This window comes from Corvus kubaryi, unplaced genomic scaffold (assembly GCF_017639235.1).
Source record: "Corvus kubaryi isolate FWS band 111438036 unplaced genomic scaffold, C.kubaryi_AGA036_p1.0 37382, whole genome shotgun sequence".
In the NCBI taxonomy this organism is placed as follows: domain Eukaryota; kingdom Metazoa; phylum Chordata; class Aves; order Passeriformes; family Corvidae; genus Corvus; species Corvus kubaryi.
The window spans coordinates 8,260,403-8,368,869 of record NW_024581124.1 but is presented as its reverse complement, the minus strand read 5'-3'; the positions used below and the strand labels follow the sequence as shown (position 1 = coordinate 8,368,869).

At 47.0% G+C, this 108,467-nt stretch overlaps 2 protein-coding genes and 1 long non-coding RNA gene across 7 annotated transcripts in view; 1 reads left to right on the top strand and 2 right to left on the bottom strand.

Moving 5' to 3' along the window:
* Positions 1 to 7,495: 7,495 nt before the first annotated feature.
* MMP17 (matrix metallopeptidase 17) lies at positions 7,496 to 67,844 on the bottom strand. Of its 2 annotated transcripts, XM_042034928.1 has the most exons (10): positions 67,312 to 67,844; positions 28,965 to 29,097; positions 27,157 to 27,283; positions 20,850 to 21,133; positions 17,821 to 17,997; positions 17,589 to 17,688; positions 15,900 to 15,982; positions 12,205 to 12,357; positions 9,673 to 9,930; positions 7,496 to 8,475 (listed from the first exon to the last, which is right to left on the bottom strand). In XM_042034928.1, exons 1-10 carry the CDS (start codon positions 67,438 to 67,440, stop codon positions 8,150 to 8,152), a joined length of 1,770 nt encoding a protein of 589 aa, XP_041890862.1. In that variant the 5' UTR covers positions 67,441 to 67,844; the 3' UTR covers positions 7,496 to 8,149. The 2 variants fall into 2 exon arrangements, with proteins under 2 accessions (XP_041890862.1, XP_041890863.1); XM_042034929.1 differs by lacking the exon at positions 28,965 to 29,097 and having other exon boundaries at positions 67,312 to 67,843.
* Positions 8,470 to 9,464, top strand: LOC121667825. The gene is made up of 2 exons (XR_006017162.1): positions 8,470 to 8,865; positions 9,245 to 9,464. It is a non-coding gene; the product is annotated as an uncharacterized LOC121667825 (long non-coding RNA).
* A 39,794-nt stretch (positions 67,845 to 107,638) lies between the features above and the next one.
* Positions 107,639 to 108,467, bottom strand: part of LOC121667714 (splicing factor SWAP) — a 38,630-nt gene continuing 37,801 nt past the window's right edge. For all 4 annotated transcript variants that reach the window (XM_042034670.1, XM_042034667.1, XM_042034668.1 and 1 more), the window contains one exon: positions 107,639 to 108,054. In XM_042034670.1, the coding sequence (XP_041890604.1) occupies positions 107,989 to 108,054 (66 nt within the window). In that variant the 3' untranslated portion in view covers positions 107,639 to 107,988. The remainder of the gene's footprint in view (positions 108,055 to 108,467) is intronic.

Below are 108,467 nucleotides of genomic sequence, written 5' to 3'. Positions count from 1 at the left end.
AGAAAGGTAGAAAGCAACAAAGGTAGAAAAATAGAAAGGTAGAGAGTCAGAACCAAACAAAGGTAGAAAGTTAAAAAGGTAGAAATGAACAAAGGGAGGAAGTTGGAGAGGCAGAAAGTGCAGAGGCTGGCAGCAGCCATTCCAGCCTTACCGAGAGCCCTGAGTGGGAGAGCAACTTGTTCCATTGATCTTCACTTTGCTAAGCGCCTTCTGCTCTCTCGGGAAAGATGCAGAGCAGGCAAATGGCTACAGGTAGAAGCACCAGGTGTGACTGTTCTTCCTTCACCTCCCAGAAAGCTGGGGGGTTTCACGTCTGAGTCAGTGGCCTAGAAGGGGCAGAAAGTCTGCCCTGACCAGTCGGTGGGCATGGAGCTGTTTTGTCTTTCCCTGTACCCATTCCCAAAACTCTCTTAAAACTTTCCCAAAATAGAAACACAGGAATACTGGGGCTTGTGTAATAGAGATCCTGCCTGAAGAAACAGTGGTCTCTGTTTTTTTCCAAGCTGCTACAGAAACAAACAAAGGTAGAAAGGTAAAAATGAACAAAGGAAGGAAGGTGAAAAAGGTAGTTCAAAATCTGTTTATGGCCCCATGAAAAAGAAAGTTGCTTTGAGCTGAAAACCTAAGGAAGTTTTGGCCCCTCCCTGCAGGCACAAATTCCCTCTCTCTGCTTCTTCTTTTTCTGGGGCTGCATTTTGGAGCAGCCCAAGCTCAGGGATCAATCAGGGAATAAAGAGGATTTTTTCCTTTCACCTCTGTTTCCCCAATCTCCTGTGGCCAGGGACATTTAACAGCCCCCATTTAAAGAGCTCTGACCTGCAGACAGCAGGAAAAAGCTGCTTTTTCCTCTGCTGATCCTCAGATGTGTTTTCAGTCCCTGCTAGGCGACTCCCTCATTCCAGCCCTGTAACAAAAGGCCCATTTTAAACCCAATATTCCTATTTCAGGCAGAGCTGGGGGGATTTTTGCTGAGTTTGAAGTTCCTGGAAGCCTTTGGCACTTTGCTTTCAGTGATCCTGGATCTAGCCCAGCAAGAGCTGCCCCAGATCTGGGGCAAGGTGGAAAGAAGGGAGCAGATTAAGATCCTAATCTTGATTCCATCACGGATTTTTTCATCACCAGTCCTGGTGAATCACTTTCACTTTTATTATTCCTCCTGTCCCATTCTCCATCTGGGAGATAAGATCTTCTTCCCTGGGCTTTTTTTTTAATTTCAGGTAGATTGCACTGACACCTTCTGAGGGAGGATGGATTGACAGCTGAATGGATTTTAGTAGAGGAAACAGCTTTAAAAAGCCAGAAAAAATCTGTTTATGGCCCCATGAAAAAGAAAGTTGCTTTGAGCTGAAAACCTAAGGAGGCTTTAGGCTCTGTACAGTCCTGAATTAATGAGAGTTTCTGTTCTATTCCTAATTTTTAAAGCTTTTGCTTTTAAAGACAAAGTCCATACTAATGTTTTGTTCCAGCCATTACCTGGCCTCGAAATCTGGGACCTCAACCGTGCTGTTCCCTAATCCCAGGGATTACCCAGCCCTTCTTTCCCTTGCATCCTAAATACCACACAAAAGAAGGGCCGAAGGGCTCATTTCAATTTTCTCTGCAGTGTTTTATCTCAAAACTTCCTCGAGTGTTTCTCCATTTGTCTTTGAATCCGGGGGCGAGGGGAGCAGCTCCTTTGGAGCTGTGATTTTCCCAGATTTCCCAGGCTTTACGGGAAGGGGAGGAACCCAAGGTCGTTTCCCTCAATCAGGAATTTTGCCATGGGAATTCAGCTGTTCTCCAGGCAGTTCTTCTGTTAAACCATTAAACAGCTTGGAAAAGTTGATTAATCCACGTAGGGGCTGTGGAGAGAAGGATACAAAGGAACTTTTCCATGATTTTGGGGCTTGAAGAGGGAGTGAATTTCCCTCGAAGCTGGGAAGGGCCTGAGGATGATAAAGCAAAGGAGCAGCTTCATCTCTCCCTGGCAGAGAGCTCTGGGCTCCATTATGGATACAACTCAATCCCAGCAGGATTTCAAAGGGTTTCTTTAGGATGTCAGGTCCCCCTTTATCAGATCCCTGCTGGGATTCAGGGCCTGCCTGGTCACGGGGTGCTTTGATAAGGGCTGGATTTAAATCCCAGATCTGAGAGCAGACATGAAAGTTCCCCGGGTTTCTAAGGGTTGAAAAGCTCGAGCTGGCTTCGCTGCAGAGCTGAAAAGTCAGGACAAGAGAGAGCAGGGAGTGGCCAGCAGGCTCAGGCTCCTGATCACGCCCCTGGGACCCATGGGATCCATAGGATCCGTGGCCTCTGGCACGCTGCTCCAGCACCCTGCAGGGTGACTGACAGCCGGGCAGGGGAAGGAGCCACCAGCAGCTCTGCGATGTGCACCATCATTCACCTTGCACGTGGCCTAAACAGCCACCAAGCACCGATGGACTGACTGAGCCTAAAATTACAGCCAGGAACAAGGACACAAAAGACGCCCGACTCGAGGCTTCTGAGATGTGATTCCAAGACACGGCCGAGCCCACCAGTAAAAAACAAATGATATCAGCGTCATGCTGAGAAGTGCGAAAGTTCGAGAATCTAGAGATGATGAACAATGCTTGCAATAAGGTCCTTGAGGGGAAAAGGCAGAGATAGCTGATCCAAGGGACCCCAAAGACATGCTAGACAACACAACACGCTAGACAACACGACACAGGCTGGAACTGCTCTGCACTGCACACCCTACGGTTGCAATCAAAAGTAGGGCCGCTGCCTTTAGCTATCCTACGAGGCCCTTAGAGGACATCCCTTAGCCCTACACTAATTATTAAATCTCTTCCAGGAATTTCCACCCGGCTACCCTGCTATCATCCCATCTCTGAGTCAAAGCCCCTGACTTATCTTTAAGACGAGTGGCAACGTGAATCGGCTTTGGACGCAAAATGAGTCCTCCTTGGCCATCTCAGAAGGCCTCAAGATAGCCGGGTTAGCCTCTTAGGCAGCTAAGATAAAGAAAACCAAAGTCAATGCACAAGTTTAGTGGCATATGGGCCAAATCCCAGCAATTTAGCTACTCAGCCTCTCCTAAAAACGCCCGAGTCCTCGAATCTGCGGCTTTGTCCAGAGTCAAAAGCGGTGGCCATTGTTTCAATAGACATCTGGGTTAGCGAGGGACAAAGTTATGTGGCGTTTCTGTGAGCAGGGTGGATGCATTTGGATGCTTTAAGACACATAAATGCATCTGTCATGCTCGAGGAAAAGCCCTAGGGGACTCTAAATGGACACCTTTTCCCACTGTATGGCTTTCAATGACGAAAATGCAGGAGTTACCCTTAATTCAAACCCATGAAATAGCACAGTTGATGTTTTCCCTTTCCCTTTAAATTAGAAAATAGTGGAAAGTGGGGATTCTCTGATACCCTTAACAGCATAAAAAAGGCAGGGTTTCCTTCAAAGGATACCATTAAAATTGCAGGGGAAGGGGATTTCCCCTCAATTTGATTGCAGACATTATGGAAAAGGAAGTTTTTTCCCCTCAATTTAAACCCCTTCTTTCCTAATAACCGCTCTCTTTTCTGGGGGTACTGTGGAGAGACTAGGGGCTCTGGGGAGGGACTGACAAGATAAAAGGGGAAAGTTGAAATTTTCCCCCTGGCACCCCACAAGCTGCCCCGCCTGCTCAGGTGCTTGGGTGCATCCAACTGCTCCCTAGCCCCTGCTGGATGCTCCAATTGTTGTTCCTGCAGGGACACTCGAGACACCTCCATTAGCCCCTCTGGACTAGCAGCTCCCTGTGCAGGTGTGCAGGGGTAACCCTCTGAAAGCAGCTGGTCGCACCTGGAGCTGCCGCACCTTGGAGCGGGGGGTGAGGTGGAGAAAGGTCCTGCCGGTCGTTCCTTCCCCGACATGGTCCATTGTCTGCCCCTGAAACACCGGGGTGCCGGGCTTTCCTTTCCGTGGAAAAGGACCGGTCTCCTCGTCTGGGTGCCCGTGGCCAAAATTGGGATTCTGCCTCGAAAAGAAAGAAATAGGCCACCAGGAGCCAGCAAATTTGTTCTGGTTTGGCCAAATTTAGAAATAAATCCTCTGAGAGAAGGCACAATCATCCCTCCCCCACCAGGTTTGGGAAAAAATAAATTTACCTCGCAGGAAAGTGAAGGAGATAAAAACTATTTATTTACCAAACACACGGGAAAAGGAAAATAATGCTAAATAATAAAATCTTTCGCTGTGGAGGAAAAACCTGGGAAAGTGTTAGAGTCCTCCCTTTGGTCTCCTCGGAGCTGGGGCTTGGCTCAGGGCCAGGCCCTCTGTGCTCGGTGGAAAGTCCTCCCGATGTGCTCTGAGGTTGAAAGCAGTCCAGTAGAAAAGGGAGAAAATCCGGAATTCCAGGGAAGGAAAAACAAAGTTCAACTCTGTCTCTCTCCAGAGAACAAGAAACTGAAACAAGTGGTCAAAAGCTGCCTGGAAAGCAGCAAGCCGGGTGCTTCCTCGCTCCCCTGCCGCAGCTGTGGAAATAAAAAACCTGCGAGTGTTTTTGCTTGCAGGTATTTTCCTTCTGCTTTTCTTCACAGGGGCTTTTCTGCCAAGGTCATTCCTGTATGATTTTCTCTTGAAAAATGTTTTTTGGTACAGACTCACTGGTATTTAACCTCGTAAAAATCATATGGCAAGACTTAACATTAACCCAGAAGTTCCGATGCACCACCGCACAGCTGGGATCGCGGCTACTGTATGACCTCACAGACAAATCAGCGGCACCTGTTCAGCCAACAGCAGCAGCACCGCCCAGCGTCGAGGGCTACTCGGCAGGAGCCGCGCAGCGCGGCCGGGACAGAGCCGGCCCCGCCGCTGTCTGACGCCCCCCGTCTGCCCGCCCCCGTCGCCGCTGACCCCACCACCCGTGCCCCCACACCGGGAAACGCCCCGGGAAATCGCGCTGAGAGCGCGGGATCGGTATCGGCGTCGGGTTCAAGCAGCCGAACAGACGCCTTTCTGAGGCGCGTGGTCTTTCCGGAGTACCGGAAGTGACTTCTGCCAGCACACGAAATAGCGAGTAAGGGCGGAAAAGAAAAACAACAACAACAAAAAACCCAACAAAAACCACGTATACGACACTGAAGATGGCAGGGTGACCGGGATTGGCTTCTGCCAGCACCTGGGGGGGGCGGGGCGGTGAGCGAAAGTCAAGTGATGCTACCCCACAGGTGGCGGCGTCATGCGCCTATGCTTTTCCATAGGGGCCGAAACGGGGCCGCGGGGCGACCTCGCTCTTCAGGGAGGCGTCTTTGCGGCTGCCTGAACTTGCCCCCGACTCCGACGCTGACCCCGCGTTTTCAGCGCGATTTTCTGCGGCGTTTCCCGGTGTGGGGACACGGGTAGTGGGGTCAGCGGCGCCGGGGGCGGGCGGGAGGCGGGGCTGGTTCTGTCCCCGCCGCGCCTGCTGAGTACCCCCCGTGGGAAATCCGAGGCACGTCAGGGGGGCGCGGGTTTATGGCAGGGGTCAGCTTTAGAGCACTCAGGGTTCAGGTTGCCAGTGCTGCCCCACCCCACCCCCCCCCCACCCCCCCGAAATCCTCGTTCCTCCTATTGCATAAGACAAGTATTCCAACTTTGACCCTCACAAACTCCTCTGGGATCTTAAGCAGTTGGGAAGTATCAAAACCGAGCAATATGCAGTAGCAGCATGATACTCAGGTCATTTCTTCTGGAAGGTGGAGGTGGCTTTTCCATCTGAGGATGTTGCTGGGGAGGAGAGTTGCCAACGGGCTCCCTGTGGGGCTGGAGGATCCAGGCATGGGACGATGCCCGGGAGCCCGGCAGAGGCTCTCTTTATGTTACATGTATGTTTTCCAGCAGTAGGAAGTGGGCACTTTAAACCCCAGGGGAGCTTGAGCCTCCTGTTGCTGCATTCAGAGCTGATGGCAACTTCACGGAGGCTTTGCCAGTGGCTGGGGAATGACTGAGCAAGGTACATGCCAGGAGGAGACAGCAACCATCCTTCCTGAGGACTGTCCAGCAGCAGCAGTGCCGCATTCCTGCTCCATTTCTGATCATCAAAATGAATAATTCAAAAGAGAGAAGGGTGCACTGAAAGCCTTTCCACAGGCTTTATTTATAAATCATAAGCCCCCCCGCTAAATAAACTTTTGAACACCTTTTGGTGACCTCATCAGCATAGCTGCAGAGCCACGGGTCCTTGTCACCACGACAGGCTCCTTGGTTGGGATAGAGATGCCATGGAAACATCCCCACCTCCTCTGATTCTTCACGTGCAGCTTCTGGATAGTTATTTTGTGGAAGAACAAAAAAAAAAGAAAAACCAAAACAAACAAACCGGTAAAAAAGGAGAGGGTGTCTTCCCCTGCATGCTGTGCTCCTACCTGGCTGCAGCTCCGAGAGGAATCTGTAATGTGCTGATTAGACTAACAGACTAAAAGCCGTGTCTTCGTGACTGAAGAGGAAAAAAAGCAATGGGAATCAATCAAAGGAACATCACATCTCCCACAGCCTCAGCAGCCTCTGCTTGGCCCGGCTGGCAGAGGTAGGACGGGGAGCTGCTCTGAACACCAGAGGCAGCTTTACTCAGCAGAGGGAGCTGCTGTGCCTGAGATTTTTTTGCTTGTGTGTTTTTAAAGGCTATTGAATGGTTTAGTGGGATGTTTAATTGACTCGTGACCGATAAAATCACATTGTAGCACATCGTCCCGAAAACAGCTGCACCCTGTGAATGCTTGGGACTATCTAAAAACACAAATAGCAGAGGGAAACTCAGGGCGACCCCTTTTTTCTGTCGGGATGCAACTGTGCGCTTTTTCTGCCTTTCCTGCTGTGCCACAGAGAGCTTTGTGTTACACCTGGCACCAGGGCCATGGGAGCAGCCTTGGGTACTGCAGTGACACCGTCTGCTGCCAGGTCTGCCTGAGAAGCTGGCCCTGGCAGGGCAGCAAAAGGAGCTTTTTGAGCTTCTGCAGGAGCTTTGCAGAAGCAGGGCAGAGAAGAAGAGTGTGTCCCAGTGGCTGCTGCCCATGCAGCAACACCTCTTGACAACAGCAGACTCGAGGACCCTGGCTTCTTTGACATCTCATCCAAGTTCTCACTCACCATTTTCAAGGACTTGCAGATGCCCAAATCATATCACAGAAAATTGATAGTGAGGAAAAAAACCAAACAGGAATATCCTAAGGCAACACTTGACCTTGCTTCTGCCACTCCAAACTCCTGGCAGAGGCATCAGAAGGAGTTTGAGCTGACCATGTATCATCCTTCCTGCTCCAGCCCATCCTCTGCAGCACAGCCAGGTGTAGCAGAGTCACAAACAAATGTAATACATCTTGATCCCTCCCAAAACATAAGCTGACCTGACACGGGAATTCTAAGAGCAGGAGTTTGTGGGCACAGATTAGTCTGGGGCAGTGGTTATAACTGCATCCCATTTGGCTGCACTGCTCCTCATGAGAGCCTCAGCAGCCAGTACCTTGCTGTGGGTGGCAGGTTTGATCTGGCATAGGACTGAGAGATCTCCATGTAGGCGACCAAGGTTTATTAGAGAAATTGCTAAATTCCAATGACTCGTATACAAAGACAAGCTGCAGTGCCTTCTGAAAGGCAAAGGTGTTTCTGACCCATAGAAACTGGTACAGGTTACCCAGACACCAGTGACCACAGCAGGCTTGACAGTAAAATAATGATCACCTCGCAGTTAATCTTAGCAGAGTCACGGTTTCTTCTACTTAGTACATCCAATGGGATGTGTACATTGTGTCAGCACAAAACTACCACCTCCTGCCTGCTGCCTTTCTGTCGCTATCTCAGCAGCATCTCTTCTGTCCCCACTTCATCCCAGGAGCTCTCCCATCCCTTATTTGCTGTGTTTAAACATCCGGAGCAACATATCTCTATGGAGAGTTTCTAAATTCAACATGAGGCTGCTCTTACCTTTAACTGGATGGGGGAATGAGAAGGTGCAGAACTCAAATCTGTTATTAGACCTTTAAACTAAAATTTAAAAGAAAGAAAACCCCAAAACAAAACCACTGTTCATTTCTCATGGAGAATTCAAACCCTTCACTGGCATGTTCCTAGGAATGGTTTTTTTTTTCTGCTTGGAACAGTTAGCCATCGTGGAATTGTATCCCGGAGCACCGTGGTGTCGTCCTGCCGGTGAGGTGAGCTGTCATAGCGCTGCACAGAGCAGTGTTGCTGTCCACACAGCCAGCACGAGGCTGACTGTCAGTCTGGGTGTGGGGTGAGGGCACAGGGACGGGGTGCCCGAGGTGCAGGAGCAGACCTCGTAACCATTCTTCGAGCGGCTCTCGTCGTGCTGCCCCGGCCTGGAGCGCGCCCCAGTCCTGCTGCTCCCGGCTGCCTCGGGGGCGTCAGCCTGCATGTCAGTGCACACCAGCCAGTCCCTGGCGATGGACTGTGGGTACCCGGGGTGCACCTCCAGCTCGCTGTCCAGCACCTTCCAGTACTCCTTGCCCTTGAAGAAGTAACTTGCACCTGCAAAGAGACCAAAACCCAAAGACAAGGTGAGCGGCCGTGGGTACTGTCCCAGAGGAAGGGCATAGGAGCACTTGGGAGCAGCAGAAGGGCATTCCCACCCCAGCTGAGCCCTGGGGAGTGGAGGCACATGAGATATCACTGCTTGCTGTCAATATCCTCTCTCACTGCAGGGAGGAATGCTCCAGAGGGTAATGGTGTGGCTGGCCAGGATCTCTCACACCAGCCAGGAGCCACCAGCAGTTGGAGGTGGACGGTGAGGTGCGGCCTGTTACGTGCAGAGTCCTAGAGCAGATGCACCTCCTGGTACTGTGGGTGTGTAGGGTCAAGGCCCTGTGAACCCGCAGCTGGACAAGCCATACACAACTCTCCTTCTTGTAATAGGGCATGGTAAGGCTGGAGACCCCACTATGCATTAATGATCTGGGGTGTGTGTTGCTGACCCTGGGCTCAGAAAAATAACCTGAGCCTGACAGGGCCCTGGTAACCTTCCACTCTCAAGTGCATCTTTCCCACTCTGAACTGGGAGGTTGTGAATTCTCTAAGCAGGCCCCACGCTAAGTACTCTTACCTATGGGCACGTCACTCTCAGTAGCTTTGGAAATTCAGCTTGAAAAGTCTCTGGAAGTGGCCTTCCCCTCTGCCTGGCTTAATTATTGCTATTACACCGTTAGGTCGCCAGTAAATAAACCCCGGAAGTGCCACTTTGTTGTGAGTGAATAGCTGGTTGTAAACATCTCCTGTGGCAAAATTTTTGTGGTCTTTTCAGGGGGAAGAAACCACTGAGAAATCTCATCCTCAGAAAATAAGTCGTAACTCTGGGAAAACATCTTTAAAAGTATTTTCTGTCTGCATCCTCGTATATCTAGCTAAAAATCCAATGACAGCAAAACCAGCGAGGACCAAATCAGCCCATACTAAGAAAAAATCACTGCAGAACATCATCAACTGTGTTCTTTCAATAAAGTGCAATAATTATCCCCCCACCCGATATTTTTGTTGCCTGTTTAAAATTACAGTCTTCTAGTAAGCAGTGTGGGGAGCTCTGGCTGGAATCACACCTCCCTCTTCAGCTTCCAGACACCAGGAATGGCCATCCCATTAGGGGCTCAGCATTTGTGTTGGTAGGCAGGGCTACAGCTCGATAGAGCACCAATTTTCTTTGCTGTACCTTTTTAAACTGCCATATGGACTTACCATCTGACCACCTCATGGCATCATCTAAAGGGCTGGGTATTCCCTTCCACAGGATGGCCGCCGAAGGATAGCCGGGGTCCATCCTCCGCTCATGGTCATCGTAGCGCCAGTAGAGATTGTCCTTAAAGAAATAAGTCTTGTCATTGTGAGCCCAAGAGAAAGCGGCGTCGATTCCTCCCAGGGGCAGGCCAAAGTCCGAAATGGGCCGCGGGTACCCTTCCTCCACGTTGTTGTCTTTGAAGACCCAGTATCTGTCTCCTGTGGAAAGGAAACAAGCACAGAATAAAATTGCATTTGTTTCACAGCCTAAATCAGTATTTCCCCGCAGATGAGCTGAGATAATGTTTTGTTACCTACTGTGGTGACAAAGCCTTGGGGCTGAACTCTGGGCATTTAAGGATGGGAAGAGGAAGGGGTCAGCCTGTGGGGGAACCTCTGGCTTTGAATAGTTACTTTCTTGTGTCAGGCTGTCCATGGACATTTGCCGCTGAAAGCATGACTGTCCCAGGACACGAACACGCTGACACCGTCAGTACAGTTGTCACTTTTATGTATTTGATGGAGGCATTTGGTTTTCTGCCCCTTGGATTTCTGCCTGATATCCAAAGAAACAAAGTTACAGGCAGCTTTTGTGGGCAAATCGGGTGCTTTCTGCCTGGTATTCGGCTCCTGAGAAGCCAAGCGTAGTCCACTTTGAAAAAGAAATCGCCACTTTCTAGAGCCAGAGGGGCTGAGAGACCGTGGGATATAAGGGATAGGAGAATGCACAGGGACTGGAAAAATCCCGTATGAGAAGTTCACTGCTCTTCAAGAGTCTTACACAGCCACCCCCCTGGCCCAGTCTTGGGGGGGGATGTCAATGTGGGGGTTTTTGCCCAATAAAAATGAAGCATGACGAGACTGGGCCCTGGTCTGTGTGAGAACAAGCAATTGAACCCAGATGTCTCAATTTTTTCATAAATCTCGAACCACTGGGACAGTTTTCTTCTTTTACAACTTCTGTTTGGTAACCTGGAGTGTCCTTTTAGGTATTGCGTAGCCTATTTTAGGGATCAGACTTTTTCCTCTCGGTTTTCTAGAATATCTGAAGAGGCCCCTAAATGCACGCCCGTGTATCAGCAGCAGGACCTTAGAGGGCAAGGTAATTTGCATTCTTCGGTTTCTGTCCAGGGATCAATGAAGCAGCGCTGAAGGGAGAGAATGAGACGTATTTTATGGCTGGAATAAAAACTCTGAGTTTATGTTGGGAGCTAGGCAGGGCTAACACGCACAGGGAATGCATGACCACAGAGCGTTCTGTCTGGCAGGGACAAGATGCCAGCTGTGGCACATCTGGAATTCCAGCCTCCTGAGCAGCTGGGAGGAGCCCCTGGACCTGAGCTCCCGGTTGGTTTTCTGTTCATCCCCAGCAGGGAGAGAAGGGAGGGAGGGAGGGAAGGAAGGAAGCGAGCAAGGGCCGCTGTGATCTACAGGCCTGTCTGGGAGGGTCTGGTGTCAGGCATAAAGGGTGGCACGCTCCAGCTGGCCCCATTCCCTCTGGGAAAGCAGAATAGGGCAGGCTGCCTGAGGCAGCTGCACACACACGGCAGAGCCTTCCGTACGCTGTTCCGTGAGGAGATGCAGGGCTTGGTGTGGCTCTGCAGGGCTCAGTGTGCCAGCGGTCCAGGAGGGCTTTCAGCTGTACTTGGAAAGGCTTCCGCAAGCGTAGAGGCTTACATGAGACGTGAGCCGTCTCTCTGGCCTGGCTGGGGGAACTGAAACCAAATTGTTGCTTCCAGAAGTGCTTGGTTAAGCCCTTCTGAAACCAATAATTGCACCACATTTCAAGCAGAATGGTTGGGAGATAAAAAGCAATTTCCAAACTGGAGGAATGGAGGGCTGGGATGTGTTTAGCACTTCAAGTGCATAACCTTGGTGAAACAAGAGTCGGTGCCTGCCAGGATCTTGAGTGACATTGAGTGCACGGGTAGCATCTAACCAGCATGGGTGGATGGTCTGTGGGGGACTCGGATATTTGTACAGAAACCAAGAGCTAAACTGTTCCTCCAGCTCTTCTGGAAAAAAAACCCCAAACTTGCAGGTTTTTTTAAATAAAAAGAGAGAACTATACCACTTATTTTAAGAAAAAATATAGTAACAGAAATATAATTATTAAAACCCAAGTCCTTCAGTTTCATTTTTATCCTGTTTTTTATCCTCTGTCTTCTTCTTTTCTCAGCAACAAATAGTAGAAAGAGAAAAGGTCAAAGGAGGAACAAAACACCTGTGAAGGGGGGGTTCCTGCTTGTGTTTCATTCTTGAAAAGCTCAGATTTTAGTTACATTTGGCTGAACTTTATCTTGAATGACATTTCCCACATTTTCTGGGGAACATGACCGCTACCCTTTGCTTGCCCTCCCTGCCAACTCATTTCTCCTGGCCCTGCTCGTGGACAACAGGTCTCAGACCTGCCCTTGAGATGCTTAACATCTGGCACTGGTGTCTCCTGCCTGGCACCACATTCTACACCTCCAGCACCATGTTTGCTCTCACCTTTGAAGAAGACAATCTTGTGGTCACTGGTTCTCTCGTAGACTGCATCCAGGCTGTCCAGGTTGAGCGGCAAGCCCCGCCAGAAACGGTGGATCTGAGCCGGCTGGAGGGAGACCAAGTGCTTATTGCGAGTCAGTCTCCAGAAGTACTTGCCTGGAGGGACAGACTGGACATTACTGAACCACACTCAACCCACCTTCGCTGGGGGGTGAGCGCCAGGTGGACGGCAGCATCAGGAAGCAAAGCATGTGAGGTGGGAGCCATGATTTAGAACCATCCTGCTTTCCAGCAGCAGCTGTGACTGCTTTTTTATTTCCAGCAGTTTTTAGAAGAAATCCCTCCCTTTTTTTTTTTATTAAAATAATCCTCTGGATGTTGCGCTGGAGTTGTTATACTCCTGGCCACAGTGTGAGGCTGCATCGCTGAGGCAGGGCAGGAGAGAGGAGCCTTTCGTCTCCTCCCTCCCTCTCTGCGCAGGACCTCCTGCGAACTGGTGGGACCAGGCACCAACAGCCTTAAGCAAGAGCATCCAAAAAAACATCCCTGTTCCTCCTCTCCTGGAGCAGCCACGGCTTCCTGCACACAGGATGTCCAGCTGCTTTCATGTTTGGAAATGTCTAGGATGTTACAATGAAACACAGAAATACCAGAGGAGTTTTTTTGTAATGAAGAAAGGGAGTAAGAAAATAGAGGAGGAGAAAACCATCTGAAAAAATCTGGAAGGGTTGAGGAGGGGAAGGAGGCCGAATTAAGGACTTTGGTACCATCTAGAGGTGCAGGATACTAAAACCAGGGACCGCAGTCTTGCGGAGTGTCCAGGATGCACGTACTGGTGGTGCCAGCAAATGCACTTTAACACCTGCAGCAGCACTGGCTCAGCTAGGAAAGAGTATTTTGGGGATTTCTGAAATATTTTGGATAATAGGAAAGGAAACAGATTTATCCTTTTTGGGAAGGATGCCAAACTTTTTCCTGCTAAAAGACACTTTTATGGGATTTCCTGAGGAGTCTTAATGGTTTTCAGGGGCAACTCCAAACCCAACTCTGCACCAGCTCTGGGATTCTCAGCCTTTTTGCAGTACATTTTGTGCTGTGTTTTCTCCAGAGAGCTCCACGCAGTGACGTGAGCCAGAGCAAGATGTTTAAGAGGCAACTCTCAACTTTGTCTTACATTTGTTATTGCCGGTTAGAAATTATTGCACATTATTTGCATCTGGTCTTGCATGGATTTCTGAGGGGAGATAAGCAACAGAAACCAAAGGTGCATCTTCAGATTTTATTCCCCACATGCTCAGCTCTTTCTTGAGAGCTGGCAGATTGTGACACCAGCTTTTAAAATTTTATGGACATTGGATCTTAGCCTAATAGTGCAGGAGGCAAAACTCTAACACTTTAACATCTGCAGAGAGGGAGTTTTATTCTAATTATAAGGATTTATATCATAGTCTTGTTCTTCTGCTCCAGTTTGCGTATTTGCTCTGTCTTACTGAAACATAAATGAATAATACATTCCAATATGGAAGGAATTGCCATAATTACAGATTCTTTTAAAGAACGTAAAAAAACCCAAGGATTCAAATTTGGTGGCCGTTTTACATCAATGGAAACATATGTAATTAAATAAAGATGATCTCTGCATCTGTAATTAACGAGGCACTAGACGAGGTCAGATTTTCACTTTTTTAGCAAGAAATACAGCTCAACTTAATTCCTTCTTTAGCACATCAGTATCTGAACTTTGAAGTGCCCTGGGCTCAGCGGAGACGCAAAGGGAAGCCTCAGTACTTTTGACATTTCATCCCTTTGCAAGCAATGGGCTCAGCTGGTGAGCAGCTGCAGCAGGGAAGCCTTAAATCTACCCCCAAACTCAGGAATAGCCTGAGCTGTTGGTTACTTTGGTTGGGTTTTTATAAGCTACCAGGAAAAAGAAAGAATATAAAGCACTTAAGTAACAAGGAATTCTGAACGTAATGGCCCCAGTCTGCCTGGGCTCACGATTTGCCATGGCCCAGCCTGCTCACCAAAGTGCTGCTGTTGCATGGATGATCATCAGCCAAAGCCAGATCCACAGGGGAATTTCTGCAATTAGCACGCAGAAATAATTTAAAAAACAAAATCCCAACTCCATGTTTGTTTAAAAAGCTCAATTTAAACCCTCCTCTGAGCTGGCAAACTGAACACGATGAAAGACAAGTGTGAGGTCCTGCTGCACTAAGATGTGGTTGATGGGCTGAGGCAATTGCTCTCTTTAATTCCAGGTAATTTTGATCCCAGCTGTGTCTGACACTGTCCAGACTTTGGCTGCCTCTGGCAAGACCGCTGCACCCACCATGGAGACACGCACACGCAGGCCAAAGGCGTTTAAAACTTCAGGAGTCCGTAGTGAGGCACCTACATCAAAACGAGCAGTGATTTCAAAGTGCAGAAAACCCAACACTGCCTTCAAAACAACAAACCTGTGAGCTCCGGGGAGCTCCAGTCCCAGTGCCTTTGCAGTGGAAGAGGCTTCTTTCCATCTAGGGAACCAGCTGGAGCAGCTCAGAACAAAATGCCTATCGAGGGACAGAGCTCGGCACCAGAGATCATTTAAATCCTGCCCCAGAGGTGACATCCCATTCCTTGGTGTGTAGGATGGTTCGGGGGCAGCAATGGGGGCTGCAAGGAAGGTGCTGAGGTCTGGAGGCAGACATGCAGCTGGCATCCACTGACCCTGTGCTCTGTACATTTGCTTTTTGGACTGCAATAAATATATCCAAAAATAGACACTGAGATGGATTTCTCTTTACTTCATCACTTTTTCCCCTCCGAGGGACAGACAGCCATTTATTCTGACACCAGTTTGTGTCTCTGAGTTTCCCTTCTTCACTGTGGCTTTTTGGAGATGGCATCTGAACAAATAATGTTGTGGAACTGCCTCGATATTATGCTTCCCTCAGGGCACGGGCAACACCAAATTCTCTGGAGCCCTTTTGCTGTTCTTGCCTGTGACGCAAGGCTCACACTGTGATACCCAGATGCCTGGACACTGCCGCTCATCCCCGGGGCAAACGCTTCTGCTTCCCTGGTGGATGGCTTTGGGGTGGCCAAATGGTGACCAGGGATGCAAAGAAACACCCACGGGCATTTTTACATCTTGGATAGATGAGAAAGCAAGCCCAGAGAGTCCACCCTACACAGGCTCTGCGCAGCTGAGAAGGCACCCGATGGGATCCTCGTCAACAGCTGGGCACCCCGGGAACGCGCTGCCAGCAAGGGTTTGCTGGCATGAAACCAGATGGTCCTCAGTTGTGTACATACTGTCTTTGAGAGACGCATGGTGAGCAACATTAGGGAGGGTGAAGTGGGGGAGGAAAGGAAGGCTGGAAGTATACAGGAAAAAAGCGGTGGAGTGCTGTTGCTGCTCTGCTCATCCTTGGTTCAACCTCAATTTTGACTCTGATAGCACAAACATCAGATTTTAGTTCTTCACCTGGGCAGTCCAGTGTGACAGATCAGAGTAAAAACTCCTGTGCTGGATCGTCACCGGTGCAGCCACACACTCAAGTATGTGAGATGCCTCCTTGGGTCTGTGGGAGCAGCCCACAAGCCCCAGCCAGCTCATCCTCACCACCCACCCCAGCCCGTCCCACGCTGCGCTGCCTCCGGTGCCAGCACAGCAAAGCCACCGCAGGGTGACACAGACCCCTGGTGCTCACCTTTGAAGAAGAAAGCCTCTCCCCGGATCTGGGCCACTGCATCGAAGTGCGTGTTGCACCTGTTGGGCACATCCCGCCTGAGCCTGTGGAGAGATGCCCAGGTGAGCAGGGCCCAGGCAGGCAGTGAGGGGCTATGTCTCCCCGATGCCTCCTATCCCACGGACTGAATCACCTCTGCTCCTGGAGACTACGGGCTGTGCCCATCTGTCACTCCTCATGCTCAAGCCCAGCCACGTGCATGGGGATTTCCAAGGTGAGCTCAGGCAACCCTCAGCCTGAAGACAGCTTGAGCTGACAACCCTGGGCCACCAGACGCCATTGCTGAGAGTCAAGTGAGGACACACTCTACATCCACCAGCTCGTGTAGCTGGTGAGGGCTGAGCTGGCTTCCCACTCCCAGTTGCACAGCGTGGCTTGGCCAGCTGCCCCAGGGCAGCAGGATGTGGAAAACAGCCAAGCAGCCTCTTGCTCCAGCAGCTTGGGATGCTGCTGCTCCAGGGCTGAGCTCCAAAATGCCAGTGAGAGGTGACAGAGCTGCAAAGCAGAAAGCAGCTGAGCCTAAACAGAGGGACTCGAAGGAGCTATGTGATAACCTGGTGAAAGATACCTAGTGAAAGCCACCTGGCAAGTGGCAGCTGAGATACTAAGCTGCTTTAACAAGGTGGGTGGGGAAGGCACAGAGTATGAAGGACTGAGAGAGCCACAAAGCCCACATAAGAAATGATGACTGATGGAGGAACAAGGAGAGGATGATGGGAACATGCACCGAAAAGCAGCTGTGGGTGATAGGGAAGCATAAATCTATCCTGCTGATAGAAAAATTGTGCTGGGCTGCCAGCACCAGTTTCACAGCCCTCTTTGGCCACAAAATGACAGATGTGGAGGCAAACCCCATCCACCCTCCCAGCAGACAAGGCAAGAACAAGGGGTTGGCATGAGCAAGTTTCCTGCTGCTCCTGCTGCTGGTGTGAGACGGTGGCCTCCCACAACAGCAGGGAGAAAGGCTCTCATATTTCTAGGTCCAAACGTGGCCATAAGGACCCTGGTGGACAAGAGCCATTAGAAGCTACGCACAGAGAAACATAACTAATGGCATTCAGCATGTTCAAACAAAAGGAGCACGAGGTGAAGGTGACCTGCTCCATCTCTGCCGCTCTCACTTGGGGCACTCTTGGTGTCTGGCAAAAATGTGTGTGACCATAACCTCCTGCCTTTTTGTTCAGTGTCTCTTCTTCTCTTAACTGTCCTGCTGTCCTGGTCAACATTTATTAATGGGCAATATCCAGTACTTTCCTTAATGAGACCATGCTGGTTGCTTGATGACACTCGGGGTAAGCAGCCCTTTGCCAATGCTAACCTGCGTTGGAGTTGTGCTATCAGTCCACTTGTTCCAATATTCACTCCCTCGGGTACATTAGGGAGTTGCTCAGTGTGGAATGATTTCGGTAACTTATGCTTGTGCAATTCAGGATATTGCTGAGGAAGTTTGATTAAAATTGAGGCAAGGATGAATTTATCTAAGGGTGATGGTGACAAATTTCCACTAATACGAGTAAAACGTGTGAGTCAGCCAAATATCCAGAGGTCCAGAGAGAAATACCAAAGCCAGAGTGAACAGGCAAGAGATACTGATGAAGCAGAGCTTCACTACTGCACATCCTTTGCGGGAGAGGAAGGAATTTGACTTACTGGACAGTGGAGCGGTTCTCTGGCAGCTCTGGCAGGATTGGATGGTCATCTGTTTCACTTACTTCAGGCTTGGCTGTGGGGGACACAGATTCCCTGACTCCTGTGTAGAAAAGAAGCAGTAATGGGGTACACCATCCTCCCCACCAACTCCACTCACCCCAGAAAACAGCTATTCCAGTGTGTCCTGCCATGACAGGAACAGGCTATAGCAACGTGAGGGACACAGACTTACCATAGAGTTGCCAGATCCGGACTTTGTCCTCGTAAGGCAGGTCGTACTTCAGAGGATCCCCCACTGGACCTTGGTAGTAGGGTCTCATGATAGACTCTATGGCAGAGATGTGGGTCAAGCCAATGGCATGGCCAAACTCATGGACAGCTACAGCAAATAGGTCCATCCCATGAGTGTCTGGAGATAAGGACAAAATTGAAATAAAAGTCACTAAGTGCTGATAGTAATTGGGGGATTTGGGTGGGCTGCAAGGGTTGTAAGTGGAAGTGTAGGTTGATGTTGGATAAACTGGAAAGAAGAGCTTAGGAATAGGTAAAGTTTGAAAAAGGCATTTTTTTCCAGTCGGAGACTGAAGTGTAGCATATGAAAATGGAATGCAAGCCAGACATCAGCCCACACCAGCCTGGGTATCACCCTTTTTATTTCCAGATCACTGTTGGCACCTGAGAAAAAGCTGGACAAAAGGCTGAAACAGCAACCACATCACAACCATCTGCTGACAGGCACTGCAGAAGCTGGGCCAGAGCAGTCACTCTCTGCATCTCATGTCTGCTGCAGCTGCTGACACAGCCTTTACGTTGCCCAGAATACCGGATTTCTGCAGCCACCAGCCAGAAGCTCATCACATCCTGCGACAGTAAGCCGGGGAGTGCCGGCAGTGCCCGCCTGCCCACGGCGCTCTGCGGGGCTTTCCCTTCCTGGCCTCGCACGCTGCTGCTCTGGCCAAATCCATCCCTTGGCCTTCCTGTATGCACACAAATGCAGGAATGCTCATCTGGTCATCAGCCACCGACCTGCTCTTCTCACTGCTGCCGTGACGTGGGTAGGTGACCATGTCCAGCTTGTTTTTAGAGGATTTATCATCTTCTCCTGTTACACACCTTGTGCTGGCAGGGCTGCAGCTCTTGTGGCTGCTCCCTTGGGCAAACAGTTTGATCATCACACGCCACAATGGGCATTAGGGAGACATTGTTGAACATCAATACCTCCTTTGATGACTTTTTTCCTTCAGTCTGGGCTATCTCTGCTATATTCTCTTTCCCCAAATTTCCTTATTTGCAATCCAGCTCCCAGTGCCTCACACCACACCCACATATAGACCCATCTTATCCTCTCCAGAGCCTGAGACACTCATGAAAGGGGTTAATGCTCATTTCCAAACATACATCACTGCTACCAAAACCAAGGAGGAGCTGCTCCCAGGAGCTGTATGGGACTGAGCCTGCTTGGTGCATTCCCACCACCCAGCTCCCGACAGGCTGGGCCACACATCCGTATAATTTCTGCCCCTCTCTGCTCAGCAATGTCCTGCAGAGCAGTACCAGAGGGTGGCAATGATTATAAGTGTGGTTCTTACAAAGATCATGATGTCAATATTGTAATAAAGAAGCAGCGAGGTTGGAAAGGTCCCTGTGGAGCTCAGGGGATTGTCACATTCCCTGAGAATGGCTTGAGACTAAGAAGATGGCTACTTTTTTGCACAAAATTAGCCATGGCTGATCCTGCCCAGTCCTTAGTGCTCCTCACCAGGCTTGAGGTGTTAGAGCAGGGAGATATCTTTTGCTGAGTTTTGCCTTTTCCTTCATAACTGTTATTTGCAGTGTCTGTAACCAGCTGAGATTTTTATAACCTATGCTGTTTTCCCTGGCACTAAGAGAGAACAAGACATATGCTCTCTGACATTTTAATGCCGGACTGACAACCTTGGGGATATTTTTATATCACCTACCAAGTAGTTGTTTTTGAATCAGTAGGGAGAACAAAATAAATAAAAGATGAAGCTCGGATAGCTCAAAGATCTTCAAAATAGAGGGCAGCTTTTCGCTGTCAGGCTCATCCCTCATCCCTTGGTGGTGCTTGGAGGGACACTCCCTCCAGGAATGCTGGCTCTGAGCTCGCTCCTTCACATGAGTTTGTTTCACAATGAGCATTCCTAACCACCAGCTGCAAAACTGACTCCATCACTAACACATCCGCTGTGGCAAGCTGCTGACTGCAGCACTTGCCTCTGCCCTGTACATCTGCAGATCAAAACTGCTGCTTTTTTTTCCCTTCCTGATAAGAGCCATCAGTTGGGGCTGCACAGCAGCATGAAGCAAGGAGCAGGTGTAATCCTGAAGGATCAGCCTGTCCAGACCTTTAACTTTTACCTCAAGACCTCCTCCAGCACCCCTGGTGAACACTCCTGCCCACAAACACCCAGGGGGATGGACAGAGGTCAACCAGTGGGCAGGAAGAAGGTATTAGCTTGTTTCAGAGAAGACAATTAGGTTTAACCAAAGTTGTTAGGCTGTGGCAGCAGGATCCCACTAGGAGACTGGCAGAGGAGGTGGCATGACAAGTAAATTAGCAGCTGGTGGCTGCAGAGAGGACATTCTGTCAAAACATGCCTGACACGAAGGCTGGGGACCTGATCCCCACAGATGATTTTGCAGCTGACGAACACTTGCTTCTGATACTCCCTCTGCTTATTAAAACTCTGCTTTAGATGAGGTGAAAATAAAAAAGAATAGAACTGCAACTTGTAACCATCCTGATGTCAGGTAACAATCAGGAGATGGCAGGAAAAAACTGGGCCTTCTTCCCAGCAGAACACAGAGCCCCTTACCCTAATAGTATACTTTAAAAATAGGAAACTTGGGCATGTGGCAGTGAAGCCACCCAAAACATGCCAAAGGCACAGAATGCAGTCCCCATCCAAGAGCTCCACCAGCCACATACCCAACCTGCAACCTTCCATATCCCAGAAGAGATGGGGACTGGGGTTGGGCAACAGGGAGCTCTGCAATTGCTGGCAGGATAAGGAGAAACATGGAGATGCCATTGAGACTTCCAGGAGCATAAGTGTGTCCTCAGCACTGCCTGAGCTGATTTTGCTAGCAAGGCTGAGAGAGGAATCAGAAGAAGAAGATGGGATCCTGAAGCCTGGGGTGAAGGTGTGGCAGAGACTAAACCACTCCAGCCACCAGAGAAGAAGAGGGAAATTGTGAGCCCTTGTGTTTGGCTGCAGGTCTCCCACCCTGACTTACCTGATGATCGGAAGGTCCAATATTCGTCATCGTCAAAATGAGTGTCCCCTGCTGTGTGATGGTCTCCAGGGAAGAAAGCATGTGCCACCGTCCCACCAGGCCCGTCGAAGGGATAGCCATCATGGTGATCTGCCTTGGAGAAGTCTATCTGGATGTCAGCATTGTTTCCTGCCACTTCATGGAAATTCAGCGGGGTGATGTCACTCCAGACCTTCAGGGCATAATACATCAGGGCTCGGACAGTGTCGTGGCCCAGGTGGGACTCTTTTGGGAAGGTGCGAACTCTGAAATAAAGAGGGCAAACAAGAGGATGGGTCAGTAGCATGAGAGATCTCCAAGAATCACCCAAACTGGCTCTGCAGGTGCCTGTGCATCAGCACCTCAGTGAGGCCTTCAGAATTTTTTTCATTTTTGGGCTGAGCTGGAATGGAAGAAAAGTCAATGTTTCCTGTATAACCCAACTTTGAAAAAGAATTCCTAATATAATTGATTTGATACAGGAAATGAAAAGACAAAGAAGCAGCAAGGCACCTTGGCTTCTAAAGGAGTATATTTAGATAATCTTTCATTGACAATTTTGACAAAAATATACACACTTTCCAAGTAAACATACCGTTGACTGAGTAATTATTGACAAAAGCCAATTCCAATGGATAACTTCTGACCAGCTCTACCCCAGTATTACCCCAGTAATAACAGATACGTTATTTTTTGTGCACCAGCATACCAGCCAAAGTGTTCATGAAATATTCGTGGTTTGACAGATTTTTAAAGGCTAAAGCAACAATTATGATCACCTCACTTGCCCTCCCACGTAATACAGCTGTGACAGCATCACTTGGTACCGCACCGCTCCCCGTCACCAACGGGCAGCAATGACTTAACTACACTTCAATAGGTAATTACAGGTGTCAGAAGGGGATGTCACAGTACTCAAGCTCTTCCTGAGTAGCGATTTGAGTGCTAAGAGATGCCATGGATCAGAAAAGGGGAGTAGGAATGACTTCGTTGCTGAGGTTGGGAGCTTTTGCTTTCACAAATATTCACGTAAATCCCATGCCCTCAAGAGACAGGCAGCCCAAAGAAGGCACCACCTTCAGGCCAGGGCGAAACTAGTCAGGATTAAATCTAGGATAGTGCAAAAATGGACTTGTGAGAATAAGCAGAAATCTCAGTAACAGTTCCTCTGAAGTGCTTGGGAAGCTCCAGAGATGGTGGGAATGAGTGGGTGAATCAGGCAAAACACATCACAGCCAAATGAGCAAAAATCATTCATAGCTTCGCCTTTGCTATCTTTAAACTCTTTGGTTTGGAAAGAAAAACCTTATTGACTAATCTAAATGACTGAACATACTTATAACCAGATGATTGTGGAGCTTCAAAGAAAACACATTTGTAAAGGAGACAGCACAGAGGTACAAAAAGTATGAGCACAGGATTAGAAAAGACAATTTTTAGGCAATTTTTAATTTATAGAAGAGACTGTGTCTGGATGTAATCCTCCACAGTACAGAGAAAAAGGCCACCTGGATTCCAGATATTCATTAACTATCTGTCTTCATTTTTCATAGCATTCCTCGGGATTTAGGTAAACCCTTTGCTGCTTTAATTTCTACTGAGTAAGTCATTATATGTGTAAATCACACCATGTTTAGTCCAGGAATTATGACCTTTCTCCAAAATCATGGTGCCTAAGGCACAGAGTCACATTTGGGGACACTATCTGCTCTTTCCTCCTCAAGGCCTGCTCACCACGTGAGCTGTTTTCCTTTCCTTTTTTTTCCAGCTGTAGAATGAGGATAATAAATCACATCTCCCTTGTACAAGGATGGTGTATAGAAAGCCCTGTCTAAAAAACCAAATATTATTAATATTCCTCCCAACATCTGACTCCAGAAACATTACATTAAGGCAGAAACAGTATCAATACCTATTTTACTTCTTATAAAAAGTCCTGCGTCTCTGAGCTGACCCACATTTTATTAATATGCTGCAGGTGTAGGTGAGAAGTCCCTTATCTTTTATTCATTATCACTGTCATTTTTCAAGAGAATCCCATCAGGGTTTTTCAATGCAGCGTCTGATTTCATTGCTGGAGCTCTGCTAATTGTTTTCAATGAGATTAGGAAAAGACTGTTATGCTGATAGGATGTTTGTTGGCCTTGCATCACCCAATTCCACTGAAAAGGAGGCACATTTCTAACAGCATGCAGATAAATAAGCTTCCTCCTACCTTTATTTATTTAGTAGTAGTAGTAGTAGTAATAGTAGTAGTAGTAATAGTAATAGTAGTAGTAGTAAATGGTGCTTAGCTTCCCAGTGGATGTAAATCCCTTCTGAGACTCCTCTTACAGAGCTTGGATCTTGGGCAAAAGCCTGGTGTGAGTAATTGGAGAGAATGCTCCAGACAGCCTCTGCCAAGCCGGAGGGAGGGTGATGAGGACTGAGCTGCTCAGTTCCCCCAACCACCCCACCGACAATGCCCTAAGCTGTAGGGTCAGTCACATCCCTCTGCAAATCACACTCTGGGACATCCTGAGGAGTCTATCCCCGTGGTGGATGGGGCTGCAGGAGGGAGCATCAGCCATGACACTGGAACTGGCAGTTGCCGAGCTGGATGTGGTGCTGATGGGCACAATCGGATGCCAAGGAGAAAATCTCCCCTCTGCGTTTAGAGCTCAGCCAGGCAGAAGCACTGCCGTGCAGATAAATGAATGCTGACTCTCACACAGTGCTGCCAGTCCTTCACGTGTCCTCTGAGTCACCTCCTTTGCCTGACTCACCCTAACCAGACTTTGTGTCTGGGGTGGTTCATAAGGAGAGACTGGAGAGGACTGATGTGCCTCTGTTTGCCGTTGAGGGGCACCCACACCTATTTTGATTTCTGGGTTGCTTATTGGTTTTTGTCCTCCCAAAGACAAAAGTGGGAGAGTATCAGTGATGGATGAGAAATCAATAGGTCATTAATGAAAGCACTCTTTCACTTTCCCAGCCCTGAAACCACAGACAAATAAAATAAATGCAGAGAACTACCAAACACAGCAGGCTAAGGACTGCTTGATAAACCCACACTGATTTTTCTCACAAGAGGAGGGAAGAGGGGATAGTTAAAAGGGTGGATGCTTTCTGCCTTGGCAAAGTTGCTTTTCCAGCTGCCCAGAGCCATCCATGGCACAGCAGCCCTGATCCAGTGCTACCCTGGCAGTGCTGCAACATCCCATTCCCAATGTCACAGGAGGAATGCAGTGGGTGCTTGAACCTTCCATCAGCCCTCTCCCAGCACTTAGACTGTCATCCAAAAATGTTCAGTTTTTTCATTCTCCTGTCCTTTATCATGCACAGAATGCCAGTCACCCACAAGCCATTGTGCCTCCACACACCTGCCTGCTCTCTGCTTCAGCTGATCGGGGATTTTCCTATGAGGGTCCCAGTTGCCTGTGACAGGGGCATTACAACAACCCTAAGGCAGCTTGACAACTTGGCCTACTGTCACCCCCAGACATGGGGCACAAGGCAGTCTGGGCTTGGGATGGGAGGTCCCTATGGCAGGATGCCACTGATTGAAGGACAAAGCAGGAAGATCAGGACCGCTGTGGGGATGGGAGTGCGGGACTGAGGGTTGCACACCCTTCCCCTTGACTGCCACCCCTCCGTGCCTGAACACATCCACATCCTGGGCTCAGGCAGTGGCACACCTCCCCTCAGGAGGCGGCTCAGGACACTCACAGCAAGGGTGGGCACTGACTAGACAGGTGTCACTGCTCCTCTGCCAGTGGGGTCAGTCTGCACCCGCTCCGGCACCCCATGACCTGAGCATCGCAGTGTCCGAGACTGCAGCTCTGATGAGGTGGCACAAGGGAGTAGTCCTTAACTAAAGACAGATGAAAGCCAGCTCAGTTCAGCACTGAAAGAAAAAAACTGGGAAACTTAAAAAGCTGAGCTTCCAGGCTGCCCCTGCCTCAGGGAGCTCAAAGTGTGCAGAGATGGGTCATGGCCCTGCTTCTGCACTTCCCAGGACTGTGGGGAGACAGCGAGCACTGGGAAGAAATGGAGATGCCATCTATGAACTCCCCCTCTGTGGGGCGTAACCAGAAGCAAGAAAGCAAAATCAGCAAGTGACAAACCAGGCTGCAAACATGAGGAGGAAGTGGCTGCGGGCAGCTCCGGCGCTGATGCCGGCAGAGGGCATCCACAGCACGCCACTCTCTCAGCAGCTGCCTTGGCACCTGGGGAGAGCATAGGGAAAATAAAGTAATAACAAAAACAATCCTGTGAAAATAAAATTTCTATGCTGTAATATCCTGGAAACTCTACATGGAGATGAGGCACAGAAGACCATCTATTTCTGATGCTGTAATGGGATGCTACAAGGCTGTACTGTGAGCCGTGCAGGATGCAGCCTGTGCTGTTTTGCTCCCTGAGCCCTCCAGTCCCACCAGTTGGTTGTACTCAAAGGTAAAAAGAAGAAACCTGAATGACCTGTATATCTATAAAATTTTGTTTGCCCAAAATTGCCTTTTCAATCAGTGCACATGCCTATTTCGAGGCCCTCCTTTCCTACAGCTTTGCTTACCTGTTTATCTCAGCCTTGCAATTGTTCACGTTTTTCTTCAACTTTTAAATCCATGTCAGAGTAGCATTTAGTTTTGTTTTCCTCTTTTAAAATCTTCAATCAATGTGTAAAAGGTAAGCGAGTAAAACTTTATGTCTCTGTTGGCTGATTTTCATGGTATTTTCCAAAAAGCCAGTTTAATCTCAAGTGCTAGATGTAAATACTACATTGGAGTATCTGTAATGCTATAGCCTTCTGCTGGCTGCAACCTGCAGCTGTAAAATACAGTCGTTTCTTGGACAAAAGCCAAGCTCTTGGAAAGGATCAAAGAATAAAAAGCAGAAATTACTTTGTCAGGAGATGGATTTTTTTTTATGCCTTACATATAATATTGTCTCACACCTAAACCGCTTTTTATGGCATCCTTGCTGCAGCATCACAGTTTCCAAGGGGGTGGGAGGCGGGGCATATCGCAGGACTGCACCCATCAGAACAGTTGGACCCCATTTCACCTCCACGTTTCTCTCCAGCCTGGAATTGAGGATACTGTGTCAGCACATCCGAAGTCCTGGTGGCACCTGCAGTGCCAGTCCCCTGACCGTGCTGCCCAGCCACCACACCTGCCCTGCCATGGGATGTCACTCAGGTTTGTCAGGAGCTGCTGGGGTCAGGCTCTGCGCAAGCCATGCCCCTGCACTGGCTCTGGCAGATTCCAGAACACCAGGGTAGGTGTTTTTGTTGCTCCCAAAGGATTGTCTCCTTTCTGAAATGTGAAGTTTATTCCCCTTTCCCCATCGAGTCAGGGCTGGGCAACAGGGAGACAGGCTGAGTTTTTATAATATGGGTCACTTTATGACATGAAGCCATCTATGAACCAAAATTGTTTCTTACTGGAGCTGAATTATGTTTATCTTTTCTCAAAATAAAGTCTCAAAGGAACCTGCGGGAACACAGACCAAATCTCTGCTAAGACCAGTTTCAACACGTGTCGACAGCAACAGCCAAGCTGAGATTTGTTACTGCAGCGGGCAGAGGACTCTCTAGGGGCTATGCCAGGATCAAAGAGAAACTTACTATTAATTAGGAGAACTTTCCGTAAGATCCACGTGTGTTTTCAGGACAGTAGAAGCACCTCATGCTGCACACTGCTCTTAGAGGAACAATCACGACAGCACATGGTATTTGAGGGAGCACAAATCTTGGTGGGACATGGATCAGTTTGCTTGCCAACCCTGACCTGCAGCATGTTTCTGAAAGCTGGACCTGAACTTCTGTGTGTCACAGGTGCAGAGGGACCCACATGTGTCACTGCCTGACACTGAGGGAAAAATACTCCCCTGTGGCAGAGATAAGGAGAAAAAAAGTGACTTTATTTCCCAGAAAATGCTCCTACCCTTGGACTCAGGTGGGGCAAGAGAAGAAGCTCCAGGCTTGGCAGCTGCTTGAGACAGCACAGAGTCCTAATGAACTCAAGAAAAAGGATGGTCTAAGAACCATTGCAACCCATAAAAAAGCTCCCACCTAATTCACTAGCCAAATCTGCACTGTTCCCAGGCATTGCCAAGTGGGTCCAAGAAGTCACTGCTGAGACTGTCAAGAGAAGAGTTAAAATAAATAGTCTGTGGGGTCCTGGGAGCACAGAGGGACACGTTTTAACCATCACCCTGAAACTCATCTCAAAGCCGTATTTAACAAAGGTGTCCGTGGAATTGGTCTTTTGCTGCAAGATTTCAGCAGGGATAGATGAATTCCTACCTCCAGGACAAATTCCTTTTGCTCCACTTGGTGACAGCCTGGGCAAATCGCTTCCTCCTGGTCTCTGCAATGCTGAGGTCGGGCAGAGAGCAGCGAGGGGTCTTCATCAGCTCCAGGGTGGCTTCATCTAGGGTTAGAGAAAAAACAAGAAATCATGGGAATGGTGGGTTAAGAAATCCCAGGGGGACAAAGAGATGGGAAATGAAGTGCTAAGAATGTACTAGAAGGGCAAAAATCCATACTCAGGAGCCCATTGGGGCATGGCACCAGTCCCAGCATGTCGTGGTGACACCCACAGAACACTGAGCCCCCTACGTTTCACTGCTGCTCCAAGCACTGGGCAGCAATTCCTACTGGAAGCCCACCTGTGGCCAGCTCTGATTATATTTTAAAACATATTTTTTTAAATATTCAGTTTGGTTCTCTATTGATGAATTTCCCAGTATTCCTCTGGCAAGGAGAAGCATTCACATGTAAAAAAACTCCATCTCTGTTCAGCTAGATCATTTGAAGAATGTCTATATGCCTTCTTATTAATTTTTAAAAACTAATGAAAGCTTCAAGTGTCTATTCTCACCAGCTGAAATGCAGAAAGGTTGTTTCATTCACTCATTTCCCTGCTGACTTTACCTCTTGAACTCTGTTTTCATGAACAAACCCACATCTATGACCTGTCCAGGGCAGCCATCCCTCCCCCCAGCCCATTTCAAACACCCCCTCCGAAAATGCAATTTGAAAGGCCACCCCTGTTCCTGGGTCTCCTGCAGCTCGTGATGCAGTGGAAGAGAAATAATTGCATGTGCTCAATTGAGACCAGAGAAAGGAAGTCCCAGTGTTAGGATGCAGCCACAGCTCTGGGGGACCAGCGGAGGGACGCTGGGGTGTTGGGATGGATGGAGACCACCTGCTAATTAGCTGATTCTCCTTAATTGTGCCCCGAGCAGCGGAAGCTCAATGGCCCCGTGGCGGGAGGGTCATGGAGGGGAGGAGAGCAGAGAGGTGCCCTCCTGCAGGCCAGGATAATGGTGGCTTTCTCCTTCCCTCAATGAAGGCATTTAGAGGAATGGCCCCGGCCATGCTGGTGAACTCGTGCTGCTTCAGCCTGCCCTTGGACTGCTCCCTCCCAGGCAGATGTGCCCACCACACAGATGCCACTCCCTGCCCCTGCCGCCCAACGGAGCTGCTGGAGCAGATGATGGGCTCCCGGCTGGCTGGGCATGACTGGGGAGTACCTGGAGCTGCTGTGGCTCAGTGAGATCCCAGGAGAGCCCCAAAAAATGCACTGTGGGCAGGAGCAAACAGGGTTGGGGTGATACAACACCATCCTTCGCCCTTCCCTGCCTGTGCCCCAGCAGCAAAAAACCCAAAAATCTACGTATACAAATCGAGAGGCTTAATCAGGATTTTTGTTCAATTCAATTTGATGGTGCACGTAAGGCTTTGAACAGGACAACTTTCTCCCCCTTTTTTTCTCCTTGTCTTTTTTACGCTTTTTGTTGGTTTACTTATTTTTGGAACACACCAAGAGCTATTTTAAGCACACTGAGAACCCCAAGGGTTTGTGGGTCTGTTGAAATAATTGCTTGCCTCAGGTTCTTGAAACCACAAGGCAACAGAGCACCTGAGCCATGTAATTACTCTTACAGCTGCAAACTGGGCTGTATGCTCCACCCATGTGAGCTTCTCCTGGAGCTTTTGCTGATGCTGCTCCAGAACACAATTACAAGTCCCTTTTCCCCCGCGGACCTGCAAGAAGCCATCCCTGCCTCGCTCTGCACCAAGGAGAGGAGGGGTCATCAGCCACTGACCTAGGACTCCTGTGGCCTCAAGCCCTCCGAACCTCTGCATGGCAGTGATGGCCTTGGTGAGCTCCTCCTGCGTCTGCAGCTGCCCTGTGACAGGGTCCGGAGGAGGCAGATACCCAAATTTTGTCAGCCAGTCCTGTGAAACAAGGCGAGGCGGAAATGAGAAGAGAAAAGGAAGGAAATACAGACACAGGGAAAGACGCTCTGAAGGTCCTCTTCCTTCAGTGCACCCTGATGGTTTGAGGGCGTTAGCTTAATTAGCTGCTTCTCCTTAATTGTGCCCCGAGCAGCGGAAGCTCGATGGCCCTGTGGCAAGATGGTCATGGAGGGGAGGAGAGCAGAGAGGTGCCCTCCTTCAGGCAGGAGTCTTTTCCCACTTAAATGATTCTGTTGGAGTGGCTTGTTTTACCTTGACCTTCACAACACCAAGATTTTGTTTGGAAATACACTCAACCATGAAGTCTCCAAGCCCCCTTTGAATCACACAGTCATCCAAGACTTGATGCAGATGACCTCAGCATTGACACAAAAATGAGCCCCCCTCTCCAGCATTTCCACGCTCCCTGGTTTAATCATCTTCCTGCCAGTTGCCCTAAAGTATTTAGAGCCAGGTGTGGGTCTCTCTACCACCAGAAAGCAGCAGGGAGCTGTGGAACCCCTGGACATCCCTCTTTCCCAAAGCCTAGGCAGGCACAGCCATGTGCAAGTGATCCCCTTGCCACAGGTGTCTCATTAAACCCAAACCCACTGTTTGATAGGAATTTGCCTCTCAAAGGACAATGTATTTTTATGAAGACTTTTCTCTTTCTCTCTTCAGGCTAAAATGGATAGGAAAAAAAAGCCATCAATATCCTTCTTAAAACTGCTTTTTAAATGTCTCGTGAATTATCTTTCTAAATCCTTTCTTACCTTCCCTCTCTCTCCCTCCCTTCCCTTAGCAGAAGGATGAGCAAGGAATAATAATACTGCACGCAGGGAGTGCCATAAATGACTACTCTCTATTTTCTTTATCTGTATCAAACATTGATCTGTTGAGCCTCTTGAAGACTGATATTGATCCAGACTTCCACTGCAGTCAATACGCCACAAATTTATGGTAGCCAGATTAGTGCCAGAAGTCAGTAGCTGCTTATCGCTACATTCTGAATGTCTCATAGCTTGGTGTCACCTGCAGCTGCCACCCTGAATGCCACAGTACCTCCAGCCTCCTCTCTGCAAAGTGCAATTAAACAGGTTCACACTTACAGAGCTTTATGACAGATCTCTCCAGGCTTGGTGTGACTCTCCATTGGGGAGCATGGCCTGCTGTGCTGTATTTCTCAACAGCAATTCACTTCCCTGCCCACCCTCCTTCACAGTTGCCTTATTTCAGTGGAATGGTGTTCTCAGGAAACAGCTTATCTGGCCATTTCTTGTCGCTTAATGCAGCTCCATTAGCCACCTCCTTGCTGGGAATGTGTGAGGATCATCACAACCCTTCCTTGTCATCGAGCTGCTGGCCAGGCCCAGCGCTGTTCCCTCTTTTCCCTGCTACTTTTTGTCCCTTTGCATAGCCAAGTCATTTGTGACAGAAATTAGAGATACGATTTGTCTTTGATTCTTTGTGAGAAATTGGCTGTGACACGGAGGTCAGCAGCTGGTCCATCAATTGCTGAGGACAGTGGAGTTTAATCTGGTTTCTTCCATGGAGACAGCGTCATTTAGCCTTTAATGACAGTGGAGACACTGCCACACCGGAGACAGACACAACTCGCCTGTCCTTGGGAGCTCCTGGGGGTGGAGGCAGCAGCAAAAGGCTGGGGAAAGCAACAGCACAGGGATATCCAACAAAGGTTGTGCAGGTCCTCTTTCCTTCCTAACCCCAAGGGACAGAGAAAGCACAAACACAAATGGACACCCCGAAGCAAGTCAGGGGCTCTCTACATGAAAGATGGAATAAGTGGACAGAGATTGCAAATCCTTCGCTTGATCTACCTTGCAAGCACCAATTTCCCTGCAAGTGGTTTTTCATCTAGACCATCAAGATTATCCTGCTTTACTCAGATCCTCCTCAGTTTTATAGACCTCTGTGAGACTGCTCTCATTCAGCTCTTTTCCAGTGCAGGGGTTCTGGCTGGTTTCCTCTCTCCTTGTAAGCAAAGCTGATTCGTAACACTGAACTTTAGCATTCCACCTTTGCTTTGGCAGAAAATTTCATGAGGGAAACCGAAGCTGGCATGGAGATGAGAACGAACAGCAGAAATTGTCTGGCTAATTATCTGTCTGCCCCATGAAAGCTTCTCAAGTATTTTCTTGTCCTTAATAATGACAGAGGCTAAACTTACATACTTCCATAAATAAGAATATGAAAACATTTTCCATTGAGATAACTTCAACACATCCTCTTCTTATTTCCACTGTGATAAACATAGCTCTTTCTTTTGCCGACTCTCATTAGCTTAAAATGTTTAAATGAAATAGGGATTTCATCTGCATGCTGAAATGGGGATTTCATCTGAAAGTTCTATGAACATATTTCTTGCCTGAGCTGGCACGATAAAAACTTTTCCTTGAAAGTGTACTGTGCTAAATGAATTCACCTAATCCCATGAGAAAATTCAGCCTTACCAACTATTTCAAAAGTTTAAAAATTGCTTTATCAAAAAAAAAATCAGATGAAGCCAATGTCTGACTATATTCCAGCGCCGAGAGGGGCTGGGAATAAGTGGGGCTGCACTACATGACTCATGCCATGCCCCAGGGTAGGTACCTAGGTCTGGGGCTCACATGATCCCAGCTCCATTTTTGTGGGAATCACCACCATCAAAGATGGGTCTGGGAGCGAAGTCCAGAATGAATCTTCTGATCCGGCTCCACCACCGAGCAATACAGAATGAAAGGCTCCGCATTGGCTCAGGTCCAGGAAAAAAAAGAAATAAAAAAGCAAGAAGAAAGAACTGCATGCCTGGCAGAAAGGTCCAAAACCACCCATCCATCTGCCCCTCCTCTCTGCCAGATAAACACAGCTGCCAGCAAGGGCTCCCGTGCTGCTCGGCGCAGAGCAGCAGCACACACATTGCCTACAAACCACAGATGGGATATTTATGGATAAAACACTGTCCCTTCTGGGGGCTGGAGGGCCTCCTTGCCCTATTCTGGATGGTGGGACTTGCACCATGTCCTCAGCAGTGGGCAAAAGCCATGGCAACATTCAACTCTCAGGACAGTGGTTCTAGAAAAAGTTAAAAAAAAAAAAAAGGAATTTTTTCATTTTCCCCTGCCTCTACAATCTTCAAATGATTTCATTTTACCATCCTACCATGGGCGGTACCCAACAAAAGATTTACAAAGTCTTAAACCAACTCCAAAGCACAATCTGCCTTTGCAAAGGTACCCTATGTTAGCAGTGCCACAGCGTCGTTCCTTCACGGAGCAGCTCCACACGTGTTTGGAGACAAATTACTCACTTGGCTGGCTAAAAATAAACTGTATTTTTTTTTCTTATCTAGGTTCCCATCTGTAATGGGGAAAAGCCCGCTTCTTGCCTTAAAAAAAAATGTTTAACAGAATCCAAAACTTCACATTTTTTTCACTTTTATTTTTCCATTTGGAGAAGCACAAAGTTAAGAAAAATGGTAATGCGGTCCTCCCCTCTGCAAACAAGCTCTGCTTCAATTTTGGACTTTGTTTTGCTCCTAAAGCCACTTGAATGGAATACCAGGGAGCTGCCAGGGACTGGAGCTTTCCAGGGTCAAGCAATCACCCAGAGCAAAGTGTTGGGTCCAGCAGTAGTGAGGCCTCTGGTATTATTTATATATTATTTATGCAGAGACAATCTTCAGATTAAAAACGGCAATTTAATTTCTTTCATCTCTCCACTTCCTTTGTATCAATATCCTTTTGTCCTAGAACCTACTTACCTGCTTTATTTTAAAATAGATGGTAGATACTGCCCCTCTTTTATGGAAGATTTATGAGCTCTGTAGGGCTGCTTTTACAAATATTAATATTATATAAGATGATGGGCTTATTCAACCACCACAGGCAAAGGAAAGACTCAGTCAGCAAGTTTTCTTCCTGATGACTTCTTTTTAAGGGTGGTAGGCTGGCGTTTACAAGAAGACAAACTACTTCAGGATAACAATGAGAGGATAAACAGGATAAACAGCAAAACAGAAATCAGGATAAGCAGAAAAATTCTACTCAAGTGGGGTCCACACTTCTGCCTACTCTTGTAGTATTAAAATTACTATCTTTCTAAAGCTTAGTCTTGAACAATCAGGACGTTTTTCTTTTTCTCTTGGGGAAAAACAGCCTTAATCCTGTAGAGGTCATAACATTCCCTTTGCTCAGGGATGGAGATTGTTATCCTCAATGTACCCAGCCTGTTGCCAAGCCAAGAGAAGAGCAGAGCTTTACCACAGTCACTGGCTCCTTGGCAGACTCGTGGATCTGACCCTGAGCTTTGCACCACTATGCCAGACTGTCTCCATCCCCATCACATCAAAGCTGAACGAAGAAACTGGAGTTAAATTAAAGACACTGCTGGCATGGGTACAGGCAGCACCCCCAGTGCTCTGCCTGAGGGTGTTGGTGGTGACACCCCTGGGTTCCTCTCCCTGCTCCATGTCATGGCCACCAACATTGCTCCAGACACCTCTTTGCAGCCAGTGACTAACATACCTCTAGAGACGATTTGGATGTGCAACACGCACTGAGAGGATCCTACTATGTCACAGTTTCCAAATCTTTGGGGCAGTCCAAGGCTTGAGCAGAAGCAAGTTGTTTTCCATTGAAAAGATTCCTCTTATTAATATTCTTTGAAAAGCTTTATCAGACTGCACCTTTTCTCATTAATCAAGTGACGTATTGGTTTTATTCATTTTAAAAGGGCGGTGTCATGGCTGCGAGGTTAAGCCCTTACCTTGACCTGAACCTGGCCCTTGGCTTTCTGGCAGGGGCACCCCGGTCCCTCTCCACCGTGGCCCATGCCCCGGACTGCAGCAGGAGCACAAACCACCCCACCACTCTCCTCCATGGCTCATCTCCTGTCTTCCATGCTGGGTAACCACAGAGAAACAGGCTTTGTTTTGGTGGGGTTGCCCAGGGGCGAGAGGATCTTGAAAGCTCCCTTTCCTGCCAAAAGTCCCATTATACCGTGGGTGCAGCCATGCTTCACACATGCTGGGGAAGAAAATCCAAACACACTATTCAACAAAATTAATGACCCAGATTACTAAAATAAAGCTAAAACTCAAACATCCGGAACTAATTTCCAAATTACACTTTGCTTTATCTCTGCAGTTACCATTAAATAGGGTGGAAGCTTTTAAAATAATAATAATTTTAAAAAATCACCAACACCACAAGCTAGATTAAAGGAAATTGCTTTGAGCTGTTTGAGGTTTTCTTCCAAGTTATCGAAGGTTTATGGTATTACAATTTTTACAGTCATTTTCCTGAGATCAAAAGACCCCAGGAACAACACCCGTTAATTAGAGCAACACATATGGTGCTGCAATACTCGGAGGAGCATGTTCCTGCAATGGAACGGCCTCCGGGCCCCACAGAACCAGCACTTCCCTTCCAAAGGTTGCCACGCACCTCTCTAATGAGCTATCGCATGCACGCAATCAGCTGATTAATTCATTAGGAGAAAAAATTGCAGTTTGGATTACAACCAGAATTTTGGCTGATGCCACTGCTGAACTGCAGGACCAGTTTCATTAGCTGCCGTCAGAGGAGTTGCTTGAATCCAAACAGCTCTTTAATTTGAGCAAACGCTGTGCACAGAATCCAGGGCGGAAGTTAATGCAGCTGCTAATGACTTCTTCTCCCTACTCCTTGCTTTAAATGTTCCATTAGTGGAACAGCCAGCAACTGGATGCTAACTTGGCTGCCTGTGGGTCCTGTCAGATGTGGTCGGGTCTAGCAAAAAACCTCAAATGTTCATTTGAACAGCTCTGCTCACGTCACCACTCTCCTGGTTGTTGGGGGGGGAGGACGTCCTTCGCCAGGCAAGCTGGGCACAGAGGAGGGCTGTGGTGATTTGGAGACAAGCTTCATCCAACTCTGCAAGAGATGTTATACAAGGTGTAAGCATCTCTTTGGTTGGATGGATACCCTTCCCAGAGCCTTCCCAGAAACACAGACTTAATCAATAGATGTTGTAGAAGCAGAAGGAAATTCTCTGCAGACCACAGAATCAACCCCTTTGAACTGAAGATCAAAGAACCAATTCCCACCCATAGAAGGCAGCAGAGCAGCGCAGCGCAGCACAGCGTTTACTACAGATGGCTTAGATTTCTTTCCAGAGTACCAAAGAGTGACAAAACATATAAACAAGGTACAGTTTATTCTGCATTTTCAACATAAATGTGTGTTTTTCTTGGTGGAGATTTAATACACCAGGGTTTTAGGGAGTCCTTCAATCACTGGATGTTTTCCAGAACATCCTAAAAATTTGCACTCGAAGTCAATGAACAATGCAAAAAAAAAAAAAAAAAAAATCCGTGTGTAATTGAAATTCCACATGAACATCTAATAGCAGTTTCAAGAGTAATATTTTTTTGTTTTTAAATCAATCCTAGTTTTGCACTATGCTGCCTGTCATGGTGAAGCATCCTTGGCCAGCATTGAGTTATCTAAGAAGGAAAATAAGAAATGCCGGGTGTATAATGGTCTGTTGAACTGTGATGGGAAGTCAGGTAAATGACCAAATTAGCATCCTTTTATCTTGCTACAGAAATAGCTCTAAACCACGTGACTCATGTCTGGGTTTATGAAAATAGCCCTGCTACATTGTGCAGGTGCAGTTGGAGGCTGCCTGTGGCAGGCACAGGAGGCTCTCACCTAGCAGAGGCACGTCTTGGTGACAGATGCCTGCAGACAGATCCTGTGCTGAACAGCAACCTTGGGACCTTGGCTCTCCCTGCGTACCCTAAGCACCACTCACTACAAAGGAAAATGCCAGAACTTGCATGGAAAATAAAACCACAATGATTTCTAGTCCTCTGGTGGGCCCAGAGGCCAGTAACATCACTGGAGGGGAGCTAAACTACCCCAGTGCTCAATTCCATTGAGAAGCACAATAAGTAACTACCATTGCAACATACAGCTCATAAATACTGGCATCAGTTTGGATGTGCTTTCAAACCCACTTTAGAGCGTCTGTGCTGCTGGTACCCAGGCTGTGCCTGGCTTTGCATCCTTCAGTGTGGTAGCTGTTGGGTTAATTCACAGGCTTGCTCCAGCTTCATTTACACAGGATGAACCATGGGTATGGTCTTGATTGACGAATCCAGGTAGGATGGACAGTGGCTAAGCACAGTAGAGGAAAACTCATCTCCAGCATAAGAGATGGAGCAACAGGAATCCACAAGACCTGTTAGTCACCACTCTTGAAGCAGCTGCAGATGATGATCTGTGATGTTCGCAGCTCACACAAAACCCCAGGACCCCAGGCAGTTCTGGATGCTGGCTCCTCCTGTGCTGGAGACCAGCAAGCCAGCATGTGCCCAGACCCGGGAAATCCTTTCCCCTGGCATCCCTCTTTCTCTACCAGCATTGCCCACTGTTGTGCTCTGAGCAGGTATGACAGGATCAAATCTAACCTCATATCTGCTGTGACAGGGCTAAATTAAATGTTACCAGATACAGTTCTGACAGCATTTGTAAGCTCACAACTCCTCTCCCTACGTGCCCAGCTGCAATCCACATGTAACCAAGGGAGAGGTTTCCCTGCTTGACACAGCACAAGAAATCACAGTGAGTGCCTCATCCATGAAATCACATCCTCTCTGTATGAAGTGAAAGCCAAGACTTTGTAAATTCAGGGTTTTCTAGGCACAGGACAGGACTACCCCCGGTTTCCTGGAGAATTTTGTACAAGGGTCATCAGAGTCCAAATCTGCCTGGAGGCTGCTGTGAGCAGAGCCAGCTGGGCAGCGCTCCTCAGAAAACATCTGCTGGAGATGGACTGAGGGAACAGAACGTGCCTTGACCTTCTTCTCCCCACGCTCCTCCACCCTGTCCCATCCATACAGCAGGGAGGGCAGGAGCTGTGGCCCATGTCCAAGGGAATTCCAGCATCAGGAGGCTCCCTGAGCCCTCTCAGTCACTGGAGTAAGGACACCTGCCCTGCGTGCAGTGGGGAGGCTCTGTCAGCACACAGATGTTTGGGTTTTTACTTAAAATCTCCAAACCTCCCGAGTATCTGACATAGGGCTATTGACATCACCCAAACAGACTGTGTAGAGAATTTCCAACCACTCCTATCTTCCTGCTGGATTGAGACCAAGATGAGCAAGAGAATGATGAATTCTTTTAAAAGAAGTACAAATTGTGCTTTACCAAACTGAGAATACATGTGGAGGTTCTCCTAAGAGGTGGCATGAGAGGTTCTGATTTTGCTTAATGAGTTTAATGAGCCCGCCCATCTCATCAGACCTGAACAACACACGGCTCACAGTACGTAGGGAAAGTGAATGTCACACGGAGGGCACAACGCAGTTAAATCTATACTCTCTCCCAGTCTCACAGAGATGAGCTCCTACTCCTTCAGTTTCAGTCATTAAACAAAGCACATCTGGCAGCAAACTGAACAGACTACTATAAATCAAAACAAATCCTTGCTAACTCCATTTACCAGATCCTTTGTTAGGACAGTGTCTTCTCCAGGATGGACTTCAGACCTGTCTCCTTGCAGTATGACCAGGAACACCAGACCTTGGCCTGTTCACATCCTTGTTCAGAGCTCTCAGCCTCCATCCCAGCCTTTAGAGTTTAACCTCCAGCATGGCTTAACTGATTCCCCATTTACAGGGGCTTGGTAGCCTAGGCCAAGATAACCTCAGGGCACAGGCTGCCTGTTTAAATAAGTTTGCAGCATGGCTCTATATCCCTTTCAAGAGACTGTAGAAATTCTCCAGTCCTCAAATTCAAATGCTGTTATCACCATGCTCGGTCCTAGGACTGGTCCAAGGACTAGTAACAGCAGCTGCAGTCCCTGTATCTACCTCACAGGCTTTTAGGTCAGGATTTAGCTGCATCTTCCCATTTAGTTTTTAGCAATTAAAATATTGCGATGTTGAGAAATCCATAAATCAGAAGCTGTGCTGGCATGTGAAATAGAGCATCCATTTGGGAGAGAATTAAGCTCTACTTATGTCTCCTGTCCCCAGATCTATGTGACTACAGGAACAACACATTTACTTTCTGGCTGGCTTTGTTGCTTTCCCCAGTCTCTTTAAAGCAGTGGTATTACAATGAGCTTTTCTTGTTGACAGGTTCTTTCTATTAGCTGTACAAATGCCTCAAACAATTATTGATGCTGTGGGCAACTGGTGAACAGAACAAAAAGGAGCCTTCTGGCTTCACAAGCAAGGCTATTAAACCAGAGGAAGCAATAATATCACAATTCTCAGGTGACCAGCCCTCAGGTGAAAATACCAGGAACTCTGCAGAAGTACTTCAGGAGCACCCCACAGGCTGCATGAGCTGGAAGAAATTACCCACAGATAAAGAGCCCTGCATCACCAGGGTGCATTGGACTGTTTGCAAAACATGACCAAAAAAAAAAATCTTTAATTATTAAAACAAACTAACTGAAATGAATAATTTAACCTGTTATGACCAGTCCAGAGCATTTTCCTGTGTCTACCAGATGACTCTGCTTCCAGTGAGAACCCGTGTTAATCATAAGCCGGGACCAAAGCAGCTTTGCAGAAAACAACCAGAAGAGAGCAGAGACCGAACAAACCCTCCGATTACACTTCTCCCCAGAGAGATTCAAATTGTACAGTGCCTGACTTTGGCAAATGAGATGAACCATTCAACATAGAACTTGCTTCTACCAGCACTTCCCTTGCCCCAAATGTTAATTTAAGGAATAACAAATCTGCCCATCAGTAAACAGTGTTATTTTTTTAGATATTACAAGTCACGCCGAATTATGAAGCACCAGTCGTGTACGTACCAGACCACCATAGCTGGGCAAACAGCAACAGCCACTCCCACACGAGAGTGAGAGCCCCTCTCCTCACCAAGGACCTGGGAATCCCTCTAGCCGTATAAGTCTCAGTGAATGCTGGGACCCTCGGCCACTCAGTGGCCTCACACCTGTGGCTCAGCCCCTCCCAGCTGCCTCCAGGCTGTATCCTGGGCCAGTTTTGCACAGCTCCATCCCTTTTGGCTGCTATTCCCACACTACCTGTCCCTGGGATGTGGGCACTCTGTGGATGGAAGGATGAGAGGACCGTTAAGTCCTACCCACATAGTTCAGAAGGAAACTAGATCTAAACCCCACATCCCACCTGCAGTAATGAGAACTTCTATCTGCCCAGGACTCATCATGGGGTGGCTCTGGGAACATCCCCAGAAGGTCCCGCCAGCTTTGGAGTATTTCATAAGGGTTTGGGCAGTTGGATCCCAACAAAAACACGCCTGCAAGTGTCCCTGGCTGAAATATTACCATCAATTTGCACATTTGGAAAGTATTTTGTTTTGCCCGAGACCGCACTGTGCTTAGGGCAGCTTGGGACCAGAGTGAGATGGAAGCCATTGACCCTGCAGGCTGCAGTGAGGACACTTGGTCAAGCACAGGCATTTTGGGTGCTCAGGATCATCTTCAGGCTCTTGGGTTGAAGCCAGAGGTCTTCAGGGCAGCGCTCATCCTGTGCAGTGTCCCCCAAAACTGAGGCTTGGCAAGGGGGAACAGGCTTAGCTGAGCATCACCTGTGAACAACCACATCTCTTATTAGGAATTCTCATTCTTGGCTCCAATCACAAGCAGCGGGAAGCCCCAGAGGTGCCTGTCGTGACTGGTGGCACCAGTCACAGCAGCCACTCGGTCACGGGCAACACTTTATGCACAGGCCACAAATAATAAATAATATTTCCATGGCTTTGAGTGTTCCCTTGAAGAACACTGGTACAGAGTGTTGTTGTCGTGACTCATGTCTATTTGAAAGGAGAGGGGACTGGGTAGCCATGTGCTGAAGGACAGACTGTTGTGATGTACCCCTACACAGCTTCCCTGCACTGGGGACCTTTGGGAGACTGGTCCCCAGTGGGTAGTGGCATCCCTGGGGCAGCCACCTGGCACTCCAACCCTGCAGTTTCTGCCAGGTGACTCAGTGCCACATGCCCATGGCCACAGGGTCACCCTGCTGCTAGTCTTCTCATCACCAGCCTGCAACCTCTAAACTCTGTGCTATTTTTTACATGGGCTTGGACAAGTGGGGGGCAATGGCATCCCAAAGCTGTTGGGCAGGGATGAGCCTGGGTCACCCCAGCCACACGCAGCGTCTCGGATCCAACCCTTGTCTTAATTACAGCAGCGTCTCTTCACTCACTGCAGTCCTGATCACACAAATGTGGGAGGTGGAAATTAAGGCCAGTGCCTGTGATTTTACACATCAAAAGCCAGGCTGGTGATAAAGGCACTGGCTGTCCCCACCACCCTTTAGCCTGCATCTCTGCACAACCCCTCCCAGCATGCTGGCAACAGGCATGGTTATGCACAAGGATCCTATGTCCCCCACTGGATGGAAAATGATGAAAAAAATAAAAGAATAGAACTTCCATATTGAAAAAGCTCTAACGGGAAAAAATCCCCAGTCTTCTGTGGCCTCTCTGTGGTGTTGATACAACCTGCCACAGCTGGAGGCATCCCTCACCTTTCTACATGTAAACAGCCAGATTTTATATACATATTAGAGTTATTTGCACTGCAGACAGGTATGGAGATTTAGGGGTTTCAGCTTCCCAGCAATGCATCCTGTTCTGGCAGCCAGGTAAAAGGATCCTATCTGACTGCCCCAGCACTGCCGGTCTCCCAAAGAGACCATCATAACCCCCATAGCACGAACAGTAGAGGAAGAATGTTTTTATCTTGCTGAATCTTTGCTAAAAGTACATTTTCCCTCTCTAAGGGCTGTGTGTGTTGGTGGTGATGGCAGGATGAGGCAGATGGCTCCAGTTATGGCCAGCCACTACTCTGTGCTTGCGAGATTTATGAAAGAATTCAAACTCTGGTCCCTTCCCGATATCCATTCCAGCAGGAACAATTCTAGACTATCTTTTCATACCAATCAAACTCATTAAATGGAGAGATCTCGCATTCCTACATAAGCAGAATACGAAATGCAGAGAATGATCTCCTGGAAGAGAGCATCCTGCACAGCAGAGCAGAAATCCATCTGGTAAATTGGATACACTTAATCACGCCAGGTTTGCTTTGCCCTTTTTCTTTTTTTTTTTTTTTTAAGGACCATATATTTTTCCTTCTTCAGTTTCATGACACAAGGTCTGTCAGCACATGTGATTGAAAATGTCAAAGTGGCCATCTGTTTCACGTCACAAGCAGGCTCCCTCTCCTTGCAACACCAGGACAGCTCTTCATCAGGAGCAGAGACATGCCCTGGCATGCTGAGTGGGACACTGCTCTCTTTGTCCATACCTATCAAGTACCATTTGTTAGCTATATGGGAGCCAAGTGTCCAGACCTGCTGTCTCCTGCCCTAAATACCACAAGAACAATCTCATCTCCTACTCAACCTTGTTCAGAAATGCAATCAGCATCACCCTGCCACCGCAGAATCTATAGGTGCTTCCAGCTGGACTACAAAAACTGCCCACAATTTGCTGACATTCCTGTTTCCAACGTTGGGAAAGACGCAGGGGTGAGGACCCAGGTGTGGCGATGGCTGCAGCACGCAGGGGCTCAAGGACTTGGAGCAGTGGATCTACAACAGAAAGGCCAGCAAAATCTGCTGGAAAGGTTGAAGACAACAGAATGTGCATGTCCTTGGAGGGACCAAGGCAAAGCACTAGGTTCTGCTGACTGTATGGTGCAGGGTTTTGCCTTGACCACCAACAGCCTTGTTCAGAAATGCAGGTAATTTGTTTATCCCCCCTGGAGAGCAGGGTGAATCCTAGCCTTCCTCCTGCTTTACTTGCAAAAGGAAGGATGCTGCTGTGCTCAAATGGCAGCTGGCACACGAGAGCCATAAAAATATCAGTAAGTGTTACTCTCCTCTTTACCACAGGAATGAGACGATTTGACATTTCCAGACACCTGCCACTTTCTACAGCTCCAGTCTTGCCTTTTAGAAGACATTTTGCGGTACATCCAGCAAGTGTACCACAGAGAGCTTTCAAACAGTGTTAAGCAGGTCAGATAATGAGACCTGTCTAGCTGTGGTAATCAGTTAGCTTTGTTTTGTTCAGAGTTTATTATTTTGGGATTTTTTTCCTACATGCCACAGCCACTGGTATAGACATTATCCGTTATTTTCTTCCATAGCAAGGGCACAGGCATCTGGGTGTGAGAGATCTATTGATGCTGTGGTGCAATTAACCCACTTTGGCAGACAGCTGTCCTCAAGCAGGGCCAAAACAGCAGCCACCAAGGTAGGACACGACTCCATCCTCAAAGGAATAAAACTTTCAAAGCTTAATTAGGACAAGTTCAGTGATCAAGCCATTTAACCAAGTTACCCTTGTCTGTGGTAAAATAGCCAATGAAATCAAAACATACACTAAGTTAATGCAAATGTAGGCTTTCACATTGATTGCCCATCACATATTTGTCATTGCTAATCTAGCACCACCAAAATGAACATTCTTCTAGCAACAGGATAAATAATAAAAGCCTCGATGAGCAGTAGTATCACTGGCTCTGACACTGCTGTCCCACAGGGTCCCCCTAGGGACAGATCCTGTCCTTCCTCCAGGGAGATCTCACCATGTCAGGACTAGAAATGGCAAAAAAGAAACAAGGAGGAGAAGGGGTGGGCTGGAGTCACACTGTGGGGAGCATATTTCCCATCTTTCCCGACCACCAAACCTCAACACCTCTCAGCAATTGTTCACAGCAGCACTTCATGTTACGCCTTATTATCTGTTCTTTTTCCTGGTTGAAGCCATAGGTTAAAACGAAACCAATGTTTAAGGGTTTTTTTAAATCTAGCTTTTAATTTTATTTTTCCTTATTTTTTATCTCTTGGGCAGCATCTGGAACTGACAGGCCATTGTTGGGGAGGTGGCAAAGCAGTAATGCTGTCAGCTGGCTCATTGGCTCATGAGACCATAACGGTCAACAAATCCCTTTTGCTTTCTTTTCTGTACTTAATGCCACCATTTATAGGGCCCTTGGAAAAATCACTGGGTTTGTCTGTGACTGTTCTGTGAATTTTCCACAGGAAACCACGTTTCTGTGAGTAGGGATGCAGGCGAGTGTCTGTGTTTAATGAGGTTGTGTCAGCTGGCTGTATGAGAAGAGTGAGGGGTTTGCAAGAGCCTTTTTCCTTTCTCTCCTTCATTTCCTTAAGTGAAAGCCTTTGGCCATCTTTTCCTTCTCCTTTCTGCTTTGCAAACAAGCCCTCAGCATGGATTGGTGACCATGGCCTAGTACAGTGGGTAGCTTGAGGCAGAGAAACTGAGGTACACTGGGCTCCCCAAGGATCCCCAAATAAAAGCCTTTGTGCTCCTAATAAATAAAAAACCAAATAAAACTCAGGAGTGGGAAAGTCAATTGGATCTTGCTATTGAGGGCTGTGTTGCCCAATTCCCTTGTAGACATGGGTGGGGACAAAGACCAGACTAGTTCAACTAGTTCAAGAAGGGGAACAAAACCAGCAGAAACCTTCCCTGCCCAGCTCCTGGAGGTTCCTCAGCACGGCATGATGCCTGACCCATGGTATGGCTGCCTGTTCACTCCCAGCCACTTATTCTGTCTTATTTCCTCACTGCTCCAGACTCTGTCAGGAGTGGAAAACCTGGCTGCCGGGCTGGGATCAGGTCTGGGAGAGCTGTGCTCTCCTCCAGCAGACACCATGCCCTGAGTGAGCTACAGGCTCAAGCTGGAAATCCCTCAGAGCCATTCCCATCTGAAGGACTAGTGCTGCACCAAGGACAAGGAAACACAAGGGAATGTCCATGGACAGTATCCTTTATCTTCCATCATCTGTGTTACAATTAATGCAGAGCCATAGCAAGGTGGGGACAAGGCAAGGTGAGTATTAATTGCTGAGGCAAGGAAATTCAGGTGGCACGTGGCTCCCCTTTCCCTGCGCATCCAATTAAAAAAATGAATCAGGCATCTGCTGTGTCTTTGGCTTCTCCTTCTTCCCCTGGACTAGCTCTGCCACGGGCAGCATGAGGCTTCTCTGCTAACCAGGTACAGCAGGAGCAGAATGAGTATGGGAGAAGAAACAACTGACCTGCTGCAACAGTAAAGTCACCCCATGGCAGCCAGATATCCGAGCCCCATCCTGTGCTACTGCACTTGGCCTGACAACCCAGAGAGAGGTGGCCTCCCTCAGCCTGTGCTGATCTCAGTCATACCAGAACTTCATTTTGACCTGTCTTTTTCCTTTCTTTAATACAAAGCCCTCACTTGACTTCGACCAATCTATCCATCAGCCTGAGCTTTCAAAGCAATAAAAGGAGACGTCCAATGCCCATCTAGCAGAGAAGCAAAGAAATCTCACAGGCAGGGCTCGCCCCATGCCAGGACAGCATTGTGATGTGTATATTCTGTGAATTAATGCCTTTTAGCTCAGCTAGTAAAACTTGAATCTTTTCCAGCCCATAGGCTCAAGGCTTTACTAAGGAGCAAGTATAGACTATTAAAAATAAGCAAGATAATTTTACGACCATCAGGAATATTTCAAGCTATACAAAGCCACATAATGGCACAGAGCGGGATGAAAGACATCAAATCAGTCCATGTGTATCAGGCTTTAATTACTGACTGACAACAGCCAAGGAGGAATTCAGAAGCAGCATTTCATACACGATTACGGGCACGGCTGTTCGGAGCTGAGAGCACATCCGCCCTCCACAGGAGGGGCTCAGAGTAGGAGCAGCAGGACCTGTGCTCCCACCAACACTCCAGGAGCTAGTGTCCTTCCCTGGCAATCCTCCTCTCAACCACCACACCAGATGCACAAATCCAGCTGTATACTGGATGGAAGGACATGCTTCTCTCTCTCCAAACTGCCCAAATAAAGAGGAAAAGCCACCAGCATGGAGCTTATGCCAGAGCTCCGGAGGGAAACAGGGAGAAAACATGATGTGAAAATATGTAGGACACAGTTTCTCTACAACCAACTCAGGAAAAAAAGATAATAGAGTGGAGAGCCTAAAGAATAAAATGTGAGCCCAAATCTATCAGACAAACTGGAGGAGGAGCACTGCACTGGGAGGGGATGGAGCCAGAAGGATGGAGCAGAGTGCTCCTCCCTACCTGTCCCTGCAGAGAGGGAGCTGAAGATCAAGTCCTTGTCATGGCAAGAAGGAAAAAGGCTAGAAGATTGTATTTTTCTCTCAATTCCATGGCTGTAAAGTGTCTTCCTCTGGAAGGCCAGCACTGAACACAATCCAGCACTTCCACTGCCACAGTTTTCACTTCATGGGCTGGGAGGTTTTGGGAAGAACAGGGCAGGAAAAGAAAGGGTGAAATCTCAGCTCCTCTGAGACCAGTGCAAAATTCCCACAGCTCAAAAGGAGTCAGGATTTCTCCCCCACATGTGACCACTCAGGTCTGAAGAGTCACTTTCCTCCTCCATAATTCCAGTCAGACCCAGCTTCAAGCATGGCCACAGCTCGCAAACTTGTCAGCAAAAGGCATCCTTTGATGGATTGCTGGATGGAGAGGAAGGAACAGAAGAAAATCTATTCAGATTAATCTGACAAGATTTAATCTGACTAAAAGCCACAACCGCAAAGGCAGCAGCAGGCAGATGCCCATAGTAACCCCAGCGGGGCCCATCTTAATGGACTTTTTGTTTGCTCTATGTGTAAGTGAGCATATTGTATGCTGTCATCTTGTACTACAAGAAGCAATAAAGCAGCTTCCCAGCTCTCAGGGCATGAGCAACACATGACAGCTTGGGGGCCCATGCAGTGGGGTGCTGGGGTGGGCAGGCACCACCAGGTCGCCCCCAAAGCCTGGCATGTGGAAAAGCAGCCTGCAAGGCTGTTAGAAAGTGCAAGGAGAAGGCAAAAAGGCTCACCCTCATATAAAGACATCACAGACTGCTTGGTAAGAGAAGGCAAGTGTCAGCCAAGAACAAAGAGACCCCATGAAGATCTGGCTGAATAGAAAACTGCAGCAGTGACCTGCATTCCAGGGATTACTAAAGCCAAGGTAGGTCCAAGAAGGACCTAGTGCTGGGATAAGCCTCTCCCCCATGGATGCTGCTAAGGCTGTGGAAGCCCACCACCTCCTGCAGTCCTCCAACACCCCAGGCCTTGAGCAGGCAGGGGCAGGCACATTGCAAGAGCCTGGGAGCTTCCCATGGTGTGCTGTGCCCACCAGGGTCATCACTGGTGCAGCTATTCCCCCACCAGCAACAGCCCATGTGCAGCATTCGCATACCACTTGGCTTGCCAAGTGCTCCAGGGCAATGCTGCCTACAAAGCCATCAATTCCCCCTGGGGATCAGATACTCTCTCACAGGCATGTGGCTCCTTGCTCCCTTCCTTGCTTTTGCACCCACCGAACCCATCCTCTTGCCTGTGCCCAGCACATCAGAGATGATCTCTGCCAACTTGAGCAGCCCGAGGAAAGCATTTCCAGCAATAAATCTGCCACTATAACAAACTGAAACTATTAGGGGAAAGCAAGCAAGGTCTTTGCACAAGAAAACTTCAGTCAAACAACTTTAGGCAGAGTAAATTCAAGATGTAGTTGATCTGAACAGCAAGAAAAATAATTTAAGTGTGTGGCTTCAGCCTCCTTTTGCTGCTGGAGGCCCCACAGGCTCCCCGCACACAGCCCCAGTGAGCAGGGCTGAACACCCTCCTGGCCAATGCAGGCAGGATCTTGGCACATATCAGCCATCCCAGAGACCCAAGGACAGCAGAGGTAAAGCCAAAATTCCTTACTACTTGGGTAGATGAAGCTGTGGGGAATGAGGCAAAGGGTAAGCAGGGAGCATCCAGGGAGAGGAGCCTTCCCCAGAGCCCCAGTGAGTAAGTGCGTTTTAATGTTATGTAAGGGTGGACTTTACAGCAAGTCTCCCTTGGAAACACATCTTGTAAGGAAAGGTTAAAGCTTAAACTATTCTCTGTGAACGCGGAGGTTCACAAGTCTTTTATATAGCTTAAAGTACTGGAAGCCGGAAGTGCAGCCCCCCATGTGGGGCCTGGCACTGGCAGGACTTTGGGCTTTGAGGGAAAACAGAAATTTTGCAGGAAATAATATTTCTTTGTATTTGCACACCTACCATAGTGCGAGCTCCAGCTGAGCCCAGCTAGAGAAGTGGTGAAATCACATTTTTTTAATTAAAGAGCTGGCTGAGTATGCTGTTATTCAAGCTCATTTTGTGGCTTTTCTGGCCGTGAGTCCCCAAGGCACCCCAGGACAAATCAAAGCAGCATCCTCAGGCACTGCCCTTCCCTGTCCCATTGGTTTGTTAGAGGGACTGAACAGGTCCAGTGTGGCCAGACACTCCCCAGGGCTCTGTACCCATGGAGGGCACCTGCAGGGCCATGATCCCTCCCTCACCACTCACAGAAAACCTGCCCACAGGAGTAGGACATTGCGTTTTTCATTACAGGCACAGGATGCTCCAGAGTAGTGCTTAAGGTGGTTTTGGTCCAGCTTCTTTCAACAGCCACTGCCCATCAGCTACATGCCTGCAGGGAGAGCTCCCTATCCTAGGAAAATTGTGCCTGATATAGCCTCCTGCAGTTCCATGTCTGAGTTCTACATCATGCCAAAAATAGATTAGTTAATAGACAAGGAGAAAATATTTACTGCTTCTCATAAGGGAATATCTGAACCCCTCAGTGCACTCTCAGAAGGCTCTGAGCACCTTGACACCTGAAACAGGAATACGCTAATGAAGGAATATGATAAAAACAGCTTATTAAGCAAATTGAAGACTTTGTCTTTCTGCCTTGTCATATGATGTCCCACTCTCCAAGCCCAGAGACTGGGGAAAAGGGGGAAGACGAGACCACTGTGTCCCCAAGGGACCAGCCAGGGCCCTACTCAGGGTGGCTCTGCAGCATCTTTAGCAACAGCAGGAGCCAACTCAGACAAGGAGAGGATTCAGGGGCTGATTACTCAGCCTAATAAGTTAGTTGAGATGCTGAAGCAGCTACATAAAGAAGACACTGTTATGTATCATTTTAATTATGCATATAATGGCTTTATCTTTTTGTTACCTTATTTCATTATTGAAAACCTTTTCTCACATATACATTTTAATTCTCAAATCCAGTCGCCAGCAGAACAATTTATAAATAATTTAATGCACAACAAGGCACCAATTCTTCCAAAAGCGGCAATCCTGGAATGAGGCCACTGAAAACTCTCTCAGCATCTGATACTTTAATGTCATACTACCAGTATTGCACCCAGAAGGTAGCAATATACAGCTCCTCCAAGCTATACAGGCTCATTTAGAAGCTGTAGCTGAGGAGCTTGTGCAAGGAAAACATCTCTTGGTGATCCTCAAAATACAAGAGAAGCCTTTTGGCATGCACCAAGGCAAGGAGAGCCTGCCACTGAGTTTGTAACACCAGCTTGTGAGCTGCACAGAGAGAAAGGAAAGAAATCTCCACCTGCAGAGTCCTCTCTGCCCTGGAGACCCATAACCAGCTACACAGATTGGGCTGGGCAGGAACATTCCCCTATCAAAGCCCTTTGGCACCACAACATCGTATTTAGGATGGAGAAGTTGTTACAGCACATCAAGCAACGCCAACCAAAGGTCTCGAGCACTGAGAGCAACTACTGAGTACCAGCATCCCTGCGAAATAAACCCAGGAGAGCTGAAGCAAGACCCTTACCTCCCAGCTGTTCCTGGAGGAAACACTGTTAGTTATCCTCACCCACAATCAGTGTTTGCTTAACAGACAAATTTTTCTAATTATGTTTGTCAGCTTTGCTAATTACACAAGACATGAAGCACAACACCTTAATTTTTCATGTATCTGCCTTCTTTTTTTTCCTTCCAATGGAATGAAATTAAAAACAAATTCATCCATACAGCCTCTACCCCAGTGGAAGTCAGACTTCCACCACAGGTATCTACACAGCCAGGCTTTTACATTTTACTTTTTCATTGCATTTATTCCCCCAGCAAAGCTGTATTAAAAATGTATCGGTTAAAACAACAGATACCTGTAGATGGAAGTCTGTGCTGTGTTTTGTTGGGTTATTTTCCTCTTTCCTGGTCCTGTTACAGTGAGCATTTGTGTCTAAAGCCCAGTGAGGTCAATGGGAATAAGCAGGTGCTTAAGTTGTTAAGTGCTTAAGTTGCCTCAGCTGTTATCAAAGAGAGTGTGTATTTTACTGGTTGCTGAATCAGTGCTTTCAAGCTATCAGATTGGATCAGCCCGATTGCCATCACAGAGAACCTTTTTGCTTCTCCACCACTGAGGGAAGACCTCCTTAAACTGATAATTTTTACGTTACTCAGTGGAAGGGGAGAGATGTGGAGAGCTTCTCTGAGCCCTTGCTTCCACCAACCCTTCCCCATGTCCCCTGTGCTCTGTCTTGGGCTCAGGTAAGGGGCAGATGTAAAAGGAGCTGCTGAGACACTGTAGCACTGCAATGGGGAGGTGAGTGCAACCACCTGCTGTGGGATCACTCAGGATTTGCTGCTTTTCCATATGCATGGTGCAAGGACCATGGGCAAACCTTCTCCTCTACATTAAGATGGGAAATTAAGACATATTCCAAGGTACCGTCAGGTTTTGCCAGTAATGCTAGTGAAACCACAGCGAGCAATAAACAGAGTGCAGAAAACAGTCTAAACTGGTACTGCAACATGGTGACAAAACATTTGCAGCTAGTGGTGTCAAATGAACTGCAGGCAAAAATTCATCTGAATGACCACCTGGATGATGAGCTTCCACCAAATCCCTCCCACAAACAAGCCCAGAGCATTTGCTAATGTCAGTAAGGGGGAATGCTCTGGATCACCCTGACATTGCCTATGCCACCCTACTCCATGATGGCCCAGCCCTGCATCCTGCTCTAGGTGCTGTGGGCAGGCTCTGCCCCTACCTGCTGAAAACTTCCTGGCCCCAAAAACCAAAGGGCTGGCCGGTTTTGCACAGCTCCAGTCTCTCCAGCCCCATTTATACACAACTAGGAGATGTTGCTGCAGGCTGGGTTAATTCCTGGTTTTGGAATCCTCAGGACTTTCAGGCAAAAGTCCCATGGCTGTGGCAGGCATCATTCTCTGCTCCTCTCCCTGCTTGCATCTGGTGTGGGAGCACCAGTTCCCTCCCAGGAGCAAACAGCCTTTGCAAAGGGGCTTTATCTTTGCTGTCAGGAAACCGTGAAGGTTAAAAAGCAGCGAGGGAAATTTGTGCTGTCAAAATCAAAGCTGCAGTAATTAAACAGGCATTTCTTCTGTCCCAGGGAGGTGGTTGGCAGAGCAGTAGTTGTGAGCAGGGACAAAAGGGACTGCACACATACAACAGGAAATCTCATCCCACTCCGCAGCACACCATCCCAGCCCCAGGGCTGTGGCTGGTGCCAGGAGTAAGGTCACCACGCTCCTGAGCTCTGTCCCACTCCCATGTACCAGTGCAGTCTGAGGACCCTTACCCTGCTGTTCAAAGTTCATCTTCCCCCTGCAACTCAAAACTCACCCTTTCTTTGTTCAAACCTAAGAAAAGCTCCCAGAAAGAAGCGGGCGGGAAAAAAGAGCAGCTTCTAGAGCACTTCTCAGTCTGATGTGCAAAAGCCAATTACCCAAAACAGAGGTGAATCGATGGAAAAGGCCATTGGGTGTGGGGGAAGGCAGCAGCTGGCCTTTCTCAGGGCCACACACAGCCTGGATTGATGCTGCTCTGCACTGGCATCTGCTTGCCAGATCTCTATTTGTTCCAGCAATGGGTTGCCAAGGTGTTAAAGTCAAATCATTCAAATTGCTCACAGAGTGAAAGATACTCAAGATTCAAAATTATGCCTTGACCCAAGTTGGGTCATTTTGCAGCAATTATCACCAATTTCTATGGTGGAAGATTGTAAGAGTTCAGAGGAGGAGAAAAAAAATGTCTTGTCCTTTCTTCACCTTGCATACAAATGAAAAACAAATATGATCTTCTTGCTCTTGACATAACCATGCTTTAAAGAGCTTCACAAACATCCATTTCCTCATTTGAGCTCACACGGAAGACATATTATCTCTTTTAAATATGACTTCGCCTTGGCAGTGCACAGCCTATTCTCTATCTTTAACACTTTAAGAAGCCAACAAGTGGTTATTTGCAAAACTGATGGTAGGAGATGGATATAATCTATTTTAAACCTCAGCAAAATCGGCCAATTTGTGTCTAAAGCCCAGTGAGGTCAATGGGAATAAGCAGGTGCTTAAGTTTTATGCATGTGAATAAATTATGAAATGTGAAATACAGCCCTCCAAACTCTCCACCCGCATGGGAACAATTTGGAAAATGCCCAACCATATCAAGGCACAGTGAAGAGAGAAAAAAAAAATAATAACAAAGCAAATAGTTTCCAGCACACAATGGTTTCCCAAGCAGTGATGCTCTCCCTATCAGAGCTTCTCTGTCTTGTGAGTTCCACCTCAATTTGCCTTTCTGTCATCCCCACGCTCTGCTCTTTCAGTAGTGAAGCCCAAGGAAATTAGGAGTGATATCTTCGGGCTCTGGACCCACTCATTTCTGCCTCTTTTGCAGTGGGACTGGATCCAACCCTTTCTTCCCAGATGCTTTGGCTACCTTCTGCCTTTCCCTGCTGTCTTCTGTACAGATACTGCCACCACAAGTTCTGCTCTCCAGGAGAGCAACCCCTGTGCTGGTTGGAAACAACTTCATCCTTTACAGGAGAAATAAATCCAGGAAAAAGCATTTCCTTCAACATCAAAATTATGGACTCCTCTGACTTACTTGATCTTGTTTGAGAGGTCTTGCTGTTCAGTCATTTGGAGACTGTTTATTGCCTCATCTTTCTTTTTTTTTTTAATGGCTGAAATCACTGTTTTAACAGAGAATGAGGAAAAATTACCCATTCCCAGGCAAAACCACCTGGAGCTGGCTGCGACTTGCATCTTTTGCTAAAGATAGGGCATCACACACTGAATGCTCCTTCCAGTAGGGATCACTGGGTTGGGTCAGGGGACATCAGCAGAGCAAGGCCATGTTGGGTTGGTGTTATTGAGGGAGCTGCTCTCTGGATCTGGATGCATTGTTTTTGGGGGCACAGACAGCAACCTCTCTCTTATGGACACCTTCTCTCAGGTGTCTGCACTCAGAGGGGATTTTCAATAATGACAAATACAGCATGCACGGAGATGGATTGAGCCTTCCCTTGCTCCTGAGACAGGCAGCATCTGCCAGGTGCCAGTGGCTGTGCAAAGCCAGGGAAGGCTGGATGTGGCTGGAATGCAAAAAAGGCTGGGGATAAGAAGACAAATGGTTCTGGGGAAGTACAATGACCTCCTCAGCAGTGTCAGCAAACATTTCTCAAATGGAAGAAGTCGTTAGCTGTTTCTCCACTCACCTATTGGGAACGTCACCTGCCTGGTGACAGCTGCTTCATGCAGACCTCACAGAGCTGCTTCTACTGGGGTCGAGGTCAGCTCTCTGCTCCAGGTGGCAACAGCCACCTTTTCCCAACACAGGCTTAGCCACTGGTCCAGGCACCCCTGACTCTGCCCCTGCCTTGCTGATGGGCACAGCAAATCGAGCCATGCCAGGAGAAACCACCTGGCTCCTAAAGTAACCCTCAGTGCTCATTCCTCTATAAAATCGTAAGATTGTGCTAAAGGCAAAAGGCTACTACAAGCCTGTCGCAATGGGTGGGAAGCCAAAGACCGGAGCAGGTAAAGGACTTTCTTAAACTCCATGAACAGTCAACACATGTGCATGGGTTTACACAAATACTTAAATATGCAATCACCCAATGCAATTAAACACACTGCAAATAGTGTCCCACCACATTTCAACCAGGGCAACAATTATTTTCCAGTGCTGCCACGAGACCAGCAGCCCCCCACAGTCCAGAATTAACAGCTCCAGCATAGGGAGCATGGGCCAGCAGGGTGTTAGAGCCCACTCATGCTGTGGCTAAGCGCTCTCATGAGAGGCTTTTGCCCAGCAATTGCCTTAGAATAAGGGGAAAGGAATTCAGTTAAGTGCATTCGTCACCTGGCAATGAAATGTTACCATCAAGGGTCTCTTTGGGGCAGTCAGTCAAACCTCATCTCCTCTCTTAGGAAAAATGGCACAGATATCTGAATCAGTCAAAAAGAGTGGAGTGAGAAAAGAAGGAGGCTAATCCAAACCTGAGTGTCACCAAGGGATGCTGAGACAAAAAAATGAACGAATGAACTCATGCATTGGGCCACCCCACAAAGGTGAGCTTTAAATTTAGCACGACTGCATCAAAATAAGACCATTTTCTGCATTATTTCTTAATTGTGAAGAGGAGGTGGTACCCCCAGGAAGGGCAGCTATGGGGTGGAGGTGAACTAGAGGGGTTCAGCAACATCAGGCCCCTGCTAAACCTCCTCCTTCAGTGGGAGATGGTGTCCAGCACCTCAGCGGCACATTGGACCCCCATAGGCACATCCCTCACCCATCTCAGGCCCAAACTCATCTTCCTACATAAAGCAGCAGCATGCCCCTGGAAGCTCTAAACAAACAGTGCTGAGAGTCTGTGACATGAGGCAGTGAAAATGAGCAACAGCTGATACCAGAAAAGCCATCCCCAGCCCCTCAGCAGAGAGGCCACTGCTCTGTGCTGCTGTCTGCAGCAAAGGAATACAGAATTGGGAAGAAGTCAAGATATGATTTCTTTCAGTGGGTCGTAAGCCTTCTTCTGCCATTAAGACACCACACTGGCACTTGTTGGTTGAGTCACCAAATCCACTTTTGCAAGCTCACCTTCCTGAAGGAACCTCTCCTTTGAAAGTGGCTTTAAAAGGAGAGTGGAAAGGGCTACAGAATGCATGCAGGAGTGAGCAGAGCCCCAGGGCGCTGCCTCTGCTGCCTTGGTGGAGTGCTGCTTTCCCATGGCAGCCTCCTCCCGAACATTTCCTCTAGAATGGAACTGCATGCTACAAGTCACATAAATATAAAACATATTTATGTGTTGCCTGATCATAACAAGCAATTCTCAGCCTGGTTTTCTTGTTCTTGAATCCACAGCAGAGCAAGGCAGGTTCCCACAAAGCCTCACCCCAAACCCAGCCAGGGTGACAGCACTCTCCCCCCCATCTAAACCACCTGCACAGCTTTCAACCATGTCCAGTTTCCTTGTCCTAGACTCGGATGATGTGGGCTTTTTGGAGTGCCCAACCCTTTGCTGACACACACAGGCGGTGGAAATCAAGAGTTAATGTTAAGAGTTAAATTCAAATCACAAGGAAACGGCACTAGCACGAGGCTGGAAATAGGACAGGGCTGACAGAGATGTGAGTGCTGGGACCAAGCCCCCTGGGTGCTGTTTTAGTAGGGCAGGGGGAGAAACAGGATCACCAGGAGACCCTGAGCAGGTGGGAAGTGTCCTCCAGCTGTCACTCCACAAACTAGGGCAGTTTTTGGTCCTCCCATCTGCTCAGAGCTGTCCCTGCAGACAAGGATGGTGCTGGGGAAGCCCTGTGAGAGCCTCTCAGCCAGGGCATGCCTGTGCACGCCATGCTGGGCACCCTCCTCCCCCCTCTCCTTCCCCCTCCCCAGCGCAGGGCAGCACAGCACCAGGGAAATTAAGAGGGCGATTTCTAAAGCTGAGAGAAAAGCAGCCATCTGGGTCCTAACAGCCAGGTTGCTTGATGACCAAAAGGAATTTTCTAGAGAAGCCAGAAAAATGGAGCAGTGAATAAAAGAAACAGTAGCTGCTCCAATCCATCCAGAGGTTGCTGTAAGAGAGAAGCTTTCAGAGAGCTCTGAATACTGGCTAATGCCCAGTCCTGTCTAATTAAAAGATGAAGCAGGAGATAGCTGGAGCAGTGGGAAGCAGGAAGGAGTAGGGTGGGCTGGGGCTGAAGTTCAAGGTTTTCTGTGCCACAAAGAGCCAGGATAGATGCCCATGACGGCCGGAGCAGGACCCTTCAGCCCCTCTGCCCAGGCACCTACAGCTGCACCTCTGGGGATGGCATTTACATCACCAAGTCTCTCAGGAGAGTTTATATCTTAATTCACACCATATTCCCTGCACAAAACAAGCACTGCTCATGTGACAAAGTGAAAGCACAGGTGACTTCCCCAGGTCACAGCTCCAAAGTTTAGGATGTAAATGTGGCATGCTTGCCCTCACCCTTTCACATCCACCACCAGCTACAGATACCACCTCTCCTTTCTGCTTTTTCTCACAGGAAAACCATCATCACTCCTAATTCAATTTGTGAGTACTTTCGTACTGTACGGCTTCATGCTCTACCACATTTCATATGCTCCTTTGCACGTTTGCAGGCAGCGCTCCCTCCCCTTCTACGGGGGCTGGCAAGCAGGTTTCTTCTGAAGCTCTTCCAGGTTATTGAACTACTTTGTTAATACAGCTTGTTTCCCATCAGTTGAGGGCAGAGTGCCAGGGACATAATTTCTTTTCCATGTTTATTTATGTCAGGAGAGTCCTTAAAGGATTTGTTTGCAGTTGCCTCAGTTGCTGCTCGTGTTGAGGTTACTGCCTGCCCTGCTGCACTGCCAGCAAGTCGGGCTTGGGGAGACAGGAGTCCACCAGCTTCCCCCTCTTCTGTTCTGATGCTATGGAAACAACTAATTTCCCTTATGTTTCTTAATTAGGAGCAGAATCACCCTTTTTGCTGGCCAATAGGCCCTTGTGCCCCATGAAAATAAAGCAAGCTGAGAACCAGCAGCAGCTCCTCAGCTGAGCAGTCCTTTCTGCACAGTCGTAAAAGATGGGACAGTTCTGGTCACCTCCTTTTTGGATGATTTGAACATGTCCTGCCTGGACTGTGATAATACAAAGACAGCAGAAAGCACTGTTGCTCCCACAATGGAGTGCCCCAAGAATGAGTTTCTTCTCCAGAACAATGTGGATTAAGACCTGAAGCCCTTGAAATATTGAGGTATTTGGATTTTCTCAACAGAGCAATTCCCCCTGCCTTCTCATCCTCTTAGGGTAACCAGCTGGGTCATATTTTACTCCACCTGCCACCACCTTTATTACTATGATTTCTCTACACTCATTTATGGCTGCAGGAGTCACTTTTTTTTTAGCTATAAACAATCTATTGTCAATTTGCAAACTGAGATGTCCTCCTCTGCACCAGCCCATACTCAGGGCTCCCCACCAGCCCAGCTTCATCACCTGTTGATGTCCTCCCAATACCAGAACACCCAGATTTGTGAAGAAGAGGGAGAAAAGAAGAACAAACGCACACCCCAAATCCTCCGTCTTGTTACATATGTCCCAGAAACCTAAATTTTCCAAACCCAGGGTTCCAACAATCACCCACAGATGACAGTAAGACACTGCACCCTTCCCCATGTTGTCCAATCAAACACCTTGCTACCCAGCAACTTCCAGATCTTTGGAGCATCCCAAAGTGATGTGCTGGGGACCTGGCTGCTAATTAGTTTGCTCTTTAGGGTTCAAGGCTACCCTGGGGAAGGGGAGCATGCCATATCGATTTTCTCTGCTGTTCTTGCAACCGTCCAGGTAAAGAAACATTTGTTATTCTGTGACAGATCCCTGTGGAGGCCATTCAAGCATCCGACCTGCTGCAAAGCAGAGCTGGCAATTTTGCCAGAAACTCTGCTTTGAAGGGGTTTGCAATGTTAATTAAATTTCTGCAGTTGTATCTCTTGGCTCTGAATAAGATCCGAGCCTCTCTGAGCATGTGAGCTCAGCTCCTTGTCCCTGTTCAAGCCTGGCTCTGAACAAGTCTGGCTCCCAACGCTGAATTCCCTCAGTGCAACATCAGAAATATAATATTGTTCCTCCACAAAAGGAAATGAATTCAGGACTGTCAGGGTTCAGACATAGCATTGGTCTAGATAACCTACAGGCAGAGAGATGATCGCAGAGCTACAAAAAAAAGAGCAGATGTCCTTACCCAAAGAATTGATTCCTCTAAACACACAAGCAAAAACGAGTATCTGTGATCACACAGACAGGCAGGATGCAGGAGGGATAGCAAGTCACCACAAGGACTCTGGATGAATTCCACACAAAGTTCCCAGAACTCTGGCTCCCTTTCACCTCTGCACCCCTTCCTGGGTTGGCACTGGTAACCTACCCGACACAGCTGGACTTTTGTAGACACTGCTTTCCAGGAAAGCATGGAAAGGAGAGGAGCTGCCAAGTCTGGAAAATGCAGGAGACAAGATGGTTTTAACAGCTAAAATTCTTCAGACATTTAAAAGAGGCAGCTTTTTAAGGATATTAATAAATTAAATAGAAAGGAAACATGGAGAAGATAAGGAGAACTTGAACTCAGGGCAGCTGTGGAAATGGGGCTCCTAGGCAGCAGAGACAGATCTGCTGCTGGGGCTGTTCCTGCAGTAGTAATGAGAGACGGGCACGTGGCTCACCAGAGCCCCACAGGGCTGGGAAACCAGAACAGAGGACAGAAAACAGACTGACAGTGCTGGGCTGATATTTCCTACCCAGCACAGCACCATTTCTGCCAGCTCTTGCAAAGAGGCCTGGGAGCGAGGCGGGTGGCAGGGTCAGAAGCCACTTGGCACCTGCAGGTTTGCTCCAGAACAGCCATTCATCACCACCCTTTGTGGCCAGAGCCGCTGAGTGTGACTCAGGGCTGGGGTCTGTGAAGGCGAGAGCCAGCATCTTGGCCCCATGGTGCCCTGGGCACATTCACCTACTGACATTTTCGGAAGATGACCAAAGCAGCATGATGCCTTCCCAAGGAAAGCGGCAGAGCTGCTGCATTTGGGAAACAGCGAGTCTGTGCCTGCCCTGCAGCTGCAGGGGACACCTGGCAAGACTGAGTGCTTGTTCAAGAAGAAAGTTTGTGCTGCTGCTCATAAAGGTGTTCGCTGTGAGGGAAATGGGAATTATTGCAGAACAAGAGAAAGGAGGTGCAGAGGCACTTGGGGACCTTTACCCACTTAAAGCACAGACAGCGGTCACCATACTGGGATTCAGCCACCAAAGGTGTGCACAAGGTGCAGGATTTGAGACCTGGGAGCCCCTGCCTCCAGGCTCAGTTAATATCATCTCCCACAGTGACAATACCATTGGCAGCAGTGACAAAGGCTCTCGGGCTGCAGCTGGAGGGGGCACAGCGCAGCCCCAGGGGAGCACCCAGCACTTCTCCCTGCTCCCTCGGGTGGGTTTCTAACCACTGCTCTCAGCTCAGCACTAGCATATCTTCTCGGGTATTTTCCTTGTTTCCACAAGAGGGCACCGGCACGACACCAACGAGATGCTCCAATGTTTCCTCCCCCCGCAGCCGCCCCGCGGCGCCGCCCGGTCCCGTCCCTGTGGCGGCGGGAGCAGCGGGAGCCGGAGACCGGGGTCTTGCCCAGGGTTTTGTCTGCAGAAGGAAAGCGGCTGATGCACATCTCCCAGGAGATCTCGGCTCTGGAGCCGTGACTCAGAAATACAGAAATAAACTACATTTGCTCAGAAGAGAGATTTTCTTGAATTGCTCTGCCAGTGCCGAGGGGCTGCAGAGAGGGGAACAGGCGTGCAGAGGGGCTCCCACTGGCACCTGTTTACTCCAACCTCCCCATCGCGGTGCACTGACCGGGCAGGGAGCATGAACCCTCGGGAGCTGCTCCTCTGGGGAAAGAGCTTTGTCTGAAGGGTGTGCTGGGCTCCTGGCAAGCCCTGATGCAGGGAAAGACTTTGCTGGGAAGAGATAAACCAGTGAAAGTAACCCCCTGTTCCCTCCCCCAGTATTAGAAATGTGAAGGAGAAACATACAAAAGCCACGCAACTCCAGTCTGGACTGGACATCCTTCACAAAGGAAGCTTTTGACTCTGAGACCTGGTGCTCAGAGCTCAGGGAGTTCAGGGACCTTCATCACCCTTCAGGGAGTGATGAAGCTGCTTGGTCAAGAACTACACCTCATGCCACAGAGCCTGGCAGTTCAGGCACTTGATGCTGTGGACTTCAGGCAGAGAAAGAAAATTTCGGTATCTTCTGGGGTGAGTTTTTAGCCCAGGTGAGCATGTAGAAGACTGCTCAAATCAATGTTGCCCTGTTCACTGCCCATACAGGACCCTGGTGCATGACAGTTGATTTCTTCTAGATTATCTTGATCTTTCTGGACACCGCATGTGTACCAAAGCACGAGGTGTTTCAGAAATGCCAAAACAGCAACAGATTGTCTGAATGGCCTGTCATTCCATCATGAAATACGACGTGAATCCCGCCCAGGAGGAAAGACTGGATTGCTGTACACTTCAGTGCTGGCTGAGGCCGAGCAAGATTCCTCATTTCGAAGTCTCATTGATCAGATGTGGAGGATACATTGCTGCAGCATAAAAAAAAACATGTGGCAAAAGTACCAAACCACCTACCTCTCTTTAGCTGTGCCTTTATATAAAACATGTTGCCATTTCACAGGCACATCTGTGAGGAATTTCCTTCCTGTGAATCCAATTTCCTCTCACTTTTGAACAAAAATGCATCTCTGGCGTGAAGGATGCAAAGGTAGAGACAGCATGGCTCAGTACAGAGCAATGGGGAATTGGCCAAGCAGCATCAAAATGGAGAACAAACAAGAAAAATAAAAGCCAATTTAATGCAGAGAATTTACCAAAGGAGAAAAATGCTTCTTGAGCATCATCACTGATTGTCCTGCTGTGGCAGATGTGCCAGAGGGACACTGTGAGCATGACAGAGGAACAGAAATGACAAAATAAACACAAGTAACAAGGTGGGAACAAGACAAAGGGCTGGTGGGAGCTCCCATGCTCCCCACCGCAAGCCTTGCCAAAGACACAGCCTTGACTAAGCACCAGCCAGGACATGACTAATGTGAAATGGATGTAGTATCTCCAGAGGAGATACAGCATGTGGGGGACTCAAGAAAAAACACGAGAGACTGCTTTGTTTTATTCTTGCTCAGTGATAAATGAGACCCTTTCCCAAAGACTGAATTGATCAGCTCCAGTGCTGCAGGTAATTAGATCTGGAGTCATGGTGGGATTGTCTCTAGCAGTCATGGTATCATTTTGCTCCTTGTGCTTTTGTTGTGATTCTGTAACTAAACTTCCCAGGAGCTACAGAAAGACTAAAGGAGCATTCTCTTGTGTTACGCTTTTCATCCCAGCCCTCATCCAAGTTTTTGGTAATTACAGCTGTGGAGGAGCCCAGCAGAGCCACCCAGCAGCTCAGCAAAGTCACAGCTTCCATTTTGAGGGAAACAGGAGACTCTGTCTCCTGAGATGTACTTCAGCCACAGTATCAGCAGTAGCACTTCTGCATGACAGCATCTCACTGAGAAAGGCAAGTCTTCATGAAGAGTTGACTGATATGTAGACAGTCAAGAACAAGCACTATAACCTAGAACTTGCAGTATTTTGGAAAGTCTGCTGTGGTGCCATCCAGCTGCCAATCAAGTGGATGCTTCCTCAGAAGAGTGTTTCCAGGTTTTCCTCTCAAAAGAGATCCCTTTCTGTTGGAGTCCCTCCCCTGCCGTGTAGCCCTGGGAGAGGGGCCCTGAGGGCACAGACACGGGGTTTCCCTGCCCCTGCTCAGCCTCGTTCCCATGGGTTGGTTTGTGTTCCCTGCGCGGGCAGAAGGACCCTTGGTCCCGTGACTGGAACAGTTCCTGGGCAGAGCTCCGGCCATGCGGCTGGAAAAATAAACATCTCTGAAACAGCTAGCAAGAATCTGTCTGTCCATATATATTTCCTTTCCACGGGACTCCTGGTTTGATATATGCGTGTGGCAGTATCCCCACTGCAACACCTTTCCTCACACACTAGTCTTTTTCTTCTTTTTATCCCATTTGGGTCCCCTCCAGAGTTCAGCTGCTCCCTTGGTCCCAACACCATTCTCAGATCTGCTTCCTCAGCCCTTGGACAGTGAAATCCCTAAAGTCTGCAAACAGCCCCTGAAGTTTCCTTTTGCTTGGTAGTCTGCCATCTCCAGCCAGAGGCATTTGGTGGAAAGCAAAAAAATCCAGAGCCAGGAGGTTTTGGATGTGAGCCCTGGAGAATCTGCATGGGGGCTAGATGCCCCCACCATGGTGCATGACAGGCAGCCTCCACAAATGAAGACAAACCTGTGGGTAAAGCAGTCCAGATCTCTTACCTCCCATTCGTGTTTTGGACAAGGAATACTTTGGTCCTGTATCCTTAAAGAAGGATGTGTGTAGAGGGCTGTGTAGAACACACTTGGATTTCAGAGCAAACTCAGGATGTTAACAGCAGCGCCGGCACTGTTGGATGATCTTCAGCAGATGGGAGCTGAACCACAGAGATGCCAGTTGGGGTTTGTTAAATGACAAGACAATATAATCTAAACATGTACATCACCTTCGAGCAAGTGACACAGGTAAAATTGGTTTTGTTCACTCGAAAGATCAGTATTGTCAGGATGAGATAACACGTGAGCCGGTGTGAAGAACTCTGCCTGACCACTGACTGTCAGAAACAGGCAGGAACTCCCTCTTGTAAACACAATATGAAAAAAAATCCTGAATATACTGCCACTTCCCAAGTCACTGTATTTGGACTGTTATCACCAGGAGCTGTAGGCCATCTTCAGATTTCTTGGAAGAACAATTTTCTGTGCACATGGTGTGTTCTGATGCAGGAAGTTCCTCAGATTTAATCAGGTTCTTTTCTATTAAATCCTCATGGCTAATCAAAAAGCCGGAATCCCAACTGAAGACCACACTACTCGGTGAATGCCGGCATTTAGTCCATGTCAGGTCTTCCCTCGGAACAAACCCGGTGTCAAAGGCAGTTTCTCATTCTGATCTAAAACTCTTTGGTCCTTCACCAGCTCTTTCCCCTCGCCCCCGCGTGTCTGCTTTGTTTTGCACTGGATTTAACTTTGCATATGTGGTTTGGTGTGGGTTTTTTTAATATAACATCAAATCTCTTAATTCTCTGACCCAGAAAACAGAGACAATCCTCGTAAAAATCTGGGACAAAGAAGATGCTGCTGGCACGTGTGCAGCAGCAAGAGATTCTGAAACTCCCAAATCTACCCATTTGAAGTGATTTTGATTAAAGAAAGAATTTTGAGAACTGTTGCTGTCAGATATCAGGTTGTTTTGAAAGCAAATCCTAAGCTTTCAAAGCTAGTCTGAGCAAGACACTTTAAAAAGTGACAATGTGGTGGCCCTGTGCTCATCGTCAGCTGAGATGTGACGGCTTTTCCCTTTCACGTTGTCACCTCCACAGGGCCTGCCAGGACACAAGACCCACACAGGGTACACAGCTGCTCCCACAGCATCCAGAAATAAAGGTTCCCTCTGCCACAGCATGACCTTTCCCGGAGCCACAGAGCCCCATTCCTGCAGCACTTTTGTCAATGAGTAAATAATGAGAAATTAGTGCATGGCCCTGATGATGAGTCACAGTGAGCGGCCGCTGGCATTAATGAACCTGCCAGGACACACAGGGTGTCACAGACAGCCAAGCCCTCCAGTTTCATGACGACATCACCCATGTCACACCCATGTCACTCCTTGTCCTCCACAAAGCCAACACACATGGTCCCACTGGTGAGTCACACCCAACACCAAACCAGGAGAGCCCCATCCAATGCCAGGCAGGGATGGGAACACATTGCATTTGGTGTTTCCTCTTTGAGGAAGAATAACAAAACATCCATGCTGAGTCACACAGGCAGCAGTCTCCCTTTGCCCAGGAGATTTTAGGGGCAAAAGGAGGGGATGGAGGTACAGCCCCACTGCATGCTGCCCCCAGGGAAGGGAGGCCTGCTAGCCAGCAATTTCTACCCCCAACACAGCACCAAGGATGAAGAGCGAGGGCAGTGTGGGAGCTCACTGCTCCATACCCAGCACCATCTGTGGGGATCACCCACTCTATACACTTCCCAAAGGCAGAGTTTCATTAAACCGGGTAATTTGGCCTGACTACCCTGGGTAATTCCCACGGCTGGGGCCCCCAATAGCAGCCAAGCCCAGAAGGAGATTGCATCACTGTACATGGAGATCTCAAATCTGAAAGGGAAGGAGCAGCTCATACCGACCAGGGCTTTAATACCAGATTAAATGCTTTCACAGCAGCCCGGCTGTTTGAAAGCTTCCAGACGGCCTTTTGTCAATTTACTTTCCATTGTACTTTGGCTTCAAGAGGTACTTTAAAATGTGACCATCTTTATTTTATTAGTTTTTTAGTATGGTAGCTTAGCTTTCTTGAAGGAAATTCATGGACCTGGGATGGGCACTGCTCCATAAGGGAAGGCATGAAGTGCTTTAATGGCAGAGGGGCCAAGCAAAGCTCCTCTCTCCAAGGCTGTTTAGGCAATCTATTAAGCATTCTGTCCTTTAAAGACTCACTATTTTAGAAGGCTGAATGAAGCTCCAACTGGAATTATCAATTTTTAATTTCCCCATTAGCAGAAACAGAAGAAGTATGGTCCTTTCTCCTGATACAGGGAACAGCCTACATTCATACTTTAAGAGGCTGATTACCCCAAGCCTTCAACCAGGAGCTAAGACATGTCTCAGGGACATGCCCCACTGGGTATTTAAATGCAGAAATTTAGGGGAGTTCTTGTCTGACTCGGGGCAGGTGGGAGCAGGAGGACAGCTGGACCAAGATGTGGCATGTGGGCACCTGGCAGCAACAGCAGCAGGGTAGTTTTACCCTATTCAAGGCTGGGAAAGTACCTCAGAAACATCAAGGATGAGTCGTGGGCTGGCTTCTACTCTGAAATTTGGCACTTGGGAGATGCAGAGCACACACTCATAGGAAACTGATGCTCCTCCTGTCCCTCCGCTCCCTGACATGGGGACACAGAGGAACCTCTGTCTCTCCCCTGGCCCACCACAGCCAGCCGCGAGGGGGGGGCACAGCCTCGAAGGGCTCTGTGCCACCCCGCTCTGCCCACAAATGCATCCTTGTCATTCAAATGAGAAGCGGCCACAAAGGCAAGGGCCTTGTCCTAAACAAAGAGCCACTTGGGACAACAGCAGAGGGGGACGTGGGTCCCTGGTCTCCGCTGATGAATGCAAATGCCTCCAAAGCCTGGGAGCAACTTCTCTGGGAACAACACAGACAGGGCTTTGTGAGCAGGAGGCTGAGAGAGGCATCATCATACGCAAGCCCCCAGGAATGCCCAGCAATCCCCAGCTGGAGAAATGCCGTGGGGGCATACAGAGACCTTCCCTCTCACCCTTGGTCACAAAGTCAAGAAAAAGCCGCTCAGAATATTTTTTTTTCACCCATGCTCTGGTAACCAAGCTAAAACTTTCCTGGCAGTCCTGCATCCCTCAGCCGCTGATGCCAGAGCCCATGTCCACACAGGGTGATCTCAGTGATGCCACCACCAGCACCCCACTGTCAACTCCTGTCTGGTGGCAACCTCAGTGCCAGGCAAAGAAACTCCCTAGGGCAAAGCATCTCCCTTGGGGCCAAGCTTGCCCAGCCTAAGGCATCAGTCCATCCCCAAGCCACAGGTTTTGCCCTGCATAGCCATGTCCCCACAACAGCAGCAATGCAGCCCAGGGGGCAAGGAGCTGCCTGCAGGAACAGCCGGCTCCCTTACAAACCAGCCAGTCTCCAGGTCAACACCTTCGGTGTTCAGACTCCACACACCAGCTACTCTGAAAAGCACAACTTGAAGGTAGACCTCCCCCCAGACCTGGTTCAAAGCCCAGTGAAGTGAGAGATCTCATTATCCAGTTACTGCTAACATATAGGAAGTCTTTGCTCCCTGCACCCCTGAGATATCTGAACTCAACAGCCATAAAAAGATGCAATTTGTGAACGCTGTGGTGAGGAGGCATTGGGGGTTTACTGTAAAGACAGCGGTGCAAAATGCGAAGTCATAAATTTCAAAAGCGGCATACTAAAATTCAATGGAATCACTCAAGTCAAGCTCTGTTCCATCTGCTATTTTATGTTCTCTTTGTCAGGGCAGCTAATGGTGAACAATAAAAACATTAATAATCAAGTTAGATTTATAAACTGGGCAGGATATTCCACTAGTAATGAAATCTGGAGAATCATTCCATGTTATATTGCTTTGGGCAGCGCACTAACAAGAACTGCCTTTGAATTACAGCCCTCTTTCATTTTGCTGAACTTTAATTTGGCCCAGCACCACTGTTTCATTTAAAATAAACTTCAAGCAGGAGTGGAGCAGAGGACAGAGCTCAGAGGCACAGTCCAGCTCAGAACTGAAAACCTCTAGGTTGCAGGGGCGAGCATTTGGGATATAAAAGCTCTGTTGACATTGTTCTCTTTACTGCAGAGAACTGCTGGATATAATTTTCCAAGGTTAGCAGAGCTTTCTATTGCCATGGTTTCATGCTTCCTAGTTTTGAAATATTTGATTGAAATGCCTCACAGATCTTTAATTTTGTAGTTGCTTCATAAAGTGGATGTCAAATAATTCTTGAGGCTCTCACTTCTCACAGAGTGGTAGTTTTCTAACAAAACCTCTGAAAATATCTGGCTTCTTGTGCTCCCTGCTGCTCATTAGAGGGCATAAGCATAAACCTGGTTTACATTCAACCCCTTTGGAAACCCATGAATGGTGTCTCAGGCTGAAAAGATTCTTTGCCCCAGCAAGCGCACCCACAGGAGGGAGACAGCACCCTGACACCCATCGTACATCCTAAATGTCAGATTCCCAGCCTAAATAAGTCTTGGTTTAATGTAATCCCCTTCTCCTGCAGTTCACTTCTGCTCTATTACCATCATCCCCAGCACCTTCTCCTTTGCCCAACAGCCCCAGCTCTTCAGCAGGGTTTGGAGAGAGTGGTCAAGTCCAGGACTAAAAAGGTACCTTAATGCCTGAAAGTTGTCATCAGTAACTAATAAGCCCCTCGAGTATTAGCATTTACCCTGTAAAAGCTGAGTGCAGCATATTCGGTAGCGAGGGTAAAACCAGGTCAAAGACAAAGTTTGAGTTAAATTGATTGGGGCAGAATACATCAATTCGTGTGCTGTTTGCATGAAATATTAATTCCAGCTTTAACATTTGGTTACAGAGGAGTGAATGCACCGTAATGATGCAGGTATACTTTATATTCGCCACAGTTTTTATTCTCCTAGGAACAGATGGGGAACGATAGGCTTTGTCCTCCCTGGCAGGTGTCTGAGTGGGAGCCTGTGAGCCGAAGCACACGCTTGGAGCCGGAGCCTGGGCGGCGGAGGCAGCGCCCTGGCGCACTGCTCTGAGCAAGCCCCACTCATTAGATAACCCCGCCGTGCTGAAAACCCTTCCTCCCTCCTGCCTTCATAGCAGTGCACTGGCAGCATTTTGAAATTCGATGAATCTCAAGGAATTTCTCCAAACTGGCGGGTCCAGCCTCAGGACTGCCCACCCACACCCAGCCACAGCTGGCTTTCTGACACCCGGGTTTGATACAGTCGTGGGGCTTCTCTTGAGCTACAACCACAAGAAACTTTTCCTCCCCCAGAAGAAAACCCTTAATTTCTTCCATCTCAGAGGGGTGAAGCTGTATAGACCTGCTGGCACTGTGACCTGGCAGAGACATGACCTAAGCTCTCCACACTTGCTAAAACCTGTTACACCCCTGTGAGGGGAGAAGTAGGACCACAAGGATGCCCGCGCTGTGCAGACCCCCGCAATGAAGCCAACCCTCCGCCCGCTGCCGGCACAGAGCATCCCTTAAACACATCCCCGAGCATGTCTCAGTCCTCGGGGACCGCTCTGACTCCAAACGTGCCGTTTTACTCTGCATGCTGCTGGAGTTTGTGTGGCTCCATGGCAGGCAGGGAGGGAGCCCTCGAGACAGGCCGGCCCTTTCCCAGCGCCTGAGAAACCACCATCCATGTGTGGAAGCTGGTGGGGCCATCGCCCCACGATGCTGGGCTGGGGGAAAGTTGGGTCACCAGGCTGTGGTGGAGGAGAGGCACCGTGCACTGGGTGCGGTAGGGTGCACTGGGTGCAGGGAAGGGGGACTCTGGCTTCCAGAGGGCTCGGTGCAGCGGGTAGGAGGCGGGAGGCACTGGGTGCGGGGGGGGGATAAACAGACCCTTCCGTCTGCTCGGGGGGTGGCACCAGCTGCAACGAGCGGCACCACGTAGAAAAATGCTGGAGGGGGCACCGGGTGTAAAAGGCCCCAGTCAGCGGGAGCAGGATGGAGGGCACTGGCGGCAAAGGGGGTGCCGGGCAGGGGGGCGCGCCAGGGAGCGTTTCCAGCCGCGGAAGCTCGCCCAGTGCAGCGGGGGTCGGCGATGCCCAAGGGTGGGGGAGTACCCGGGGAGGCGGGGGAAGGGGGATCGGAGAGGAGCGGGGGGCCGCGGGTGACTCACAACTCCCCGGGTGATGTCCTCCGCCGCAGGGGTCGGCGCCGCGGGCGCTTCTTGCCACGCCAGCCACAGAGCGAGCACGAGGAGCATCTCCCGGCGGCGGGCGCGGTGCCGGGAGGCGAGGCTCAGCATCCCCCCGCTCTTCGCGCCGCCCGGCCCCGGCCCCGCGATGGGCTCCGCCGGGCTCCGCGCCGCATCCGCGCTCCCGCCCCGGGCTGCGGCCGCCGCCGGGGAGGGAGGGAGGCAGGGAAGGAGGAAGAGAGGCGGGGGGCTCCACTCCGTTCCGCGCTGTTCCGCCGAGGATGGAGGCGGGGGGGGCTCCGCTCCGCCCCGCCGAGGAGGGAGGTTGGGAGGACTCCGCTCCGCGCTGGTCCGCGCTGCAGGGGAGGCTCCGCCGCCGGGTGCGCTGTCACATCGCCCCGCTTCCGCAGCCTGCGGAGCGGCAAAATTGCTGCGGACGCTGGCGCGGAGCAGAGCGCGGCTCGGCAACGGGAGCCGCTGCCATGCACCCCTCTGCGGCCGGCCGCAGGAGGAGGGAGGAGGAGGAGGAAGAAGAAGAAGAAGAAGAAGAAGAAGAAGAAGAAGAAGAAGAAGAAGGGATGCTAATGAGGGAGGCGGTGTCAGAGCTCCGCGGGCGTGGGGCGGTTCGCAAGCGTGGTCTGGCCGCAGCTGAGCGCCGAGCACCGCCACCGATCCCGGCCCGCTCCCCCTGCGCCGCGCGGGCAGGAGCGGGCTCAGTCCCCTCCCGTTTTGGTATCTGTGTCTGGCTGAAATCCCACGGGTTTTTTTCTAAACATCAACATTTCTATAAGTACCATCTTCATCTCTGAGTTTTTAAGGGACTATGGAAAAGACCTCGTGGTTGGAGTATCCCCGACTGACACCTCGTCTCAGCGAGACAAATGTCTGGCTTGTCCCCATAAACAGCATAATGGGATCCTATGGCCTCTGCAGCGTGTCCTCCCTCGAGAGCTGTGAATCTACCACATGCTCCGACAGGCCAGATGGCAGGGGACACCCTGACAGCTCTAGCTCCTGCCAGTTGAGGATGAACATGTACTTCCTACTCAGCATCTGCCTTCCCCAGTTCCTTTTGGCATATTAATACACTCAGCAGCTTTGCAAACGGTTTTTAAAGTTTGGTGTTTTGTTTGGTTTTTTTTTTTTTAAATAAATATGCACTTTCTGTTTTAAGTTAAATAAAAAGTGGCGATAATGAAGAATGGACAGAAATGAAAAATTGCTTCTAGGTGCTGCTCAGGCAAAATTGTAGTGGACATTGATATGACATCTTCTGCACAAACAGATTAATCCAGCAATGAACCATAGCTGCTTCTGGAGATATTTAATATCAGACAGGACTGGAGAAAACCAGTGGATAAGGGAAGAAGAAATCTCTGTCCAAAAGAAATTGGTTAAAGAGAATTGGCAGGGAAACCTCACTTCCTGTGGGTGAGTTTGCATTACCCTGTGTCCCTGTGAACTGGACTAAAGTTACTACTCCAGCACCAGAGAAATCAGAGGGAAGACACCTGGATTACAGGACTCAAAGCCTCACCAACAGCTACCTGTTGTAGCTCAAGAGCTGTTATCTCGAGAACTTTGCTCCATACTAAAACAAAGTTCAGCTTCTTAAAGAAACCAGCAAAGCCCAGGCTCTGGTTCCACAGGTGAGGAGAGAGGGTTTCCAAACGGCAGGGCTAACAGCTCCCGTTCACCATGTCACGGAAACTGCGGGGAAAAAAAAATTCTCCAACAACATTTTTTGTGTTAGAGAATTAAGGCATTACTTTACTCTGGCCAGGATGTTGTTCATTCATTTCATCCACATATTGCCCGGGCTGTACAGAGAAATTCCTTTGATCTTCACTAGATTTTCCCCATACTTATACAATCAAACCCCGGAGAAATCAATTGGTTCAATGTTCATTGGTTCCGAGTTACACAGTTCTTAGTATTTGGTTTCCTACCGGTTATTGATCCCTTTGCCTTCGATGTTAATTAGGTTCTCATTCTTCGTTCTCTTTCCCAGATCAGGTGTCTCCGACCATGCCAGGGGTGATGTTCGGAGGTGATGTTCGTTAATGGTCGTTATCTTTGTGCATCTTCTGTGCTATTCCCAATCTTGTTGGGAAGTTAAGCTCATCAGTCCTTTGAAAAGAAACTTCAATTCCTTTCCCCCTGGGCAAAGGCGAACAAAACCCCCGACTAAAGTTATATAAACTTGGTAACATTTCCAACAACTATTTAAATTCACCGTGGAAAGATGTTCACGGCCCCTTTACCACAAAGCCTTCCCAAAGTGCCTCTAGGGAGTGGTTCTCCGTCTCTGTACATCCCCCTCCAGTCTGCAGGACTCACTCCAAACCTGTGCATCGCCTGCCGCTCCCGCCTCCTCCCCTCCATCCCGCAGCTGCCGCTGCTGTCGAGGGAGAGCTCTTTCTCACTTTCAGTAGCCGTCACACTAGCCCCGACGGGACAAGGGCTGTTATTTGCTCTATTCTCGACTCCTCTGCTCTGAGCAGAAAGCAGCAGCCACGGACCACCCCTCAAATTTTCCCGGGTTTTCCAACAGAGAAGCGTTATTCCAGGCAGTCAAGCCAGCCTGAGATTGCTTAGCAACATCACATGCAGTAATTTCCTGCTAAGCAGTTCTGGAATCTCCTCTTATTAGGAGTCATTTCTTTTGACAGTTGACGTGACTGTGGGCAGATCAGAGCCATCCTCGGGAGGAAGGCAGAGGGAGCATAGCAGGGCAGGGAGGAGTGCATAGCAATGTGTCAGAACCCCCGAGTTTGGGACAAATCTGCAGCCCTCCCCTCGGGATGAACAGCTTCTGTGGTGGCAGTCTCGGCAGAGCGAAAACTGTCAGCACAAGTTCACTGACATGTCATGGGCTTGAGGTTACCACTGACAAATGTTATAAATAAAGTATCTAATTCGTGCTATTATGTATAAAACTGGAATGTAATCAGACCATGTAGAGACAGAGTTTCAAAATCCCTCCACCGGCCTGGCTAAGAGAAACATTTCACAACACTAGAAGAAGTTCTCTCACAATAAGTGAGGATTCCACCTAGGTGGGGTTAGATCTTATCACCGGGACATTTGCACCTTGACGACTTGATGACCACCTTCTGATATCTACATCTCATCTGATAAGGAATCGGACATTCCGGGAACTAAAAATAACTGTTCCAGGAACCAGAGATGGCCCATCCATCATCAGAGATGGCCCTTCCATCACCAGAAATGGCCCACTCATCACCCAGGATGGACAATTGATCAGACCCAGGAAAGGCTTTGTGCAGCCCAACTCCGGGACAAGAAAACTTCATGAATATGCTAAAATTACGGGAAGAATAGAATTAATTCGGACTCTGCCCAGAAACTGTACAAGAAGGGACCAGCCGAAGCAGCACCCGTGAACTTGGGAGCTCTGGTGCGATAGAGATCAGATCTGCGCGTGTTCACCCAGCTCTGACCCCGGGCTCGGAGCTGCTTTTCTCCATCGCGGCTTTCTGTGTGACCGATCTTTCGGCCGCGGAATAAAATCTATTTCTTTATTAAATTTAATTTGGCTGAATTTCTTGATTTCACAAAGGCTTCAGCAGTACCTTAAAATGTTTTCTAGGGATTTTGGGTCCTCTGAGAACTGCTCAACACAGACTCAGCATGTTCTGCCCCTCTGCAGGACACAGTTTGTCTGGCAGCCTGGAGTTCCAGGGCTTGGTCCTAACCCACATCCACCGTGCCTCCTCTCCCGTCCTGGCCAAATCAGGCTGTAGCAGCAAGGTTACCTCAGCTGCATTCCTTGCAGTTCTGAAAGATGTTGCACGATCCACACTGACCTTTCATCCCATTATTCAAAAGTGGGCAACGAAGAATAAACGTTCATCATGGGCAGCCACTGAGCTGATGGACCAAAGATAAAGGCTTGAGCCCTCTCCAGCTGGAAGAGTTTTGCTCTTAACTTCAGGGGATCAGGATTTTAGGGCACATGCTACCATTTTATCTTCCTCTCCTAGGTCATCCTCTCTCAGCAGCACATCAGGGACAAAAATCTTCACAGTTTCTGTCAGAGCAGGTGTTTAAAGGAGAGTGACAGCAGGCCAAACTGAAGATGTTGGTCCATGTCAAATGTGCTTTAATTTTTTTAGATTCTTTCCTGTGGCATTAAATGCAAGAGCATACCCATTTTCACCAAATGTAGAATGTACTAAACTTGCATATTGCAAGAGAATATTATTTCCACAGATGTTTCTCACCCCACAAAAGCCTCAGAATTTTGAAGGGGCCAAATGTCACTGAATTTCCCAACCTCTAACCTCTGTAGATCTCAATGCCCTGTTTCCCCATCTGCTCAGGTATTAGTTATTAGCACATGTTCTGCGTCAGCACCTCAATCTGTCTTGCACCACAAGAACCTGAAATGTGAATGATTATTTACACTGGATCAGTAGTCCATATTCTGTTGAAAGTAATTCCCAACATATTTATAAACATTTTTAGCAAGCACTTACAAGAGACAAGATGGCAGATTTCTGCCATAAATTACAAGACCAAAGGAGTCCACAGCCATGCCAGGTGCAAAGAGCCAGGAGAGCATCTTTAATAGTTTAATTTTATTGCATGAGTCTTCCTCCTTTAATAAAACACTGCTTGACCATCAAGGCCCAAAGAAATATCAGAGAGGTGCTAAATCCTGTATTTGAATGTATATAGTATATATACTCAAATTTAAGCATGTGAGTAATCACACTAACTTCCCTCTAACCTAATGAAAGTAATAGAAGAGCAGCTCTCCCTGGGAAGGTGGAAGCTGTGCCCAAAATAATGAGGCAGATTGTGTGGATGCCATCAGCTCCTTACAGCTACAGAGAGCAGAGCTGGGCAATAAAAAGAACCTGGTTATAACAAACTGAACTGTGAATATTTTTCCTCTCTTTCCTTTTCAGTAAACAAAAAAACCCACTTCAATGACACAGGTTTAACTCTGTGCTCATGTCATAAGGACTATATGAGGGTAGATGGAGTTTTCATGCCATTCATTACTTAGGCAAGTTGCTGAATAGAATTTATTTAAGGAAGGAACAACATGATGATTTTAATTCTGTTAAGTGTGGTTTCCAAAATGCATTCTTTATGCTTCATTTATTGAAAATGAATGACTCGGTTAAAACAGCATTTCAACACATTTTAGCCAAAGTATTTGCTTTGCACAACAACAAAATAGAGATAATTGCAAACAGCTGTAAGAGCAAGCAAATAGACACCCAGAGCAGAGAGCTATTTGTGGTGATACCTATGGTCTGTTTTACCACAAAATTTTCATGCTAAACAAGAAATACTAGTAAAGCTGATTTGCAAGTTCACATTTCCCCGATCTGCCCATTATTGCCAGTGTTTGGAAAAACCTGTAAACAACTACACAATTTGTTTTTCTTCCACATACATTCCAGCCAAATGCACATACTTAAAATATTTTCACCTTTGTGCACCAAGATGACAAGTTTGAAGTTAAAATGTCCTTATCTTCTAGCTATATATGCTATGTGGAAGATGAAGATTTTTCCTCGGTGTCTTTAGCATAATTAGCATATATGACAACATCTAGACGATTTAATTTCCCAATTACACAGCTATACTGAAAATATCCTTTGCATTAAATATGCAGCAGTTCTTATCAGTAGATACTATATGACTTTTTCTGCCCTGTTATATCACTGTAGATGCTCGTATTCTGGCAAGTGAGAACGGAGAATTTTCTGCCCTATCAACCAGGGAGACAGAAATTGCTGTGCAGAGTGGGGCCCGGGCTGCTGCCACGGTCCCACTCTGTGAGGAGCCGCTCTAACAGCACACACGGAATTCCCAAGGGGCAGCAAGGACTTCCTCCCAAGTCCAAGTGGTGAATCTCAGAACCTGCAAAGTCTGAGAATGAGGACATTTGTGATATTATCCTGCTGTTCTCCAGAACCTTTGGTAGCTATAACGCAGTTGCTGGAGTATAATTTGCTTGCTTGTAATTAATATAATCCAGAAACTATTTATTTGCGTTCCTACTTTTAAAACTGATGGGTGACCAATAAAATTGGAAAAGTGAGCAATTATTTTTCCAAGACCAGTGGTAGACACTTAGTTGCACATATGTTAAGTACTAGTCATGGGAAGTTTAGAAATTTTTCTTTTCCCTGAGTAGAACCAAAGTGTATCAGGGCATTTACAGATGGCTTAGGAGTATACATCTTTTTTGCTTCCTTGTTATCCAATTGAAAAATCAACCTACTGACATTTTTTCATAACTTATACTAAAGGAGGGAAACCAAAGTTGGAAGGGGCATGGAAAACAGTATTTTCCTGCAGGCCAGGGCTCTGGAGTGGAGAGAGATGCTGCAGAGATGCTCACAGTGCTCTTAGCCACAGGACTTTTGTTCTCTACATAATCGCACACTGGCACAAAGAACCTCCAGCATCTCATGAATGTCCATCTGCCAGCTCCCACTCCACAGGCTGAGACAGCACTAACCACTATTCCACTGGAGCCCACTATCAGCAAAGCTTAGTCCTCTCTAATTCACTCTAATGTCTAAATCTTGCAGATTTCTCTCACGTAACTCCTGAAAAATGCAGCCTTCCTGGCTTCCCCTGAAGCTTCAGCTCTTCCCAGCCTGCTTCTCCTCTGCTGGAAAACTCTTTTATCCCCCTGCCAGCCACATTCCTGCAGGTACCCATAGCAAATCCTGTTTCAGAGGTCTTTTTCCAAGTCTAACACTCTGATCTCTCAGCACTGCTTTCAAGCAGCCCTCTGTGGAATTCTTTATATCAGATAAAATAAACTGCTCCTCTTTATTTCAAAGATTTTCACAGACAACCCTGCTTTGTCTTTTATTGCTCATTTAGCACCAAGAAATCAGCTCCTTTGTCCACCTGACCATGAAATCTACCTCTTCCTTCCTTTGCTCAAACACCCAAGCTCACATTCTTCCATGCTTTCCCTTCTGCCTGGGAATATTTCCTTCTAAGCAAGCCCGAGGCAGCCATGCTATCCTCCCTTTGCCTCTTATAAATACACTGTAAGACCAAGACACCACCACCCAATCCCAGTATATTTTTTCTAGTACAACCATAGTCCAAGAATCTGAACTGTATTTTTCTGTAATTTCCTTTGCCTCCCTTGCTTGCAGACATGTCTCATTTTCCATCTTCTTCCCTTTATTCCAGGTTTGTGAGGCACCCAGTATGAGCTCATCTCAGTCTACTGCTGGAATCCCTTGGCACTATAAGAACGTGTGTGGCAGCTACAACACCCACAGACTCAGCTCAAGGCCATGTTGCCACTGAGCAGACACCAGCACAGACCATCTGGAACAACACCAGCCACTTCTGCCTCCCTGCTGCATCGTGTTCTTCTCACAGAACAGTGTTTAAGGCATTAACACCCATGAATTATAAAACAATACAAAAGAAGCTCACGTTCCGCAGGCTTAGCTTTGCTGCAGCGTCCCTAGTACATCAAGATCTCGTAATAATGAGCCAGGCAGAAGGATGGGTCAGAAGTGCCATGTTAATGCAAACCAAAGTGTAATTTTCTCTTCACTAACAGCATTCCTATCCTTATTCCCATTGCTTTTCAATAACAGTCCATGAAAGGATGCTGATGTCTTGTTTAAGCAATGATGAGAAGTTCAGAGGTTAATTAACAAGAAGTAGAACACAGTCAATTTACTGAGAAAGAAGTCCAAGAAAAAACTAACAAAAATTTTTAAAGCTACAAGGTATCATTATATTCCCTTTTCTAGTGGAAAATAGTACTAATTTTAACACTACTTAGACACTACAGACTGTTCTTTGGCCAGGGAAAACCACAAGTCTGCTGACCTGTTTTTATAATGCTTTAATACGTGTTTGCACTTTCTGTCAGTCAGGAAGACACCAAATTATGTGGCCTACATCAAAAGCCAGCAATCTGTAATATGCACACATGCTCTGTACCTTACAGAGGCAGATACCCACTTTAGCAAAGTCAGAACATCTCGTCAATTAAATCTGGCCATATATCTTCTTTCAGCTTGTGACATGTTGATTGACAACCTGTCTGGAGGCCTGGCTCAGACAACGGGGGGATTTTGCTAGCAAGGTCAGGAAAGCTTCTCCTACAATGCGATTTCCATCATGGGGCCCTGGGGGGACACGTTAACAAACCTCACCTGCACTCCGTGCTGTGAGACCCTCCTGCAAACAGCACACCCCTGGCCTTGGCTCCTTGCTCTGCTCTTCCTGCTTTACCTCCAAAATCTTTCTCTGCCCAGACCTTCTTATATACATCCTGCCAGTTCCATGAATTCCCTCTTAAATAGTTTTTGACTATACCCTGCTCCCCACTGAGTTCATTTTTTTTCGAGGGCAACAACACTTTAGGGTGCTGAGAGCCCTGGATTTGAGCTCTGGATAAATTCTGGTGTCCTTCACCTTCCAGTTCTATGAATCTCTCTGAGGTAAGGATTACTTGGTGTTAACAGAGAGCAACAAAAAGCATTCAGACATTTTATGGGAAAGAACTTCAGACCGACCATACCCAGCTTTCTTAGGGAAAATACTACCGGAAAAGGGGCAGAAACCATTCATGAAGATGGGAAGCAGAAAGGAGATTAAAACAGAAGACGTGAGACAAATGTTATGGAAAGCTGTAAAAATAGTGAAATATTTAAACAAATTGCCTGGAAGGACTGTGGGATCCCCACCAGACCAAGAGGCTCTCAGGACCAGCTCGGGCAAATTTGGTGCAGGAGGATGGAGAACAGTCCTAACCTCTTCCCAACCATGTTTTACATTTTATTTCTTCTGTTCCTCATCTGACCTGGATCTTGCCCATAAGATCTTCATGAAGAAGTTCAAAAGGTGAGGAAAATCAGCCATTAGCCTAAAGCCATTGCTGTACTCATACAGATACAGTCCAAGCTGCTTCCCCCATATAATAGGATCTTGGAGCCTGAGTTTACAAATTCAACTTTTTTTTCAGTAAGCAAACAACCTTTAAGATATGTTTGAGCCACAGGTCTGGATTCAGAGGTAAACACTTACCAAATTACATGTCCAGGTGTTTTTCCCTGACCAGTTGCTTACAAAGCCCAGTTGGAACCTGGTTTGAAACATCAGCAAAACCCAGGGATATTTTGGAGCTAATGTTGCAAATTCAGGGCTTTTTATTGATATAAACAATTCATGTATTGGAAATACAGTGCCCACAAAGTTAATGTGGCCCTTAACAGAGCTAAGCACAGCCTAAGGCCAGCTGCCAGGGCTGCTCAGCTTCCCTGCTAATGCCCTAATTGGAAAACCCTGCATTTCTCAAGCAAAGATATTTCAGTACATCAGATCCAGGCAAATCATTACCTGCAAGGCTTCTTGCTCCACAGCTTTTTCTAGAACTTCTCAGCAAAGCTAGAACCAAAGGAAAGTTTCACACCCTTGATCAGTCCTCCCTGCTTGAAGCCTGAAGGAAGAAAAACAGTTAAATAAGGCAAATCCTTACTATGAAAACTGTTCTTCGTGGCAAAACCCATTTTGCCTTTGCAGTTATTCTCACCCATGGCAGTTTCCACTAAGCTTGCAAGTTAAGTGGATTCTGTTGGATGAGGAAGTATTCACTACTGCAAACTCGAGACCAAGTCCTGGGAGGAACATCATTCTCTTGCTTTGCTCTCCCCTGCACCTAATGAATGTGAGGAATGAAAGATCCCTTTGGACTGGAAGGATTTATGCTTCTGTATGTCAAAGTCATGTGAAATAAACAGCATAATTTGTGGAGCAACTTTGGGAACTTAATTATTTCTCAGGATGCAACTTTAATGACTCCTCTCTACTCCATGGATCTTAAGCAGCTACTGGTGTCGTGTTGCATTAGAAGCTGAAGCTGCAGCAGGCAGAATGGCAGCATGACAAGAGAAAAAAATAAACCTCTGAGTGATTTTCCCAAGAACAAACATATACAGCAGCACAGTGCTTTGGAAATAAATTGCTTGTGAACCTTCTGGCTTGAAGCTACCAGTAAATATCCCTGTTTGCAATGATGGCCAGTTACATACAGCACAAAATCTCACTGCTCTATTAAAGGTCTTACTGAAAAGTTTCCCTGCTTTACAGAAAAGCTCTTATTTGCCCCTTGTGTCCTAAGAATAACAGATTACCACAGTTTCTGTCACTCACAGCACAGCTCAGCTCTGTGTCTACATCACAGAGCGAAGTGCATCATATGCATTAAAAGCTGTTACATAAACTGAACTTTCATTGTGGTGGTGGACACGAGGTGTCCAAAGGGATGGTTTATATACAGCCTCTCTCTTACTCAAAGCACAATCAAATGCCTTTTTTTTTTTTAATTAAAGCTTCACTAGAGAAATGTTTTATTATTTTTAAGTAATCCAATACTTTGCCACTAATTCCCTATGTTATTAAAGCTTGAACAAGGAGACTAGGGTCTAGCTCCTGCAAATCCTCAGTCAATTGAGTTTGGGGTTGCTAAAGCCTCAGTGCTGAGTGATCCAGACCTGAACTCATTGTATCTGAACAGCCAGAAGAGAGATGCCAGTGGGCAGGAGGCTCAAAACTGCCCTGCTCTGCTCATTTTTGGCCTTATTTTGTCCTGGGAATGGGCAGCTGCATGATTTAGGAGCAGGATGGAGAAGGTGGGTGATCAGGGGGCACTCTGGCCTGGAGATGTCATGTGAGATTGGGTGCAACCAGCAGTGCCCACTCACCCCAGTCTGACAGCAGCATCGTGTCTCTAAGGGGCTCCCTGAGGAAGATACAGGACAGACCTCAAGATGTTTGGTTAACATGGCCCTGTGTCTGTGGGAAGGAAGGAGGCTCCTGCAGCAAAGGTCTGGGGTCCCAGATCTGTGGGCTTTCAGGAAACAGCCTAGAACTGACCACCCCAATGGATGATCATGCTCTGCTCAGCTGGCCTGGGTGTGAGGGCAGCCAGAGTGTGCATGGACAGGAGTGGGGGGGCTCAGTGAGGGGTGTGCTGCTTCCCAGCATCTCAACACCCACCTTCTGCCCCACAGCATGCACACTGTCCCAAATACAACCCCTCACCCTGCCAGAGCCATCCCTCGGGAGCTCTCAGTGAGCACAAGTCCTCTCCCAGGGGGCAGGAGCAACTTTCCCTGCCCAGGACAAGCGGACTGTCTCCTGACAGGAAACCATACTAATTGCTGTCTGGTACAATTAGGTTTATTCCTACTTGTAATTCAGGTCATGTGGGAATGCTGGCTCAGCACAGGAGTTCATGTGCATTTGTGGCTCCTTCCATGAGTGGCACTTTGTAGTCACTCAGACAATGGCAGTGACAGGGCTCTGTCTCATCCCTCCTGGAACAATGCTCCAAGGGCAGCAGGCGCTGGGACATGTCCAGCCCTGCACTGAGGGGATCTGCTCAGGGTATTGGGGCAAGGCAGGACGTTTGGGATAAGCCAGCTCTGCCATGACCCTCCATGGCATCAGAGGTCACAGCCAGGAGCCCTCCGGTCACTCTTGCACCAAGGACAGAGGTAAGGGCCAGGTAGAGATGGGTGTCAAGGGAGACTGGAGAAAAGTCAAAGGAATTAAAAAAACCTAGGAAAAGCTGCCAGAAGAAGCCTGACATGGACAACACCGTTACAACCAGCCCAGGGGCCCCTCCCCAGGAGGTTTGCTGGCCCACAAGACTCAGGTGATTCTTCACATATTTCTTGTAGGATCAGGAACGGCTTAGGTACCAGTTCTTGACTAAATAAGATCTCCTGACATCTGTCTTTCACATCCTTTGCTCTGCGCACAGATACTATTATATCCCTCTTACAAGCTTTTTGTATAGAAAAAAAAATTACACTATTTCCTTAGGCTTCAAAAAAACCCACTCCAAACTATTCACAAAATAGGATACCTGTGGAGGGCTGATTTGAAAGTCAACACACCATCACACCTCCTGATCCAGAGACATGCCTAAAGACAAATACTTCAGAACATATAAAAACATTCTCAAATTTAGTCATGTCCTGCCTGTTTTACTCTGATATTTGCTTCAAGAGCCAAGGATCACAGGGGAATCTGCAGAGGCTTTACAGATAAAAAAGACCCCTTTGGTGCCTGGATGCAAGTGGTCCCTTGGAGGGAGAAAGGCACAGCATCTACAGGGAATAAGACAGATAATGTTTTATTTGGAGAAACTAGCAAAAATAACCCCAAACAACCCACCATTCACAACAATTAGAGAAAATAATAAATTATATTTCCCTTCCATTTAAATTCTCTTACGAAAGCAAAACACTTTTCCTTCACCCTGATTCTGAAAGGACCGCCATGAAAATTTAACAGTTACAATAAACCCATTTCTTTCAAAAGGTTGTAGTAACAGCCTATATTGTTGTTATATTGTTATATCTATAATTTCAGCAGTAATTGCCGGTGGGCAGTGGGAAGAGCTGCTGAATGTGCCATCATCTGAGAGACTGAGGAGAGGTTAAAGGGGAGAGCTAGAAGAAGGCATTCACCTTCCCAAACGGGCCATAAACTGAGGTGACTGACTGCAGCCAACTAAAAAGCAAGAATATTTCCCTTGTGTAGCAAAATAAGAAGCAGGAGACTCACTAGAGCCCTAAAGATGCTTTAGAGGAACAGATAACTTGAACTGTTTTATAGTGAAGCAGCACAGTTACCATCACAGTCACACTGATTAGCCCCATATTGGAAGCTGACACCAGCACAAGCTTTGGCCTCCTTAGGCAGTGCTGGGTGGGTAAATTCAGCTCTCCAGCACCAAAACCCACACAGTTTGCCCAAATATTAGCCTTTGACTGTCATTTTCCCCTTTTCCTTCTTAAATCACTCCCTAGCAAACATGTGGTGTCTGGACACACCAGACCAGCTGATTTGCAGGGGTTGGCTTTTTTTGCCCACCTGAGCCCAGGAGCTCTCAGGAACCTGGCTGAGACTCATCAGCCTGTTACAGCTGGACAGCAAGTGAAACACTTGGAAAAACCTACACCAACTAACTAGGAGCAGAGGTATTATCACACCCCAAAATATCAATATTGTGCCTTTAGCCAGCACATGACCAGAAGACAGGATGAACAGTGTCACTGAGGAAAGGGAAGGGATGGGACAGCCTGTCCTAGCAATGAGAGTGGGGCTGGGTTACAGCCAGGCACTTTGGGCAGAGGTTCCATGCCTTCCCAAATGCCACAGGGCTGGCATTCTTCAGGTGATGCCCCCAAAACCACCCCACAGCTCCTGTGGCTTGGGGACAGGAATACTTCCTATCTACTCAGAGGCAGTGTGGTTATTTGATGCCAAAACTCCACTGAGCATAAGAAATTTTCTCTTCTCGAACACTGCACCAAGGGAAGAGAGGTGCACACAACAGACACAGCTGAGTGGGCTCCTTGGGCAGCAAAGTCATAAAACATGACCTCATGGGTACCACCCACCCTGCTGGAGACAGGCTGCTCTTCCCAGTCAATGCCAGGTGGGAAGACATGCATTGACCCAAGCACAAGGTGGTGAGAACAGCTCTGGGGCTTCAGGTAACAGATTTCTGCCACAAGGAGGAAATCTAGATATGAAGACAAGCCAAGCACATTTGCAGCATTAATAAATCATTTTGGAGTCAGGCACGTGACCCCACATTTGACACGGTTCACACACCCATTCTCCCCAAGCTCAGCCCAGGTGAAAAGTGCATTTTGGTTGTGCCAGGCTACGTTGGATGCTCAAGCCTGCCCCCAGAACTCTCTCAAATCCAGGTTATTCCCATACTTGACCTCCAAGAAATCTATGTGAGTGGGATGAACAGATGGAGGCAGGATTTGGAGGTGGCGGTGTCCCAGAAGAGCAAGTGGCAGCAAGGGGCAAATGCTGCCAGAGAAGCAGGAGGAGCAGCAGGGAGGTTGAGAACATGAAGGCTTTGGCTCATGGCTGTGGACATGCCCAAGGTGGGGGCTGTTCTTGGTGGGGAGATGGAGCCAAAGCAAGACCAGAGCCTCTCCCCAGGCAGTGACCAGATGGAGAGAGAAATGCAGCTCCAACATTTGTGGAAGCCATAAAGAGGAGAGACTCTCTGAACTAGCTCGTTGCAGTGCCTGTTGTGAGCCTAGCTGTGATTAAACTGCACAAGTGAGGCCCCAAGGCAGCTGTGTGCACTTTATGAGGGTCGGGAGCCAAACAGCAGCTCCTTGCTTGCAGATTAACAACACCACAGATTTACAGCACCTTCCATCACTCACCCGGAAAGCCACTTCAGGATGTGTCAGGCCACTGTACCCCACCAGCCTCCACATCTCCATGGCCAGAGCCACCTGGAACATCCTAGCACAGCCTGGTCCTGCCAAGATCCTGCTCTGCACCCATAACTGCAGTGCTGCTTCACTGCTGCTCTTGTTGGGTGTTTTTCTTTTTTCTCTCCGCCTCACCATAAGATTTTTCCTCACAGCCCTCAGGACCTTTACAGCCACAATCAAGGGGACAGAAAAATTTCCTCATTGTATAAGAGCTGGGAATTCTTTCAAAGCTAGCAGAGAGAACTCTCCTTTTATTTTCACCAGTAACCAAAAGAAGGGAAGGAGTCACACTGCTTTATAGAACATTTATGTACATGAATTGCACAGAAACACAGCAGAAGTCTCACTCAGCCTTTGTCCAGCTCTGCACAGGGAATAGCCTGGAGAGCCTTCCTGCTGTCCCACAGCTCCCAGCAGGGCTCTCGCGGAGCCCTCAGCATGCAGCCAGCACCATGCTTTCCCTCTCAGCATCTCCCAGCTGCCTGCAAGAGATTTGACATCCTAAGGAAGCCAGAGAAATGGCAATTACCCAGACTGGTAATGGGACACAGCACTGGCTGTTCCAGAGTGCTGTCAGGGAGGCAGCACGTTACACACTCAGGGACACCCTGTGCCACACACCTAGGAACAGCCCACGGCACCTGATGGCACAAGAAAATCTGCCCTGGTAGGATTTTTCTAGTTTACCAGAGCTGAATGAGGAGGCAGTGGTGAAATAATGAGGTTTCTGCAACTTCTCAGCACTCAGGTGTCCCTTTGCTTGAGCAGAGCTGTGGCCCTGTCACTCCAGCCCAGGCACAGGTCTGCCCGGTTCCCAAACAAGACACATCTTGCTCCAAGCACCACAAATCCCCCAGGTGAGGGAAGAGTCTTTCCTGCTCTGGAATGCTCCAGGGAAGGAGCAACTGTCAGGTGTGTCACCACCATAGCAGCCAGTGACCAGCCCCAGAAAGAACCAAGTGACAAAACAAAAGGAAACACAACAGTGAAACCCTGTGCAGAGTTTACAGAAAAGAGTACCTGAAGTGCTAAGAACCTAGTTTAAAGGTTTTGTTTTATCTGAGACTGTTAGATGCTTGAGAAAAACCTCCTTTGGAAAAAAAGGCTTTTTAAAGCTTTAGTCATTTTCTTAAAAGTTTTCTTTGAAGGACAACTCCATATATCTAGAAAACAAATTTCCACCCTGAAAAAGCAGAGTTATTTAGAGCTACTTCACTTTCTGGTCCCTTACTTAACTGCACTTCCAGATCACTTTTCCCCTTTCCCATCTCACCTTCACCCCGACCCCCACAATTCTCACACCTGTAGAAATTACACTACACACATGTTCAGTTTTACCTGTACCATTTCCCTGAGACATGCTCTCCCACATTTCCAAGCCACACCTGCTTCATGCCTCCCCTCTCCTGTTGTGCAGGGTCCAACCAGTCTAGGTAGAAAAGGGAGAGAGCATCAGGTACATAATGTGCTCTCAGCAGTTTACTGGGAATTCTCAGGATGTTTTCCCTCTGCCCCAGAGCAGCTGAGCTCCATCACGATCCCTGAACTTCCAGCCCCAGCTGCACAGGTAGGGCAAGAGCAAACAAACTCTGAGATGCTGAGCACATTCATATTTCAAAAAAATTTTTTTTCAAAAGAAGTAAGAGAGTTGAATCGAGCTTTATCACTTCCCTTTTAAAGTTTGGCTTTCTAAATGATTTCATTTGGGAGAGCAAAGAAGCACCTCCCAAGCAGGGGAAGGCTGGAGAGGTCAGCAGCTGGGGCATCAGCTGTGATGGGATCCTGTCCATCAGGCATGGAGCAGCCAGCAGCAGAGGCGGCCGGGAAAAAACTTGAATATCTCAAATGCAAAGACCAATTCAAGCACCACATCATGCCCATCAGTGCTGAAAGATAGGAAATGCCTCCAGGGACATCTCAGCCCTCGTGTTCCAGTTGGTGCAGGGCTGTGCCAGCTCTTTCCTGGCGTAATGGCTCCCAGTGAGAGTCCCAAGCTGGGGTGAACTTGCTGGGTCTGAACCTGACACTGACAGGTTGAATTAAATTTTGTGTTTCAAGCTGGAATGCATAAAAGGAGCTGAGTAAAATGAACCATGGGAATTAAGTGATAAGGTGAGAAATCTGCTCAGCAGAACCAACTGCCTCAGGGCCTCCTGCACATGAAAGGACTTGAGATGGTGCCATAGCGATGGAGAAACAGTGGAGTTCCAGGAGAAATCCCAGAGAAACCTTGTTTAAACTTGGACTATTTAAAAAAGCAATAGGAAAAGTGGTACAGAGAGCTCTGTGCCCTGGGCCTGCTGCCATTGTCCCATGTCCCTGTCCCCTCCCGGGGTCTTGCTGCTCCCACAGGGGCTGTGTGTGTGTAAAAATGTGCACGGCCTGTGCTGGAACTGGGCTGCTGTGATCTCTAAAAATGCTCAGTTACTGCTTGAGAGCTCCTGGAAAGCTCCTGCCTCCATTCTGCCCGCAGAATTGTGTGGTGGGCGCCTGCCACTGCTGTGTTACAAAGTTAAATGCACCTGTGGAAATCCCTTCTGGGTGTGTGCCAGTTTCAGTGCAGTTCTGTTAGAGGAGACATCTATGCCTGTTCTTCCCACTGCTGTCTGCAGTATCCCCAGGCTGATGGCAGGGCTGGGACCTGGGCTGTGGGAAGCTGCCAGTCCGGTGGCTGTGGGAAGGGGCTGCCCTGGCTGGGCTGTCCCAGTTCTCCTGCCTGCTGAGCATGGACTATGCATGCCTTTCCCATGTGCAGAGTTAGTGATGCCAATGCATCCAGCTGCTCTTTGGTTTTCCACAGGATGCATACTGAGTGCTCGGCATGGTGTTCACAGCCAGGGATGGCACAATAATCTGAGCAAGAGGTGTTCAGGGCTCTTGGAAATGTCAGCCTTGTACAGCTCAGGCATGCTGGGGCTGCATTTTCCTGTCTGCAGAGCAGGTAGGGAGTTAAATGTCAGTACTTGTAGGTGTCCCTTGGCAAGGATCCAGACCCTTCAGTGCGTGCATACCCACCTGTTCATCCCCAAAGCTGGACACTGCAGTTGTCATGCTTAGGAAGGAGGAGGCTAGAGGTCACCTGAAGGTTTCCAGGATGCTGGAGGTACCTGGAGAGTCAGTCTACACTTCTTGGCTTTGTAAGCAGCTCAAATCTAGCTGGATGTGCCTGAGTGCCTGGTAAAGGTTTGTTCTGCAAGGGATGTCCCTCGGGCTTTGTGGAGCAAACTCCTGTCATGGGACAGGCAGTTCCAGGGAAGTGAAGGATGGCAGGCACATCATGCTGGTACTCGGCTCCTCACCTCCCACACAGCATCCCACTATGTCCCACTGAAACCAGTCCCCAGCTGCCCTGACCATCACTGTAAGTCTGGCCTCGCTGCTGGAGGTTCTTGAGGATGGGAACAACCCTTTATGGAGCATGGGATGCCAGAGCCTGGAGGGTAGCACAGCAAATGTCCCAACCCCCAGCCGACAGCCACACTACCTCCCCAGGCAGGGGCTGTGCAGAGCTCAGCATGTTCTGAGAAGCCTCAAGTTTGCATCAAATACTGGGCTAGAGGTCTGAGGACCACGTCTTCTGACAGCTCATCCTCCTGCAGGCTGGAGAGCGATGTGAATACAAGGAAAGGCGCCTGATCCCCATTATAATGCTAATCTCCTCCAACTCCCAGTAGGAGCCAAGTAGCATCCTGTTAATGAAATTATAACCATGGCTCACACGGTGCATTTCTGCTGAACACATCTGAAATCTCTTTCCCTCAGAGGCTACATAACCAACGCCTGGGAGTTATCTTGCTGCTGTTATAGAAGCAACACGATTAGAGTGCTGAAACTAATTTAAATCCTGTTGAATGCTATTGTAATGCAGTGAGTAAATCTGGTATGCGACATGTCATTGAGACATCCTTAGAGTGGACACATCAGGCTGATCCCCAAAAGTTTAAGGGCTATATTTAGAGACTTCAACATAAATTGCAAATCCTTCATGAGCAGGTTCTGTTTGATGTGACTTTCAGCTGCTTAAGGTACAAGTCTCATTTAATTGCAGGACAACTCCAGGACTCTTAGCTGGCCCCATACTGAAGTATCTTCTTCTATCCTCAGTTATCCTGAACATCTTCCAGGTACTGCAACATCTTTGCTCCCAACGTGAGCAACAGGTGTGGAGCTGTGGGAAACTACTGTGCTAAACTTGAGCACTGGCAGGGAGGCAAAAGTGGAGCTTAACTGTACAGGTCCGCTGTGTTGGGGGTTCTTCTAGTCTTGCTTTATGGGCTTAGAAGGGATTTGGGGTGACTGTGTGGGTTTTTAAGAGCTGGGTTGTGTGCACCTGAAAGAAATGTCTCAGCCTCTGTCAAACAGCAATTCAGCTCCCACTCACAGCCAGGACATCACCCTGGGAGTTACACAGAGGCCCCCATGCTGCAGGGCAGCCCTGGCAGCTCAGGTAGTGACAAGCAAACCAAACACAGGGCTGAGAGGCTTCAACTTGACCTTTACAAGCTGCTGCAATATCCCAGAGCTCCAGCAATCGCCACCTTGCAGAGCCTCAGCAAACAACCCTCCAGTCCAGCAGGGAGTGGAATCAGTCGGTCCCTGTCCCAGCATGACAGCAGACTGCAGCATCCAGCTGCTCCCCTGAGCCTGACACCAGGACAAGTGCTCCTGACAGGCATTTTATCATTGTTCCCGTGATACTGAGTGGGGTTGAATTGTGCCTCTTCTCCTCCTCTTTTCCCCAGCACACCTGAGGGCAGTTCACAGGGATGCAGTGGAGCAGAGGGCTCCTGATTTTACCCCCCCAGACAGTGACAGAGCATTTTGTCCTAGTTCAAGCCAGCCCCATCTCTGGCTCTTGGCCATGGCTGACATGGATGTCACACCCCGCTCCATTCTCTCCCCTCACCTGATGCTGTCAGGATGTTCTCATAAGGCCAACACGCAGCACTGCACTGCTTTCAGCCCTCTATGGGAGCTTTGTCCTCATGTCGCTGCCCCTGGTCCACCATGTCATGATTTCCTTTTCCATAATTTAACATCCTACCCCACAAAAATAAAAGTGTGGGGAGGGGAAGAGAAATGTGTACAAGGAGCAGGAAGAAAGGGGTCCCAAACTCTGTGAGGAGATGATCTGTCACCTGTCTTTATGGCAGTAGGAGAACAAGCTACATCTTTACCAGGGTAAAGCAGCTCAGCTCTTTGCCCCACCACAGGTGTCCTGTAGTCTTTGCAGCCCCAGACTTGTCTTGGCTGCCCACACAGCAGGGTCGGCTCTGGGAGTCTCTTGTGTTCCCCTGAGCCAGATGTTCCATTGCCTCCAGACCATAAGACTCCTCCTAACTGAGGTATCAGCCCAGGGTTTTGTGGCAGAGCTGGAAACTGTGCTCTCCTGATCTTTAGAGCTTCTCCATTGCTCCTCTTCTTGGCCATCAGCATCACCCTACTCTCTGAGGCTTGCTGGGGCCAAACATGTACCTGCTGTGACTAGAAACAGATAGTGAAGTATTTTAGGAGGGGAGGTAACATTCCCAAAATGAACTCATCCTTTCAGTTCATGTGCTAGAAGTACAGGCTGTCACAGCTTTATTTTTAAATGGCCTTTCCCTTTATCACCAGAAAAATTTCTTCCTATTGACCTGAACAGCACTAGCAAAGTCAAGTGGAATATATATATATTCTTTCCTACCCACTGAACATGGTCATTGTTAATCTGAGCATGTTAAAACCAAAAGGGACAAGATGTGGAAGGTGTTTAACACTTAACTTGATGGGAGCAAAGGGGAAGGTGTGAAGACCAACTTTGCTGAAGGTAGAATTAGATGTTTAAAATGGAAGTGAAGTGAGTACCTGTCTTGGACGTGTGGTACCTGCCTCAATCTCCCAGAATACAACTGCGGCACAAAGACTCTTGACTGAGAACACCCAGGCAGCCACTGGCCTGGTGGAGTTAACAGCAGCCTGAGAAACACGGCAACATGTTCACATGGGTAAAACTGGGAGATCCAGAGAAAAAAACCAGCAAAAGTAGCTTGCACAGTACTGTCAGGTCACTGGGAAAACTCTTTGTAGCCACTTTGAAACCATGAGCCAAGACAACAGTCACTCAGGGACTCTTAGCATCTTTTTAATTTAGACTTCAAGGATAAATTCAAGGCCAGGAGAAGGCAATGCAGTTTTAATAAGCAATGACGTATTTCGGTCAGGTTAGCATCAATAAACAGCCATTAGCTATGCAAAGGAGGATTTGCATAAGCAGCATTTGAGGGTCAGGCAGAACTGTCTCAAGTGAAGATGAAGGGAGGACAGCCCTGCATGCAGAAATTCTCAGCCTGGTGCTGATGCCAAGGTGCTTGAGCCAAACAAATGCACCTGAAGCCCCTGCTCTGAAGTGTGCTGGAAATTATCCTGCAATGTCCTACATCCTGGAAAAAGTTCTATAAACTTTAGTAGCTCTCCCTTTCCAAGGAGAGGGGGAAGAAAAGCCCCTCTTTCAGGGGAGTTGGAAGAGTTGGAGCATGCAGCAAATAGAGGCAGGAGTGTTTTGAGTAGCTGAGACAAGAAAGAACAAGCACACTGTTCTTTCCATCCTGAGCATTTTATAGGAGTGAAATGTATCTGTATAATGCACCCATGGCTGGACAGCACTTATATCAGTCTGTGGTAGCTGACAGAGGGGAGAAGGAGGAGTAGGAACCTACAGAACAGAAGGGATTGAAGCTGTCTGCAGGACCCAGAAGGCAGGCAAGTCCTCCCTGAAATCAACCACCACCAATCTCCTCCTATTGGTGTTTATGTGAAAAATTCAAAAGCAGGGGCTAAAGTTGTGGAATGATCTCTAACACAGCAAATCCCAATTTTAACAGTGAATTTCATCTACAGGGAAGAAAAAACCAGAAACAAGTAAGTGTCAAATCACACCAGTCCATCAGTCAAAATTGCCTTTGCTGGTACAAATCTGTCTCTCTCATTCACACAACACTAGAGGTTTAGAGCAGAGCAGAAAATCTCTTGCAGAGGTTTTTTTTTCTAGTGTTTCAACTATACCACAAAATGTGGGTCTAATTAATCCTTGACACTGGCGATACTACACTTGAGATGAGCCTGCATGTTAAGCCTGAGGAGGTGGGAAAGCAAAGAACAAAAATATCCATATGCTTCAATTTTATTCCAATTCAGCCAGGCCCAGCAAACACAGTTGCTTATTAGAGATAAGTCTTCATTTAAAAGTTAATTAAAATGATACTGAAAAATGTAGGGGCTGAAGATGGTAAAGGTGAACTTTAATGAAGGTTTAATCACTAGAATGACAGCGAAGTTCTTTGTCCGCATGGCCTCTGCAGCAGCAGGGACATCTCTGCATCTCTGGGTACCACAGCCAAGACATTGGGAAGAGAGTCGAACATGACAGGAACATCGAGTTTTGGAAGTCCTCAGCAGACAGGTCTTTGTACAAAACTACCCACAAAGCAGAATGGAACCAGCTGTGTTTCACACATGATCATTGCTCTGTTGCTAATGGTATTTTTAACACAGAAAGCCAAAGCACTTCTGACAGCCATGAGCTGAGGTCCATTTAGCCTGTAATGGCAGTTTGGTGCATCAGTGCCTGCACGACATCTTTAAAAACGTGTGTTATTGGCCTACAACAAATTTCCATTAAGTAAAAAAATTTAATATTTTAATGAAAATATTCAGTATTTCATTATTAAGAAAAAGGTTTTATTTTTCCTAGGCCCATCACAGTAGCAGTCCCTGTGGCTTTGTGATTCCTGCAATAAGCAACACTTCCTAACCGGAAACAACAGAAGCAATGCCCAGCACATCTGAAAATGTAATTTGTCTTCAAGGCATTGCTAATCACAGCAACAAAGGCCTGAGTCACAATGGATAAGACCCATTCCATTAAGATATAGCTTTAATTAATTGAATTAGTATGAACTTGGAGTTCAAATTAACATGAAAATAACAGGTCTGACAATATATTTTTAAAGTATTTTTTTAAAACAAAAAAAATTGTATCTATCTGCACCCAAGTCAAATAACACAGTGCATTTTCTGCTCTCCAAGATGCCCCTTGAGCTTTCCTCCTGAGATAGACCCATCCCACTCCTGCCCCCACGGACAGGCACTCAGGGCTCAGAGCAGCCCCATCAGCTCTGTTTTGCTAACAGGACTCTCTGTCCCCAGTTCAGCTGGCTCAGCCCTAACCCCTGCCCATGAGCAGATGGGCTCAGGCCTGTGCAGAGCTTGGGAGTCCTTATGGGATGAGTGTGGAATGCCACAGGACTGCTGCCACTTCCCAGGCCCACAGCCAACTCCCTGTTTGACAGTAAGTCTGACCCTGACCCTGCCTCCCGCTCCCAGAGAGGGTCCCTTTCCCTTTGGGCATCGCTCTTCCAGATGGAGACTGGGAGGTGTTTTAGTGCATTTTCCATCTTCCACCCCAAAACAGAGCACACTCGTGTTTCTTTCACAGCCCATTTCTTCAAGGATTTCAGCTTATCCATCACAGGTTATGCAGAGAGCTGCAGCCAGCCAGGCCCCCGTGCCTCCACAGTCCTCTGCCTGTGGATGCTGCCCAGCCCCACAGCTCCAGCCAACTCCCAGACACAGCTCCAGCACCCAGCTAAGTCTGGGAGACACCTACTTACCTGCTCTGCTAGCTAAGCTGCCTTTGACAGTCACTACCCCTAACCAGGTATCCCTAATGATTTTAATAACACGATTACATGACGGCAAGAAAAACCAATAACCCAAACCTTGAAGTAAGCTGTTTTTGTCACGATCTTGAGACTCCTGCTTGGAGCAGATGCCTTATTAGCCATTTAATTCTCAGCCTCATGGCAAGGCACTGAAATGAGAGGAAATATAAAATCAACAAGGCAGCTGCAAACTAGCTTCGTGTTCTCCTTCAAATTTAATAGAGATTCATGAGGCTTTACACTAATGTGCTGAGAGAAAAGGATTACAGGGTTCTTACACCCTGCTTGGGTCTAAGGGAGGTGAATATCAGCAATCAGCAGGCAGATGATAAATGTCTGGCAGAAGTTATTCCAAGACGTAACTGTGTTAATATCAAATGAGGCACTTCAGCTCATGTGGTGTGTCCAGTCCAGGCCAAGCTGTCTCAAAACCATGAACCCAGAGGTAAAGGAGCAGATCCATAAGAGAGGACAGTGGTATCTGCTCTCCCCAGAATGTGCAGGATCCAGGTTGGTTCTCGCCCCACCACGCGGCTTTCAGCCCTTGGGCACTGGTGTCCCTATGCTCTGAAGCCACTGTGCTGGCAGCCTGTGCCCATCCCACTGCCTCCCTGCCCCCTGCACAGCAGCACAGGGCTCAGGGCAGCATCCCCAGGGGCTTGATCAGACCCATGTTTCTTCCCCTTCCCCAGCACCCAGCTGATGGCTCCAGGTGTGCTCAAAAACCACTGATACGACTGATTTCACTGTGCCAGTACCACTCACTCACAGTCACCGCTCGGTTCCCTTAACTCCCATCTCTTGGGTATTTCATGCGAGACAAAAAGCAGCTGAGCATTAATCTTGTGGCTGCTGGACTGCGATACCAAGCCCTCCATCCTCCATGTGTCCTCCTCCTCTTTTCCCCCTCTCCCCAACTGTGTTTTCCCGTGAGGGTCCCAGGCTCCCATCCCGGCCCTGACAGCAGCATTGCTGCTTGTGGGGAGCAGGAGAACCTCAGGGTGTGCTCGGCTCATTAACAGGGTCTGGCTGCTGAACTGCAGGTCTGAGTCAGTGAGCAGTCAGCCCTGGCAGTGACACTCACAGCAGCAGATGAGAGAGTCCCATCATGCTACAAAACACACCCTCTCTGGGAGGTGAAGCCTCTGGAACAGGCTCCCCAGGTAAGTGGTCAAGGCACCAAGCCTGAGTTCAAGAAGCACTCGGACAACACTCTCAGGCACATGGTGGGATTTTTGGGCCATCCTGTGTAAGGCCAGGAGTAGAACTTAATGATCCTGATGGGTCCCTTCTAACTCAGATGTTCTCTGATTCTCTGTGCTTTCCAGCATATAAGGAAATTGACAACCATTTTACTTCAAAATGCAGTGCACTCTGATGACAATGAATCTAGTTTAAGAAAGACTTGCCACCTTGCATTCTATCTGTAGTCTCAGTAAGTCATAAAACTTGCTGCTATGTATTTTCTTTACCAGGCAGGGAACCTTGGCTGCCATTCATGAATGTGACTGGGATCTACTGGTAGCATCCGGCCCTAAACCAACCTGGACTGTACTCACTGGTACAAAAACAGCCCTGAAAGGGCTTGACTGAGACCAGACTATACTGTAGCAGTTACAGGACAGCCACTAAGAGAGAATCCTGACCCTAAAACCTTAAGGTTTTTCAGGCAGCAGGCAGGAGACAGGAGTGATTTTTCCTCTGGTTTATCGGTGTGGAAGCTGTTTGACAAAGGATGACATCAGTCGCACAAACTTTGGGCTGAGCCAAGAGAGGAGCCTGAGGAATGACACCAATTTACTGCCGTACCTGCGACTCTCCAGCTGCAGTGTGAACAGGTCGGGGCCACTGGCCACGCTGCAGGTGGGGACACTTGTTAAACGTGGGGACATCTGTTACACAAGCACACATCCAGAGCTGCTGTAAATAAAGCAGGGCATATACAGGAGTTAATCCAGCACTGTTTTGCTAATCATGTCAAAGATACTGACCTGTTTATGCTCTGCACATCTCTTATTGAAAATAACGGAGCAGATGTCACCTCAGTGGTGTCTCTCCATGAAGCCAGCCTCTGTGCCCTCAGTGAATGATAGTAGCTGCCGTGCCACTGACATTCCCATGCAGTAAAGCATGTTGGAACCTGCTCCCTCCTGTTTGTTCTCAACATGGATCATCGCTCCTTCCAGTGCTGCGAGAGCCAGACCAAAAGAAAAGCCAGTGGTTTCCCAGCAGAGGTGTTTCATAAATTTACCACTCTGCTGTGAGGAGATGAAGGCACAAACAGGCATGGGAGGCTCTCAAAGGTTCCAGGGCTTCCTGTTGCTGGTGCGGAACAGATCCCCAGCAGGAAAAGGCCACCCCAATTAGCAATAGGGAAGCACAGAACATTGGGTTCAGTGCCAGCCGGGCTGAGGGCACAACAAAAGCTTCTCTTCACTTACTTCTCTGATTTATCAGAGAAAGAAGGGCAGCATTGTTGCTTTTGTACATCTGAGGTACTGTCAGCCTTAAGCCAACAAGATATAATGCAAGAATTATTTTGAGCAATTCAAGGTTAGTTTTTGTTGCTTTTTTAACTTTCCAGCAGCAATCCATTTTCACTTTGCACATGGACACATTCAATAGTGCAGGTACTGAGTGCTCTGAGGCAAAGCACAGGCAAGAATTCACATAAAGCAAAAAAAAAAAAAAAAATCTGGGTTTTTGTCCAGTCTTCTAATTAACTTTGTTGGCAAGCTCTAAAAAAGAATTCATAAAAATCTTGAGGCACTTTTTACAAGCAAGATGGAAAGTGTTTTTTTTTTTTTTTTCCATCTTGCAGGAAATTTCCTTTTCTTTCTCTGAAGCAAAAGAAAACACACCAATAAAGAATGAATTTCCAAAAACTTTCTTTGACTCAAAGGCAACCTGAAATTATACAGCCTAATTCACTTCACGCACTCCTGGCTCAGCCGTGCAAGTGCGTAATTCCCAAAGGCAAATGCTGCATTTCTGAAGGACAATCCATTAGGCACCACCACAGTTCCCCTCCCTGCCTTCACACACTGGGCTAGACTGCACATCCACTCAGTGTCCTTGTCCCCTTGCCACACCAAGTCCCTTAGCTGAGCTGGCACAAGCAGCAGAGTTGCCTATGAGCATCACCATCCCTTTGAAGTCTCTCCAACACACCCAAAATCTCGTAATACAAAAAGAAACCCAACTGTTCCTGCTGCAAAATACCTGTAGAAAAAGAGCTGGGAACTTTGCTCCCTCCCTGCCCTCCATCAGTGTCTCTCTCTGGGCCTCAACACAAGTGCTGTGATGGATGTTTGTGGGGAGCCCAGCAGGGACTGCAGCCACACCACCACCAGCTTCCACTTTCCAAGAATTTCGGCCTCATGAAAACCTGCCAGCAATTTCAGTGAACCCCTGGAGTTCTGGAGGGGATTTTATTACTGAGAAAGGGTCAGATGTCATTTCCTTCACAAGAAAAAGGAAGCGTCATAAAAAGGCACTTGAACTGCTCAGGTTGCCTCCAGCAGCCAGAAATGTGCCAGGTGTGCCAGGTCATGGCAAGCACCCAAGAGAGGCACTGGTTTTGTCTTTGGCTTTGCTCAGACAGAAGCATTTGGAGAATGCTTAAACCACTGGATCAGGCTCCTGTCCTGGCACACTGCTCTCAGTTCATCAGTGAATTTAGCAGCAGCTATAGAAATATTTGTACAGGCTAGTCAAGGGAGTGGGTGGATTTCTCCACTGAGTCACCCATCTGTTATCTCTCCCGGAAAAATTGTGTGTATTGCTTCAATTCTAGAGAGACACATTGAAAGAAGATGTGAGGGTCACCAGATCTGCTGTTAATATCACACACGTGTGGAGATGAAGGTGGCAGCTGTTTGTCACTCACTGAAAGCTGTCAGGAATGTGACAGAACAACGGGGTCCTGAGCACATCAGATTCTGAACGCTGGCACATACTGATAGCTTTTTGTCAAGGAGGAGAGGGAAAAACAAAGCTTTGTTTTGGACCTGATAAATGGATGTCCCTGGAGTGTTCCAGTAAGATCTGCAAGAATAAAATAAGCCCAGAATCCTGGACGTACATGAATTATGAATTAAAGAGCTTTGTCAGAAAACAGTTAACTTTCAGAAGAGTAAGAACAGGCAGGCAGTAAGCTTTTGAAGGTTGTACCAATGGTATGAAGTGCCATGGGGATAGTCATAACTGCCCATATCTTCCTGTTTATACATATCCACACTTGCATCCATGAAAATTTATACAGGCTTTTCCCTAGCAATGCTTTTTCCTCCTTGGGCTTCTCAAGTTTCCCTATTCCTGATCCCACTGTCCCTGTAACTTTTCCTCAACCCTGCACCCCTGTCTGTGTTCCCTGTTACAAATTCTTCCCTCCTTTTGATCTCTTTCCCAGTCTGCTCTGGGCTGTCTCGGCAAGTGTAAGGTTTTCCCTTCAAGAAGGTTGTAGAACTGGTCCCTTCTTAGTGCTACTTAACCAACAAAATTCAAACTGAGTAGCCAAGAACAGGGCTGGGACTCTCAAATTCATTTCTCAAAAGGTGTCTCAAGCACAGCATCACCTCCTTCTACCACCACTTAGGGTCAGTACCTCTCTGTATCAGCTTTCCAGATGTTAACTGGCTTCTCATGACTCAAGAGTCTACAAAAACAGAGCACTGTTGCTCATGCTGACTTTCCCGGTGGCCCTGCAGCTTGGGGGACAAGCAGAGATATTGTGCCAATGTTCATAATAATGGCTAAACACTGAGCCATATTCCAACAAGCTTCACCACCAGCACTAACCAGTTTCCTACCAAGGAGATTGAGATTCCATCACACCATCTATATGTGGCTGTGCCTCTCCAGAGAAAGCCCTGGAAAAAGCTGTTGTGTTCCTCAGTGAGTAGCTCAGAATAAAAAGAAAACCGTATGTTTAAAGCCCAGCATGCTGATTATCAAATTCATTGCTGGTTTGAGAGAACACAAGTAGAACAGAATTAATGAATTGTGCCAGCTGCAAAACTTATGGCAGTAAAAAACCAGCAGTCCAGGATGCTGAGAATGATCTTCACCTCTTTTGAGGGAGATGTTTCTACAATGAATATATTTAGGTGACAAAAAAAGCTCTTGTGCAAAGATGAGCTTGCTTTTTCTTCCATCTTTCTTTGAAATAATTATTTCAAACACAACAGCTCTTCAGAAGATCAATAGGTAGGATTACAGAAATATCCCAGCACAGACCAATTGCTGCTGAAGAAAGAATGACTATTAAGGTTCAGCTTTCACTTTTTTTTTTTTTTATTAAATAGACACTATTTACAGCCAGAAAACTCCATGTTTCAAGATCTGAGATGTCATTTTTAGCTATGCATTCATCTTTTTGGTTCTCATCAACCACCATCATCTGTTAAGACAATAGTTACCTTCCCTACCTATCTCCGAGATGTCCTGAATGAACCCATCAGTCAAGGAAGCCTTCAACACTCATGGTGCTGGGAAGAAAAGGCACACACAGATCAGAAGGAACCAGGCAGGAAAAGTTTCCTCATCCATCATCACCGAGCTTGTTTTGTTAAACAAAGTATAAACTTATTTCCTTATCTATGTGAAGGTATTTAAGATGCAGAGCCAAAGAAAACTGCTATGCCAGATTATGTGCATTTACTGTTCAGATTTCAACAGCCAAGAATTAAATCTATTTAAAATTAACTCCAAAGGCAATTTCAGTGGTAGGATACAGCTGAAAATTGGGTAAGCTAAACTCTAGAAAAGGGGAAAAATACAGTTTAAACGTTAGAGAAGTCTTACACAGAATGTCTGGCACTGGGAAACCTCAGTCCACATCTGCACTACAGGAAGTGCATTTCTTATCAAACACTGTATATACAGAATGTTGTGATCACACAACAGGGGTGCAGACACCTCAGTGTAGGACTATCGGCATTCCAGTGCAGTCTACAGATTTTAACCTCATTGCACAGTAAAACAACTATATGGCCTCAGAGTTGAGAGAAGCAATCTGCAATCATACATTACACCCCAGCATAACACTCTACTATCTCTCTTGGTCTCAGTTCAAGCTTTTCTTTCTTGTCACCTCTGAGCTATGCTCAAAGGTCTCAGAAACAACACACTGCCCTTAAGCCCTTGGTTCTGCACCACTGAACAAAGCAAAGAAGTGAAATTACCTTGATTTTTCTCACACAGAACCAAAGTGATCCATACATCATGTAAGTACACAGTTGGAGAGCTGAGATCTGAACATGTTCCCACCCAGAGCCAGCCCAGTGCTCTGGCTATGCCATAGTTCTGCATTACTTCCAGAGTGCCAGAATCTTCACCTTCATTTTTCCCTCTTTCAGTTGCCCTGCTTGGCATGTTAATATGCCATTGTAGCCATTAACGCTTCAGCCTCCTGGTCAGGAAACATACAATCTGAGAGGATAGTGACAGATGACAAGCACATTTCATGAAGAGCTGCTAATTATCAAAGCTTTTTGATAATCTTCATCCAAATAAACAGGTAGAAAGCTCAGTGCAGTTAGCAGAAGCGCCCAAGGCCTGATACTGTGCACTTGGACAGAGTTTAATTAGTGAAACAGCAACATTTCTGTACAAATCCTGACAATTAAAGCCAGCAGCTAATAACATTTACAATGCTAGGCTAAACTGTGCCCAGATAAAAATTACAATGAATATAAATTAAAACTTAAGCTATAACACAGATTTCTAAAGGCACTTACAAATCTCTCTGACCAGCAGCATTTGGGGACAGCAGAGCTGTGTGCTGACAGGGTTCAGGTTACATTTTGGTTGTGGGAAGATTGCTTTGTTGTATTTCTTTTTGCTTTAACTCAAAAGCTGAAATACTTCTAAATTTTGTAGCAGCCAACACAGGAGAAACAGCACACCAATAAACAACCCTTCTTTGTGCCTTTACTTGTAATTTCTGCACTCCTGTTGTTGCCTGTGGCCTCATAAGAATCCTTCCAGCCAGGAGCAGCACACCCACAAGGACACACTGACTTCATGCCCAGGTAATTGTCCTCCTTCATCCACGTAGGCTGAAGGACACAGACAGCTGAACTCCTCTCCCTCCAAGCCAAGGCAGTGACTGCCTGCAGGATGGGGGAAAAGCACTCACAGGACTCTCCAGTCCTCCACAGCAGCAACTCCCTTGAGCCTGCAGGTGGGAACCTGTATCACCCTCCAATAAAGCTTCTGTTATGAAGATAGGTCAATAAAGATAACAACAGATTCTGAAATTTGGAGCTCCTCTTTCTCACCAAGTTTTGTTACTAAAACTCCAAGAAATATAATTTAAAATATTAAATAGAAAAGGCAAATCCCTCCACTTTTTCTGCAGCAGCAGAGAACTTTTGCCTTCCCTTTGGTGAGGGTAAGCATTTCTGCAGAACATCTTTCAGTGCTGCTCCAAGGCAATGAGATGATTATTTTCTCTGATAGCACCAGCCCCTCTCCCTGTTTCCCACTCCATGCAGCATGTCATGAGCTTCACATGTAAAAATTAAAAAGAACATTTTACAGCAAGAAATTAGCCTGTTACGGTTTCTGTTGATAGCGAGAATAGAAAGGACAGACTAGCACCATGCTACAAATTAGCTGCTTTAATATATTCATTTTCTTCCTTTTGAGTTCTCACAGGCACTTCTAGACACTGCAGAGGCTCATCCTTCAGACAGTTCAATTAAAAAGAAAGATTCAGTGATTCAGTGTTTCAATACAGCACTGTTTACAGCATTTTTCCTTGTTATTTCAGGACATCAATGGTTGGTAGAATAAAACCCAATCAATTTGATTTGCTGATCATGGGGCTCACTTTCTCTCCCTTTGCAGGCTGGAGAGGAAAGTTTTTGTATCACAGTGTTTCATTTTCTTCATAAAACCAGGGTTCCAGGTAGCTGTGGTTACAGTCACACTTGAACCAGGCCTATGCACTTTAAGATTTAACCCATAGCTGTCCCTCCTCTCTTAAAATAATTAAGTCTCCTGAATCTTTCAGTTGTCAGCACTGCTTTCTGAAAGCAGTCCTGAAGTTATTTGTCCCATGAGTCAGTAAGAGCTCAGTGCCAGTGTGAAGAGCAGATGTGCCAGAGCAGTGCAGCAAACAGAGGCAAGATCTTGTACAATTTATCTCTACAGTGGGAGAGCACCACATCTCCTCCCCAGCCCTGGGCAGGGCAGTGAATGGTCTCATCCCCAACGGGCATTTCTTAACCTTTATTTTCATACTGCTTTGACTGGTAAATAAGGAACACTTCCCTCTTTTCCTGCTACTGTCTGAAGCCATGCCTAACAAACCCACATATGGAAGTCAAATTACAGCTGCCTTCCAGCAAACAGCCACCTCTACACAACATCATCTGACACATCGAGTGATCATCCAGAATGCTTTCCACAGAGTTCAGCTACATGCTGAACACTGAAATACCCCTCTAAGAAGGTGGAGAAAAGGAAGTGTGATTCACGTGTCATTATTACTTATTGGCAGATCATTCACAGTTCTGGTCTCTGTGGTATGGACAGAAGGATTTGGAAAGCTTTTTTGAAAGAGTCCATTCTGCAAAGCTCAGGCATTTTCAAGGAGGTTCTGCACAACCTCCCCACGGCTAATTTCTTTGGAGGCAATAGACAGTGTATGGAAAGATTTGTATAACAGAGGGAACAAGATTTTGGCTGAACTCAAACTATGTGATATAGGTAGAAAAGTAACTATGTCAGAACAAGTAATGGGAAGCTGTTTCTTAAGGTAACAGGTCATTTATAGAAGACTGTTGAGAAGCTGCTTTTGTGCTGCTGCTAATGCCCGAATGAAATCAGAGACTCTTCAGTGACTTTACGGAAATTGCAGATAGAGCCTACTTTGCTCAAGCTTTTATTAAGGTGTAAAACTCGTTACTAGCAAAGGGCTAAAAGCCGTAAAACTTTGGTCTTTAAAGTTCTAGTGTTCAGATGATGAAGGACCTTGAAGAACTGCATTCGGAATGAGCTGTCAGGTTCAGAGTTAGAGCTGAGCTTTGAGGTACTCATCCTTAGAAACAAAGAAATTCAGGATAGGGTACTACTTTAAATGGAACAAGCTGGACCAGTCATAAATGAGTCAGCAGCCAAGCAGAATGCACATATCGCAAGGAAAAAAAGTACTTAGAGGCTTCTGGGGACTTGCTGCTTTCATCCAGCAGAGATCCACTCAAACAGAACAACAAATTAGAGATGTATGGAGATAACTTGGCCACCAGTGTGTTAAAGGACCAAGAATGTATTTCCCTGAGCATCAAATCAATTGGTGGCTGCCCAAACCTGTTGCTTTTTCCAGACTTGGCAAGATGTTCTTGAGACTCTCCAGCAAGGTGAAATGGGAAGGGACAACTTCAAAGCATGAAAAACGGCAGCCAAATGCATTAGCTTGAGGCACAGCTACAGAGCACTGGCAAACAGGACCTGCGCAGACAGGTCACTTACTGAAGGAAATTTTCCACAACATAAATCTTATTTATGGATAAATAATAATATTTACTGCATGCATATTCTTAAAGAATAAAGGCAAAGAACATTCTTTCTTTATAAAATAGTTCATATTGTGTTTGCTTGTGGCTTGAATAAGACCACCACATTAGTGCTCTTCTGCACTGTCACAAGGCAATATTGAGGTTAGCAAGATACAAAGCCTGAATTTCAGGGACATTTCAGCACACTGAATGGCAGATAAGAGAGCGAGTTGAAACTGTGCAGCTGGGGAATCTAAGTATTGCCCTACCTCCTGGTGAGCAGCCAGTCCAGAAAGCAGAGGTCTCTCACCCACGCACACCCTTAGTAGCTGTTTCTATTTCTGTCTCTCTGTGAGATGTCACCACTTACCCACAGCAAGAGTAAACTGCTTCTTGCTTCAAATAGACACAGACAATTAAACCAACTCCCTGCTTACTAAATGGCATTCAACTGATCTGCCCTTGACAAAAAAGGACCTACCTAACTCAGATGTTACAGAAAGCATATTCCTAGCTTTCCTAAATGAGAACCTCTGCCTTGGCCTGGGAGGATTGTCAGAAAGAGGAAGCAAGTGTAATCACTCTGAAGGCCAGTAGTTCCCTCATTTCTGTGGAGCAAGTCTGATTGCATACTGCCTGTTATCCACAGCTCCATGTAAAGTAGTCATTATCCTGGGAGGAAAACACAGAATTGCTTCTGCCTCTGAAGATACAAGACTTCATTTGTTGGAAAAGTTGCACTGGGCTTAAAATCCAGCAAATTTTCACTGTGACAGTCAGCTTTTCAGCACTCCTTATTGTGCCCAAGCTCAAAAAACTATCATGGTGTCATCAAAACCATTAGGTTGTCAGACATCAGTGAATGACTTTTTGCCAGTGAAGAAACACTGGACAACCTCCATCAGATTTGCCAGCATAGCTCACTCATTTTTACAGTATTCTCTTAAATTCAACACATAGTATCACTCCTTGTCCACTTTGTCTCCTTATCTACAATGCTTTAAAACAGAAATAGCTTTAGGAAAGGATGAAAGATGTGTTTAATTTTTTCCAAGTGTGATACCATTAAGGTCATTAGCCAATATTGGTTCCAACAGGAGATTATGAACAGTGGGAATTTAACGTGCTCCTTCTGCAGAATTAATAGATACATGTCTCAGTGTTTCTGTGGGCAGTGACAGCTTGAGGCTGTCAATTTATACCATTTCCTGATTAAAAAACATCAGGCAAGCTTACACCCATTTCAAAAGTACAAATAGAAGATGCAACTGAAGACAAATTGTTATGTGATGTACAAAGGTTTAAAGCATAAGAAATTTTTGGCAATAAGAAGTGTGGATTCAGGGAGTGTTTTAATTGGATCATGAAGATGCCAGTGTTCGGCTAAGAGATTTCCCAGATTAAACTGGGTATCATTTTTAAATATAACTTTTATGAAGGTGAATGAGTTCAATAAAAGCTACTTAACTTTAATGGTTTTGTCCAGACAATTTCTACTGTGGTAAGACACAGGGCATTCAGCTTCGGACTTAACATACCCCTGGCAAAGCTAGTCCAAAGACATGGGGACAGCTTCACCTAGGATATGCAAGTGGAGGCAAACAGACCCTCTGTGGACAATGACAACAGCCAGTGAATTAGACTCGAGCAACAAGGGTCACAGAGCGTGAGATCTCTGGAGGAGGGAGCTGGGAGCTCAGCACAGCAACTCAGGTGGCAGGGCAGGGACCTCTCCAGCCTGAGCACAGCCCTGTGAACCCGGGAACTGCACCTGGGATCAGTGGGTGAAGGTCTCACAGAGTCTGGTCAAGACTATTAAAGTCTATTCCCACATCTAGGGCCCTGGCAGAGAGAACACAGATGAGCTGGAAATACCCCCCCACTGATAAACAGCAGCACAACTCTCAGGGCCAGTGTGAATCCAAACAAAGAAGGGAGCCACACAAGATCATCTATTGCTTGCAATGGCAATTCCAAGGAAACTATTAACTAACAAACTCACAGGCTTTCACAACTCATGATTAAACTGAGTAAACTGCTGGCTTCTTATTATGCAAATACATTAAGTGTTCTGTTCTGGGAATATAAAACAATACATTGGGGCATTTAAGGAACGTTTATTCCTCTGTCTGTCATTATTACACCATTACACTTAAACCGTGCACATTTTACCCTAAGAATCCAAGGAAATAAGCGATTTACAGCTAGAACTACATCTCTGGAGTAGCTGTCTTTTCACTCTGTGTTGAGTATCCACCGTGAGAAGGTTTCCAGGCGAGGTCAAGGTGATAAAACCCTCTAACTTCTCTTGAAGTAAAGACATCTTACTGAAAAAGGACTGCAATGATGCCATTGTAACACAGACTTCACCCAGCCCACCATTTTTTTAAAGCAACACCTTATGATTTTGATAAAAATCTTTTAATCATTGCACTTGGTGATTTATAATCTTCATTGTGCATAAGCTAGAAAACTCAAAGACCTGCAGACAGTGTACTTTTGATTGCCTCAACAGCTTAAGGCTGAAATATCACCTCTTGCTTACTTGACTCAAGGTGGAAAAATGCTCATCTTTTCATCAGTCTTTACAAAATGAATTTTTCCTATCCATTTTATCTTAGAAAATGAATTAGAGTTTCAGGAAGGAGGAGCTAAGGTTACAGACTTTGTTTCCTTCCTTGTTATACCAAACCCTCTGACCTATTTCTTGATCAGTTAAGGGTAGTTTTTTTTCAAGCTTTAGCATTTTTGGAGGAGTAAAGCTGTTATAAAAAGCCAGAGCAGTAATTTAACTGAAAGTGCCACAATCACCCCAGGTGCCATATCCTAATAAATAATGTTGCAGATACATATCTTTGATTGCATTTTAATGAGAAACCCCAAATCCTCCTACTTCTTAATACAGGAAATATAAGCATATCTGGAACTTCTCCCTGGAAAAATATCTCCTTAGAATTTATTGTACAGGAAACAGGAAAAGAAAAATCTGAGATCCCCAGATAACACTAGTTTCCCTGCAGTGAGGCATCATATCTACCACTCTGTGCTGTCTGGGGAGATCAGCAGCTGCCCTCCTCCAGCCATGCATACTGGGATTGCTCTTACCCAAGCAGACAGCTGTATCTGTAACACTGTCAAGTATCAACAAGAAGTCATCTTACTTCCTATGCAGAGATCACCCGTTTAACACTCAGTGTAAAGAGAAAAATGAGTTTGTCAGCAGGCAACCATTGCATGTGGAGCCATTTTGTCCTTATCAGAGAAAAGTCCTAGCAAGTCTCCCGAGGAAAGCGTGGCAGCAAGCCAGAGACAGCAGATTATGACCATCACTTTTTAAATGGTCTGGCAGAGTTTTTTATAATGTTTGTCATGCTGCATGTTCAGGATTAATTGTTGCCAAGAGATTATCATCTTCATCCAAATAAAAGATATTGAATTAATACCATGGAAGTTTCAAGTACCCTGAAAGGTAAAAGTGGATTTGTTATAAATGCTCACAACTTGCTTTAAGATTTCACAAAACGCAGTAGGGTAAATATACCTCCTGTGTAATCCAGAGCAGGGAAAATTAAGGCAAAAAGCAAAGACATGCTTAGCATCAAGATTTACCAGGAATCCTTATATGGTTCAAACAGAGTAACAATAGCAATACCACTCCAGCTGCCACCAGAAAGACCAAAAACTCATCAGCATGCAGGCAGATTTTAGTTTCCAACCAAACGCTCCAATAAAGCCTTTCCTTTTACATGCAATACTTCACTGAACTACACTTCTGTGCTGAAAGGATCTGTCTCAAAGCAAAACAAGATATTCAGAACATATTTGTATTTAAATCACAAATGGAAAAATAAACAAACACTGAACTTTCAAGATCTGCATTTATCAAAATTTCAAATAAATTTTCATGTTATAGCCAAGTTATTTTCATCTTGTAAATTAACAATGTTAAATTAGTGCTATGCTGTATTTCATGCTTTCAGATCGTACTGGCAGAAAGAAAACTAGCAAAGAAGATGCTTTAGCAGTTTACTAACCTCAATCAACAGGTCTTTTACTTCTTTGCTTAATATAGTTAGCTGCTGGCTAGGGGTGGGAGAAGAGGAATAGATGAAAAATGCAATTTAATTAAGTAGAAATTTAATTAAACACAATTTCCTAATAAAATGTCTTCTCAAAAGATTATAGTCGTTGCCTTAAATCCAAGAAAACATTAATTCTAAATGTCATCATTTGATGGCCCACTGAAAAATGAAGAATATCCTTTTGATGTTTCTAATGCATGAAGTTTACAAGTGAGAATGTGTTATGTTCCAAAATATTCGGTGTCAAACAAAACGTTGTGATACAAAGAATTAAAAGTGACAATAGATAGAAATTACGATCAATACCAAGAGACCATAGGTACAACTTGATGGCTGTCAGCTGCTTGACAGAGCTAAACTGCTGAAAACCAAACCATTAACAAGTGGAAGCCAAGTCTCTTCACCTACGGAAAAACAAAAGGTATATCCTAAGATGACCAAATGATATTAACTGTTCTACTACTAACAGGCTACCCACCAGACTGAAGAGCCAGGTAGGAGGCTGTCGAACACGTCTAATTAATTCAAATTAGAGCATCTTTAATAAAAATTGTTCTGAGTTCACTTCTTGAACTATTAAGATTGTACCTGGGTGGGGAGATTAAGCAAAGCTGAGGAAGTGGAAGCCTGTACTGAGAAACCTGTTCTGAAAGAAACTGGTAACAGGGATTGGAAGACAGATGTATACAAGCACCTAACCCTCTTGTATTTTACTGCCATTTAACAGGGAAAGGTGAAGAACCTAAAGCTACACCTAACCTTTGCTGTAGCAACGCCTTTGTGCCATTAGTTTTGCATAAAGCTATCGTCCATCCCTGAGAATGTCTGTAACATCTACAAATGCTCACATCTGCAAATGACTTAGTGATTCAAGTAAGTTTCCAGTATTTTTGGTATCTCAGTTGAATGCAAATCTCCAGAGAAAAAACCTGATACCTCTTGGGCAGCTCCTACTGTCTGTCAGTGGCATTTTTTTTGTTTTGAGAGGCCACTCTGCATCAATACAAAAAATAAAGCGCTGTTACATAAACTGACAATTTTTTTTTTAGGTTTTTTTTTTTGTTTTGTTTTAAACTTCAAAACTATGATCCTTCTAAGAGAAGGAGAAAGGACAGGCTAGCACATTACAGACAAAAAGGCCCTTCCAAAGTGCTTTGGAAATCCGGTGTCAACCTTCCAAGTCCTAGTTTGTTACACTGATGCAGAGGAAATAATTCAAAGTACCTACAGCTAAAGAGTTGCCCGAATTACTGTATTTTGCTGAATTTAAAGCAAAGCAATCTCATGATATGCAGTTTTCACAAAACTGAGAAATTTGGAAAACCTAAAATAGTTGCTGACAACTCAAGAGCTGCCGCCGTGCCTTCCTCATGGCTACTCCGAGCCTGCTTTCCTCCAGCTGAAGTGCTCCTGATTTTTTAACTCCCTGTTGCAGCAACCTTGCATATTTCTCACTAGAAAAAAAAGATTCTGGCAATACAGCCAGGTGATCCAGGGCCCTTTTAGGCCCACTGGTGCATGGAATCATGGCAAGGAATCGAGTACATACAGTTTTGTGGATGGGAGGAGGTGGGCTGTGAGGAGCCATCTGATCCAAAACCAGACCTGTGGTCCCAGACGCTTAGGACTTGTGATACAAATCCACACCTGGAAAACAGAGATTTGAAAATTACCCAATTTGAAGTTTTTAAGACACTTTCCTAATATTGGTCCCACATTCTCCTGATATACCAGACACCTGAAATTGCACTCACTGTATCGTAAGCTTCATGCTGTATTTACAAGTAGTTACAACACAGCCTGTGCCTGTGATGAGAGACCAAAAAAAGAGGCATTGATTTCCAAATGTGAAATTATTCTGGTAAAGCAGTTCAAGCCCTTTTAATATGCTAAAAATGTCCATTCTGGTTGGAAAGAGAAAGAAATAGCATAATAAAAACACTACTACTTTTTAGAGAATGCAACTCCCCATGAGAGAGTGCTAAATGCAAACAAGCCTTGGTAAACAATAAAGACTCTATAAAAATGCAGTTTAATCTAAATTTTCCTCCATCTCATCACATACCACAAAAGGGAATATGGAAAAGAAAAAAAGAGAAGACTGCAAGACTTGCTTACAGGGAGAAAAAATATTTTAAGAAGTCATTAAAGCAATAACCTTCCCAAAGAGAGTAAATCTGCAAAGCAGCAGCCAAACAAGCTGCCCAGCCTATTTTATCAAAGAGATGGATTTTTTTCCTACTGTTTGACAAACAACTGGCATCCAAGCTGCCAATTATTTAACCATGGTGAGACTTTTAACTCCATTTATGGGGGAAAAATACAGCTGCTGTAAATTCCAAGGCTGCACAACAATCTAAAACAAATGTCTTTAAATCTACTTTATGTCCTTTTTTATCTGTCTCTACCAGTACTGTTTCACCAACTGGTGCAGAGGAAATGGTGCCTCTCTGGTACTGGTTGAAAGTTATTTTTGTCCTACTCAAAACACTGCAAATAACTTTGAAATAATTAGGTAAATGGTGGATAACATCATTCTACACGACCATTTAGATGGCTCTGTTTCATCACAGCTTATGTGCACAATGAAATTTCTCCACATCAGACCCAGCATTTTATATTGTTTGCATGAGTGTAACTTCTGATAGTTATTAACCAAAAATTACTGTTTCCAATGGCTTAAATACTGCGCTTGCATTCCAAGGGGGCAAGGGGCATGCCAGGGACCATCCTGACCATCATGTTACTTAAATTTTATATTGTATCAATACTGTTTCTCCTCCCCTTGCTTTGAACAAGAAGACTTCCCATCAGGGTTGTTAATGTGTGTCATTCTATGGAGATAATTTACCAACTGGTCTATGAGGAAGTGAGAACTTTAATTTCTCTAACCCGTTTCCAACATGCACCTCCTCTTCACAAAACCAAAGAAAATCAGGACCATGAGTCACTAAACCCACAATCTTTCTAACTATAGATCACAGACTTTTCAAGGATCAGGAAAAGCTATGATCCCATTCTTTACTGAATTAGATAATTGCCAATAAGGGCACCTTTTGAATATAACCAACTATTACACATCCCCCTCATTGTTAAAGCCGGCTTTGGTAAAAATCCATACATTTTTTATACTCATTTTAAGAGCATTTAAATTAAAACATTAAATTGTCTCAGTGTAGAACAAAGATCGCACAATAAACAAATATGCAATTTTACTGAGGCCACAAACTTTCTGAAAAAATTTGATAGGTCTATGTCAGTGAAACATAAATTAGTAAATATCTTTTTCCACTGTATGAAAGATGTTAAATCAGAAAAATGCTGGATTTCTGTACAGGATGCCTGATCAGTGTCCAAAAATATCCTCTTTTCTGTACCTAAGTAGAGAGAACAAGGTACATTAAGACAATGGGGCTACTGACCATTAGTTATTGACTTCCAAGGGTCAACTCCTTGCATGGAGGGTCCGAGATCTTTCTAACTCATGGATAGAAAATTACACCCCTTGTTCAAAAACTGTCTACTACTGACATCCAAGTAAACAAGCATTCTTCTGAGATCATCCTGTGCATGACGGAAGAGAAATAAAATGTCTCAGCTTAAGGCAGTCAGTAGGCAAGACAATTGTCAAATTAAAATGCAAAAAATAACAAACAAAAAAAATTAATTTGTAACAAAACCCAACTGCAAACAATGAAGGACTCCACAAAACCTCTAGCTAATGAAAGATGTTTCCTTCTTTATTATTGTGTAATACTTTTCACAGAAACATAGTATTTACAAATATACACATACAGACTTGCTGATCATAAAATGTTACTGAAGAATTAGTCAAAAAAATCAATTTACAAAACCCAAAATCTTTCCAAAGATATTCTGGCTGAAAAAATTTAATGAAATTTCAAGGAGATGCTTCTGTACAGAAAGATAGGTTTTAGCTTCTTGAGTTCTGGTAAATTAGGCGAGTTGTGAACCAAGAGAGTCAAGCTCAGCTGTACATTTGAGATGAGGCAGTTTTTTTCCAATTGTTCTTTTCACACCATTTCTTGATGGCCAGTTCCAAGAGGTCTCAGGAGGCACTGGTTTGGATGTTTTTGGAAGCTGCAAGCATTGCTCTCACTTTGGCCATAAGATCCTGTAGAAAATAAAAGGAAAATTATCAGACATGTCTGAGCGTTGAATAGAGCTAAAACACATGACTGCAAAAACCTGCATGAAAGGGTTAGCGTGTGCTCCATTCACGCTGGATTCTTCGATTCATGACCATCAAATGTTTAGTTCCTAGGCTAAATGAGCCAAATAATTTGGAGAAAGTTCCTATGGCAGCAACTGAAGTCTGGTTTTACCACAATGCAACAAAGTGCTCTGCATAAATATTTCAAGCAGTTTCTATACAACAAAGCACAGAAATCACATCAATTGAAATGGAAAAAAACTATGACTATATCTTCAAAGAAACCCTGTAATGAACATACAATTACTAACCACCGGAGGTTGAAAAGGGAGAAAGAAACGGGAGAAAGAAACGGGAGAAAGAAACGGGAGAAA

Coding starts and splice junctions, on each gene's coding strand:
- MMP17 (XM_042034928.1), bottom strand. CDS start 67,440: ATGCTGAGCCTCGCCTCCCGGCACCGCGCCCGCCGCCGGGAGATGCTC. Junction 21,134..27,156: donor AAAAGGAATTTGTCCTGGAG/GTAGGAATTCAT, acceptor TCTTTATTTCAG/AGTTCGCACCTTCCCAAAAG. Junction 17,689..17,820: donor CCGGATCTGGCAACTCTATG/GTAAGTCTGTGT, acceptor TTTTCTACACAG/GAGTCAGGGAATCTGTGTCC.